Source organism: Elgaria multicarinata, chromosome 2 (genome assembly GCF_023053635.1).
Source record: "Elgaria multicarinata webbii isolate HBS135686 ecotype San Diego chromosome 2, rElgMul1.1.pri, whole genome shotgun sequence".
Lineage (NCBI taxonomy): Eukaryota > Metazoa > Chordata > Lepidosauria > Squamata > Anguidae > Elgaria > Elgaria multicarinata.
The window spans coordinates 82,240,069-82,347,527 of NC_086172.1; the positions used below are offsets into that span (position 1 = coordinate 82,240,069).

At 42.5% G+C, this 107,459-nt stretch overlaps 1 protein-coding gene across 1 annotated transcript; it reads left to right on the forward strand.

Annotated features, from left to right (window-relative positions):
- The first annotated feature begins 33,692 nt into the window (after positions 1-33,692).
- MYRF (myelin regulatory factor) lies at positions 33,693-101,264 on the forward strand. The gene is made up of 27 exons (XM_063115825.1): positions 33,693-33,726; positions 36,486-36,573; positions 38,306-38,683; positions 45,790-45,851; positions 53,101-53,413; positions 56,361-56,533; positions 56,946-57,069; positions 68,912-69,107; positions 70,860-70,936; positions 71,581-71,691; positions 73,205-73,295; positions 77,259-77,459; positions 79,194-79,302; positions 80,523-80,632; positions 83,041-83,201; positions 84,851-84,923; positions 85,623-85,711; positions 87,252-87,320; positions 88,398-88,478; positions 89,683-89,771; positions 90,237-90,395; positions 91,860-92,156; positions 93,431-93,518; positions 94,571-94,645; positions 96,047-96,152; positions 97,713-97,787; positions 100,039-101,264. Exons 1-27 carry the CDS (start codon positions 33,693-33,695, stop codon positions 100,123-100,125), a joined length of 3,516 nt encoding a protein of 1,171 aa, XP_062971895.1. The 3' UTR covers positions 100,126-101,264.
- Positions 101,265-107,459: the final 6,195 nt, after the last annotated feature.

The window sequence follows — 107,459 nt, forward strand, 5'->3', positions numbered from 1 at the left end:
CCATAGTGTAGACTGCAGGTAGCCCATACATCCCCTGAGCTGGATCTATGCTCCAGCATAGATAACGTTATTAGTAACGTATCCAAATATGTGCTTGGTAATTCCCCTCCCTTTTTAATAAGTGTAAACTCCATTGGAATTTTTTTTTTTTTTGCAGCATTTCTTTCTTGGATTCTGAATGGGCACATGTAAGCTTATGCGGCTGGTAGAGTATTCTGGGTAATTCGTTGCTTCCCTACAAAGATGATGTTGATTGGCTGGGTCCTTGCCCTTGGACTTTGTGCTCTCTCTGATAAGAACCCCAATGAGCTAAATGAAGCTGAGGAATTATTAACTCAGCCTGTATAGTGCCAGAGAACAGGGGAGAAAGGGAGTGGCTCTCCTGAGACACAAACAAAACCCTAATGCCACATTAATATATGATAGTGCTTATAATTTCACATACTGTCCTCCCCTCTCCCCCCTATTCAAATTTGCCTTCTAGTTCTCAGATGCTTCTGAATAACACTCCCCTTCCCCCCACCTTGCTCTCTATTCCTTGGCTACAAGAGAAAATGATTGGGATTATGTAGTGTCACAAGATCACTGTGCTAGATAAGGGGGTGAAGGCCACAGGCGAAGAGCAGGTGCTACGGAGGAATCTGCTGTTCCGTGTCTCTACTTTGCTGGTTTGGGCAACCATTCTGCCCCTGATCTTTTATGCTTTGTGTATTGAAAATCCTGCTTGCTTGGACAAAGGTGGTTTGAATTACCTTGATTAGGTTACATTTTTGCTGAACTGCTGTGTGGGCTACTATCTAAACTTGTGTCCCTTCCCCCATTTACTTCAGCAGCACCCACCCACCCCAAGTTAAAGATAAGTACACCAGTTTCTGGGGAACATGGGAGAGAGGGTGCGCTTGCACCGACTCCTGCTTGTGGGTCCCTGGTCAACAGCTGGTTGGCCACCGTGTGAACAGAATGCTGGACTAGTCTGATCCAGCAGGGCTCTTCTTATGTTCTTATAGTTTAGATGCTGAAGGACAATCTTGTTTTTGCTTGTCCCTCCTCCTTTCTTAAATTGGGGGAAATTTGTTTCTTTGGCTGTACACTGGAAACACATTCTGCATGACAGCTTATTACAGCTCCAGCATGTTCAGCTTGGGTTTGTAAGGCTTCCTTTAAATTTATAACTGAGCCTACTGCTTGTGCTTGATTGGAAGGGATTTTGCTTGTCTTCCTCTTCTGCTGGTTGGATTGAATAGGCAAAGGCAGTACTGGGAAAGGTAAGCAAAGGCATAAGGACAGACTATGTCAACTCACACATAGCAACCATAATGGCTGAATACTGAGTCATTAAAGTGGAATTTTTGACTCCACATGTGGTGTGTTTTGTGTGTGTGTGTGTGTGTTTTGTATTGTGTGTTAGCCAGGAGCTTTTGTCTTGCCTTTGTACCAGTGCAGCCTGGATTGTACAAATACAACTAACAGTGGCACATATATTGGTTCCCAGTTTATATTTTATTTTTTAGTGTAAATACTTACAAGTCCACTTCCATTGAGCACTGACCTGCGGTAAACTTCTGGTCGTAGATGAGTCTGTGGGTGATTAGCTCCATTGTATCCATTGATTCTGCTAAGTTACAAATGATGGTGTCTCTTACTAGAGAGCCTTGACTTACTTGGAACAGCTTCTGCTGCCTGCTCTGAAGAATGAGGAAGCTCGTACTTGTGAGGAAGGGATACCCAATGCTAAGTGGAGTTGTAACATGACGCCTCATGTCTGCTGCTTATCTTACTGAACTTTGTTTGATACATTGTCATGAGTTAAAATGGCAGGAGGGAAAACCTCACTGCAGAATTTGGAGTCTGAGAGTCTGTAACTATAAAATACAAGTGCTGTGTATTTTGCCTCTCTCTCTCTCTCTGTGTGAAGTGTTTAAAAACCTACATTGCTCTGGTTGCCCCATAACATCAGAACCTGCAACCCCAGGTATTCATAAATCCTAGTCCAAACAAAGCCCAATGATTAATTACATTTTTCATAATTTCCCCCTTGGTTCACAATAGACTTTCCTAACTTGGTGCCTTCCAGATGTGCTGGACTAACTCCCATCTTCCATAATGGCTGGAGTTGACAGGAGTCAACTCCAGCCAGAATGGCAGGTCGGCGAAGACCACCAGTGAGCCTGCTGCAGCTGGATTGATCCCTCCCCTCACAGGGCTGTTACCAGCAACTCCTCTGTAGGAAGAAACCTACCCAGAAGAGAGAAGGAGGCAGGCAGGCAAAGATCACCTCACAGCCCTGCTTTCTATCACATGGTCTTGTGGGAAGGGACCCAGAAGAGAGCAGCATCTCTATGAGTTACTTTTTATGTTGTTTCAAATGTTTTTATTAATGTATTGTTGTCTGTCTTGTAATCCTCCTTGGAAGGATTTTTATCCTGATAGGTGGGCAGGATCTACACTACTGCTTTAAAGTGCTTTATAACAGTTTTGACAACTGTTGGGGCCCAGGACACACTGCATACATATACAGTTGTCAAAACTGTTATAAAGTGCTTTAAAGCAGTAGAGTAGATCCGGCATAATTGTAATAAATAAACTTCTGGAGGACACCCGGGGGGTGGGGGAGGCTGGTTTGCAACATGAGGAAGGGGTGTTCTGAATTTCAGGGATTGTTTCTGGAAATGTATGACTGAGGCAATGCTTAGGGCAGCCACAAGGTAGGGAAAAGATGAGGCATGCTGATGGTTTGCATCGGAACTGCTGTAAGTGACCCTCCAAAGACTGGAGGACCGATCTAGTTGAGCCAGGTGAAGTTAGAAAATTACCATACAGACAAAACGTGTATAAATTCACATACTACACAATTAACTTACAGAATTCACTGCCAGGAGATATGGTAATGTCATTCGTTTAGATGGCTTTAGAAAGACAGCTGATAGATCCTTGGAGGACAGGTTTATCAGTAGGAGAGGAGTGTTTCCTTCAAGGCCTACTTCTGGGCTTCCCATTTGCATATGGTCATGGATGGAGATGAGAGGCAGGACTAGATTGGACATTTGGTCAGAACCAGCAGAGCGTGATACAGAAAGCACAAGAGTGGGCCAATGAGCGGTGACATGGGTTTTCCTGAAAATTTTGTATCAGAAAACATCCAGCTGCCCTAAATCAACGGAATCCTGATATAGTTTGTTTCTTTGACTTGCAGTTAGTAAATATATATTTTAATGACTTGCAGTTATATATTAAATGTATAACTGCAGTTATATAGTTATTATAACTTGCAGTTATATATTAAAATATATATTTTAATTGACTTGCAGTTAGTAAATATATATTTTAACTGCACATGCTGTTTAAATATCAGGAAACTATTCCCCCCTCCCCACTAGCCAAAAGAAGACAAAATGAAATGTTTGATGAGGAAAATAAATAAATCTATGCAGTTCACTTAGGGCACAGTCTGTTTAGACATAAATAAGTCCTACATCTCCCAGCATTCCCCAGCCAGCCTTGCTTAGGGAATGCTGGGAGTTGTAGGATTTATTTCTGTCTAAACATGCATAGGATTGCACCTTAAGTCTGATTTAAATATTAAGTTCAAACAAATTCAAACTGGAAATGATTTTTATTAGAATATTTGCAAATATTTAAAACAACTCAAATAGCAAGAAAGAGGAAGCTTACATTCCCTCAGAAACATTTATTTCAAAAGCATATGCTTCCCTTCCATTAGATTTTAAGTAATGAAGACAGGCTCTAAAAACTGCTAATGCTTTAGCATGCCTGAAGCGCTGTGTGCGTGAAAGTATATGCTTCCTAGGGAGAGTAATTTAAAAAGCGTTAATTGCAACTCTGATTTTAGATTTGCCTGGTATTGTATGTGGGACACTTGTCCAGTTTAACCAATATTATGTTCTTTCACCGTCCATAAGAGTTCAGTGATTCCTATGCCCTGTCAGACTGAAGCTAGCAGGGTGGGGAGGAGGGGTGGAGGCGGTCTTTGCCTCCCCATCCTCCGTCTTTGGTTAACTGCCCAGAGAGCTTTGGATATGGGGCGGTATATAAATATAATAATAATAATAATAATAATAATAATAATAATAATAATAATAATAAATTTCATTAGACAAACTTTTCAGCCCATCTAGCGAGGGTGCTGTGGAGGGGGGAGGGATGGAGGCTGGAAGAGGCTCAGGCTATCTCATACCCTGGCCTCTCTGGTCTCCTCCCCTCTCTGCCCACTGGAACACCCCCCCCCTTTCCTCCTCCTCTTCTTTGGTCGCTTTTCCAACCTAGGAAGGCAGTCAGTGTGGTTCCTTCTGTGTCAGCTGTGAGGGGATGGGTTGTGTGTCAGATCTCAGACAGCCCCTTCTGAGGGTTTTTTCAAGCATTACTCTGGTCCCTGAGACAGTAAAACAATGAATTTCTAAAAGTGGGAAAAATCTGTAGAGAAATCTAGTACTGAAAATATTTCCAGCCCATATCACTGCTAAGTCTTGTACATACTGCCACTTTCCTCATGCTGTGAGTAAATATGCCTCAGATCAACGAAGGCCAAGATACCTGGTTAACACAAGGGAACACCTGAAACTGATGTGAAAGCTATATTCACTCTTTTATTTTGACCCAAAAGGCTTCTAACAGGATGGATGGATGGATGAAGTCAAGGTTATTTTAAATTAAAATAGTAACAAAGTCATAAGTTTACATTACATCTTCTTTATGCAATTTACATAGTTTTGGAATGAATGCATACTAATTTGGTTGATTTTAATAATTAGCACACATAAATTTGCAAGTTTTGCCCCATATTTCAAAACCTTTTCTCATGTAGTTCATGTGTTCCTTTGCAGTACATGATTCTATCTTGTTAAAACCAGTTGGAGGGGTGGGAATTAGGAAATGTATAAGGACTCTTAAGCAAAATCATTTACTTAAAAACTAAGCATTTTGAACTTTTCCAGAACCAAGGGCTGAGATGGTACATTACTAGTCAGAATACTTTTCTCTTTGGGATGGAGAGTAAATGTCCATGCTGTTTTGTTGCTAGTGTCATAAATATTCACAATTTGGGAACAGAACACATTGTAGAGCTAGCTAATTATATGCAAGACCAACCAGGTGGGCTTGGTATATGATCCTAATGAGATACAGGAGGCTTTTCCAGTTGTTGGCTCCAAGAGGAAGCCCACAGTGATAAATGCTACATGATCTGCTATGTCATATTCATAATGCTTGGCCTAAAAAATCAGACATTTTCTCTCCCTGTTTGTTCTTTTGCATTAAAAAAGCTATCTTTAACTTAGCGTATTTATAGGGAGTCATGAATAAATTTTTAGAGATCGTTATAGGCTTTAATATGTGTGTATTAAATTTTCATTTTCAAACAGTTTATTTTTAGAGACACATGGTTGATTTTTTAAAAATTTGGGGATTATTTGTTTTGTACTATTGTATTATTAACCATGTTTAGAATTGGTTTGTCTCCTCTTACTTACATGTTTATTGTCAATTCTCCTAATGAATGTTATATGATATCGTTAGTATAGAAATTATGGATGTAATCCTATACCCACTTACTTAGAAGTAAATTATTAAGCTCATTCGTACTTGCTTTGAGTGCACATGCATAGGATTGCGCTATAATTAATGAGAAATTTACATGAGCTTTGACTAGATAGTTGGAATAACCCATGGAAAAGCTTGCACATATTCTTACATGTATTTTAAAGCCTGTTGGTGTTTAAGACATATTTCAAAATGCACTTAAGAAATTTCAAGATGAAACACAGTGAGTAGCAATCATAGAACTATAGAGTTGGAAGGGACCTTGGTCTTCACTTCAGTTGAACTATCTGCTCAGTACAGGATCTGCAATGCAGGATGCAACTACAGCATCCCTGACGGTTGGCCATCCAGCATCTGCTTAAATATATCCATGGAAGTAGAGCCCAACACTTCCTGAAGCAGCCTGTTCCACAACTGAACAGCTCTTACTATCTCCTAATGCTTCACTGAAATCTGCTTCCCCATAGTTTCCACCCATTGGTCTTAATCCTGTCCTCTGGAGCAAGAAATAACAAATCTGTTCCATCATCAGCATGACATCCCTTTAGATATTTGAAGACTGCTTTCATGCTAACGATACCACATCATGCCAGTCCTTTTCCAGCTTCACTGGCTGCTAGTCCAGGTCCGGGCCAAATTCAAAGTGCTGGTATTAACATTCAAAGCCCTAAATGGCTTGGGGCCAGGTTATCTGAAGGAATGCCTCCTCCCATATGTACCCTAAGATCATCCTCAGGGGTCCTTCTTTATGAGCCCCTGCCAAAGGAAGTGAGGCAGGTGGCTACCAGGAAGAGGGCCTTCTCTGCTGTGGCACCATGGCTGTGGAATGAGCTTCCTAGAGAGCTTCGCCTGGCACCTACGTTATACTCTTTTTGATGCCAGGTGAAGACCTTTCTATTTTCTTAGTATTTTAACAGTTTATCATCTTAGTTTTTTAACTTTGCTATTTTAAATCTGTATTTTAAATCTATATTAATCTCTGCATTGCTGTTTGGTTTTAACCTGGTTGTGCTTTTATGTTGTACATTTATACTGTGTTTTTATACTGCTGTTTGTTTTATATTTTGAATTGTCTTCATGGTTTTAATTTTTGTGAACCGCCCAGAGAGCTTCAGCTATTGGGTGGTATAGAAATTTAATAAATAAATAAATGTCTTCCCTTAAACTAGGGGTACACAACCCATTGCCTGCATGCACTCCTAGGCCTTAGATGCACACCACATGGGTTCCTTGATCCCCTAGCTGCTGCTGGATCCTCCCTGATTTCCCACCAACGCAATGTTACTGCATCCACTGCTATTTTTTTTAATCAACCTCTGAGTTGCAGCAGTATTTCTTAAAATGTCTGATGGGATGTATACAAATAATTGAGAAAGTGTGGTGAACATTAGTAAATATGACATCAAGAATGAATTTTATAAATCTGTTAATACTTTAAAGGAAGCCAGTTTCTATTATTATAAATAACTTGGGTTTTTCTCGTATTAAGACTTGAAAACCAGAGCCCAACATTTTGTCCTTCATGCATGACAGTATATTCACTCTGAGAAAATCAGTACAATCTATCAAAGTTGATGGAGATTCTATGATCCTGTTCCATCTGCACAGCTGGGACTGTGCACACACAGCCCTGTCAGATAACCAGCAATTACACCAATCAGCTGTTTGGGGGGGGTGAGGCAATGAGGGACTAAATCAAGATGCCTGTTCTTTATCCCAACAACTGATGAGCTCTGTTGATGATTTTACTGAATGTGGCTGTCCTTGGGCTGGGTTGGGAGGGAAGAAACCATGTATCTAGTACCTATTTGCATGCAGGCGTCTCCATTCAGCTGGGGCTACTCATGAGGAAGCAAGCTTACATATATAACCCATTGTACATAAAATTCAAAATGCAAAGTCAAATATTTCATGGCTTGGTTACATTACGACCATTCAAATGAGCATCTCCCCCCCCCCCCGTGTGTGTGTGTGTGTGTGTGTGTGTGTGTGTGTGTGTGTGTGTGTGTGTGTGTGTGTGTGTAGAGAGAGAGAGTGTGTGAATATAGAATTTTGTCTCAGAGGGAGAGAGAGAGAGATACACACATCTCCATACACGCATATTAATATCCAGGGGGGTGGGAAATCTACATTCAGTCAATGTTTTTGAAGGCTGAAGTTGCTTCTCCTGCCCGCAGCAGTACCCACAGAAGGAACACAATGGGTCTCAGTCATATCTGGACCCCAAATGCTTTCTAAATTACACACAATAGATTTAAAATCTTAATGAATTGATTTAGAGAGTTTAAAAGAACAAATGCTGGTGAGGTGAAAATACAAAAACTTTTAGAAGTGCATTTCTAAATCCATGCTCTCATGTAGCATAAGTAGTGATGGGAAAGAGTTTTTATAAAATGTTCCATCTCTAGCATTTTCCTGCCATGTTTTGGAAAACTGATGTTAACAATAAAGATTCAACTCCAGTTCCATTTTTCATCTATTTGGTGGTGGATGAAACAGATGACCTGCATTCTTATCAATCTGCGTTCAGGCCTGGGTTTGGAACAGAAACAATCTTGGTTGCTTTGGTGGTTGGCCTACAAAGGCTCCTTTTCTCACTGCACAGCAGGGAAAAGCTGAAAGGCCGTTTCCTCCTATATGAACCTTCCCAGAGCCTGCATTCAAAATCTGTGACCCTACTGCATATCCCATGTGAGGTTGATGGGGACTCAAGACAGGGCCTCCTGGGTAGCAGCAGTCCCTCCTGAGGGAGGTTAGATTACATTCCTCATTATTGGTATTTAGATAAACTATACTCTTCCACCAAGCTCTTAGGGTTAAATTCAACATCATATTAGCAGGACTTTCTCACTCTATCCTCTCCCCTGCAGCCTTCTACACCACCCCAAACGTCTGCTCCAGAGGTTTGTCTAAAGAAATGGTAGTTGACTTTTTACCTGCAACAGCCTTACTAGAAATGTTAAAATCCACTCCTCGGTCCACACCCTCACCATCCTGTCTCACCCTCCTTTTTATCCTTCTGCTCACTGTAGTGCTCTTTGCCTGCTGGAAAGGATATTGCGGTCCTAGCATAGCTTTTTCTCCAGTCAGTAGAGGAGGAGATGGCTGCTCATGGCAGGTAGCTTGCTTAAGTCTCTGGCCCCAGGGTTGGATGATGATTAAAAGTCTACTCAAAGCAAGGGAAGCAATTGTGAAGCTCCTTCCTGTTGCTATGTGTCGTGGTAAAAGTAGTGACAACTCCAGTACCATGGACAGCAGTGTTGTCATTCAGGAGCTTCCCAAATGTAACTACTTTTGCAGAGAACGAATAGGTTTAGGAAGATTCTGCTCATTTCTTTGTTGCTCTTTGTCTGTAAATACTGACACATTTCCACCAGGCTGTTAAAATATTTGGTTTCTTTGCTGTAAACCTGACTGGACAATCATTCTGTTGTTCTTTGGTGGGTCTTATTAAGTCCCCTATTCTCATTTTGGATTATGTCTGAAGAGTACATCTCAGTTAGTGTGCATAAATCATGAAAGTGAAGCTGTTTTTCAGTACCAATACTTGTATCTAATAATGATTTCTGTTGTCACGCAGAAAGTAAATGGAAGGAGCATAATTCAGATAGACACACTGATGTTTGTTTTGGACAATAGGGACATGAGTCTCCAAAACTGGGGTGGGGAGGGCCATCTTTTCTGCCAATGAGTTGCACACTGACCCGTTATGTTTTAGATGCAGATTCTGGACCTAGGAAGAGACCAACTGTGTACAATCTAGAAAATGCGCCTTATACTTCCATCAAGCCAACTGTCATGAAAGATACTCTCCCCACCCCACCCATCCTTCCTTGAGGGTATAACTGCACAGGGTATTATATGTACTTATATATACTGGCCACAATCCAATCCACCACAAGTGGAACACCTGCAAGGATAGGATTCCCATAATCTCAATAAAGCCCTGTTTTTGCCCATTCATGCTCAGGCAAGCTTCACTGCTGGCCATTAGGAGGGATGGAAGGTGCAGGTGCACCTCTCAAGTCTCCATCTAGAGCTCCCTTTTTGCTAGTTGCTTGTATTGAGAGGAGGGGCTAGATGGGGATATGGGAGATTCACACAGACCTCCAGTTTCCCCAAACAGCATATTGTCTCCCCTGCACGCAAGTGTGTAGTGATGGAGAGAAACAGGGCTCTATTGAGCCTTTATGAATCCTACCCACACAGGTGCTGTGTCTACAGTTGGACTGCATTAGGAATAGGTGGTACACTATCCTGCCTCTATCCTCATTCCTGTCCATAATTACAGTTCCACTGCTTGGTTTCATATTAAAGAAGCACTGATATTTCTCTGTTGCCTGTCCTTCTCATCTTAACAAGCCTTCTGGAATGTCCTTTATTCTATTGGCATGTTGCTGTTGCTGTCTTACTAGAACTCTTTCTCCTCAACTCCCCTTGCCTTAGAAATAATACCAAAGGGTGATAATTTAATGAATTACTCTAAATATTTGCAAAAATCTTCACCAGTTTTCTCACCAATTAAGAAATCCTCATTTCTTAATTGTGGGTGTGAAAGAGGGTATGATGATTGACCTTGCACACATACTCCTGGCATCTATGCTATTCAATAGAGTTGTTTTAAGCTCCTCCTCTTTTGTGTTTTAGGAGTCAAAAGAGGAAGAGGGAGGGGAAAGCAGGAGGAGAGACTGTTTGAATCACAGGGAAAATCAAATTTGGTTTTGGAGATATAGCATATGAACATAAGAAGAGCCATGCTGGATCAGATCAAGGGTCCATCTAGTGCAGCACTCTATTCACATAGTGGCCAAACAGCTGTTGACCAGGAACCAACAAGCTAGTCGTGGGTGCACAGCACACTCCCACCCATGTTCCCCCGTAACTTGTGCATATAGACATACTGCCTGTGATACCAGAGGTAGCACATGGCCATTAGGATTAGTAGCAAAGTGGAAACAGATGTTAAAAACAGCAGCATGAATTTCCTGGGCAGCTATCAGTTTAACAATATTTCACTCCACATCCTCCTAGGTAGTTTGCTTGGAACTCCTGCTTTTCTCCAGCAACTGGTATTCAGAGGCATGCTGCTTCTGATCCTAGAGGTAATATATTGCCATCATGACAAGTAACCATTGATAGCTATGTCTGACCCATCCCCTTATAAAGTCAGCTAAGTAGTAGTCTCTCATTGTTGGTCCATTGCTAGGTTTTGTCAAACCATGGTTTAAAGATCAGGAAACAGTCACAAATGAGTTTGCAAACCTACACCATGCCTTTTTCCCTAGGATCATCCCTGGATCCCGGGAGCAGGCAGGGACGATCCCTCCATTTCCCTGGGATTTCTGGGACCACTTTTCCCCCAGTTTTTCCTGTGATCCTGGGATGATCCTGAGGACTGTGGGTGGTGTGGGTGCCCGTCCCGGCTTCTTCCCTCCTCCCCATGAGTAGTGGGCCAGCAGAGGGAAGGAGCTGGGCTGGGAGGAGTCCAGGGACATCGGGGGTGGGGCGAACTGGGTCAGGGCTTTTTTTTGGTTGCTTTTTTGCACTTTTTTTTCCCCTGGAGCATAAGTGTGCTCCAGTTCCTGTCTTTTTTTTTTTTTTTAAGGCGGGTGCAACGGCGCAACATCCCTTTTCCTTTCCAGGATGTCATGCTTCCGCTTAGATGGCCAGGGACGATCCCGGAAGCAGTTAAGTCTGGGATCATCACCCCATCTCTCCCTCTACACCCTATAGTGTAGACATGTCCCTAGTTAAGAACATGGCCGTATTCAGCCATGTTTGTAGTGCTGAAATGGGTTGCCATCTCTTTGTTTTTCCTGACTCCTTTTCTGCATGACAGGCAATGCAATGTGGTCCTTTTCATGCTGGGGATAGCTGGACTCACTGAATTTGGCCAGTACAGATTGTTGAGAATGGCGTTTGGTTCATTGCTTGATAAGAACTTACCAAGATGCTCATATTTCTTCACAAACATGATGGAAAGAACTTGAGATTTAAAAATTGAATATAGGAGAGAGTGAAACTGACAGATTCGTGTATTCAGAAGGAAAGTTATCAATCTTGCAGCTGATACTAAATTGAGAGTAGCTGTGGTTGGCAGCAGGGAGGATAAAGAAATAATTCCCCAAAACTTCTAAAGCTGTATAAAATTTGCCTTTTGGTTTAAATAAAAAAAATGAGATAAAGGATAACCTAGTATATTCACATCTTGGTTGTGATAATTGTTAAAGAGGGACCTAAACATAAGTACTACGATTCAAAGAGAGGGAAGAACCTCCTTAACAGATGGGCAATGAGAGATTGAGGGTTGGTACTAGGGAGCTAATTAAATGAGGCAGCAAACATAATGTCATAAAATTGCAACTCTTTAACTGTCATATAATTCATCCTCCTGCTCCATAGACCTATTCAGGGACAGTAGTATTTTCTGAAGTTATGGATGACGCTGAAACTGGCATCCTTGTGTCAAGTTTTCCCTCTCTGCCACTTGTAGTAACACCCTGTGTCCTGACAACATTATGGTGTGCCTTTCACTATTCCTGATGGCAACAGCTAATGGTATGAAACTGGGACTGAAAAGGCACAAGCCCTAGCATCATGACATGAAGTGAGACTGCATGTTACAGCGGAGAGCAGCAGGGAACTCAGTATGGAGATGCCATTTATGTCTTCTATAATGTGTTGTTTTGCCAGAAGTCACTCTCATAATGAAAAACTTAATATCAGAAGGGCTTTTACTCAGTTCTGCTCAAATGCTATGTTTAGCGATTAAATTGGTTTGGAAGGTCCATGTCTTTCTGATGGGTAGGTATGTTTAGAGACCTTCTTTTTCCAGTCAAGAGAGTGACTCATAGTTGCTATATTGATAGGATGATCATATTAAAAAAGGGACTGTATTCTGTTCCATTGTAAGCTTTAAGTAAGACTGAAGTTCCGCAGGGCGAAAATGTTGCCTGCTTAATGTTACTCTGCATCTGAGCTCCTAAAGGAACAGACTGCCTGAACTACTTGTAATATAGTCATCCTAACTCTGGAAAGGATACAGTTAATAATATACCTTTATAATATAGCTAAATAGGAATATACAAGGCTATACGTCTCAAGCTTTCATGTTCTGGAAGAAAAACTTAACACTGTGAATGGAAAGGGTGAAAATGAAGGGCAAGTTGTCAGACTGATGTTTTAGGACTAACTAATTTGATTCTTTATCATTTATATGGCATGTTTTAACTTGTAGAGTCTTTAGAGTCTTTACTGTGGTTTTCCTCACAATGGTGTTGGAGGAACGTCACTGTAATTCTCATTTTACAGCTGGGCAGCTGAAGCTGGGATATAGTCATTTGCCCAAGATCACATAAGTCTGTTAGCTCTATATTAACATCACAACTCAGTCTGATTTATTTCAGTGAGACCTGTATCTATGCAAGCCTGGTAGAGAATTGCAGCCTGGGGTAGAACTGGGATTGGAACCCTGAACTTCTATAAACCAAAACTTTCCAGTAGATTATGCTGTGTCTCAGTAGTGTCACTTCTGAAGCTAAATTGGATAAGATTTTAGACAATGTGCTACAGTGAGAGGTCATGTACTGACCATGGAGAGAGCCACTGAATTAATTATTTAAAATGTGTTATCTAATGACTCATTCTTCTTGTGTAATTTCCCTTCTTCTCCTATTATAGTATTGTAACTCAGCTCTTTGTTACAGCTGCAGTGGTTGCTTGTCCAATTTCCCCGGCTATTTTAGAAACATTTAGCACTGGATGTTTCCTTTGGGTTATCTCAATTGAGCCCCAAATGCAATGTGAATAGATAAAGATGGTTAGTAGCCTCGGAGAGTGTTCACGGGGAATAGTAGTACAATGGCTGTTCTACACACAAGGCTTTACAGGCTTTAACTGAGATCTGATTCAAAGTGGATGAACAGAAGCCCCACTTGGCTATACGATTTCTGACTGGTGGCAGAGAATTGAACGTTCAAGTGTCACACTCTTGCCATTTAAAATATTCTGTACATGCACAAAATTAGCATGTAAAGGAGGAAGTTCTATGTTACCCCTTGCCCCCTGACATGCTGGGTTTATATCAGTAAGAAGGTGTTTTTAAAGTGTGGGGAGCATTCAAATCCACCCTCCAACACAAGCAAGATTAAATGGTACAGCTCAGCAACAGATAGGGCACATGGGCCTTCTGCTTGTCTGTTTTAGCTCTTAGTCAAACTGGCAACCTACATAAACAGCCATCCCAGTGCTAAATTGGAAGTTGATTTAGTGAGCAGCTGAATTGAGGCATAACTGAAAACATCTGGGAACATCTGTTTTGGCAGTAAGAACCTGCATTGGCATGGTACAAAGTGAACCTGTTTAGAGAAAAGAATATGAGTCCACTAGAACTTCAGCAGTGATACAACAATGTGTGCAGGCAGATCTCTCCCCCCCCCCCCCCCCGGTCCCTCTGCATTAACTGCAGATTCCACCATCCCAGTGGCTGGGTGTGATGGTGTCAAGTGTAAGCCCCCAGAAGGTCTGTGCTCCAGCTCTTCAAGCTGGAAGGTTGTGGTGAAGTGTGAGAGGAGAGCCAGCAGGACTAGAAGAGAGCCTAGACAATGGAAGACACTCTTAGTTGCAGAAACCACAGCCACAATACCGTGGAACCAGTGTCATACCTGCAGGAACAAAGAGCATAAGGCAGTAGGGGGAAGAGCTTAAAGGTAAAGCCAAATAGTCTGTTGCTCAAGAAAAGACATCACTTGACCTGGAAGCTTGTTATCCCCAAGCTGGTCCCCAGTCCGGAACTCTGGGCAGAATTGGCGAGGGAGAACAAAGCCCTCTGCTGGTGAAGATCTGCAAGTACCAGTGGTTCATTTAGATAGGAAGCCAGTAATGGGAGCCAAGGATGCTGTTGAAGCTGCCTCCTCTCCAAGCTGTCAGGACTGGGCCTGTGTGTCCTTGCATCCTCCCTTGCATTTCCTCTTCTGCTGTTTTCCATAGTGTATTTGAGTTGTTCCTTATGCACACGCATGAACTTGTTTTATGAACATATAGCGATTAACTGTTTCAGTACGTTAGGAATGTAAAATTGTGCATTTCTCCCAAGAAATCATTCTGGAACAAATGAACGCTACCCAGTTGTTCATATGAGATGAGAGTTTATTGCCTCTTCCTGTGCTTGGCCAGGGCATAGGTGGGGCTGTCACTGTTTGTGTCAGTTTGGGCCATACATGCTAAGGGTTAGATGAAAAAATAATATTATGGATTTATCTGCGGTGGTCCTTGGGATCCTATTCCAGGAGTGAGCATGCTTTCTCCATCTCTTATCCAGAGACAGAATACAGGATGTGGTGGTGTTAACAGCAAAGTGTATGAATATGAAATTGATTTATAAATGAGCCAATGTGTGTCTCTAGGCAGGCACCTTCACAATCACCAAAATGCCGATGTTTGTATGTGTTGTGATTTCCTCCATCTTAGCGCATGAATTGACAAGTAGGCCATTGACGGCTGTGGCAGAGGAGGGGGAGCACTGGAAAGCATACAAATGCTCTACTGTGTTGTTGCTCACACCTTCCCCTCCTCCTCTGTCCCAATGTCCAGAAGACAATGGCTCCATCCAAGCCAATGTTCACAGCTGGCATGGGCACTGGAGAGAGCAGGGGAAGGACGGAGATGCTGGAAAGAGCAGGGCTCAAAGGAGAGGCCAGAAGGATGAAGATGCTGATATGAGAGGTGCCCAGAGAAGGTGTTCAGAAAATGGTGGGGAGACAGTCCTTAGATGTTGGGGTAGTGGTGGAGGTGATAGAGAAGGCTATAAAGGTATGGGTATAGAAGCATTCATTCTTGCACATATGACTAAAGTATGCATCTTCCATTGTTAGCATGGATGGTTTGGAAGCTGACCACATTTCTTACCTCTTACATGGCATTACTTCTTATCCCAAGATTGGGAAAGTAGAGAGATCAAACCAAAAAGCAAAATTCCTCCTGTTTCAAAAACTATGTTAGGAATAATTGTACAGGAGTAGGAAGTTGAGGGCAAGAGATACAAGAAACTGATGTTTTGCAAGTAAACTGTCAGGAAACTTCCAGTATAAAGAAAATCTGGGCAGCTATTCCTGCAATCCTTAGACATGCATCAGAATAGCTCCATACAAGGCTGCAATCTTTGACCCATTTGAGATCATTCTCTCTCCCCCTCACACACACATGCACACTTCAGAATTTGCCAGCTAGAAGCCACCTTTACGTTTGTTATATTCTGGGAATCTTTCTGTGTAATATTTTCAGGTTTCGTTGATATAGCCAGACCAGTATAAGACTCCAGAACATAGCCAGGGTGGTGGCAGTGGCACATTATTAGGAACAAATTTAAGTGCTATCCTACATGGGTTTGTTACTAGATGTCCAATGCAGCCAATCACTACTTGTTGGGATACATGTGCTCACAAACCCATACTTGGCATATTCACATTTTAATGTACACTTAAACCACCTTAACTGCACATCTAAAAATGTAGTGTCAAAAGTGCCTCTAATGGTTGATTTTATTTGGCGGCATCAAAAGAAAGTACTAATTTTGACCTATGGAGTATTTTGAACTCTTTGGCTATTACAGGCATATGTCATCTCCATTGATGACTTAAGTCAGCCTTCCCCAACCAGGTGCCCTTTAGAGGTGTTGGATTACAACTCCCAAAATCCCCCAGCCTGGTCTGCTGGTTAGGGGATTTTGGGAATTGTAGTCCAACACCTCTGGAAGGCACCAGGTTGGGGAAGGGTGACAGCTTTTATAGTTGTGACTTTGGAGACTTCTATAGTTGTCATTAAAAATGACAAATGATGGAAACATCTCTTTGAGGCTTTCTTGGATTGGGTTGGACACCAGCAACACTGACCTGCAATAAGTGTGTAATGAACCATGCAGAATTTCCATGTCTCTTTGCTATTGGCATTGGCTGTTCCTTGGCAGGGCTTCCATCAGCCTTCCCCTACCTGGTACTCTCCAGATGTGTTGGATAATACATGCTGGCTGGGGATGATGGGACTTATATAGTCCAAAATGATGTTAAGAACATAAGAAGAGCCAAGCTGGATCAGACCAAAGTTCCATCTAGTCCAGCACTCTGTTCACACAGTGTCCAACCAGCTGTTGACCAGGGACCCATAAGCAGGACATGGTTGAGGAAGGTCAGAATTTGGATCTTTGTGTGACAGTGCAATGCAGGTACTTTGAAAGAAAAGAGTTTGCATGTTTCTAAAATGGTTTAGAGTTCAGAAATCTTTGCTTTGGCATTCTGAAAGAGTTGCAAAAATGATTTCTAAATAGGCTTTCAGCCATATTTTTATGTGAGTCCAATTTCATTGGTATCTGTGAAACAAAGTTAAGTCATATAGTTATTCCATCTGTGTCTGTAGGCTGGGATTCTCCAACATTGCCATAGAATGCCTTCCTAAATTGAATGGGAGGGGGAATCCTGGGTGGCTTGTGGTCATTATTGTCCTGGCATTGGGGCAAGTATGAGAGAACAGAAGGGGGAAGAGAAAGCTCCATCATATGCTTTGAAGTATTATGGAATGTAAAGCATGTTGTTGTTGTTTTTAAAGAAATCAACAGCAATCTTGCCAATTGCTCATTCCTAAGAATGGTCGATGTGGAGTGGAGGCCCACACTCCACTCCACATCGAGACTAGAAAAGTATGGATGCGTGTAGGGGAGATAGGGAAATCTTATCCTTCTGGATGAGATGAATCTTACAAAAGTCAGGGAGGTGAGATGTTGTGGAGGTGTCCCTTGGAATTGGACAAACCTGCAATTGTATATGTCATACTTGGGAAGCATATGCCATGCATGAAGAATCCCTTCTCTAAGATGATAGTATCGAAGTGGTAATGTGGCCTTTGTGGAACTGATGCTTTTGCATGGCTCATTGAAAGTACAGCAGAAATTGGTGCTGGGCTAGAAGGCTTCTCAAGAATTCTATTAATTCATGTTTTTATGGGTAAGATAGTGTGTGTGTGTGTGTGTGTGTGTGTGTGTGTGTGTGTGTGTGTGTGCATGTGCATGCAGATTATATTATTGCTTAATGAAACTGTCCTTATTCCATTCCCCAAAGGATTTGAATCTTTTCTGCATGCTTGTAAGAAGTAACGGACTCTCAGAGCTTGGCTCTGGGTGGTCTGTGAGGGTTTTTTAGAGCTGGGTGGGAAGGGTGCATTGGTGACTGTGGTACCCTCTCGGGTTACAGGAGTAGCATCTCCTCCTGAGGGTGACTGGTTAATTTTACAGTCGGGTAATAAAGAACATAATTAATGAGGAATGCTGAACTGCATATCTGAGTTGAGGCTGCACAGTCAACACTTCTGGATCTTGCAGCATTTTAAGTGAGTTAAAATTGCCTGTCTGGCCCTTGCCTATTGCTCTGACATACAGAGGACTCTATGCCCAAAGCAGGGTTGGGTACTGTGACTTTGTCTGAATTTCATTGCGTTTCTTCTGCTTGAAAGCAGAGGAGGAGAAATGCACTTGGGAACATGGGCTGTTGCTGCAGCAACCTCTTCATCTGCATGAAGGAGTGTGTATACATCTGGTAATGGAGTACTGCAACACTGACTCTAGGTGACAAAAAGGAAGAGAGACTGACTGTAACAGCATGTTTTGCCCCGATCTTTTCTGCACACACAACCATCCCCCCACCGCCTTTTAGGACAGTGTTTAGTTAGGAATCTCTTTTGTAGATTCTTCAAGCTCGTGGTTGCAGAACAAGCCAATCAATAGACAGGGAAGTATAAACATGGAGGAAGGCAGAAGTGGGGAGAGGAGCACAGTGAATCCCAGGGAATGTGCCGATGCTGCAGCCCAACACACTGATTTCACAACCCATTGTGTATATTCATTGAAACCTACTGGCAGTCACCTGCAAAGGGCAGTCATTCAAATGGGCATCACTCCATTCTGGTTCTAGATTTGGTGATGTTGCTGGGATAGGAATACTTCCAGGAGGTCCATCCAATTGCTAAATAAGACATGCTAAGTAGTGTGCCCAACAGGTTGCAGTGTGATTTACAGTCTGAGACACTTGGAAATCATGGCTTTATGGGGGCTGGTTATATGCGGGAGGTTCCACACTGGGACAGTAGGGACAACAGAGTGTTTGTTGATAAAGTCTGCTGTCCTTACCAACCCAAAGAATACAGTGGCCCTATTCAGAAGACACCTTAAACCATGGCTTTAACCATGGTGAATAAGGCTTTTTGCCTTATTTGCCATGGTTAAAGCCACGATTTAAGGTGTCTTCTGAACAGGGCCAGTATAAAAGTGAAGTTCTTTAGGGCCTTTGGGTCATTATGACCTTATGCCTCAGCGCTGACTCCCTGTGTAATCTTGGTAAAGTTCCTTAACATCTTTATGCCTCTGGTTCTTTAATGGTGATACTATAGTCTAAATGCAATTTAACCTATCATAAGGGGAGCTGTAGGAATCACTTATGCCACAGATTGTTTCCAGTCCAGGGTCCTTCTGGCCAGTTTTATCTAGCAATTATAAGGGGGAGATTGTCTGCAGAGTTGGTGCTGGAAATTGGCTTTGGGTTCTCTTCCCCCACACAATCTCATCCCCAATTGCAAAATGGTCAAAGCACGTTTGGGTGGGATGGGAAATGGAAAGAAAGAATATAGAGGCTGTTCTGCCACTCCTGCCTCTGGTCACCAAAAGATGCTCAAAACGAATATGCCGAAAGTTTGCATAGGTAGACTTATTCAGGGTGTAATACTCACCTTAGGTAAAGGTTTGAATCATCATGTTGCTGTATATTTTCCTATATCATTTCTTGTATCTTTTATCCTCTCTTGCATTCACTTCAGTACAATTTCATGTATCTGAGGTTTATGTGTTTTTATATAAGATGGTGTGATACTTACTGGATTTTAGCGTAAATCAGAACAGAACAGAATATCCCCGTGTCTCCCAATCTGCCCCTGCCCCATGGAAGGCCATATGCTGCCCTGACCATAACTCTTCATTCACTCTTGTCTATTGGCGCTCTGCTTTCTCTGGTCTCTTCTCTCCCCCCACCCCACTTTGCTGAAGTTCACTTGCCTGTTAAAACGGCTGACCTTGTCATCTTCCCCAGGTTCTTGCATCTGGTTCTAATTAAGGTATCGAAGGATGCAGCTCTCTCTGGCAGTTCCTCTACTCTCCCCCACCTTGTGACCCAGGAAGGATTATGGGTGATTAGAATATGGGCAACAGAGCAAGTATACAGGGTGGGGAGGCATTTTTATAAATAGAAAAACCATAAACCTCTCAGCCTATCACTCAACATAAATTCTGTTTTTAATCTCTACGCCTTGTAAATAGAATGACTCGAAGCACCAGGATGCCTTTAACTTTTGCAGAAAACTGCTAAAACCAAAATAGATCATACTTACATATAAAATGGACCAAGGAATACATCAAACCAGGGATCTTACAGTCAAGTTGGTAAAGTAGGACACAAAGTGAAAATGTGATGGTAGAAGGGATGTGTTGTTGCTGCTGTTGGTTTCACCAATTCCTTCGCCTTATGTTTACACATCATGAAATCAGTCCTGGGCACCCTGGATGGGATTGATGCAGGGCCATTTTGTGATGTGAAACAAGGCGCATAGTCACATCTATCTTTACAACACTCATTCTGTGCAAAGTATAAGGAGTGCTTTACAGTCATCTTTAGGTATTCATAGCAACCCTTAATCATATTCCCACCTTACAAATAGGGTATGGAGTGGGAGGAGGCAGTGATTCACCCCAAGCCACCCAAAGTGTCCAAAGTCTAAGTCCAATTATTATCCATTGCACCACCCTAAGTTTCTGTTGTACCCATTTTGAACTGGGGGAGACATCTTCAGAAATGGTTCAGGGCTTTGGAATCCCTCCCGCCTGTTCCATGAAAACAAAGGCAGGCTTGTGAGCACAGGATATTGCCCTCTCTACTATTCGTAGCACTGGGCACGAAAGGAGGATTGCAAGGGGAGTAAATTATTTATCCTTTTTGCTGATAGAGGAGGTGGGGCTAGGTGGTTTTCAGTGGATTTGCCATAGGCAGATAAATTACAAAACAGTGAATACAAAGAGAGTTGGAGGTAGTGCTGGAAGCTTCCCTTGGAAACCAGCCAAGTTTAGACATTTAGGTCTGGCAGAGAAAACCAGTCCAAACAGTGGAATTCCTGGCATTCTCACATGTACAAAGGACTAAACTCTTCCAGTTCCCCATTCCCTTTGTTAGATTGGTGCTTGAATTAATGGCCTTGTCTCCCCCTCTCCTTTCAAACAAATGCCTCCACTATTTTCTGACACTTTTCTTCAGTTTGGTAGTGGAGGGAACTGAGAATACTGTGGCATGATGGGTGGAGTGTTGTTTTTGATGTGTGAAACCCAGGTACAGATCATCAACCAGCTGTGAAGCTCTATAGCTAACAGGGTGGATAAAAATATTATATATTAAATTAAAATAATAATCAGATATACATATACACTAGGGATGGATGAACCTGTCAATTTTGGATTCGCTTAGTTTCTCATTTCTCCAAATTTAGGTTTACTTTGTCCTCATTTCTCCATCAGCTTGAGAACATTTTTTTTTAATGTTCAGACAAAAATTTGTGTGCCATTTTCCCTCCTAACATACACATTTTGTACTCAATTTTGCCTAATATATGATTTTTTACAAGTAGTGTTCCATAGGATAATACATTTTTGTGCATTATTTTCACTAATATATACATTTTTGTGGGCCCTTCCCCTAATATATGCAATGTTATATGCATTTTTTTTATTGGAGAATGGTATATATAAAAGTGCATACAAAGAAGTATAACTGCATTTTGCTTTGCAGGAAGTGTGATTTTGGTAGATTTGCATTAAAATGCAAACTCAATGAATTTCCCCCTATCCCTAGTAAATATTAAGTTTCTCTTAAGGTTAATATTAAATAATCTGAATATAATATATAATGCTAGCCATACAATTAATCTCTAAACTGAATCATAGCCATCTACGAGAAACATTTAATCAAACAAGCTTTTTCCATGTAAATGAAGAACTAATATGATCATTTCTCAATATGAATATTTATACTTCATCTACCAAATGTAGGCATTTCATTTTCACCTCATGAAAACAAACTACACTAGTTTGCCTAGTAACTATCAGATCTTACTTCAACAGATCATTCATTTGCTACTTTGCTTTGTGAGAATGAGGCTGGACCAAGGCAGATTGAAGCAGAAATGAGCAGCATTGCGAAGGAGAGAAGGCAAAACTGTCTAGTGCTCAGGTTCCTATATTATCATATCTAACTTTACAAACTCTCATGGATGCTGGTCTTAAGAAAGACTCTTGTATGATTCTTTAAAGACATTCCCTGAATAGGTAAAAAAAAAGGAGAGAAAAAAAGGAAAGCATGCAAAATATATTGTGCATCAAATAGATGAAGGGCTTGGTTGTAAGAATGTAGCAACAGTACTAATAGTCTCATGAATCAAAGTCTGTTGTAGTCCAGCGGTTTTCAAAGTGTGTTCCTAAGCACCCAGGGCAACTTTGGAAGCTTTATCAGGTATTCCTGGATGAGGAGTATGGCAAGCAGCTCCTCCCACCCTGCGTAATTTGGGATGCTCATGTGGAAGTTGCCGTAAATTGAACCCTTGCTGTCTAGGGTTTAGAGTTACAGCCTAGCATCTTGATTTAAGCTTGGAAGCAAATGGATCATTGCAATGAGGTTATTCTTCTGCCCTTCTTCAACCATCAAGCAGATTTTGCGCTAGCTGTGGTTTCCAAACAAGTTGTCTGTGAGTTTACCAAAGCGTTGGAGGAGGATGGTTAACTCCCTGCTCTGTAAGAAGGGGCATAGTTGGTGTATCAGATGTAAAAGGAAGAGAACACTCCTGGTTACAGATATTACCTGGGATGCCACGAACACTTAGGCCTTGAAACAGCGAGGGCCGATCTCCTGTCCTGCTGTGGTTCAAAGATGATCGTGGTAGATGACACATGCCTGACTCAGTTGCAAGTGCGCTGTTCCTTGCTGTAAAATCTGGTATTATGGAAACTATTTTCCCGTCATAGTGGCTTCAGAGTGGTTTGGGAGTCTGTGTGACCTGAACTAGCCTTGGTGTGGACTTCTGGGACCAGTGCTGATTGGGGGGGCATAGGGGGCATGGGGAGAGCAGAGGGCTAAACATGTCTACCCAGAAGTAGCTTCTATTGCATTTTGCCAAGTACAGGAGCAGAAAAGGTCAAATACAGGAGCAGAGGGGTCAGGAAAATTCCTTTGTTTTAAGTATTCTTTGAGCACAGGAGTGGGGAGTGGGTGGGCAGCCAGCCATGTTGCTTTGAAAGTGCTGTGTTGTGAACATGCGCTGGATAAACTTGCTTACTATGGAGTAACTCTCCAATTGCACCTCACTGAGCGGGTGGGGTGGGGTGGTAGTGACAGAGAGCAACACTGAAGCCAGTTGTCTTAAAACTGCGCTGTTATGCCAGTGTGAAGATATGCTGTTATGGAGGTTCACAGGTACGCAGAGCCTTACTGATTTCAAAAGCTGATGGTTCCCAAATGACCCCTAATCTCTCAGAGAATGGCTGGAGAGAGAGAAGAGCTGCCTGCTGAACATGCCTACTTGGAAGTAAGTCATCCTCCATTGCACCTCACTGAGCATGTGTGTATGGGGAGGTGCGGGTTTTGATTTAATGTATAAACTGTTTTACCAGCTATCGTTTGCCCCAGGAAGAGCTAACCGGATTTCATTAAATTCCATATTTAAATGGAATCGCCTCAAAAACTATTGCTGTGTAGATTCAGGCTGCTGAGTAGTATCAAATGTTAGACCTTCTTAGATAGACCCATTGAAATGAATGATACTTAATGATGACAATCTTTTAATTGCCAAGCCACAAGTTATAATGCTTAAGCATTATTATTATTATTATTATTATTATTATTATTTCTTACCCGCCTCTCCCTCTGGATCGAGGCGGGGAACAACATAGAATACAAAAATGTTATAAAATACATAAAACTGATTAAAACATTTTAAACTAATACATTATTAAAATAGCAGCCAAATATTTTAAAAGTCGACTTGGTAGGCCTGCTGGAAGAGATCAGTCTTTACAGCTTTTTTATATTCAAAAAAACTGATGAGTTGGTGAACCTCTCCCAGCAGGCCATTCCACAGTCTGGGAGCGGCAGAAGAGAAGGTCCTCTGGGTAACAGTTGTTAATCTAGTTTTAGTTGGCTGAAGTAAATTCCTCCCGGAGGACCTGAGTGTGCGGGGCAGATTGTATGGGAGAAGGCGATCCCACAGGTAACTTGGACCCAAACCATGTAGGGCTTTAAAGGTAATAACTAACACTTTATACTTCACCCAGAAACTAATTGGCAGCCAATGAAGTGGTTTTAGGATTGGTGTAATGTGGTCACCTCTAGGTGTATTGGTGACCAACCTGGCTGTCATATTTTGAATTAGTACATTATAAGTACATTATAAATGCCTTAGGATACATCTGTTAAGATCCCAAGAATTCAATTTGGCTGATAGATGGAGCAGCAGGATTGATTATTTAGTTGCTATATGTTTCATGTGGATGTTCTGCTGTGTGGTTTGTTGCTAGCAAATCAACAGTTGGTGGAGAAATGCCAAAAGAGGTTTTGCATTAAAGTTTGGAGACTCAGGCTGTGAAGCTTATTGCACATTGTGTGGGATTTATAAATCATGATCCAATGCATCCTCCCCATGTATGTCTGCTTTATTTGCTTTTTTTTTTTAAGGGCTGCTGCCTCACCCTGTCTGCAAAAGTTCAGCATATACCTCTTAAATGGAGGGTATCTGCATTGTTTTGTGCTTATGGGACTGAAGTCTTTGAAATTGTTTGGGTGAACTTGTGCTATGTGACATATGTTCAGTTGCTCAGGAAGAAGAGAAAGTTGTCAGGTTGCCCAATGTGTCACTAGACCTCACACACACACACACACACACACACACACACAGAGAGAGAGAGAGAGAGAGAGAGAGAGAGAGAGAGAGAGAGAGAGAGGCCATAGCTAGACCTAAGGTTTAACCCTGGATCATCCAGGGGTCAAACCTGTTCACCTAGGTGACACACAGGAGATCCAGTGCTCAGGCAGGGGTGAACCCTGGATGATCCCAGGATAAAACTTAGGTCTAGCTGTGGCCAGAGACTGAAGGCTAAGAAGATCTCCTTGGGCTTTAAGAAGGGTGCAGTTAGGTGGTGGACTGAGAAGATGAACCTAGGGGAAGGGCAGGTGGAGAATGAGGAAAAGAGGAAGGGAATTGAGGCAAGGGGTGACTACTCAGGGAGGGGGTTCTGAAAATAAATCTGTTAAGGCAGGTGGGGGTGTATGCTATGGATAATGAGACTGAGGAATGCTAGAAAGTCTAGTTAAGAGATGGGGCGATAGTTCTACCAACTTTGGTTGGTGGCCCAGCTATGCCCCTATCTGGGCAGAGATAACCTAGCTTCAGTTGTCTATGCTCTGGTAACCGCCAAGTTATATTATTGCAATGCACTTTGCATGGGGCCGCCTTTGAAGATGGCTCAGAAGCTGCAGCTTGTGCAAAACACAGCAGCCAGATTGATAATAGGAACCAGAAGGTTCGAACATATAAGACCAATTCTGGCCCATTTGCATTGGCTGCCTGTATGTTTCTGAGCCTAATTCAAGGTGCTAGTTTTAATCTATAAAGCCTTACATGGCTTGGGAACACAATACCTGATGGAATATAATACCTGATGGAATACCTCTTCCATACACTACGCTCACTAAGCTCCTCCTCTGGGTGCCTACTCCGAGGGAAGCTTGAAGGATGGCAACAAGGGAGAGGGCCTTCTCTATGGTAGCCCCCTAATTATGGAACGATCTCCCCAATAAGGCTCACCTGGCACCAACATTGTTATCTTTTCAGTGCCAGGTCAAGACTTTTTTCTTCTTCCAGGCATTTCACAGCATATGTTGAGTTTTTTAATTGACCCCAAATCAATATCCGTTTAAACAGATATTGCCTTTGTATGTTATGTTTGATGTTTTTAGGGTTTTAAATTTTGTCTATATGTTTTCTTAAATGTTCAATGTTTTAATCTTTGTAAACTGTCCAGAAAGCTTTGGCTATGGGGCAGTATATACTGTAAATGTAATAAATAATAATAATAATAATAATAATAATAATAATAATAATAATGAAATTCTTTATTTTTTCCATTCTGTGTTGTAGATTTGACAACAGAGAAAGTATTAAGTTATAACATTTTATATATAACAGTGACATTTTCAAGTTGCATTTCTGAAATAGGTAACAATTATATTTAATAGAGAATTAAATATATTACACCTTTGCTGTAAAGTACAAACTTTTGGGAACGGAGCCAGGAAATAGTACTGAAATTGTAAAAGGGAATAAAACATGTTTGAAATCCTGAAAACAATAGTATTTGAGGCTTAGATTGGTGTGGCCCACTAAAAAGTACACAGTTTTGGTTTTTACTTGATAATGCCTTTTGAAGTGAAGGATTGAAGCATTTTAAAGGGGTTTTCCAACCACCAGGCCTCATGGAAGTGAGTTGTTCCAGCAGCTGGTTTTCTGCATCAGTCTGATTCTTCCACATATCATGGACCAAAGTTGAAAGGTAAAAGTGCAGGACTTGGGAGCCTTTGAACTGGAGCTTAGGTAGAGACTAGGAAAGGGCAAGGTAGAACCATGTGGTAAATAATGAAGGACTCTGAAGATGAGCACTGGCTGAATGCGTTCTCTGTTCCACGCTTGTTGTTTTGCAACTAGGAGGAAGGTCGCTCTTCTTTGGGGAGTTCTGAGGGTGTTTGTGTTCTTTTGAAGCCTCCTGCTCCCTTCTAATCTCTAGCTGGAGAGGCAGAGGGGGCAAAGGGGCATTGTTTAATGTTTTTAGGAGCTCGTGACTCCAATGAGCAGCATTAGCTTTTAATTAATCACCTAAGCTGGCTTTTGGTAACAAGTCTTTACTGAATAGAAGTTTCGAGCAACGAGATGCTCTTAAGAGCTCGCACTCGGAGGCAGACATTCCAGACATGCTTCTTGAGAGAGAGAGAGAGAGAGAGAGAGAGAAGGAAATACTCACAAAGGGGTCTTGAAAAGGCAAATGAAGGCGAGGTTTGGAGAAGAGATTCCTGTTATTTGAGGTGGTTCAGGAGGGAGTACACAAGATGGGGCCCACTGGTTTGGGATGCATTGAGACTCTGAATATAGAGATGAGTATAAAACAAGCCAGCCCTAAAGAGTGTGTTGCTTTACCAGAACTGGCCTGTCACCAAAGCTAGGGTTGCTGGCTCAAGTGCCTCTTGCCTAACGCTGAGAAAAGCCCTTCAGAGGATTTCTTTATTTTTAGCAAGAGTTTAGCAACTCTTCCCTCAGTGACCCATAAGCAGTCACTCACAGGAGTCAGCACTCTTTTTTTTATTTTTTTATTTTTAGGGTTGCTTATCAGTTATGTAGTTCCAAAGCTATCTAGCTGAAATGCCTTCCGCCTCTGGTTGCTTATCTCACCTTTGATTGGGTCTTTATTGAGTTTACATGAAAGTGACCTTCAAGGCAAGGTGGCCAGAAGGTAGGAGCTGCCCTGCTACCAAACCTAGAATACTGTATTTCTTCGATTCTAAGACGCACTTTTCCCCCCATATAAACATCTCTAAAAACGGGGTGTGTCTTAGAATTGCAGGTCATTTATTATTCCTTAGAATCAAAGGTTTTTTTCTGTTGGTGGTACTGAAATTAGTGTGCATCTTACAATCGATGGCGTCTTAGAATCGAAGAAATACGGTAGTAACACTGTGGAACAACCATGATCTGCCCGATATTTGAGGCTTGAGGGGGAGCCCTCATTGGCAGTGTCCCCTCAAAGGCAGTGCCTGATTTGTTCAGATTGCTGTTACTCAAAAAGTAAGGACGGGTTGGTGGAGGTGGGGAGGAAGACTTACTTTAAAATGGAGCACTGTGAGGCCAGCAGGCTTGCCAGTTGGCTGTTATAGCACTTCATTTTGCTAGCAGAGCTAGCTAGCCAGGCGTGGAGGAGGAACCAGAGCTCCCCCCACATTTTCAGGGGGTCATTTGGGAGCCTTCCCAGACCCCAGGTCTCTGGACCTGTGCCCCCTAGTCTGGCTCTGGTGGCGTCACTGCTCCTAATTCACACACAACTCTTTGGAAAGGGAAAACAAAATACCACTGTCTGTCTTGGCTCTGAGCATATGAGTTGTAATCATATCACACACACGAGTGGAGTCCTTTATAAGATTTCTGTTCGTATCATCACACATTTGAGTTGTTGTCGTTTGCTGAACTTAGTCAGGTTTATTTGTTTCCAGTCAAAGCACTGAAAAACAAGGCTCTACTATTGCTGCATAAGGATTCAGACCGAAGTGGATATAGCCACTACAATAACAGAACCCAGGGAACATTGCATTCTATTGAGTTTGGTTGCATCTTTGTTGTTTTTATTAATTGGTTCTCCTTCGAGGTTAACGTGCACATATCTAGCCACATCTTTATTAGGTGCTGAATTGACACTGATGTTTGTTGGATATTGAATTGACACCTAGTTCAATTCAGCCTTTGCCTGGCTGAAACCTGTTCTGAAAGAACATTTTTGATGGGAGGGTGGCAGAAGAGGGCTTTGCCCTCCACCTCCACACTAAAATATTTCAGACTTGCATGCTTTCGGTCTAGTAAATTGTGACTGTCCTTGCAATTGCTTTGGCTTTTGGCTAGTCAACACTTTGGGAATGGGGGCCTGACTGTTTTGCCTATCAAACTCCATAAGGCACCATGTAGACTGATAGTGTTGTATAAATAACAACAATAAGCTTTAGAGATGAGAATGTTCTGTTATTTCAGAATTATGCAATTCAATGCCTAGAATAGTATTTAGGAAATTCATAACCATGTAACTACATTTATTATTTTAAATACCCCAGTTTAGCCTTCTTCAACCTGGTGCCCTCCAGATGTGGTGGATTGCAACTCCCATCATTCTTAGCCAGCAACTCTCATAATTTCTGACCATGCTGGCTAGGAATGATGGGTGTTGCAGTCCAACACATGAGGAGGGTATCTGGTTGGGGAAGGCTGACATATAGGACTGTACACTCACTGCAATCTTCATACTGTTTAATGAAAATGTGTAAGAAGAATATCAAATGCAATATTATTGTAATCCTCAAATCCAGCCTTCCCCAACCTGATGCTCTACAATGCCCATAATCCCCCAGCCAGCTGCAGCCCAACACAACTGGAGGGCACCAGCTTGCGGAATGCTGCTCTAATCAAATGATGCATTCATTTCCCCCAATTTAACTATGAATGTCTCCAGTACATAATTTAGCAACCATATCGTATGTTGTTTTTCTAGTTCATCACAAGCTTTATTTTAACCACTCTAGGATTTGGCCATTTTGCTTGTATTTGCTCAGATAAAGAGGAGAGGTCAAGGTCCTCAGATACCCCCCCCCAATATGGTAAGCTTCCCTTTGCTTACAATTGGGCATTAGTGTCCAGCTATTTATTTATTATTATTGTTATTTATTGTTACATATCTATACTGCCCAACAGCCTAGGCTCTCTGGGCAGTTTACAACTAAAACCATGAAATCCAATTTAAAACTTTGAAATCACATAAAACCAGAATAACTGTGGTTCTATACCAGAAATATCTTCCATGAACAGGGTTTTTGATGCAGATCTGATCATATAGTATGGCATACCACATACAATGTAGGACTTCAATATAGTAGCGTACGCAATGTACTTCCACCTTAAACTTATTCACACAAAATGACTGCATGGTGCTGAGGAGGGAAATCAGAACAGCAGGCAAAGGGTAAGGATTGACAAAGAGATCTGGTAGAATCCAAATGGATGAAAGACACAGCACAGTACCTATGATATGAAAATCCTCTATGAGATCCTAGAAAGTTGTTGCATTTAGGAATAAATGATGCTGGGCTAGATGAACTAACCTTGTATAAGGCAGATTCTAGTGATCCTAAAGCACTGTTCCCCAACATGATTCCCTCCATACGTTTTGGACTTCAACTCCCATCAGCCCTAGCCAGCATAGCCAATGATCAGGAAAGCTGGGAGTTGTTGTCCAAAACGTCTGGAAGGGCTGTTCTTCAGGATATCATAGAGCTGAAAAGAGTATTAAAAAAGAGAGACCAAATTGATCAAGGATTGAAGCACCTTCCTTAATGTGAAATTGCTAAAATGCTTTGGGTGTTTAGTTTAGTATTTAAGTCAACTGGAATAGTGGTGGTGGGGGGGTAGGGATATAAAGAAATTATGAATAATGTGGTGGAGAAATATTCCTCTCTCCCATAATGTTAGAACAGGAGACAGGCAATGAAATTGATTCGACAGTAGATTCTGGGCACTCAAAAATATATGCTGTTTTTCAGAATGCATAATTAACTTATGGAATTTACTGCCACATGATGTGGTGGCCACTGGCTTAGATGGATTTAAAAGCAGATTAGCCAAAATCATGGAGGGTGGGTTTATCCATAGTGATTAGCCATGATAGTTAACTGAAACCTTCATGTTCAGAGGCTGTGTACCGCTCAGCACCAGTTGCTAGGTTACAAACATTGGGGTAAGACTTTTGCCTTCATAAACTGCCTGTGGTCTTCCTGGAAGAATCTCAATGGCCACTGCTGGAAAAAGGATGCTAAACACATATTGCTCAATGCTGATCTCTTGGTCTGATTCAGAAAGGCCATTCTTTAAGAAGGGTCTTGGAGGGCATAAGAACATAGGAAGCTGCTTTATACCAAGTCAGATCATTGTTCCATCTAGCTCAGTATTTTTTACTCTGACTGGCAGCGGCTTTCCTGGGTGGAATTTTTGCAGGCCTAGCTGGAGATGCCGGGGATCAAACCTGTGACCTTCTGCATACAAAGCAGGTGATCTAAGACTGAGCCAGTGGCACTTGCAAGTCAGGGGGGCAGAGCTGGAGAATGGGGCTGGGAAGAGGACATGAAGCAAAGCTGAGGGAAGGGTTGTGAAAGAGGCAGTCTAGCCAGATCTGGAAGAGAGAGGAAGTTCAACTTGCAGTGGTTCAGTGTATGAAGTGTCACTCCTTTCAAGGTGCCTAAACACACTTACCTGGGTATAAGTATCATGGGACTCAGCGAGGACTTACTTCTGAGTAGACATGAATGGGATTACAGCAGCCATCCCCAACATGGTGCCATCCAAATGTTCTGGACTATAACTCCTATCAGCCTCAGCCAGCATGGCCAGTGATCAGAGATGATGGGAGCTATAGTCCAAAACATCTGGAGGGCACCACATTGGAGAAAGTTGGATTACAGAATAAATGTCTAAAGGCTGGGTAGCATTCACCCAAGAATTCTGAATGAACTCAAAGCTGTGCAAATGTTAGAAGCCCATCAACTCCTTACCATTCATGGCCTGAAAATAATAATAGACCAGGGATGCAGAACTGATTTGGGGTGGAGGTCTGGATTGCCCCCCACCCTGCATCCTGGATGATATTGGGACAGGGTGTCCCACCCACCCATCATATCACATCAGAGGTGTCGTTCTGCCTCCCTTTTTTCTTTGTCAGCATGAGGGTTGGGATTCTCTCCCATGTGCAGGGATGAGCTGCTGCTCTTATCCCTGGTCCCTCTAAGATTGAAGATAGCAGGGAAGTGAGGCAGCAAGACCCACCTGTGTGGGGGGGAAAGCGCCCACTTGTCACCGTATGCAGGTGAGTCACAACACCTGGAGGAACCCCAAGAGGCAATGCAGGCCAGATTACAGCCCTGAGAGACAGGTTCTGCATCCCTGTAATAAAACCAACTTCTTTCAAGTTAATGAAAGCATTTCTACCAGGCCACCTGGAAGTGACTCTTATGTGACATAGGCTGGCTTAATGAAATTACGGGGCACCTAATATATAACCTACTACTTTAAGACAATGGAGGCAATGGCTACTCTTCAAATTATTTAAAAATATGATGCTAAAAACTAATAGGCACTAAGCCTTACTTGCAAACCAGGTAAAGCCACAAAAACTAGAGTCAAAGCAGATCATATATATATATATATATATATATATATATATATATATATATATATGGGCATCACATATGTCAGCCTCCCCTAACCTGGTGACCTTCAGATATGTTGGACTACAACTCCCAGCATCCCCATCCATCCAGGCTAGGGGATGCTGGGATCTGGAGGCCACAAAGTTAGGGAACGCTGACAGGTTCTAGACGAATTAATATCCTCCTTATAAAGGAAAAGATCTCTCTAAAATCTGAGTATATGAAATATGACAATTGTCTTATATAACATGGGGAAAGTGGACAATAAAACTGTGGATGAAGTTTGTGGATAACAGCATTGGAAAAAATACTGTACTTACTTTTTTTTATGCTGCTCAAGAAAGGAGAAAGAAAAATCAGTCCTCTTAAAATAACAATTAAAAACAAACAAGAGCTTGGGCAGACAAGATATGAAGTACATGTTACCAATTAAACAAGATGTTAGACATATCGTAATTATGAAATGAATATAAAAGTCAGAAAATAGAATGGAAAACAATGGAATGGCAAATCTTGAATACCATGCATTTATAGGTAAAGCTTAACATTTTCTACTGCAACAAGAATTGGGTAATTAGGATTTTGTACAAACCTAGCAAACCATGTTTCCCCATAGCGATTTCTCCCTGATGTGGCAAACAAAGTGCTTTCTTGTGAAATTGTGTCCCAGGCCATACTAAGGATTGGTAACCAAGCTAAAGATTCACTCCTTCTACTTTCTCTTCCCTCCCCCACTGCACCCGCCAATCTTTCTGGCAAAATTCCTCGCAGGATTTATTTCTGCTGATTTGCTTGTCTTGGTATGAAAGGGATTTTCACAAAGTAAAGTTCTGATAGGTTGAAACCCTATGTTTTCTTTTTTTTTATCCTTTTGATTGGTTGACTAACCTTTACCCAGAATGCTTCTAAGTGGGGGGTGGGAGACTCCTTTGATTGCGTGTGTGCTAGTCCGGTGAGCAAGTGACATATCATTTTAATCTAATGTGATTGAGCCATTCAGGAAAAAGGTTGTCTTTTATTATCGGAGCTCCGGATAAAGAATTCCCTCCCCCTTTCCTGATAAATGTCTTTGGCACTTAAGACGGGTGCACAAACTCCAGAATGCTTCAGACCCCTGAGAAATAGATAAAACAAGCATTTTAAATCACCAAACCCAACTCATTTTTAGTACAAGAGAAAAGGGAGAAAGTTTATGGGGGAAAGGAAAAGCAAGTTCAGTCGTTCCCTAAATGGGAGAGGAGGTATGAAGGGGAAGGATATGGAGGCGGTAGTGGTCAGGAAGAACAGATATCTATTCCAAAGAGCCAAAGCAAGAAAAATGGGTGAAAAAATAGTGTGTGTTCTGAAAAAGCAAGGCATGTGGATAAAAGGTGGAAGGACTGAGGGGGTGTCTATACATGGGGAAAGCCCTGGGGTGGCTCTGCACTGGCGCTAGGACATTTATATGATACAGCAGCCCTTGCAGAGCCATCCCAGGGCTTTCCCCCAAAGATCTGAAGTAAAAAAGTTGGGGACTTACCCCAACTTTTTTCTGTGGAGCAAGACAACACTGGCTCATCTGTGTCTGTTGCCTTGCTCCAGTGTTGCAGCGGAAGTGTGGCCGGTCAATGGGGACCCGTGATTGGTTGCCATCTGCCAGACAGGAAGGAAGGGGCAGGCCAGCAAGGCAAACGACTGCTGGAAAAACTTCCACGCTTGGGCAACTCAAGCTGCATGAGGTAGGGAGAAGGAGGTCTGTTTGGAGAGCAACCACTCTCCATGGAATGCGATGGGGTTGGGGGGGTGACCGGAGGAGCTAAGCCAGGGCTCCCCACCAGCTCAAGAAGATGTGGCAGAGCAACTCCTCCCCTGCTCCCATTGGTACATACCCCTGCGCTTGCTTCTTCGCGTGGAGACAACCCTGCAGGAGCGCAAAAGCGGGGGTTTGAGGGCTTGTGGCGCCAAAGCACTGTTGTCAAGACAACCCCCAAACCTTCTGTAATGGTATTTTAGACCAGGTGTAACTCAGGTATGGTACAACGACCTACAGGCATACCAGATGCAGGTAAACTGCACAGCCTGTACACATATTTTTTTCTAATGGGGCAAACAGCAGCTGGGGTGGGGGATTTTCATTAGTGAACTGGCATGGGTCTTCATGGTCTTGTCTAGCTTGGCCCTCATGGTCACAGGCTCTAGATGCAACTGGAATAAATGCTGCCTCCTAAGAAAATGCAATCTTGTTACAGCTACTAATAATCAGGTAGCAAATAGTTTTGATCAGAACTGTATCCTCAGTAATGGCACCCAAATCACCTGAATATCTTGCAACACTTTCTAGGGGGCCAGCCAATCATGGTTCAGAATGGCAAGAATAATGATACATTATTGGCAGCTCCTGTTGAAGAATTTTTCCTCTTATTAGGGTTATACTTTTGGTTATGTATATTTACCCAAATGGTTTATACAGTCGTGTGAAAAAGAAAGTACACCCTCTTGGAATTGTATGATTTTACATATCAGGACATAATAACAACCATCTATTCCTTAGCAGGTCTAAAAATTAGGTAAATACGACCTCAGATGAACAACAACACATGACATATTACACCGTGTCATGATTTATTTAACAGAAATAAAGCCAAAATGGAGAAGCCATGTGTGAAAAAGTAAGTACACCCTTAGTGCTTCCATAGGAATTAAGATGCTAAGTAGCAGACAGGTGCTGCTAATCAAATGCCCGTGATTAACTGATCATCAGCAAGTATGACCACCTCTATAAAAGCCAAAAAAAAAAAAATCAGTTTGCTGGTCTGGAGCATCCAGGTGTGTGTTAACACAATGCCAAGGAGGAAAGACATCAACAATGATCTTAGAGAAGCAATTGCTGCTGCCCATCAATCTGGGAAGGGTTAGAAGGCCATTTCCAAACAATTTAAAGTCCATCATTCTACAGTGAGAAAGATGATTCAAAAGTGGAAAACATTCAAGACAGTTGCCAATCTTCCCAGGAGAGGACGTCCCAGCAAAATCACCCCAAGGTCAGACCATGCAATGCTCAGAAAAATTGCAAAAAAACCAAGAGTTACATCTCAGACGCTACAGGCTTCAGTTAGCATGTTAAATGTTAAAGTTCATGACAGTACAATTAGAAAAAGACTGAACAAGTATGGTTTGTTTGGAACGGTTGCCAGGAGAAAGCCTCTTCTCTCTAAAAAGAACGTGGTTTGCAAAGTTGCATCTGAACAAACCACAAGACTTCTGGAACAATGTCCTTTGGACAGATGAGACCAAAGTGGAGAAGTTTGGCCATAATGCACAGCACCACGTTTGGTGAAAACCAAACACAGCATATCAGCACAAACACCTCATACCAACTGTCAAGCACGGTGGTGGAGGGATGATGATTTGGGCTTGTTTTGCAGCCGCAGGACCTGGGAACCTTGCAGTCATTGAGTCGACCATGAACTCCTCTGTATACCAAAGTATTCTAGAGTCAAATGTGAGGCCATCTGTCCGACAGCTAAAGCTTGGCCAAAATTGGGTCATGCAACAGGACAATGATCCCAACCACACCTGCAAATCTACAACAGAATGGCTGAAAAAGAAAGAATTAAGGTGTTGCAATGGCCCAGTCAAAGTCCAGACCTCAACCCAATTGAAATGCTGTGGCGGGACCTTGAGAAAGCTGTGCATAAACAAATGCCCTCAATACTCAATGAACTGAAGCAATGTTGTAAAGAAGAGTGGGCCAAAATTCCTCCACAACGATGTGAGAGACTGATAAAGTCATACAGAAAACGATTACTTCAAGTTATTGCTGCTAAAGGTGGTTCTACAAGCTATTGAATCATAAGGTGTACTTACTTTTTCACACATGGCTTCTCCATTTTTGGCTTTATTTCTGTTAAATAAATCATGACATGGTGTAATACGTCATGTGTTGTTCATCTGAGGTTGTATTTACCTAATTTTTAGACCTGCTAAGGAACAGATGATTGTTATTATGTCCTGATATGTAAAATCATACAATTCCAAGAGCGTGTACTTTCTTTTTCACATTACTGTATATTAGCTGCTGGCCTACTTCAAATAGAATAATACAAATATTTTATTGTGGCATGCATGAACCTTGGGCTCATTCATTCGTCGCCTTCCTCCATTGCAACCATGAAGAGGTCAGAAGCTTTCACTTCTGTTGTTGACTGACCACAGTTTAATGTTGTGTCTGAACCCCAAACTGTGATAGATCTTAACAATGCCAACATTAGAAGTTGGCTTGTTTCAGTAATCCATAGCTAAGACTAACCATAGTTATCCTGGTTCGGGTATAGCACTAAAGTGTTATTTCCAAATGAAGCCACTCTGAATAAACGATCAGAACTGTTCTCTACCCATTAAAGTAATACGATATAGTGATCCTGGTATACTATAACAATTCATAAATGTATGATTTTGATTATCTCTGTTGTAAATTATTGTAACCTGATTCAAATTCCTTAGCCATTGTTAAGCCCTTGTGAATAAAATGGTTCATCCAAACAGCTTCTGTGGCCTCTACCTCTAGTTCCCATTCTTCCGTTGTCCATCTCCTGGACTCCAGCTGATGGTTCTGGAACAATACTCCATTCTTCCGATCTGAATCGGATGCCACTTCCCTTTTCAAATACCCATTTTTAAGCCAATTCAGTCCTTTGACTTTAAACCAACATTTTTGTTCTGGGGAATTTCTATAAACAGAGCTCTGTCTGGCCCCGAGGGAAGAGGGGCATTTGTCTGAATTTTGCTAATAGCTTTCCCTGTGCAACCTTGTATTTGTTTCAGGTCATGATATTAATGGAGCTCTTGAACCATCAAACATCGATACTAGTATCTTGGAAGAATACATCGGCAAGGAGGACTCACCAGAGATGTAAGTGCTGCCTTTTGACTTATACTCCTAATGCTTAGTGGTGGTTTATTTATTTTATTTCTGTATTACCCAATAGATGAAGCTCTCTGGACAGTTCTCAAAAAATAATCGTTGCGTAATACTGTATGAGTGAGAGTGATGCTGCAGTTGAGACAGGTGACGTGGTTTGGTTTATGTTATGGTGCCATCTTCAATTATTTCCTTTGCCTTCAGTCTTCATTCTTTTCTGTAGAAGATCATAACACATTCACTGTTCTTCTTAAATCTTTATTTGGCTCCTTCTTCTTTTTTGACAGTGCCGCTGGAGAATTTTTTTACTCCAGATGTCTTAGCTTAATCTTCTAACTTTGTATTACCCAAGGTGATATATTCTAGTCACCAAGAAGAGGGGTACTGTCACAGGAAGCACAAAATGATGAAGTGTAGGGATAGGAAACATATCCTTTTTTATTGGTAATAAATAGATGATTTTTAAAGTGTCATTATTTGCAAAGGAGAACCCTTTAGGAACTTCCATGTTGGACTGAGAGGTTTTGCACTGGTTATAAATCTGTATGTGCTGCATTGGACAGCATTCGGTGACAAAGAGCTTCTAGCAGCCAGCTGTTCACATCTTGTAAACCAGAGATAAGCTTGATTAGTCTTTGGAGGGAGAATTCCAGAATACCAAGGCTTGCAAATAGGGCCGGCCCTACCATTAGACAGAGTGAAGCAGTCACCTCAGGCAGCAGATGCTGGGAGGTGTTTGAGGAGAGAACTGTAGGCCATGTGGGCCTGCTCTATGCCCCCTAACAAAGCCTGATGCCTTCAGGTGCAGTGGAGGACACTGTCCCATCATCAGTGTTGAAAACAGAGTTAAGTGCTAGCCCAGTCGTTTTTTGTACATGGAATGGCACTATCTTTTTCTTTGCCTCAGGCAGCAAAATACCTTGGGATAGCTCTGCTTGCGATTCCTTAACCTTAGTGTGATATGAATGACATAGCAAAGTGTGTGGGGGGGGTAGTCCTCCCCCACACCACATGACATGGGTATGTCTGTGATTCTGCGTTCCTCACTCATCTTTCCACTTTTAAAGAACTTCGTAGCATTAATTATTTTTATTACATTCATCATGGGTCAGATGCATTGTACATTTTCAAACGTTCTTTTTTTAATGTAGACTAGGGGGCTGTCTATACATCCTATTTACCCCGAGGTGGCTGTGCAGTGGTGATGCATTGGTTATATGATGCAGGAGCCAACTTGCAGCCACCACCGAAATTGCACATTTAAAAAGTCTCGGAGGCTGGGGCATTTTGGGGGCAGATCGAGGCCTACGGTAGGTTGCTTGGAGAAGCCAGGGCAGAGGGAGTGCTCCACGAGCCAAATGGCCACCGGAAAGCCCATGCTCCCTCCTGCCATGAGGATTAATTTTTTCCACCCTGCAGCTGTGATACCAAGAAGATTTTAAGGAATGCCTGGCCAAAGCTCCTGCCTTCCCCAAACTGATGCCTTCTAGATGTTTGGGAATTTAATTCCCATCAGCCCCAGGTAGCATGACTAATGGTCAGGAATGCTGGGAGTTGTAGTCCAAAACATCTGGGGAAAGCTGATGTAGATTCAAGCCATTCTTCACAGTAGAGTACTTTTGTATCATGAGCCAACAGCTTGCATTGAATAGGTGCATACCAAGGCTGCAGTTGAAAGGTGCAATATACACATTATTCAAGTGGTTTAACTTCTCTCCTACAGCTCTGATTTGGACGCCATCTCTGACATCCCAGCCTCAGCTGGCTACCCACATGCCCAGCCTTCCAGCTCTGCCAATGTCAATGTATCTGTCTCCAGTATTGGTCATATGAGTAATGCTGTATCCAGTGGTACCCTCCATCATGGCCCTCCAAGTACCCAAGTCCCAGTCCGGCATGGTCACAATGGCCCTCCAGGCAGCCAAGTTCCAATCCGGCATGGTCCCCCTTTGCCGAATCCATGTGGACCCAGCTACAGTGCTCACCTCAACTGCAATAACAACAATGGTATGGTGGTACCCAAGGGATATCTCGGCGGCCACTGCTTGACCAACATTGCCCCTCCAATCAAATCAGAGCTCAAGGCCTCCTACGCACCTGGGTAAGTGATACAGTGGAAAGGGGTGTGGGGTGGATTTCTGCAAATTCTTGCAGAAAACTATGCCATAACAGTCCAAACTAGAGAAGACTTTTATATTCTAAGACAGGAACTGATCTTTTGAAGGAGAAATGGCAACTCCCAAGTACAGGAGGAATTGGCTACTAAAAGAGATAGGACCTGAGAGATTTGGAGGAGAAAAACTTCAAATGGCCTGAACACCTCAAGCATGAATGCTAGAATTTGGAACCCAAATCCATATTTACAACCCTAAAATTCCAATAGATAATTCCATAGAGTTTAGATTTATGTTATTCAAATTGTATAGTGTTGGTTTTACTTTTCACTCCCAGAACTTAATTGAACTCTTTTGGATATTTGCTAATGTTACAAATGAGACTAGAAGACACTGCAGATGAAAATAATGAGGTTTGGAAGATTCAGGACATGGATTTTAGGAGCTTTTAAGGGAAATATGATCGGGATACAGAACTGGAAGGGTCCTTAGTATCTGTCTGTCTTTCTCTGAAGAAAGAAGTGCATGTTGGGAAACCACTTCAGGGAGATGCTAGCCTCAATCCAATACATGCCTATGACTGCCTCTTATGGAATCAGACACAATGACCAGTAGGAATGCGCTAGCTTACCCTTTATACAACACAAAGAAAATTGAATCCAAACCAAATTTGAAGCTCTTTACAACACAGGCACTGAATATATCCCCTCAGTGGAAAATGGAATTTAAAAGATAAATAATAAAGAAATGAAGTTAATTTACAGAGATTGATGTTTCCTGTCCTCTGCAGAGGTGACTCATGACTATGGGAGGAATCAAATCGGTCCTAGTAGAATGGAACATCAGGGGCTCATTACTATGGCAGTTTGGTAGGAGTTTATGACCATGATGCTGTCGTGGAAACCAGGAAGAGACTTATTGTGGTAGGCAGGAAATAGATAATGTAGAGAAGTGCAAGGAATGGGCTAGGAAGAACAAATTGTAAGGCAGAAATGAACAGCAACTCAGGTTTCTTGCTGAAGACATCTTACATGTGCATCTAGCCATCTACTGACTCACTTTTGCTAGAAGCTGAATTTTATAGGTTAGTGCATTAGAACCACTGTGGTATAGTGGCTAAAGTGTTAGACTGGGAGTCGGGAGATCCAGGTTCTAGTCCTCACCCAGCCATGGAAACCCACTAGGTGACTTTGGGCCAGTCACAGACTCTCAGCCCAACCTACCTCACAGGGTTATTGTTGTGAGGATAAAATGGAGAGGAGGAGGATTATGTACGCCGCCTTGGGTTCCTTAGAGGAAAAAAGATGTGATATAAATGCAATAATAAATAAATAAAATTATGGGTGCTAGATATGAAGGAACCTGCCTCAAGGAAGAGTGATATGAAAGATGAACATCAATCTAATCAATCCCAGAGTTTGGAGAGAACATTCCACAGCTTTTATTTTTATATACTTGCTACAACACTTCGGAACTAAATAGAAAACCCATTTATGGGCCCTATTTTCACAGCCAGGTCATGTTTACTCACTTGGGTTACAGATATCTTTGCTGTGTCAGAGGCAAAGGATATGTGGAGTGCACTGGATGAGTCTAACTAGTGCTCAGTGCCTTATACTGTGAGCACAGGGATTGAGTCTTTGCTGTTTGCAACTTCACTTCACAAGCTCTCAGGATCTGGAGTATCGTAAAGGCTATTCCAGTGCTGTGCTTTGACCTAAGAAACAAATTACTGGTCTGCATGCCACTTTCCAATCCCTGGAATGATAGTGGTTGTGACTGTACCAACCATTTAAAACCGAGACTTTTTTTTTTTTGCTTTACGCTGTCTGTAGAGAGACTTAGGCCTTAGCTAGATCTAAGGATTATCCCAGGCAAATGGAGGGGTCATCCCTGCCTGCTCCCAGGATCCCCTGTGTATCATTTGGATGCACAGGGATGATCCCGGGATATAGGCCTGGTATAGCCATGGCCTTAGAAATAGAATCTGTTACAGCTACCTAGATTTCGATTAAATATAAGGAAAAGCTTCCTGACAGTAAGATCTGTACAACAGTGGAACAATCTATCTACAGACGTTGTGGGTTCCCCATCTTTGGAGGTTTTTAAGAAGAGTGTCCTGATGAATTCCCTGTCCCCAAGAGTAATTTTGAAATAAAGCATACTTGTGAAGGATGGGGTGTGTAGACTTATAAAGAAATGTCTGCATGTATATTTATTTGTTTATAAAGTATCCACCTTATTAAAAAACAAAAACATTCTTCTTTCACAAATATTTTTGATTTGCTTGTATGTGACTTGCTGAGATGTACATGTGAAAGTATTTTTTTAAGCTGGATCCCTGTGTAAGTAAGAACCTGGTGTTGAAATATTATGCCTGACTTCACCATCTGAGTGTAGAAAGATCAAAGTGAACATATATGGCTGGATGATCTGGAATTGTCCTTGGTTCCTCATCCTTAATTTGGCCATCTAACAAGATGTTCCCACCATTTGCTAGCTTACAATTTCCCCTTTGGGGATATTACATTCTAGACTGGATCCCCAATTGCTCTCTCTTTTTACCAGAGCAATCGGGGTCTCTTTGTTTGGAAAGCTTCTGAAAAGGAGTTTTCTTTATTTCCTTCTGATGCAATATCTGCCTCTTATTGCCAAGCTGTCTGGTGACTCCTCTGGATCAAAGTTTGCACAACAAGCAGTGTTCTGTGTTATGCACCCTACCAGGTGGAGCCACTTAATGGATTGGCCCAGCTTTCCTATGTGTGAGGAGGATATACACAAACACTTCTGTAAATATTTGGTTAGGAAACTGAAAGGGTAAAGGGCAGGAGAAGCTAACAGATAGACAAGAAGAGAAAGTTCTTCAAAATAAAGCTAGCCTTAAGCAGGGAAATCTTTCAAACTTTGAATTCCAGAAGATGTGATTCCAAGTATGATCGAGGCCACTACAAGAAGATTCTCAAATGAGGCTCAGCCATAGATAATTTATCTAGCCACCAGGGCCATCAGGAGATAACAGGAGGATATAGATGCAGGATGAGGAGATGGAAGTCTAAGAGCTGAGGAATGGAGGCATTCACTTTTGAAGCTTCAGCAGGAGCCTAGAAGCATCTGGGCTGTTTTGAGAGTAAGTGAAAGGGTATATGGTCCCTTTCCTCTAGATTTCAACGTCTTGATTAGGCTGGCTACTAATATGTAGGGAGGAGTTTCCATCCTGCTCCATTGTGTGAAGCTGAGATACACTGGAACTCCTTCTAATGCTCTGAAGTTTAAGCCTGATGCTTGGAGGAATGTGGATGGGTCCCGGCTGCAATGACTTAGGAAAAGATATTTTTAGCAAGAAAGAGGTCATCTCCAGTTTTTGCCTATAGTGGTTGGAGTTTTCATCAGAAATAGGACATGACAATGTTATGGGGGTAGCTGCCCTTGCTAGTTGTGCTGGTGACAGAACACATTGCCCCCTATCTCATCTCTTCATTCCTAGACCTTTGGTTTTATGGTTCGTGTCTAAGGCCTCCAATTCTCGTCTTCCATCTCTCATTTGGATAGACTTCAGTTTGGCTGTACACTGCTTCGCTGCACTGCAACCATTCTTATCCAGCTTTCCTCCTTGGTACTCTCTTGTCCTCTTGATTCTGATTGCATGGTCATCATCTAGTTCTCCCTATTTGTTACTGTCTCCTTTTGCAAGTGCTTCCCCTTCCTCTCCCTGCAACTTCCTTTACAACAGCAAGCTCCTCATTGATGGGATTTCGTTTCTCTGCAGCAAATTCAGAACATCTATGACAAAATAATCTCTTTCCCCTGCGCTTTGTCTCCTTAGTCATACACCACCCCTTCCTTTAAAAGTATCTGCACTGAGTTTCACCTGCTTTCCATGTGAACCCTGATGTCCTCATCCTTATGTTTTAAAAGGCCAATCACTTTGTGACTTAGTACTGTAGGGCTTAGAAGTGGATACTCCATCATGTCCACCCCCACCACCACCTTTATTATTTTTTACAGCCTTGCTTCATCGTCCCCATCTGCTGTCGCTCCTCATATGGTTCCCCATCTCCAAGCTGCACCTTCTGATAGTTTGTTCCTTGTCATCTGCTTCCTCCAGCCAGTTCCTGTTCTTCTTCTAAATCCCTCCTCTAGGTTGTCAAACTATTTCTGGCCCTACTTATTCTGTAGCTTCTCCTACTGTTTAATTTTCCCTTCTACACATTCTTGCTATTCCTTCATCAAAACCAGTGTGCTCCCTTCATCTTTGCCCTTTGTGTTATCCTTTAAGTCCAGCAAGCAGCTACTATGTAAGTTCTGTACAAATAGCTGGGTACGTCTCTAAATCCATTTAAATGTATTGTGATTACTGTGATTATCCAGAGACTTTGTGGGAAGAATTGCATGACAAGTTCTGTCCACAGAGAACATACAATATAAGCGGGGCATTCTTGGGGCTGATGTTGACCTTACAATGGAAAGTGGCCCCAAACTGACCACCGGTGCATATTGTTAATGTGCATATAGACTAAGGGTCCTCTGCTCAGTCTTGGTGAATGTGACTCAAGTTCCAATACTGTTAGGAATGTACAAGAATTTGATTTCTGTTTGCAAATTATGTGAATCATGTCTTGTTCGCACTACTAAATGCAAATGTCAATATGGGCCCTTTCTTTTAAGAAATGTTCACAGATCCCCAAATTTGTGTTTGCATTGGGAAAATGTGATTTTTTTTAAAAAAATTGCATTTTGAAATGCACATTATTATTATTTTTTAAAAAATGCATTTTCACACTTTTGCACTGATGTAAAGTGTGCACTTTAAAAAAAATATGCACAGAAATGCACACTTTCCCCATTTGAACAAGCCAAAAAAGGTCAAAAACTAAAATGGGAGCAAGCTAAAATGAGTTTCAAGTGATTTTCTGAGAATTTAGATTAGCTCAAAAATTACTGGCTCTCCCATCCCTAAAAACAGTACCTTAAAGGCTGGGAGGTATTTGCAAAGCACTACTTCAGAGCATCAGTATGTGGCTCTCAATAGCAGTAAGCTATTCAGAGCCATTCCAAATTCTGACTACATTGCTGGAATAGACCAGGGTCGGTCACTGCTGTTGATGACAAGTGTTGATTACTGTGGAAGCACTGTGTGGATAGTTGTGGAGATGCACAACTGACTTGCCTTGAAAGTGTGTCAGTCTCTGACCTTTGTGTATGTTGCTAGTCAAATTGAGAGAACTTGGGTCTGTAGCCGCTGCCTCCTTACACGATTTCAAATAGCGAGCTGGGAAATGTATCATTGAAAGTAGCTCTTGGCTGACAGGGCACTACATTCTCTACAGCCTATTAATCCTTCATTTGCCCAAAAAGCTGCACTTTTATGTGAACTGTAATAGAGATGCATAAGATGCTGTTGAGCTATCACTCTGAAATGGAACAAGTAAAGATTTGTGAATAGATTGGTCACAAGATCTTGAACATTCTACACATTTTGATATCTGGAAGTACATAAGGGAACAAAATAATGTTACTGGAATTGTGTTGTAGAGTTTTATGCAAGCTGCTTTGGGAGGGCTTTTTGCCCTGAAGATGACCTAAAAATATTTCAAACAAACAAACTGTAGGAATACTTATACTTGTCCAAAATGAGCATCGTAGCTTAAATATCTGTGGCAACCAACCAGAAATTGCATGTTGTACAGTTAATAATAGTCTAATAATCTGAATAGCATTGGGGAGGTCTATAGTGGCTTTCTCCTCAAAGAATTACCCTGATTACAACACAGGTGGGAAGTTCAGTGTTAGCCTGAAGTGACTTTCCATTAACTCATTTGTAGTCGGTTTTATTGCACTTCAGAATCCATTTCCTCCCATACCACTTCAGTCTCATCTTGCTTACCTCTGTTTACTTGACCTTGCCATTCAGCATTGATAGCAGTTGCTATCAGCTACTGGAAGGTATGTTTAGAATCAGATTTTCAGAGTGGCTCTGACCTCATTGACCTGTAGGGAGCTTTGCAAGGCATTCTTGAGGTAGTAGAGATGGATTTGATTTGAAAGGAACAGTGATGGAGGCCTCAATTTTGGAGTTGGGAGCTGAAGAACGGAAGGTGGTTTGTCCTGATGTAGATACCCTCATTTTGAATCATCTGTAGAAAGCGTACTATGGGAAACCCCAGTTTGAGCTGAGCACAAACCCTGTAAAGCACTACGCAGACTGTGCTATGTTAATAAATAAATAAATAATGCTGCTACACAAGGATAATCATTGATTTAGCAAAAATTGTAAACTCTTTCTTGTGTTCTTGTGAAATCCCTGATTTTGTACTTGGTCTGCCTTTGTATGGTTGTGACCAGAATATTTTCTTGGTCACATCTGGGATAGCTTTGCTAACTTCAGTGGAGATGCTTCATGTATAGCCTCATATTTATATGGTGGTACAATTTGGCCCTGAGGCTCATGGGTTTTCGTTTTGATGGGGCCATAATTTGGAACCGAGCCAGGTTCCCCAAAAGCGTCCTCTGTATTTGTGGTGACGTTAATGATCTTTTTCTGGGGAACAGACACATTTTTGTTTTGGCTTCTTTTAGCTGAGCAAGAGCTGCTGAACGAAGAGAGGAGTCTTATTAGCAAATCAATAAAATGGCCCTGAAATGAGATGCCTGTGAATAAAATCAAAGGGCTCACTGTGAGATAGCATAGGCCAGGCACCAGGTGTGAAAGAATACCAGCTAAAATAGTCCCAGACTCTTTGGGGAGGTGCTGTAGTGAGTAGTTAAGTTTAGGGGTGGGAATCTCCCTGATACTTTGGGGAATGGCCAGTGGCTGGTTGGGGCTTTGATGGAAAGGGAATTGGTCTGTAGAGAGGTCACATTGAAGGATGAGACGTCTCAGAAGGATTTGTATTGGGGAACAGTTCAGGAAAAATGCATGTCAAGTTCATTGTTAATTTCTGCCAGCTGGGGGTGCTACAGGCAGTGGGGTTGCCTGTGGTGCAGTTACTTGTTTTCCCCCAAGGTTTGAAGAATATTTTACATTCTTTCACCTTATCAATTTTGCTAGATGCTTGTTTGACTTTTTCCTCTGTTTTTCTCAATTGCTCTTCAGCACTTTACCCGACTCTCCCCCGGACTCTGGATCAGAAGCATACTCCCCCCAGCAGGTGAATGGTAAGTGCTAAAATTAAAACCCAAGCACACCAGCCTCCCTCCCCCCCTTTGGTTGGCAAAAGTGGTTGGCTCTGAAATCTTTATCGGACGGGGAAAAACAGACCGCTGCTATACGTGAAGAGATTATCAGTTAGTAAATATTCCTAGACTTTCGCCTATTGTTTTCCTGCTACCCTTTGGAAAGAGGGGGTGGGTGGGCAGGAACGGGAACACAAGAGGTGTGTGGGAGAGAGAGAGAGAGAGAGAGAGGTGTAAATGTACCTTCTGGGAGAGGAAAACGGAAAAGAGGGACTTATGCCTTCTGAGGACATGAATGGAGTGTTAGAGCTTCATTTTGTGGGTGGCTGTGCTGTCCGACTCCTGGAGAATTATGTAAAAACAACCCTGTGCCAGAAATGAAGGAGACTGCCATGAGCTTGCTATTAGGTGGTAAGTACACTCTGAGCTCCTGCCATCTTATTGCGGGCTCCATTTGATGCAGGGGGGCTCTCCTCTGTTTCCTGTGACAGGCAGGGAAATCAAAGATACATCACAGTGGCTGGGTCCCCCCGCCCCCATTGGATGAAGTCAGTCCTATTACGTCCCTATATATGTGAAGGGAAGAGGGAGGGAAATGTATGGATATGATCGTGCCACTGGCTGTATGTGCTGTCTCATAAAGAGATTCTTGTTGGGAGATTTAGGCATTTAATATGCGAGTAAGTTACTAGCAGGGGTGGAAGAATTGGGTGGAGTATATGTCAGAGAGTTGATGGGAATTCTCAGATGTTTCCCCACTGGCCCCTTCCTTAAAACCCTCAACCCTTTTCATAGTGGAAGCAGCTACTTCTCCTTTCTCCGTGGAAGAGGTCAAGAGTTCTGTTTATCTCACTACAAAAATCCCTGGAATTCCTCCTGGCCCTTCTTTAAATATAGCAAAGAGGCCAGATTGCTTGCCAGAGAGTGAACTGCTTTCCCTCACTGCCAAGACAGCAGCACCAAACCAGCAGAAGAGGAGCCTACAGGGTTTCATCTTGTACTCATCATCCTTGCGAGGGGAAGAACTAGAACCCCAGGACTTGTGTGGATCTGAGTGGGTCTGTGGTGCATATGCGGAGAGTGTCTTCACTGTCACCTCTGAAGTCTTATAGTTTTCTAGAATTCTTCCCGTATTTTGAGTGAAGAAAGCCAGGCGGTTCTTCATAAGTGGAAGATGAGATATTCCCGAATATTCACTCTGAAATGGCAGTTATCCAATTCACTTTCCAAACTGAAATGTCAGACTTTTGATGTTGATCTCTGTAATTTCACCAAAGTACACTGCAAAGCCTGAAGCTTTAAAAAAAATAAAAATAAAATTTTATTAGTTATTTTACAAAATTAATCTGGGGTACAGTTCTGTGATCAATGGTGGTCATCATCACCACATCTTGCAGTAGTGAGTTCTTTAAGATTATGTTTTATGTGACATATTTCGTGTTGTCTCCTTTGAACTTACTGCCAGTCAGTTTTATTGGATAACCCTACATTTTAAGGGTGTGTGTGTGTTTTCACAGAGGAGGATTTCACCATCCTGAATGTCATCTTCAAATATGGCTATCTCACTGTCAATCCTGACTTCAGATCTTCAAGGAACACGTTTTAAATTGCACCAATTGCAATACATGATTAGGGGACACTGTATATTTTCCCTTGTATTTTAATGCTAACACCCTCCCCTTCTTTCTACTCAGTTCTGCACCCAGAATTGCTTCGCCATCACCACCTCCTCCTCTTCCTCCTCCTTTTGCTTCCACTAATGATACATTGTCCCTCAGAAGAATCTGTTAAATCGATTTCCCTGGGCCTTGAATGTTTTACTCTGGCTTGTGTAAATTCATTTTGCAATGTTGGGGCAATATTTCCATCTGGGTTTGTGCTTCCTATGCTTTTTTGTTGTTGTTGCTTGGGTGGATTAATCACTGGGAGTTTTGGCAGTTGGGAAACTGAAAGCCAGGGACCATAGAAGACAGAAAACAAGGGCAAAGAGGGGAAAAATATGTGGGGGGAGGGTCATATGTTCTTGCACTAATCCAGCTGTGCAGTTTGCCATTTGCTTCTTCCTTTGGGCAAGTACTAATTGACCCAAGTGATCAAACTTTAATCACCACCACCACCTCAATTAAATTTGAGACTATACCACATAGAATAGAACCTCCACTTCTGATTCTAGGAAAGAATCAGAATGAGTGAGAACTTACCGAAAAACTATGTTCAAGATAGCACTAAGCAGCCAGATCTTTGGCTGAAGGCCTCTAGTTCGGATGTATTTGCAAGGCAGGCTAAAATGCAATACAAGTTTTCTAATATTGAATTTGTTTATTATAATACTATTATACCACTGAATATATTACAATCCTTAAGCGGTACTCAATACAATACAATATAGACCTAGGAATCCTGATAAGGATGATGATGTGGGGTCTTCAAATCAGAGGCAGAGCATCAAGGATCATTACTTTTTGCCTCCCAAAGTTAAGTTTCTACTAGAAACTTTGCAATCCCATTACAGAATTGTTTTGGCCCTCTTCATATAATATAAAAACAATATAAAATGCATAATTAAAAGCATTAAAATTTTATGACTGTTACAATACCATAAACGGTAAAGAGTAGTAGCAGAGTCAGTTCAGGGAAACCCTGTCTGAACAAGTGGATTTTCAAGATGAGTATGATTTCCTAACTCATCCATATATAGTTAACATAAAAATACTCTAAAAGTTATTTTACCACATAAGAACCTTCTATCAGTTACAATAGGGTTTGATGCAGTTTGGATCTGGGGCTTCTGGAATTGTTAACCTCCAGCACCCCATGTGGCCTTAAGAAGGCAAGGGTTGGGAGGCACACCTTTTCTGTACCCAGTGCGCCTGCAAACTCAGTTTTCTCCACTTTCTTGTCTCAAACGGTGATAACATTCATGTTGTTGTGCAGGAAACGTCTTTTTACACTACAAAGGTCCTTATATACCTCTTCACAAGGGAAAAGGAGGCTAAAGGTGCATGTGCATGAAAGTGAGAGAGAGGGAGAGAGAAAGTGATTTTGGAAGCAAAGGAGAAAGCAAATGATTAACATCTTCTATGGGTGGTCTTCGGAAAATTGTTGAACAGTTCTGTATTCCTGATTCTCTCTTCCACAAGGCCCTTCGTGCTTCTTGAAATTTCTGCTAAGAGAGATGATAGCAGAAAGACAGACCCCGAAAGAGAAATACTTAACTAAAGGCGCCCTCCGTGTGTGTGGAGGGGGATTTCGAGTAGGGTTGAGGTGCTGTTATTTCTTTTAGCTGCAACTATATCCTCCTCTTCTGCTGATCCTGCTGGTCTATGTGGATTTGCAGTGATTGCAACCCCACCCCCAAGTCAGCCCAAACATGTGGTTTGTGAAGCATTGGCTCTCTGAATCTGTGTGCTCTCATCTGCCATATTACTACTACACCTAGAAAAAGCCAGTATCTGTCAGCAGCTTTGTCTCCCCCACCCCCGCTTTTTCTTTCTTTTCTTGTTTTTGCATTTTAAGGACATCTTTTATGATCCTGGCTTTGGTTGAGAGGTCTAGGTGCTGCAAAGCAGAGTTAATAAAAGTACTTCCCTTACAGTGTATTATGGCCAATAATCTGACAGAGCCTCCTGTATACACTGTTAACTTTAAATCAGGCTTCAAAGTTAAGTAAACTTCTGTTTTGTTGTACTAAGGAGGGATGTGAACTTGAGTCAAGGGCTTTTGTGAATGCCCTGCAGCCTGTTCCCAGATAGGTAAAATCCTTGCATGTAATCTGGCCATACGTGTCTCATGCCCACCCCCCTCCCTAGCCCATCTTCTTAAGGAAGTCAACAAAAGCGTAAGAAAGCAGCTTTGATGTGGCCTTGCCCTTAGCCTCCAAATTTGTTATGCAATTCGTAGTTATCGATGAAAATAATAATTTCCTCAAATCACTGAAATGCCTCCTGCAGAAAAAGGCTTTAAAATGGAACACTGTACAGGTTCAAGCACAGAAAAGCTGGGTGAAAATAATGCTCCATTCCAGTTGAGTCCTGTAACTTTCTTTTGCCTTTGTGTAGAGAGATACTGGTGCACTTTTTGTGCCTTTCCAGTTGTACTTCAATACTAGGTCTTCACTAGACAGATCTGAAACTTGGGGATGTACAGATCTACTGGAGCTGGTGTGGTTATTCTAGTATAGGGCAAGGTCTATTTCACAACCCCCACCTCTCCTTTCCTTTGACATATGTTCCTAGCTCTGAATTCAGCACTGATCCTGACAGGTTTTCTGTTTTGGGGTGGTTATTTCTGTTGTTTTTTTAAAAAATCAGCTGCCTGGCTTGTTTATCTAGTAAAATCTGTAATGAGGGCCATTTAAAAACAAAAACAAAAAACAACCCAAAAAGTATTGCTGTGGGCTGGGGCCAATGGCTTTGTGATTGGCGCAAGAGGAAGCAAATCTGTACTCTGCACAGCCCGCTTCCACTGGTAATGGGAAGAATGAATTTCCCATAAGGCCAGTTCTTTGAGGGAAGTTGTACGTCTTATCAAAAAGAGGTGGGATCCTCACTCAATTACATTTGTTTGTATTCAGTTTTGGTAAGAACCTGGCTAACTGTGGTCAGGCCAAACAGCAACATGGATCTTTACAGAAAGTATAAATTCTCCATTCATTTCTTACCATAACTATACTTCTGCATCAAAATGATTGGAATAAACTAGAAAAACAATAAGTAAAGAATGATGGAAATCTTTTGTCTTCAAGTGACTTAGGGAGGAATCTTTGTTGGTAGAATTAAGTCAGATTTCTAACCAGGGATGGATGAATCTATCCATTTCAGTTTATCTCAGTTTCTCATTTTTCCATTTTCTATTTTGGCAAACAGATTTTCCTCTGTGTGTGTGTGTGTGTGTGTGTGTGTGTGTGTGTACACTCTATTTTCTTTAATATATATATATATTTGTGCTCACTCTTCCCTAATATACACATTTTTGTATGCATTTTTGATGGTGAACTGCATCACATAATTCAGGGAAATGTGGATCCCAAAGGATAGCTGTGTTTTGGTTTGTGTATTTGTTCAGGAAATGTGAATTAGATAAATTTGCATTAAAGTGGAAGCCAAACATATTTCTTTCCTGTCCCTACACAGAACCTACTCGCTAACTCTATCCCATTAACATTTTATAAAAGGATGGATATTGTAATCTATTTATTTTGTAATTCCGTGGATTGGTGTAATTGGATGTCAAGTTCATGGCGTTCATGGCATGTATTTCTGCAGTGTGGTGACTTTACTTGACACTCACATGTAGGATGGGTGCCATGCTAGCCTCAGTGGGGCAAGCTGCCTGCTGATAAGGGAAGTCCTATCTTCTTCCTGCTGCTGGACAAAAAGGATGAGAAGTCTTCTAGTGTTCCTGCCAGGAGGAACCTGAACCAGGGCTGGTTTAAAGGATTTGGGAGTTCTTCTTCATACAGATGCAATGATGTATAGGCTTGCTGAGACCTTTGAGAGTTTTACCAACTGGCAATGAGGGGATGCTTTTGCCCCACATCTTCACAATGCAGCAGCACTGAAGAATGGGCATATTTCTGAGTAGATGAAGGGAAAGCGCTTTGTGTGGAGGGGCGGGGGGATATGGCAAATTTCCCTACAGGACTCCTGGACCTGATGTGAGACTGAAATAGAAGGCAGATACTTCATCCGTTTATTTAAATGTACTATCCTGTGGTATCGGTGGCTTTATAATAACACACACAAACACACTTTAAAAAATCTATCCTCAGTTTGAGACTTTGAATGAAATATTGATCAGAACAGAAAAGAGAGGGATTGAGGGGTAGAAGCAGCTTGGTATGGGGGAGGTAGTCAGCAGAAGTGGAGAGGGAATTGATGAGCATTGAAAAAGAAGCTGGAATCAGAAAGGAACTCCAAAGGGAGGCAAAGGGATATGTGTGTGAGAGAGGGAATGTACTAATATGGTACTGGGGGTCATCTCCAAACTAACTGCAAAAAACTTGAGTGGTGTGGTTAATATTATATGTTAATATTCTTTATGTATGCCTTTTAAATTAAAGATATACTTCCACCAGCAGCAGCAACAACAAAATGAAATGGGAAAAAAAAATCCATCTACAAATGAAACATTTCATACAGTTGGGCAGATCAGAAATAAAATTTTAAAATTTCCAACACATCCATATATCAAATTTATTAATATAGCTATGTCGGATTAAATATTTTCAGCATATTACACCAGCATGAAATATACAAAAGATAGCTAGCACTGGTTCCCCTCTCCCCTGCCCCTTTGTGCCCTAGGATAATGTGCCAGACCAATTGAAGAACAGATTTTATCTGTTTGGCTCTCAGTATTATCTAGTTTCTTAATCTGTTCCAAAATGAATTTACCTGCTCCCTGATGAAGAACTATGAAGAACTCCCTGATGAAGAACTATGAATTTACCTTGCTCCCTGATGAAGAACTATGAAGAACTCCCTGATGAAGAACTATGAATTTACCTTGCTCCCTGATGAAGAACTATGAAGAACTCCCTGATGAAGAACTATGAATTTACCTGCTCCCTGATGAAGAACTATGAAGAACTCCCTGATGAAGAACTATGAATTTACCTGCTCCCTGATGAAGAACTATGAAGAACTCCCTGATGAAGAACTATGAATTTACCTGCTCCCTGATGAAGAACTATGCACATTGAGATTTTCACAGTTTGGATTAATAAATCAGTTTCCTGCCCCTTTGGAGTCCTTGTTTGTTTCTGTTTGTGGTGCTGCTCTTTCAGTGTGTACTGTCGATTATTCATGCAGCAGTTAAATATATTTAAAGTGTATGGATTTAAATAAATTTTAATCAGCTGAAATGTCGTTATTATTATTATTATTATTTTTAAGTGACAAGTGTTTGCCAATAATTTCAGCTCCTTGACCAGAATACTAAGGGCTGAAAGTAGGTTTCTTTCTCACTAAACAATGGAGTAGAATACTGTATGTTTTAGCACATATCTCTGTATATAAAATGGCTGGAGATGAGGAAGGGATCTGGAATATCCCTGAGGCATCCATGCCCCTGAACAGCCCATCTATGTATATATGGCCCTGTACTACCTTGATTCAGATGGGATGGCTGACCAGGGCTTGAGGAATATTAAAGAAGGGGGTGCTTTTGTGTAGGATTAATTGGCTATAGGTGCAGTCCTAATTAATCTACTGTCTTTTTGTCATTTTAGATCCTCACCTCCTTCGAACCATGACTCCTGAGAATATGTGTCATGTGACTCCCCCTTCCCGGTTGGAACATCCACCTCCACCCCCTCCACCCCCCCACCTCCAGGGGCCACCACCACCACCACCACCACTGCCTCCTCACCCACACCAGCAACAACATAACCATCACTATCCCAGCATGCAGCGGGACATGTACATGAAGGCTGAGCCCCTGATGCCACAGTTCACTATTGGACAGGGCATGTCACCTGGGGATCTCCACCATGCCCAGCAGTCACAGATGCTTCACCAACTACTGCAGCAGCATGGAGCAGAGTAAGTCCTTGATGGGAAGGATGGACAAGAATGAGAGGGGTGCCATCGTTGCTTGAAGACTTGGCCCTCCTTGTAGTTGCTTTGAGTCTCGTGCTGTGATAATGGGCATAGCTTTGAGTAATAGTGAAGCTTTACAGGGCAGAGGTGGTGATTGTGCTGCATGCTATTGCAGGAGGCTGAAGGATGACCAGGCTGCCCAATGTAGTAGGGTAGGCTTACGATATGCTATGGAAATGCAACTGCGGTTGAAAGGGGGCAAGCACAGTGAGAATACTACAAACGAGAAAGATCTTGGAATTGTTGTAGATCGCAAGCTGAATATGAGCCAACAGTGCAATATGGCTGCAAGAAAGGCAAATGCTATTTTGGGCTGCATTAATAGAAGTATAGCTTCCAAATCACGTGAGGTACTGGTTCCTCTCTATTCGGCCCTAGTTAGGCCTCATCTAGAGTATTGTGTCCAGTTCTGGGCTCCACAATTCAAGAAGGATGCAGACAAGCTGGAGCGTGTTCAGAAGAGGGCAACCAGGATGATCAGAGGTCTAGAAACAAAGCCCTATGAAGAGAGACTGAAAGAACTGGGCATGTTTAGCCTGGAGAAGAGAAGATTGAGGGGAGACATGATAGCACTCTTCAAATACTTAAAAGGTTGTCACACAGAGGAGGGCCAGGATCTCTTCTCGATCCTCCCAGAGTGCAGGACACGGAATAACGGGCTCAAGTTAAAGGAAGCCAGATTCCAGCTGGACATCAGGAAAAACTTCCTGACTGTTAGAGCAGTGCGACGGTGGAATCAGTTACCTAGGGAGGTTGTGGGCTCTCCCACACTAGAGGCATTCAAGAGGCAGCTGGACAACCATCTGTCAGGGATGCTTTAGGGTGGATTCCCGCATTGAGCAGAGGGTTGGACTCGATGGCCTTGTAGGCCCCTTCCAACTCTGCTATTCTATGATTCTATGAATTGGGCCTAGTTGTGTTGCAGTTCTGACTCTCTGCAGGAAGAAAGCAAAGAGCAAAGCTATATTCCAAACGTATATCTGTTTACTGTCATGGCTTCCCCCAAATTGCCATCCAGACTGCAGATCTTGAGGGAGCTGAGAATTTTGATAAGACAATTGCCTGTCTTGCAAAACTACTTCCCAGTTTTCTTGTGGGAAGAGAATGGGTATTACTCTAGACTGTGATATTGATATGGGCAAAGACTTCTGTTCAAATATTATTTATTTTTCTTTCTGTGTTCTCTGAATTCTTAGGAATGTTCCCCAATGCTGTCTTCTGTGTATCTTACTCACATTTAGCTGGCTATCAGTTGTCTGACCTCTAATCAAGCAGATCCTCTTAGACCACTGTCACTCCTGATTCACTGTCACCCCACCCCCCTTATGTATCTCGGGTCATGCTGCTATCTGGGATCTGCCGGAAATATGTACCAATGCTAGTTCGCTTCCCACCAACCCATTTTAACACCATCAAAACCACACAAAATTTGATTCCTAGCTTATAGTAAAACCAGCAAAGAATGAAGATAAAAAGATATGACAGTAACAAGGATGAGATTTGAGAGGTACACAATTGGTTGCCAAGAAAATAAAGCCTAAATCATGGGCTATGTTTACCATCCTACAAAGACTGAAGCTAAGGATCCAGAATTCACTGGGCCACCATCCATGATACTTGTGTCCATCTGTTTTCTGAATCAAGATAGCACCATTTTTCTCTCTTATTATACTTCTCTCCCAGAAATCCTTCTTTAGTGATGTCCCATGTGACTCCTTTTATTCTTGGCCAAAGTCAAGAAATCTAAAATTAAGTAGTTGCGGGCACAATGTATAGCAGAGTGCCAGGCTGAATATTTCTATATGATGGGGTGCCATTTCAGATTTTATTGTGGGAGGCAAGGTTCTTAGCAAACATGTAGGGAACCTTCTGTTCTCTTGGGAACTGCATACCAGCAATGTCGAGTCAGCTCTAGCAGTGGGTGGAGTTTCAACATTGCAGGATTATATAGCTCTCTTTGACTCTCTCTCTCTCTCTCTCTGTTCCACCATATCTCTGCACGCTGCATGAAATTAAGTTGGACTGTAGATTCCCCAACTTTGGTTTAAATGCTGGTTTTCAGATAGATTTAAGATGTGGTTGCACACACACACAAAAAGGAAAAATGTGTATTTTAAGAGCATTTTTGTATTTGTTTTTAATAGCTCATAATAACCATAGCAATAGTAGTATTGCACATGTTTTTAAACCAAAGAGATTTATGCCTTTGGAATTCAAAGGCCCATTTAATTGTTTATATAACATTAGTTAATCATGGCTGACCAAGACAGCATACACAAATGCAGGTAAACGCCTGATCCCCCTTTTATTCTTCCAGAACAAACAATTTCAAGAGGGAATATTTTGAGTGTTGGTGGGAACAATGAGGGGATACTTAACCCATTCCCCACCCACTACTTCTACAATCAAACATATTATTATTATTATTATTATTATTTATTACATTTATATACCGCCCCATAGCCGAAGCTCTCTGGGTGGTTTACAAAAGTTGGAACCTCAATGGGTGGGAAATGGATGGGGGAGGAGAAAACTGTCTCTGCTTCATACTGCTCTCTGCAGAAATGGCTGTTTCTGAAAAAAGGGCATATTTCAAACTGGTAGCAGGGGGCTTTACATGACTGACTCCTCCTCCTCATAGAGTAGACAAACAAACAAACCTTTGCACATAGAAAGCTAGCATGTCACAGAGAAATGTTCTAGCTCAATAGTCTTCTTCCTGTTCAGACCTGAGACTCAATAAAACAATAAGAAGCTGAAATGTTCTCTTGGCAGCTTCCTTCTGCCTCATTTTTGTGAACTGCCCCGAGAGACATCAGCTATGGGGTGGTATCAAAATGGAATAAATGAAAGAATGAATTCTCTGTTTTACTGTGGTTGGTCCCTGCAGCCTTCCAGTGCATCCTGCCAAGAAGAGGAAACATTCAGAGTCTCCCCCAAACACTCTCAATGCCCAGATGCTCAACGGGATGATAAAGCAAGAGCCAGGTACGGGCTCTGTGCCACTCAACCCTGACAGAGTCCAAACGCCTCCCTGGCACCAGCAAGGGGCACTTTCACCAGGTACGTGGTCTTTGCCCTGACTCCCCTCATAGTATTAGCATTGAGATACTGCTCAGGTTCCCAAAGGGGAAGAATCCCACACCGTGGATGTTTGGGAGGGAGAAACTCCTGGGTGGCCCCAAAGCGAGGAAAGTGGGAGGAATGGCAGACACTGTGGGGAGGCCTCCTGGGGAAAAGAGAGACACGAACTCCATGTGGGCAGTACTGTGTCTCCATAGACAGCCATGTGGGGACATTCCCCTTCTTGGCCACTGCCTCAGTTGCCAATTGCCTATGGAAAATGTTCTCTATCCCTTGGCTACAAAGCCAAAAGAGAGGCTTATGGGATATATCCCATGGTGAGTGAGGCAAGGGAAGGTGTGTTAAGAATAAATAGGGGAAAGTTGGCAAGTTTGCTTTCCTATTGCTACAGGTCTGATTCAGGACAATGACAGCTTGAATGGCTCCTACCTGGATCCCAACTACCAGTCTATAAAATGGCAGCCACATCAGCAGAATAAGTGGGCGACACTGTATGATGCTAACTACAAGGAGCTGTGAGTAGAGATTATATTCATATCATTATAGATAAACACCTTTCTGACCCAGTTGAGAGAGAGGTGCTTTAACAGGCTTTCTTTTATATTCACCCAAGAAGGCACTGCTCTTATTTACACATCTCACCCACCAAAAGAACTGGAGGCTGGTTTATATAATATGTAGAAACAACTTCACAACCGCATACCTCTTTAAATTGCCTCTTTGTGCACTCAGTTGTAGTAGTAGTAGTAGAAAATTGTTCATTACGTATTAAATACCTGCTATTATTTGGTGCTGTACAAAATATATTTAAAAAACATGGACAAAGAATTCTGCCCAGAAATGGACCAATATCCTGCGAAGCTGTTGTAACAAGGGAATTGCTTGCTCCCTGTAACCAGCCCTGGTCAACAATCCGGCTGACCATTTTGGACCAGCTGAAGGCAGCAACAATAGGACAATATCCATTGGGGCAGTTGTGCCCCTGTTGATTCTGTTATGCAAGCAGTAGGTCCCACTGATTCCATTGGGCAAGCACAGCCACCATTTGCCTAACGATTCCTGGGGGAAGCCCCAAAACAAGCAGAAATGCTCATTTCTGGATCGAGATAGATCGACGGTGGATGCTTTCGGAAAGGGATTGGCAACGTGCAACAGAATCGGCAGAGGAGTAAGCTCTCCACTGGATACTGCCCTTTGTGTGCACGTTGTATTTTGTAAACTAACACAAGCAAATTACATAAGCTCTTTCCCCAAGCGTTTACAGTCTAATTCTAGACTTGGCAGAGGAGTGGAAGTGCTAGAGCAGGTAATGCCAGATAGAAGGGGGCGGGGGGAAGGGAAATGTGGGGAAAGGGAAAATGGTGAGGAAAGGGCAATGAGAAATGGCATGTATAAGAAGGGTTTGCAGGGATAATGCAAGACCAGATGGCAAGACTTTGGAAGCATCTGAGATGGAGGAAACTAAAAGGAGCGAGAGGGAGGGGAATTTAGGTATATTGTTTGTTTTTAATAGTTATAAGCCACTTTGGGGCTTGTCTGGGCCAGAAGGTGTTGTAAAATATTTTGAGAGATAAAAGAGGCTAGAATGGTAAACAGGAGGAAGCTGGGAGGGTGTGTTGGAGCAAAGGAGCAGGGAGAAATTGGCCATATGGTTTACAGGAACAGCTGGCGGGAGAGCCGAGGAGCTAAGAGGAAGACTGGTTTTGGGTTAGCTGGGATGGGGCAGAGAAAAGCTACAAGGAGCCACATAAGGTGAGAGCAAGAGGTTGAGAGAAGCAAGTGAACACAGCTTACAGGCTGAGAGAGACAAATGTTCATGAAAAACCCCACTGCAGATCCTCCCCACATTCCAGAAAGGTGATAGAGAACTGGCAAGCGGCCGGATAGATTCCAGGAATGGCCGACTCTCAAGAACACTCCCTGCTCCTTGGTTTCTATTTAGCTTGTATCTTCTGCTTTGGCCCATTTGGGGAGATAGGGAAGGGCTTTTGTTGTCTGTGATTTGAAATAAAATGAGATTATTATCTGGCTTCATGAGAGCAATAGAGAGAGAAGGGGCCAGTGATTTACACTAAAGCCAGCTGTGGCATCAGAGGGAGTCTGCCCTTGGATGGCCTAGGTTGCCCACGCAGAGCATGCTGTCCGGGGCTGCCTCCTCAAGGTCTTGCAGAGGGTAATTTATCTGAGTTCCTTCAAGGTATATAATGGGAGTAGAAAAGATTATTTATTTACTGCACCAGCAAAGGCCATATCCATATGAGAGATTCCAGTTAACAGCTTTCTCTATGTAATTAAAAAGCTATTCCACAGCAACAGCTTAAATAAATATAATCAAGATATACACAATGTGGCCAGTAGATAATACATCTGACAGTTAAAAAATGGTTTAATTTTAATTAATATTTTTAATTATAGAATCATACAGAGATGATACTTTTAATCCTGTAAACTGCCCAGATAGCCCTGGCTATGGGAGCGGTATATAAGTGTAATAAATAAATAAATATAAATAAATCCAATGATCCTTTAAAATCTTAATTCTGTTTGTCTTAAATGCTGGTACTTAAACCCAGTACTTTTGAGTGATCTTACTCAGCCTGGCTTCCTTATTTTTCTTGTTTCAAAATGTTCATAATGACACTTGGACCATCTCTAGAGCTTTCCACTCAACTAGGCTTTTATCCTAAACACACTTACCTGGAAGAACTTTATGTTAAGAGTGATGGGATTTGCACATCAATCTTAACCATATGGATTTACTAGTAAGCTTCATAGCACCTATGTCTATTATTGGCTCATGACTTTAAGGAGATGAGGCGGACACTCCTTAAAGGATTTAGCCTTAGTAATAGAACATATTTTAATGCCAGAACTTTAGGCTCATTTATACCTAAAGGCCTTTCGAGAGGGGGGAGGGATGATCGTGAAGTTTTCTGCTTCAGCGATCGTCTCTCATGGGGCACACACCAGCGAGTATGCCCGCAATTTAAGGAGAGCCATTCCAGGGTGAAATTTTTTTTTATGACTCCTGACTCTTGCGCAAAGATGAGTTTATTTAAAAAAAATACACACACACACACACACTCGGCACTGAAAGACCCCGAGACCCATCCAGAACGTGTTGACAAAAAAACCCAACTTCATGGGGCAACCCCCCCAACTTCAAGTATAATCTAATGGATCTGAGCTGGCGGTAACCGAACAAGAAAGAGACCTTTGGATTGTGGTGGAAGAGCTCAATGAAAATGTCCACCCAGTGTGCGGCCGCTGTAAAGAAGGCAAACTCCATGTTAGGCATTATAAGAAAAGGCATTGAGAATAAAATGGCCAGTATCATACTGCCCTTATACAAATCTATGGTGTGACCACACTTAGACTACTGTGTACAGTTCTGGTCACCACACCTAAAAAAGGATATAACAGAGCTGGAAAAAGTGCAGAGAAGGGCAACTAAAATGATTAAAGAGTTGGAGCATCTCCCCTATGAGGGAAGGTTACATCAACTGGGATTGCTTACCTTGGAAAAAAGGAGGCTAAGGGGGGAGACATGATAGAGGTGTACAAAATTATGCATGGTATGGAGAATGTGGACAGGGAGACATTTTTCTCCCTCTCTCATAATGCTAGAACCTGGGGTCATCCCATGAAACTGATTGGTGGGAGATCCAGGACAAATAAAAGGAAGTACTTCTTCACACAGCACATAGTTAAATTATAGAACTCACTACCACAGGATGTAGTGATGGCCACCAATTTGGATGGTTTAAAAGGGGGTTGGATAAATTCCTGGAGGCGAAGACTATCAATGGCTACTAGCCCTGATGGTTATGTGCTATCTCCAGTATTCAAGGCGGTAAGCCTGTGTGCACCAGTTGCTGGGGAACATGGGTGGGAGGGTGCTGTTGCACCATGTTCTGCTTGTTCATCCCTGGCCGATGGCTGGTTGGCCACTGTATGAACAGAGTGCTGGACGAGATGGAACCTTGGTCTGATCCAGCAGGGCTCTTCTTATGTTCTTATGACAGTGCTCTTCCCCTCACCCCCAGTACTCACGGGCTCACTCCGCACAGTTGGTTGCCTGTTTGCTGAGTCCCGCTACTCATGAGGAACAGCAACAGCTTCGCTAGGGGAGGGCATACCAGCCGCGCACCTCATTTTTTTTGTGAGAGCAGGGAAAAAACCACGATGAAAGCTGTCACCCGTATCCCGGGAAAACTGAGGAGTCGTCCTTAGATCACTGCAGGATCAGCTATGTGGCATGTGGCATGGTCGGGATGACCTTGATACCATTCTGGAATAAACAGCTGGTGTGGATTAAGCCTTTGTATCCAGATATTTTTTTTTTGGGGGGGGGGGCATGGTTACAAACTCATTCCAATTGGTAGGCGTGATCAAAACAGTCATGAGATGTAGTTGGATCTGAATAGGCCTTCACTGTTTTCACCATGGACCCAAATAACATTTCATTTTAAAATGTGGGTCCAATCTCCAATGCCTTGGTTTAAATGGCAAAATGCACCTGTGACTCTGATATAGAAAATGGAGCATGCATCTTTCAATGGCCTAGTTTCCCTGCCATAAACATAGAAACAGAGATCTGATTCTTTTCTGATTGCTGCTTTTGAATTTACTGTGGCGAAAGCTGCCCCCTTTTTTTGGTACTTTATTTTAAAAAGTAAAGTACGACATGGCTCTGAGTGCAGAACAATGTGCCGAGCTAAAAAAAAAAATGTATGGAAGGAGCCATGCCATGGCCCATCCTGCTCTAGCATGCAGAGTATCTTTTGTACTCTTTGAATCCTACCTTCTCCTCATGGGCAAAAAGCAAAGTGTGCGTGCTTGCTGAGTAATGTGCGGTTATTACAAGTGTACCCCCTTGTGGTCACAAACAATGGCTGTGCTTGAAAAGCATTAGGTCAAACCTTGCAGTCACAGCTTCCAAACTGCTCTCCATAGATGAGAATTAGGAAATGGAATATGGTTAGAAAAAAACATGAGCATTTCAGGAAAGTGATTCTGGAAAATTTGCTATAGATGATTATTACCAGTTTACCCAGGTCTTAATTCAAAAGATAGCAAAGGAAGTATATTATGTTGATTTCTTCCTCCCCTTAACTCTGGCGAATGAAGGTAGGAGGGTGGGAGATGCCTTCTTACTGAGGCAAGAATAAGGTTATCTGTCCTACATGAAAAGGGCAGTTTGGGGAGTATCAAGGCATGGGGGGCTACCTGCAGGCCATGTGTTGCCCACCCTTGAATTAGATGCCACCTGGCTGAATACTGGGCTATTTTCAGGGACCTGTTTGCTGAGGAGTGGAGTTCTGAATGTGAAATGTTTTTGCTGAAAGGATCACTTTGAATCTTTTTTAGAGTCCTGGTGGTTCTGCAGTGACTAAAAAAAATATCTTGGTTAGTTTTCAACATAACCATTTCCCAGGAATGCTTCATGGGCACGTTCCAGCCATAGGTGGAATGTGCTTGGCAACTTCCGCTGTTCACAGTGAAGTGAAATCCTGTAAAGCCATCATCTTCATAGAGATTAATCTAGTTATCTCTCCCAACGAAAACCACACTGTAGCTTTGCAAGGAAGAAATTACCATGCTAGAAGCTTCCTTCCTCCCAGTTACAGTTAAAACAAATGCAGAACAAAACGTTTTAAAATTGTGCATACAGTGGGTTTTGCTGGGGAAAAAGCATTGGATTTTGCTGGAAAATTTAGGGCTTGTGACCCAAATGTTGGGGTTTTGGATCAAGATAGATAAGTCGTGAAATACCCACATTATTTATGTACTATATACCTGGCTTTTCCTCACATTCAACAATTCTGAGGGAAATTATATTTTCATTGGGGAGGGGGCACAAATCTGTAGGTAGTACTATGGCACAATGATTGGAGTATTTAGGCATATGCTCCTCTTCTACAAAAAAAGTTGGGATTTGCTTTGGCACAAAACATTTTCCAAAGTCTGAATTATTATTTTTTTGAAGGGAATATGATATGTGAAATGCCTCACCTACTTGTGGAAATTGTAGTACCCTCTGTTGTCGTAAGTCTATAGACATTTTCTCAGCCTCTTAAAGAGATTTGAGTGCATAATGTTATTTTCAAGAGATAGGCGCATGGCTCATTGAGTTTCGGAGGATCCCTTGTTTGCGAGCTTACCTCTTGTTCTAATTTGCTGCTGTTCTACTCACTTTGCTTTTTCACTTTACCTTTATTGCTCAGACTAATTTCTTCCAAATTTCCACTTGAATTGCTCTGCATTCTGTTCCAATATATGTTTAAAAAGTGTTAGTACTTGTTTTGTAAAGTGGTATGGGCCTTCAATTTAAAAGATTTCAGTCCTTGATTCATGTGAGATAGACTGTAAAGGACCTGGGGGCGGGGTGGTTTGAAAGGGGGATGATGGAATGGTAGTCATCTGTGCTCTATTTGGAGGTACTTGAAGAAATCTGTGTACTGGTGTTAAGGGATCCAATTAAGAGGACATGTTTCTGGAATTTCTTGCTTCCCTGATTTAATTTATTAATTATATACTTAATCTCTTCTACAATAATGTAGTATCAAGTGTACTGAACCTTATTAAGGGTTAGAAGATGATTTCCTGCAACAAAGCTGAGGGCTAGAAAAAGGCAGCTACTTAATTTATTTCAGCAAAACAGGGGTAATGCATCTCTTTGACATATTCTCCTATAAATCCTTCTGGGTCCTCCCTTCCTATTTGTTTACAGCTTGAAGTAGAGCAGCTGGTGGGGGAAAAGTTCAGAGCTGATGAGAGAGGACCTCCTTGAGGCCAGGGCAGACATCAAGGGTAGGTATAGTCAGGCACCTGCTGAGGGCCCACACCTCAGCAGGGGGGCCCTGTCAAGAGTCCCCTGAACTTGCTCTTCCATTTCACCACGGCAGCCCGCTTGTTCACCTGCTTTTTGCTGTAGTCCAGACAACAATGGTGGCGGTGAGGAGGAGGAGACGCCACTGCCTACTTGCTCACTGGAACTCTGCCAGTCAAGCAAGCATGTGGCAGCAATGATGAGAGAGGAGGAGGACCAAGAGCAGCGGCTGAGAATGGCGGTGAGAAGGCAGACTCACTGAGGCAGGGGCCCCTTGCGGATGTCTTGCCCAGGGCCACTAAAGAACCTGGAGCTGCACTGCTTGAGGCTCCTTTTCCTGTTCACTGCTATATCTACATTCTTTCAGGTTGGCCTTCCCTTTTCTCCAGGATGGAAAGAGAATGGGTTTGTTTAGTGGGTCTGAGTTGCAAAGTCCTCTTACTTAGCTAAGTCCTGGCAAATCTTAACTTTTCTAAACCGCCCAGAGAGCTTCGGCTATGGGACAGTATATAAATGTAATAAATAAATAAGTCTGAGTACCAGACAGTACAGCCCTGGGATTACCACAGCCACTTCCCTGTTACTGGCTTGATGCACCCAGGAGGAAAGTGTCAATCTTGTGATTTATACCCTTTGCATCTTATGAAAATGTTCTCTGCCTCTGTGTAGGCTTCTGTTTTTTTTAAGATAGTACCAAAGTCTGGTTTTTCTTGCTTTACATGAATTTTCTGTGAGTTCTTATTTGCAGAATAAGTTGGCTATTGATTATTTGAAGGAGGGGCTTAGTTAGGTATTATGCTGTGGGCAGATCTCTTGTGCTTGCATTAGGCAACATCTCTGGTGACACGTTAGCTGACAAATGGAAATGAGGCAGTCCTTTCAATATTCACAACCCTTTTTGCCTTCCGCCTTCAGTAAGTAAGTTGACTAAATTCCAACATACACTTCCACACATCTTTTATTAATCTGCTCTCTATCACTTGGAACATTTTCTGTCAAAACCCTTGTTCCTTTTGACACATACGTATGTGAAATGAAGCTCTAACAGGTTTTTTAAATAAATAAATAATAACAATAATAAGTTTTAGGAGGCTGTCCTTTTGAGTGGAGAACAGGAGGTGGGGGATTAAACCTTTCTCCACTAGTCGATTTTCCATCCATAATCCTCACCCACACAAGCTTGCAAAGGTTGGCTGGAGTTGTAATTGCAAGGATAACTGCACATCTTGAACTCCAAGATGGGGGAAAGCAGCAGTGGGAGAGAGGTTGAGCAAAATAAATAAATAAATGGCTGACAGAGAAAGAGGTATGCATCATGTTTCTCACTCCTCACTTCTCTTCTTCTAGTCACAGCTTCCAAAAATTGTGTTTCATTAAACAACAACACACCTTTCAGGCATGTAATGTGTAGTTTGCTCTTCATCTGTTTTCTCAAGCAACTCAGATGGTTTGATTGACTGAGATAAGGCCTATCAGCAAATTGAACTGTTGACTGTTGTAAGCACAGCTCATGCACTCTCACAATGGGGCCTAGAATTGTGTGTGTCTGTGTGTGTCTGTGTTACATGAACAGTGTATAATAGCCTCCCATCCACCCAAAGCAAATGTCCGTCTGGACTGGAATCATCTTCATGATGCATTTAAGACTCTTTTTTTAGGTTGTTGGCTGCTTTTGTAAAGTGGAACTGAAGTATCTGTTGGGAATAGATTGCTAAGTAGGAGGATATTGCAAGCCAATCCAAAAAGCTCTGTGTAGAGCTATGATAAATTGGGCACTGAATAGTTTGTATTGCTCTGGTTGCTGGCAATCCCATCCCTTGAAGGCAGAGGGGGAGCTCTCTCCCCCTCTCATTTTTAGATGTGTTTGGCAGATATCAGTCTGAATGAACATTAAACAACTTGTTTGTAGGGCTCCTATTTGCTTTTACTCTTTCCTCCCTTTTGCAGTTTCTTTGTCTCTCTTTCTTTCACTAGAAAATAACTAGTCTGATACAGTCTCAGTGGCACAGAGAAGCCATAGCCACTCTAGCTGGGCCTGAAGAGAGACAATGACATGAGGTGGCTGAAGGCTGAGGAGGAATGGGTGTATCTCTTCTTTTGGGGTAATGGAGGGGGAAGAGTTTGGTTTTGGGATAGTGTAGAATGGAAAACGCTATAGGAAGGAAGGAATGGCAAAATGAAATGAATCACCAGAAATGTGAAGAAAATGGGTGAGAGGGGGAGAGAAATTCCTCTCATACTTTCTGGCTAAGGTAGCTTGCTCTGTGACCACCATCTGGTTTTTGTTCAGGGCACATCTCTGGCAGCTCAGGGTCCCCCTGTTGCTACGAGGGAGAATTAAATGGCTCTTCACAGAGCCTGCCAGTTTCACTCAACCCGAGGATGCTGACAGCACACAGAGTTTATCCAGTTGCCGCTGGCGGATCTAAGGAGGATCGTCACCGTGCACAGGGCCAGCCTTCAGACTTTGGGAGACCAAGGCAAAATATTGCAATGTGATTCTTGCTGTGCTGATACACAGCACCCTGCACTGGATCTTGTGACCCTGGCCAGGATGGATTCTTCTAATCTATCCCTCTTGTCTCTATGATTGAACAACTACCATCCCCTCCCGTTTTCTACCATCCCTCCTTTTTTCTTTCTTATTACCGTGCCAGCTAATCTGATGAAGTCCTTGTTGAGCCCTTCTCCTCAACATCTTTCTGAGGCCTGCGGGGTTAAAGATACCAATACACACTTATTACATCAGGTGAATATTAGTTTTAATGTGGAAGAGTTTCTCTTCCCATTACAAAGTTAAGATGGGTACGCTGGAAAACTTTATGAACATGCAGTTGTGGGTGAATGTTTATAGTAAAGTATAGTACAGGCCTTCAGAAGCTCTTTCACTGACTGACTTGAGCATCATACCTCTTTCAGTCATGTCAGGGCAGCCATCTTATACAAAGGTCAGTGAAGAATAACATACAATGGAAAAAAAATTGTTTTTTCCCCTTCCAGATTTGAGTAATCAGACTTTAAAGTATTAATTTTCTCTGATAAGGACTGAAAATATAATTTGGCCTTGCAGGACCATGACACACATGGCACCATGTAACTTTATTTTCAGTACTTGATTTTACTTCAGCTGCACCCATCAGGTTGCTGTTTATGTGCACGTGTGTCAATCTGTGAGGCAGCAACACTGAGAGAGGCCTTCCCCACAGAGCAGGCCAGGCATCGCAGGAGCTGGGAATGGAGAGAAACATTGGGAATGCCACATATTTTCAGTGTTTCCATAACAACTAGTCCATTAAGGAGACATAGATTAAGCCTCCCCAGCTGCTACATACGTTGCTCCCCACCCCACCCACACACTTTTTGGTATTCTGAGCTGCTGCTGCTTTGTAGCCTGAGCATATGTACTTTAGACATTCTAAAATGGGTGTGATGATGGGGGAAAGGGATTGGAAGTTTTAAGAAACAACTTCGGGCGGATCTGTTTTATTTTATTTATTTTATTTATTACATTTCTATACCGCCCAATAGCCGGAGCTCTCTGGGCGGTTCACAAAAATTAAAACCATTCAAAGTATAAAACAACAGTATACAACAATATAAAACCATAATATAAAATACAATATAAAAGCTCAACCAGATAAAAACAGCAGCAATGCAAAATTACAAATTTAAAACCATGTTATTTAAAATTTATAGATTGTTAAAATGTTGGGAGAATAAAAAGGTCTTCACCTGGCGTCTAAAAGCATATAATGTAGGTGCCAAGCGAACCTCCTTAGGGAGCTCATTCCACACTAGAGCTGTGGGAAGTCTAGTAGGAGTAGCCTTCCACTGAAGTCAGGATGTGTCAGTTTGAAGCACTGAATCTCAAGAGGGAATCCAAACTATTCAAAACTGTTCTGGTGATTTTGAATGGTATACACTTTTGTCTGGAACTGGCATTGCCATTTGCCTTCGTGGATGTTAGGGAGAGCAATCCCTGAGGGGAGTGGCATGTCATCTCTGATGTGGCTGAGCTGCCGCCTGGCACTGCACTTGAGCTCCGGGTGGCTCCTCCACCTCCTCTTTCTCCACGCTGGCTTCCCGACTCTGCCTCCAGCTGCAGCGGTGGCGGAGGCCCCTTGACAGGTACTGCTGCTTCATTCGCCACCGCCGCTGCCTCAGTATCTTCCAACGCAGCCCCAGCCCCGGAGAAAGACCCTGGTTCCTGCCTTCCTCCTCGCCATCCTCCTGCTTGGGCTTGCCCAGGTCGTTAGGCACCCAGCCCAAGAAAGAGTCCATGGAGGCGCTCAACAATGCACAGGGAGCCCGGGATTTTATTTACAGCCTTCACTCCACCGAGTGGAGCTGCCTGCTCCTTGTGCTGCTGCTGGTGGTGCCCCTCCGTGTGATGTTGCTGCCCCCACTGGTTCTGGGGTGGGTGGAGGAGGGAATAGAATCATAGAATAGTAGAGTTGGAAGGGGTCTACAAGGCCATCGAGTCCAACCCCCTGCTCAATGCAGGAATCCACCCTAAAGCATACCTGACAGATAGTTGTCCAGCTGCCTCTTGAATGCCTCTAGAGTGCGGTGACAGGCTGGCTCGTTGTTAACCAGTGACGCAGAGGGGAAACAACGTCACCTCTGTTTCCTCTCCCCTCCGGGACACTCGTTCCTCTCCTGTCTGCACCCTCTCTCCCTCTTCTAACCCCACTCATAGGGGCACTTCTCTCTCTTCCTTCCCCTGGGGCTCCCCCACCCCCGTGCCAACCCTTCTCTTCTTCCGCCCTCATGACGGTTTCTCATCCTCTCTTTTCTCCTTCGTCTCCTCTCTTCTGCCAATACCCCCTTCGCGGCCTTCCAGTGACGTCGCTAGTTCCAGATCTCCTACATTCCCCCAAGTTCTCCAAATCTTGCCAGCCAGCCCTCTCTTATAAGAGGCTCCCTGTATTCACCCTGGACGTCTCTGTCCCTGACCTCATTCCAAATTATTTGCTCAGCAGCACACAGGGCAGTCCTTTAAAATCATTATTAGGGCATTTGATTTATAAAATGCATTTTTAAACAAATTAGCTGTTTTAAGAAAAAAACATAATAAAAGGAAAATATAATAGTTCAGAAACTCTTCTTGAACAGCTGAATCAAAGTTGGCATTTTTTGGGTGTGCTCTTCTTGCCTAGGGCGCAAAATAGTCTGGCACTGGCCCTGACTTGGATAAACAACTCAAAAACCTTACCAGAATTGGATTGCATGGGATGGTGTGTGCTTCACAGAGTGCTTGTGATCCCTTGTGTCCAACTGCCAAATGGTTTAAGGAGAAAGAGGGGAAAAACATTATTAGCTTCCTGATGTATATAGATTCCAGAAGAATGCTCTGTTCACTGTTTGCAGAAGAAGTGACATGTGCAATTTGTAATTGTAAGAGTGGGTGTCCATAAGTTGATTAATTTATTGATATATAATTTATATTTTGGATATGTTCAATGGCCCCATTTGTTCTTTTGCTCAATGAATGTTGTCTTCTCTCCCCCACCTCTTGACGACAGACCTATGCCTACATACCGGGTGGATGCAGATAAAGGATTCAACTTCTCTGTGGGTGATGACGCTTTTGTGTGCCAGAAGAAGAATCACTTCCAGGTCACAGTCTACATTGGTATGATTGGCGATCCTAAGTATGTCAAGACTTCTGAAGGCCTGAAGCCGCTTGAGTGCTTCTACCTGAAACTGCATGGTGTGAAGGCAAGTTTGAATATGAGAACCTGCAATTATTTATTTATTTATTGCATTTGTATACCGCCTCATAGCCGAAGCTCTCTGGGCAGTTCACATAAGATAATTAAAGAGACAGGGACAGTCTGGTGGGAGCCTGCGGGGTACCAGTAATGGTGTCATATCTCTGAAAATCCTGGCAGTGTGAATCTGTTGGGAAGCGTGTGTATAGGTATGTGATCTTGTCATTGTGAACAAAAATAAATAGCATGATACAATTGTATATGTATGTCTGAGTGTGTGATCTTATGTGCATCAGCATGCATATTGTTCATTTTCTTTGACTAGAATAGCTCTAGGTCTGGGGCTTGTAGCCCAAGTAGTTATAGTGGCAGCTGGTGGAGGATTGGTGACATTGGCGTTTAGTAATCTTTCACTGGCTCTGGAGTTTTGAAGGGGAATATCCTTTTTTTTTAAAGCCACCCATTTTGAGAGTGCCACTTTATTTATTTATTTGATTGAGGCATTTATATACTTTTTGGTATTATACCTTTTACATACACTAATAAAGTAATCAGTGGATCCATTGGCAAATTGTAACCTGCCATTTTTTATTTCAGTAGTTCATGAATTTAGAACAAGACTTAAAAATATGAAGCATTAGCACTATCAGCATTTCACCTCCAGCATTTATTTTCCACTTGTGTATATATATTTGACTCATCCTGTGCGGTGTCAAATAGCAATCTGAATATCAGTGTGTAAAAAGTCTCTTTAAAGTTCATTCATAAAGTGGACTGCAGAATAAGTTTCTATTTCCAAGTCTGTGCCTTTTGGTGGGATGCTTTCATAAAACACTTTCCCCACTTAGTTCAGTAAAAAGATTTCAGGTGGTATCTAAATTGGCAACTACTTTATCAATCAGGCTCAAAGTTCTTTTTGGATTAATTATTAGAAACCACAGCTGTGTAATCTCTCAGTAAGCCATACTTCACTGAGCCTGTTCAGAAATCATGCTAAGCCATGGCTTGGCCAATGGTTAATGAACGTGTTTAAACTGTGGTTATGTAGCCACTAGGGTTAGGAATGGTTCACACAACATGCTAAGTCACGGCTCACATGACACACTAAGCCATAATATTTTGCTCAAAATATTTAACCATTGTAGTTTAGCGTGTCATCTGAACAGGATCAATATGGCTGGTTTAATAGCTATATGCCTGCTGTGTAAATACTGAAATGTAGAGATGCAATGTCTCTCTGTCTTCAACAATTTTCCTGTAAGCATTTAGTATCTAATTTTATGTATGCAAGCATGTTCAGGATAAACATGCTTCTTTCTTTGAAGCAGTAAAGAACCCACTTGACTCGCTCATCCTCCCCCTCTCCCAGAATTACAGCTCAGGAAAGTGGTGGTGGTGGGGGAGAAAGTATGACATATACCGTATTTCTTCGATTCTAAGACGCCATCAATTGTAAGATGCACACTAATTTCAGTACCACCAACAGAAAAAAAGCTTTGATTCTAAGAAATAATAAATGACTTGCGATTCTAAGACGCACCCCGTTTTTAGAGATGTTTATATGGGGAAAAAAGTGTGTCTTAGAATCGAAGAAATACAGTATACCGAGTGGCAGTCACCAGGATATTCAGTCACCTAGCTGCAGTGTTTCAAAAGGAAGAGGTGGCAACCCGGGAATCCATGAACTTCGGAAGGGGTCATTAGGCAGGATAAAATTCGGATTGTGCTTTTTGACTTGAGCCTGGCTCTTTCTTTTCAGCTGGAGGCCTTGAACCAGTCAATCAACATAGAACAGTCGCAGTCTGACCGCAGCAAACGGCCCTTTAATCCTGTCATGTAAGTGCAGCTGAGGTTTCTGGGTGAAGGAGAGACACTCAGAACCATAGACAGGAAATTCATGATGGTTCACCATTTTGTATGCTTGACCCCTCCCCCTTGTATACACATTTGTGTACTATCCAGAAAAGATTTGACAGAAAAACATAAGACGAGCCATGCTGGATCAGATCAAGGGGGGCGTCTACTCCAGCATTCCATTTACACAGTGGGAAACCCACAAGTAGAACAGTAATGCAACAGCATCGTTATGCCCATGTACCTCAGCAACTGGTGCTTACTGCCTCTGATACTGGAGGTAGCATATAGTCATCAGGAGTAGTAGCCATCGATAGCTTTATCCTCTGAATTTGCCCTATTCTCTTTTAAAGACATCCAAATTGGTGGCCATCACTACATCTTGTGGAAGTGAATTCCATAGTTTGACTATGTGCTGATGAAAGAAATACTTCCTTTTATCTATCCTGATTCTCCCACCAATTGGCTTCATGGAATGACCTCCGGTTCTAGTATTATGAGATACATCATGAAGCACTCAGGTCCTAGTTTTCATGGGTGTTGGTTTCTCCCCTGTCAGAATGACAGAATTTCTCCCTTGTCAGATGCAAATCTTCACGTGCTCTTACATTTGTTCCCTTTTTCAGGGTCAATTTGCCTCCGGAGCAAGTTACCAAGGTTACCGTGGGGCGGTTGCACTTCAGCGAGACCACAGCCAATAACATGAGGAAGAAGGGCAAGCCCAATCCTGATCAGAGGTAAGGACAAATATGTGCTGCCCAGTCCCTCTCTGTGACTTTGTTCCATACATTTATATGCTGCCCTTCAATGTGAATATCACATCAATAAAACATCCAAAATAAAACATAGAGAAACCTCACAGAATTAAAAACAGTTGATAATGCTTGCTGCAAAAATTTATCATAGTTAAAATCTTGGAAAAATGAAAGTCTTTGCCTGGCACCCAAAAGGTAGCAAGTTAGTTGCCAGGTGAACTTCCCAGTCCTCTATTTCTGCATGGCATTGTGGATGTGACACTGAAGCAGAAATCTGCTGTTCTTTGGAAGCACTGCTGCTATGTGATGCCTCTCTCTCCCCACAAGTGACGCTTGAATAGTTGTTTGCATCCTACATTGGCTGAAATACACATTTGATTAAAAATGGCTCTCTTCTCCTTCCTGCCTCATGTTGATGCTCTCTCTAATGTAGAGAGAGTGGAAGAGAAAGGGAAAGGAGACTTGAGGTACAGAGAGAGAAAACAAAAATTGGCCATGATTCAGGCCCTGAACCTGTCTAATCACCTTTGTAGTGTGTATATATAACAAATGGGCAGGACTTACGTTTTAACTGGACTGAGGGACCTGTGGCTTCCAGTTGTTGGTGAACTACTACTCCCATCAACCCCAGGAAGCCTGGCTGAAGGGGAGGCATGATGGGAGTAGTAGTTTATCAACATTTGGAGGGCTACAGGTCCCTCAACCCTGGTCTAGATGCTGCTTATGCTGAACAAACAAATAGATCTGTATAGGCCATTGTTTGTCAGTCTTTAGGTCTCAAAATGTTTCATCGTCAAGTCCAATGAAAGACAAGTAATGTAACATACATTGTTGGAATTTCATTTTGTAATATAGACTGATAATTAAAAAGCAGACTGGCTTATAAAGATTTTGTTTTGAAGTCCTCTACATTTTTATGTGCATTGGAAGCAATGTTACTAGACTGGGATATGTCCTGTTTCATGAGGACTAGAGCAAAGCCTCCCACTTCCATTGGGCTAGAGATGGTAGGTATTTGGGGCCAAACCGAATCTCCAGCCTCTGGCTATGTGCTAAAGACTGTCTCAGAGTGTGGCTTTCTCTGCAAGGTGCTCCAAGTCACAACATTTCAATGAAATCACCACCTTTTTGTCAGATTTCCAGAGAAATGGATTTAAGACACCCGTTTTAACTGTATTTTGAAATTCTGTTGTGAAGACCTTTCACACCACCAACACTGGTTGATTTTCTAAGTGCTTGTTTTTTAGAGCCATGTTGAATTGGTTACCCAAGCTGTGTGGAGATTTTTATGTGAAATTTAGTCCTAGGTAGGATGACATTGTGCACGTTTCCACGCCCCCCCCAGCTTCTTCACTTTTTTCATTATGTGCTTTTGAAAATAATTTTTTGCATAAAAATCACACGCACATATGTTTTATTTCAAGCTGTGGTTTGGGGCATGGTGGGGAAAAAAGCATGCATTCATCTGGTCTTCATCCCCCTGTCTTATTTACAGGTACTTCATGTTGGTTGTGGCCTTACAAGCTCACGCCCAGAACCAGAATTACACTCTGGCTGCTCACATCTCTGAGCGCATCATTGTTAGAGTAAGTCCTCCTTTTCTCCCTTTCTTTTGCAGGACAACCTTTACCTAACTCACAGCTCTGTATTCACTTGATTGAGGTTTCTTGACACTTAATACCACTTCCAAACTGGCCCTGCTTCCACAGTGCTCCTTGCTGTCCTATTTCTGTCCACTGCCCCCTCTACGCCACTCCTGCCTGGCTTCCTGCACTCTTGCTCTTGCCTTTAAGAAAAGAAGGCCTTTTGCAAACACCACGCAAGAAGGCTGGCATGCGTCAGGGCTTACAGGATCCCAATCAGGAGATATGGGTAGGGATGAAAGCTGACTCTTGAAGGTGACCAGGGCCATGGAACAAAAGGCAGCACTTTGGTGACCTTGTGCCGATGTCATCCCTGCAAAATGATACCCAGTGTCAACCCCATTCTGCTGCTTGGATGCCACCATTTAGACTGCACATCCCCATGCTACTGTCTCAAGCCACAGGGCAAGTTGCATGGGTTAGATGTTCATCGGCATGTTACTGATGTTAAACCAACCCACAAGATTGCACTTGTGCAGACACATGCTTTAAGGTCCTTGGGAAGCAAAGGTTGGGAGCAGATGAGGGGGACTTAGAGGAATGCTATGACGTGTGTGTGTGTGTGTGTGTGTGTGTGAGAGAGAGAGAGAGAGAGAGAGAGAGAGAGAGAGAGAGAGAGAGAGGAGGTTATTCCTATCCCATCCCACTCCCCACCAAGGCAGTGCTTTGGGTCCCAGCGCATCAGTTGAAAATGATGCTCCCCAATGGCTTCAACTGTTTGGACTTCCTAGCAAGCATCCAAATGGATTGGTTTCTTGGGACTTTAGAGAGCATAATCTTGGGGAAGGACATATGAAGTGGCCATTTGTGGCACCTTCCCTGCCAGAGATTCTTAGCAAATAAGGAGGACACTAGGCTGTGACTTTGTGGTTGGCTGTCTCCGCCCTGCTGCCTTTTTAAGTGCTGTGTCCATTTCCTCTAGCAAAGGGCCGGTTCGGGGGTAAAACACAAACAGAGGGCGGACGGGGACCCCGGAGTCTGCAGACAAGTAAGTAGCATGCTGAACTATGCAGTCTCCGGGGTGGAGGTGGGGGGGCTGTATTGTAGAATGGTTGGCAGGGCAGACGACATGCTTCTACCCTGAGCAGAGCTTAGCTGCAGCCAGTTTAGTCAGTGAGGCTGAGGATATGTCTGCACTAGCCCAAATATGTGGTTTGGTTGCACATCAGATGCACAGCTGACTTGCATGACCTAGGAGTGAAATTGGTGAGAACACCAAAGTGACAGTAGAGCGTTTCTACACTGTGTCAGAAGCAGTGTCATGTTTTATTGTTTTCCTTTAAATGGACACATTTGGATGACAGAGAAAAGTTGATAATACTTAGCCTTGTTATATATATATAGCATTTCATACCATTCAAAACACTGCATTACCTTGTTGTACTCTTTACAACAACTATGTAAGGTAGATGAGTATTATTGTGCTGATATTACTTGGCTGGCTGAAGACATTTTGCTGCCTGAAGTGGAGTTCAAAAGGTCCCTGGCCCCCATTTAGGGCCAACACCTAATTTAACTTAAATTTAAATTTTGCTGTTTTAATTCCATATTTTAACCTATATAAATTTCTGCTGTGTGGTTTTATCCTGGTTATGCTTTTTTATATTGTATTTTGTATTTGTGTTTTTAGACTGTTGGTTGTTTTATTATGCTTTTTATCGTTTTAATTTTTGTGAACTGCCCAGAGAGCTTCGGCTAGTGGGTGGTATAAAAATATAATAAATAAATAAATAAATAAATAAACAAAAAAAACCCAAACACTTTAAAAGACATTTCTGCATGATTCACACACCAATCCCTACCTTCATCTATGCCCCCCCCACCCCAAACACACTTTTGTGATGCCGCCTGAAGTAGGTTGCTTCAGCCTGTTGCATGGCAGGGTTGACCTTGCCCATATTGCAATTGAGGGGCAAAGAGAGAGTGGCTTGCCTAAAGTCACTGAGTGAGTTCATGGCAGAGGTGCAGTCTGAGCAGTGTGAGGGCACAGCTCTAGACCAGATAAAGAAGAATATGTATGAATATTCTCATATGAAAAGGGTGTGCATGTGCTGGGTGAATGAATTAGCACTGATGAGCAGAACAATATAAGAGCTGTGCTAAATCAGACCCAGGTCCATTTAGTCCAGTATTCTGTTCACATAGTAGCCAACCATCTGCCCACAGGAAGTCCATAAGCAGGACATGAGTGCAACAGGACCTTCCCCAGCAACTGGTAGACATCGGCATACTGCCCCTGATGCTGGAGGTAGCATATCAAGCCATCACCACATCCTGTGGTAGCAAATTCCATAGTTTAACTCTGTGCTGTGCGAAGAAGCACTTCCTTTTATCTGCCCTGAATCTCTTACCAATCAGCTTCATGGAATGGCCCTGGGTTCTAGTATTATGAGAAAGGGAGAAAAGAAATTAGAAAGGAGAGGACTTTAGCAGGTACCAAGAAAGAATTCATTGGAATAAGCTGTTCATCAAATTATGCTGCTTGCTGGATTGACTTTTGGGAAAAGAGGGACTTTTCCTTATGTCTGAAAAGCCATGCGCTGCCCCCGCACATTTGAGAGTAGAGGCCAGGTGCTCCCAGATCCTTTCAAGGCAAGGCAGGCTTGAGCCATAGCACATCTCCCTTTTTTTAAGAAATTAACCACTGTCTGGGTTGTTTGTTTTTCCCATTCTCTCCTGTTGTCTTGAGTTGCCACTACCTTGGGTAGCATGTCACACACTGATAGTCACCATCATTTCTTACAGGCCCACCCCTATCGCTTCTGTAACAATCACTCGAGGGTTTGTTTTGTAAAGGGGAATGCTTTACCTCGCAGAGAGAATGCTCCCCACGCAGAAAGAAGTGTGCTTGGAACATTAAATCTACTAAGATGGCACATTGTTTTAACTGCTTTTACTGCTTTTAAATTATATATTGTTTTAACTTGTCCCATGGTTTAATTTGTTTTTAACTGTGCATATTTATTGTTTTATACTGTATGCTTTTATCTGTACGCCGCTCTGAGATCTTAATGATATAGGGCGGGATATAAATGTTTTAAATAAATAAATAAATAACCTCTGTTGTGAAAAAGACATTTATCTCACTGGATCTGTAAACACAGGCTCACTCAAAAACAGGGCTCCTTGTGCTTAGTTAGCAAAATGGATCAGACAGCCTCCCCATGTTATAAACAACTCGCTGTTAGACGAAAGGTACGGCTACAATGCAAAGTACGCTTTGATGGAGGTTGGGTCACTGCCTCCTAACATGGAGAAAGAACTTGGTGTTCCATGCTGCTGCTGATAAACCTTTCAAAAAGAGGAATTTTCATAACACACTATAAGACATCTGTGTTACTTACATTTCACCTTGCCACAGAAACACGTACTGCGTGTAACTGGCCTCCAATCACAGTTGCCTGTACAATATAGCCTGTACAATATAGCTGGCAGTATACTTGCTAGTAAGCCCACTGTGGAGGGCGGCTGCAATAGATTTTAACCCCTCTGATGGTTTGGGATTGTGTGTGACCAGATCTACACCAAGCAGGATATAACACTGTGAAAACGGTTTGGAAATGGTACATATAATGTGTCCTGGGCCCTAACAGTTATCAAAATTGTTATAAACAGTTATAAAGCAGTAGTGTATATCCTCTCTGTGTCTGTTTGATGCCACTGGCTTTTTGTTTATTTTGTGCTCTCGCTCAACCTCGCTATCAGTGGGCATCTTTTTTTTAATGATTCAAATCAACTCACATGTGCAAATGAACTTTTTCCTCCCTTGCCTCCTGGAAGAGGAGGTAATTATATCCTGCTTTTGGTCTTATTCTAAAAGCACCAGTTCTTTTTCTCCTCAGATCTTTGTTTCTCTTTACAGTTCTCTTTTATTATTGACAATAATATTTGGTTCTTTTTTTTCAGGCCTCTAACCCCGGTCAATTTGAGAGTGACAGTGATGTGCTCTGGCAGCGTGCTCAGCTCCCTGACACTGTCTTTCACCATGGCCGAGTTGGCATCAACACGGACCGCCCTGATGAAGCTCTGGTTGTCCATGGCAATGTAAAAGTCATGGGATCCCTTATGCACCCATCAGACATCCGAGTAAAAGATGATATCCAGGAGGTAAGAGCTTGGTACAGTTGGCAACCCTTAGTCAGTAGGGAAACTCAAATAGTCTTTTTAGTTAGTATGATTGGACTGAAATATTTTGTGAGAACCAAGAATTTCCTTCGGAGGTTGATACTACTCATTGCTAGCAAACAAACAGAGAACACCATGGAAACAGACCAAACCTCTGTAATAAACACACCCAGGACATGAAGTGGTAGATGTTTTGCTCTCAGCTATAACCGGGAACTCAACATTCATAGAAATCAGAGGAAAGGTTAAAAGCAGACTTAATCGTGTTTGGAATTAATGTTGTTGATTCCCCCCTCCCCACCTTATAGCACTTGATCTGAAAACTGCATAAAGGTTAAAAGAGACAAACCCTGTTCACATACTCACATCCTAAACACAGGCAGACAATAAGGAGGGGCAAGGGACAAAAGAGCAGGTACGTCAGTACAAGTTTTTCAAGAAGGCACTTATTACATCCAATTAAGAACATGAGGACATAAATGACCCCTGCTGGATTGGACCAAAAGTCCACCTCGTTTGGACCAAAAGTCCACAGTGCCTCTTAGAAATGTGCAAACAGGGCAAGAAAGTAACAGTCCTCCCCTATTGTTTGTCCCTAGTGTCTGGTCTTCAGATAATTAATTTCATTAGATAAACTAATTAAAGCCTTTCAGCCTTTGATTTCTTGTAATGTGTGGCAGTGTTTCCTTTTCCATGCATTCCTGTGATGTCCTCCTGGTGCAATGGGGCAGGAAATAGGACACAGCTGCAGCTGCAGCTGGTTAAAGCTCTACAGCAGGAGTGAGGCCTGCGGCTCTCCAGATTATGTCAGACTCCACCTCCCACCATCCCCAACCAGCATGCCCTATGGTTGGGGATGATGTGAGTTGTAATCCAGCAACATGTTAGGGGGCACAGGTTTCCCACTCCTGCTCTACAGCATATAAGTCTCCATACATTACACATTCTCATTTGTATATCTTGGGTCCATGAAAAGTACAGTGGGAAACCTTTGATTTTTAGGCGATTTTGGTCTACATGGAGGAAATGGGTGGAGAGCTGCTGCTCTAGCTACTAGTGCCACAAGTCTCTCAGGTTTTAATTTAAAGCTCAGGCTCCATCTTGGAGGGCATCTCCGGCCTGCCCCCTAAAGGCTACAGCTATGACTCCTGCACCGCAATTGGCTTTGTTACTCAGAGGCACCCTCTGCACTGAGCATGATTCCTCCTGAGTCCCAGGAACAAACCATCAAAGCCCTCTTGACACGGGGAGCTGTTAGTCACATCCCTCAGTCTGGTTATCTCTCTTCTAGATTCAAGGCTTGCTTCAACTGTCCTGTAATGAGCATACTCACCTGAATAAATAAGCACAGAATGATGATTACAATCATACCAACGTATAACAGTTAAATAAGGCTTTGTTTCTTTGCATGCTGTTCTAAATAACTGTACTGAGACTCCAGTGTGTCTTAGCTCCTAGAAAATTAGAGCATTGTTCTGTGCCATAAAAGCTGGACCCTGCTGCTTCTCTAGTTGGAATCCAGACTGCAGGCAGCACACTGACAAATTAAGCAGAAATTACTGTGTGAATCCCTGCTGCGTATCTGAGATCCTGATTTTCAGTGACTCATTTCTTATTCCTGTGGTTTGATACTAAGTGTACGGGGGCTGGCTATCAAGGGTTACAGGAGTTTGGGTATCCAGAATCACTCTTGCGGGTCTTTTCTTATGGTTTCAGGTGGATACCACAGAACAGCTGAAGAGAATCTCTCGTATGCGACTGGTGCACTATAATTACAAGCCAGAGTTTGCTGACACCGTAGGCCTAGAGAACACATCTGAAACAGGTACAATCCCTGTATTGACCTTGAGCTTCATCCTCACATCTCCATGACTGTTTTTTAATCTACCTTATACCAAATCAGTTGATTTCAGTGTATCCATAGTCCAGGACACCATTTACCATCCCATTCTTGAAGCCTTCATCACAGTGCTTTCCTATCCTTTTGTGCGACACCTCTTAGACGTTCTGAATTGTACATGTATGGTATGTGTCACCTGAGGCATGTTTCTGGTTTGATAACTATGACACACACAGGCCACAGCTAGACCTAAGGTTTATCCTGGAATCATCCAGGGTTCGACCCTGCCTGAGCACTGGATCCCCTGTGTGTCACCTAGATGATCCAGAGATAAACCTTAGGTCTAGCTATGGCCACAGTCTCCTATTCTGAGAGCACAGCTTGGGTGAAGGACAAGTATAATACCTGGGACAGTGAAAGTCCCCAGTATTGCAAGATTTGAGAGGTGGTGGGGGCCATATTTTGGTCTTCCTTAGTTCTGTGGTATTAAATCATGATGGGAAAGATAACCCTGATGACCAAGCGGCTACACCTCTTTTCATACCAAATATGATTGCTATGACACCACTGCATCACAAAAGTGCCTTGTGCCTTTGTAGGCATGATTTGGAGTGCAGATGATGAAAGATGGAATATGTTATCACACACTGGTGTATATATATTTGTTGGACAAATTGTGAATCTACTCTCAGTTACACCTTCCCTTGTTTCCTCATAGATAATTTATGCTATGTTCCAGTTCTTTCCTCCTACTTTACATTTGGATAACTGGAGGCAGGTGCCTCTTACTAGAGTTATTTTAAACAAATCCACCACTAGCAGCTGCCCAAGCTAATGCTTAAATTCATCTGAGGGTTTATTGGGATTTTTTAAGCAGCATGAAGGGGTTGGCTTAAAAGTTTCTGAATGGGGGAAACTGTTTCTCATTCACAAATGTTGTTTTTTCAAGTGAGGTTCCATATTGGTTACTCTTCTACCAAACCTTCAAACTGATTTTTTTTAAACTCTGAAAAGTTTAAAAAGCACTTTGCTGTGAAGAGCTGCTGATAGAAACAGCCTCTAAAATAACACAAATCTTTGGATTATAGCTCCAGTTTCCAAAGTTCATAATGAATCATCCTAGATATTTGCCTAGCAAATATCTTCTGCGTTTCTATATTTTGTGGCCCAGAGACATTGTGGTGTATGTTGCCATTTCTGTGCAGGTGTCATTGCCCAGGAAGTGAGAGAGATTCTCCCAGAAGCAGTGAAAGATACTGGGGACATTGTGTTTACCAGTGGGAAAACCATAGATAACTTCTTAGTGGTGAATAAGGTGAGTGAAACTCTTTGAAGAAGAGGTAAGCAACAAACAGATAGGAAAAGAATGACTAAGAAAGTGTAGTTCTCCTGTCTGCCATGTTTACCTTGACCCCAGATAAAAACTTCTTCTCTTATAAGAAGAAAGAAACATCTAATATAACCAAAATATGTGTTAATTAGCAACTTTGATTTTTTTCATCAAATTGTGTCAAAATGATTTAACTTATTACATTTATATCCCACCCTTTCCCCTCCAAGGAACCCAAGGCAGCGTACATAATCCTCCTCCTCTCCATTTTATCCTTACAACAACAGGTTGCAGGACATGTTAAAATGATAACTCTGTAGTTATCCCTCTTAGGCCCTTTCTACACCTAAGGATTATCCCAGGAAAATGGAGGTATCATCCCTGCCTGCTCCTGGGATCCCCTGTGTGTCATATGCATTCACAGGGATGATCCTGGGACGATCCCTGGAAAAAAGGCAGGTGTGGAAACGGCCTTAGTTAAATGCTTGCCCTGTTAAAACTTCTTATATGATCATTAACCATACCCACAATGAGTGAACAGATAGAATAAAAAGTGGGAATTTGTTCTTATGGCTGAATTAACAGATAAAACGAGAACAAAGGAAAAAACCCACACTGGAGCACTATAATTTTATAATAAATTGGATCCCATTTATTAGTTATTGTAAGAAGAATTTAAAGATACAATATGGTTTTTCTTTGTTCTGAATCCAGTGCTTGCTTACTTGCTCTCTTTTTTTTTTTAAATGACCTTTTCTGGCTTTTTGATTTCTAATGAGATATAGCTTAAACTAGGTATAATATTTGCTGTTATTTTTTATTACAATTGATTTTTATTAGAATTGATTAATGTTTTGTGTGGAAGGAGCATGGGGGGGGAGAATGATAGAATGTACTGAGTTAATTGCACTGAAGATGTATAATACATCTTACTATGTTGTTACGTGATGTGCTCTCATTAGACCCATGTACAAACTAGCACATGTTCCAATGAGACTTACACCCGCTTATAAGGAATCTTTTGACATTGGCAATAGAGCGTCTGTGGCTAACTAAGGCGATTCTTACTCAAGAAATTTACAGCACTGAAGGGGATAACGCCACAATGGCACATTTATTGAGGTTGAAACAAATACAAAGGCACAAGCTAGTTTTGGGGAAATTAGCTGAGCAAGTAGAGGCTTAGAAGCAGTTTCAAGACTGAAAAATAGACTTTTTGAAACTTAAGAGCATACACACATACACAGACAACAGGGGAAAGAGTAGAGGGAATCTTTAAAGGCAGTATACCTTTCCTTGGGCTGCAGCCCTTTCCTGTAGACCAGAACTGGGGAGAGTTGCAACTCTTGGTCTTAGGTGAAGAGGAAAAGAGTACAGCCAGGTAAAGCACTCACTCATGGCGGCTTGCTCTTGCAAGCTGGCATCTGTAGTATGCCCTGTGTTTCTGGTTCAAGAGAGAGCTAGCCTATTTCTTCTCTCAAACTTGAGGTTTTTTTTATGATCTTATCTAAAGATCTACTTGCTATGGGAACAAAAGAGGGTGATTTGGGATGATGGCTGTACTTGATGCAGCTTGGAGTTCAGCAACAGGGCTACATTAGCATGTGTATGACCAAGTAAAACTTTTGCCATCCAGCATTCATATTCTGCTTAGTTTTACCCCTACCTTTGTCTCTGGGGAATGCATTTGAAGAAGTCTATCAGGAAATGGTTACTTGACCTAGGCCTTCTGTGAATGCTCTCAGTCTGTAGGTGGGGTTTTGGGTCGCTTCAAAATGGAGTCAGTACTGCTCACAGAAGCTACCCTGTAACAATTGTCTTACTATGGTTTTAATTTTTGTGAACCGCCCAGAGAGCTTCAGCTATTGGGCGGTATAGAAATGTAATAAATAAATAAATAAATAAATAAATAAATAAATAAATAAATAAATAAATAAAACATATGTGCACAAATTGCTCAGGTTTCATTTTTGAAAGTCGTGGACATAGCAAATTCGGACCCTATAAAAGGACAGGGAAGCATTTGAGATTGAGCCACCTCCTTAAAAGATGTGCTTCTGAATGAACCTGTTGTACTCTGTCTTTGGATCAATTCCTAAACTGTCTTTTGACATTGTGAAGTCCTTCTACTCTGATCTTACCATATTGTTTTTGCTTGGTGAAGAGATTTGTGCAGGAGCTCCTTCATGGAAAAATCAACTTTTCTTCACCGTGAAGAAATTACTAGCTTTCAAGCAGTCTCCTTGACATAGTAATTTTGTTAGGAGAGGTTTTCCCTCATGGAAACACAAAATGACACCTTCTTCACATGAAATTAAAGGGTAAGATCACGTTGTGAGGACTTGAGCACATCAAAAGAGCGTGAGAATGAACCTTTCTTTTTCTCATGGCAGGAGCGCATTTTTATGGAAAATGTAGGGGCTGTGAAGGAACTTTGCAAACTGACAGACAACCTGGAGACCCGGATCGATGAACTGGAGAGGTGGAGTCATAAACTTGCCAAGCTCAAACGCCTGGACAGTATGAAATCTACAGTGAGCTCTGGAGCATTCAGGTACTGCAGAGACTAAAGTAATATTGCTTCTGTCTCTCTCCATGGAGTCCTGCATATATAGGATTGCACTGATAGAAAAGCAAATAGAGCTTTGAGCAGTGGAAACCAATGGCTCCAGTTTCAGTGGGGCTGTAAATCCATTCTGGGTTTCAGTCAGAACCAGCTAGAATTCTACAGGAGCTATCCAAGGCACTGAACCATATCTCCAAAATTGGTTCAGGACTCTGGATAGCTCCTTTAGAGCTCTGGCTGGTTCTGACAAAAAAACCCAGAATGGATTCACAGCCCCACTGAAATCAGAGCTACCAGCTTCCACTGGCTTTAAGTAGGTCATGATGCTTAACTAAACCGGAGATCTCGTTCAAGGAAACAGGCATTTGCATTACCCTCCTTCTACCTCACTGCTGATGGCAGCCAAATTGCATGATCTTCCTTCCCTCTTTTATGAGATGGGGAGAAGAACTGAGCAGTTCAGGCCTCTGGACATTTATCAGTGTCTACATGGAATACCTGCATCACCTGTTACATTATGAGCATGAGCAGGTACGGGATCCTCAGGCAGAGTAAGTATCTGAATGTTCCAGACAGAAACTTATGTGTAAATCTGGATCTACAAGATCCAGTTATGTTTGTAAAGATGAATAATAGTAAAAGCAGATGCAGTTAATCTGAATTTATTTCCATACAATATTGCTTCAAATTTCTAGGCTTGCACAAACTGCAGTTTACAACCTCTGAAATATGTGAAATACTTTGGTTTAAATTGTTTTTAAGATTTGTTTTTTACCTGAGGGTCATATCACCAAAAGATGGCCTATAAATATTTTGTTCTAATTAATAAGTAATTAATGATTAATTAACAATTGTGTAATAATAATTGATATTAATATTTAATGAATAATTATTAACAATTAGTTGATATTTTTGTTGTTGCTGTTGTTATTACTAATGATAACTATGTTATCAAGGAGTAATAAAAGCAAGTTAATCACCGAGCAAGTGGCCAAGTTTTTGAACTTGGTCATTTCCATTAGATCCTCTATGATTACTTGTCCTTTTAATAGTTAAATGTTCACTCAGTCCTATTGTATGTAACTTTTGCTGGAATGGTCTATTGACTGCAATAAAATTGTTGTTGTAACAACAGCAATGGGAGAAAAATCCCTGGCTATTTGGATAGCTGCTTATTTTGTCTCCAACCCTGCATCATTTTGCATCCAGTGGTTTCTTGCTGTTTGTGCACTCCTTCTGTTTTTCACCCCAAATCTTTGTGCTTCATTGGAGGATGGCAAGGTGTTGTGTAATTAATCTAGATAAACATTACAAATTTCTCTACTGGCCATGGTCTTTCCCTTTCTCATAGGAGCCTCCTTTTTTATGATTCTGAAACCAAGAAGTCACCTATTTTGCTATATTGCCCTTTTAGAAACTGAATACAGCTATTCTACATTCCCATCTCAAGTTTACCTTTCTCCCATCCTTTTCAGAAAGCTGCACCTAATATTTTGGGGTACATGTATGTGCATGGTAAAATTATGCAAATTCAGTGTTGTGTTAAGAAACTGAATAATACCGGAACAGTGAGAAGCAGAAATGAATGGTGATAAGAGTGCAAGTCTGGATGATGCTTAATTTTCCTTTCAATGTAGTCAAGCAGGAAGTCAGTTCAGCCGTGCAGGAAGCGTGCCACACAAGAAGAGGCCCCCCAAAATAGCCAGCAAGGTAAGAAGTCTTTGCAAAACAGACAGGCATTTGTAGTCTGCATTTGTGATTGCCCACGTGCAAAAGGCATGTATGTTTGGATCTGTTCTGGCACTTAGCAGGAGAAGCAGGTGCTGAACATGACAAAAATGTGCAGATGAAAGGGAATGTTGCTCTTGAGTTCCATGAGCTAAGTTTCGTTTGCTGAGGCTGCTTGTTACAGTGTTGGGTGAATGCTAGCACATACCGGAAATGCTAACAGGCTGGTAGTGTGTTATTAATAAATAATAATACATAAATTTGTGCCTGACAGTGTCTGTGGGCTGAGAATTATTTTTGTATACATGATGCATTCCTTGATCTGAAATTCTTCCTAGAGACTGAGCTGACGCATGCATCTCTATTTCATCCAGGAGTCTTCCGTTCCAATGAGTTGTCCTTTGCTTCCTCTTTATAGTGCCTGTATCTTCACCTGGTACAGCTCCTATAATCCTTTAACCAACTCAATGTTCATGTACATTCAGTAGCTCCATGAAATGTGGTAGCAGTGTCTCCTTGTGCTTCTTTGCTTTTTCTTGGAGGGTATGGACTCTAAGGAAGAGGCACACTTTAGCTTGCTATCACAAGGTTGATGACACAGAAAAGAAAAAACGCACACAATAAAGTAGGAATACAAAGGAAAGCATCTGATGTTCTTCTCCATCCCTGTGTCTTATACAGGCTCCTTCTGTTGTCACAGACCAAGCTTGCATCAGCCAGCGTTTCTTACAAGGTACCATCATTGCCTTGGTGGTCATCATGGCATTCAGGTGAGTGTCTGCACATCTGTCCTGTTGTTTCATATCCAGAAGATAAGTGCAGCACACAGAATTGTAAACTTGGGTGAAGATGGCCTTCTGGCCTGTGAGCAGATGGAGAAGGCATGTTTATTTAGGGCAGATAATTAGTCTGAGAGCAAGATGAAGAGCTTTTCTGTACAAGGCTCTTAATCCGCTGAATCTACTTTTAGCTTTGTTGCAGAATTGAGATCTGAGTACTACACAAAGAGCATTTCCCTTCCTGCTTTTCTGCTATATAATCTTTAGGTGGCACTGTGGTATAGTGGAAATTCACAAGTGGAAATAGTGTTTCCTTTTGTTTTCTTTAAATAATACTGTATATTTTGTAAACCGCCCAGAGAGCTTCGGCTATGGGGCGGTATATAAATGAAATAAATAAATAAATATTCCCTGCTCTAAAAAAAAACTTGCTAAAAGTGCTGTTTAAAAACAGAAGCAAAACTGAAGAGTCATGATGTCATCTAAGGAACCCATGAACAACCCATGAGTAGGAATGACACATGCACAATACGTGCCTCGTGTAGAAATGCTCAAAAGCCGGGCTGCCTACTTTACAGCACTATGCTTCTACCACATGGCAATGCCCCTAGATCTGGGGTAAGAATGACAATGGAATGCACATCTGGAGTAAAATCTACGGGTGGTGTGTGATTAACATCTCCTGCCGATGGAACCGCTTCCATTTGTGGAACTGGAAAGGGCAGGGCATTCCTCTTCCCTCCTGCAACCCCTGTGTTCCCACAAAATCTCCTCCAGAGGACTAGAGGACCCTCTGAAGCAGATTTGAGGAGTCGCATGGGACAAGGGCAGTCCCGTTGCGTGATCAGAAGTCTGCTCACACAATATTGGATTTTGCCTGCATCTGGAAGTTGCATGTATGCACATATTGTTTTTATGAGCAGAGCAAGACATACCAAGTGGTTTCTGGTTGCTACAGTTGCACTGACTGCAATATTCTTTCTCTGCAGTTTAGTAAAGAAAATTACTTTGGAGTAAAAAGTTGAAAAAACATACTGAGGTTCAGCTTCTTTTTAATTGTCTCCATTTTGTTGTTGTTGTTTGTATTTTGCATTTTGCTTTTCCCTTTAGACCAAAAGGTGGGTTTATTTGAATTTAAACAAAAGGCTGTGATATCTTGGAGTGCTCAACATTTGTGGACTGCATATTGCAAACCTTTCAGCTCTATGATGCCATGCAGAAACTGTGATCCAAATCACTGCATTTCCTGGGGTTGTGATTTTGTATAATGGATCCATACTCCTAAAGTACCCTTGCAAAAAGGTTTGGCTCAAATAAAATTGAACTTCAGATTTTATGGACTGGTGTCTTTGGTGACTTCCAAACTAAGTTGATGGCATATGCAGTTGAGTAGGTGATTGAGTAGTCCTCCTAACCTATGGAGTAAAGATCTCAAATGCTGGCTGTTTGGAAAGGACTTCCATTCGTCCTGAAACAGCGAAGATTGACATTCTTAGATGCATAATTCCTTCTTCTTTTCTCTCTTTCCCAGTGTGGTGTCCATGTCTACCCTCTATGTGCTAAGCTACCGCAATGAGGAGGACTTCATGGATATTGAAGGGTATGTAGCCCCTTTCACCTTTCCTTTGGTCATGTGCTTCAGAAAGTTATGTGGCTTCCATTTGATTCCTTAGTTGGAGAGTTGCAGAAAGGTGTAGAAGATGAAATATGAAGGAGAGCACAAAAAGGTGCAAGAAGATCAAACGTATTATCTGGAGGAAGTCTCAAGGAATATCTAATGCAGCTACAATCTTACGTTTTGAGGCTGCCAGTTTAGTAGAGGAAGAGAACACTTCATAGTAAATACCTTAAGAACATAGGAAGGGCCATGCTAGATCAGACCAGGGGTCCATCTAGTTCAGCATTCTGTTCACACAGTGGCCAACCAGCTACCTGTGAGAAGCCCACAAGTAGGACATCAGTGCAATAGCACCATCTTGCTCATGTTCCCCAGCAACTGATACACTGGAAGTTTTATTAATTTATCTTTTATTGTTCACTGCTTCAGAATCTGTTTAGATGTGGACATAAAAATGTTGTTAATTAATTAATTAATTAATCAATCAATCATCCTGCAATCATACAAACCAGGTCTTTGTCTACTCAGGACCTAACTTGCTCCGACTGTCAGTGACTTTTGAACCTTTCCACCTGGAGTTGTGCAGTTTTGGGGGGATGGGGCTTTCTCCCATAACCTCAACATTTGATGCTATTATAAAGAAAGCTGGGGATTCTCAAGAAGCCAAATTTTAATTCTGTGTGTTCACATATGGACATAGAGAAATTTATACAGACATATGGCCCCAAATGTGCCCATCTTTGGGAACCTGTCCAAACAGCTATTCATAGATTTCTAGAATCTGAGTGATTTTACAGTAACTCAAAGCAGGAGTCTCAGAGAATTACATTCCAGGCCTCCTTGCATTATGTCACTTTGTACCCACATATTTTTGGTTGTTTACACCACCATTGGAATGCTCAATATTAATTAACTGATCAATCTTTTTCTTCCCCAACCCTCCTCTCTCTGTTCCTGACTTCTTTTCTCATCCAAATTTGTCCTTTTTTTATCATTTCTCTTGACCTCTGCCTCTCCATTTCTCCCCTCCTCCCTTTGGTTCCTCTCCGTCTTCCATAGTTCTTTTGCTGTACCTACCACTTGCCTTCTGGCCCTCTTTCGTCACAGAGGTCCTGGTGTCCCAGTTGCTCTCTGTCCACGGTATGGCCCTTTCCCCCCACCAGTGTACTGTTTATGTAAATGTTGTTTACTTTCTCGTCTGTTGCCTCATGTTTCCATGTCATCCCACCTCTCCTCCTTCCACATCTGCCCATATTTTAATACCCCTACTCCTAAACAGAGGCAGGCAGACGGTGAAAGTTAACCACCACCACCACCACCAGACTTAACGTAATGTACTGCAGCCAAGCAGACAAAAGAAAGAAAGGAGCCAATTGGATGTTAAGAGGAGTTAAGATAGAAATTAGGAGGATGAAAGCACAATTATAGCAATTTATAAATGGAGGAAACTCCCATTAATTTCAGAGGGATTTATTTATAAGTAAATAATTTTAGATTTCAGTCTGCCTGAAAACAGGACGTTTTCATGGCTTTCACCCAAAACTCACAGCAGGAAGTCTAACTTGAGTAATGGCCAACACTCCAGTGGACAGCAAATCAAGCCTCACCTTTGATGGAATGCAAAGTTCTAGGACAGTCTTCCCTAACCTAGTGTCCTCCAGATGTTTTGGACTTTAACTCCCATCAGCCCCAGCCAGCATGGCCAATGCTGGGAGTTGTAGTCCAAAACATATGGAGGACATCAGGTTGGTGAAGGCTGATCTAGGACATTCTTTCTTCCCTCACATCAACAATCCTTGATCAGGGTAGAGGGATTGGCTGTAACAGCCTCGATGTACCTTATGTAATGGGTGTAGGAGTTAAGTCCTCAGATTATGATGGAAGGATGTCTAGGAATATTTCTATGCATGCAGAATGCAATCTGCAGATACATGTCCATGTCCATATCTGAAAAACCGCATCTATATCAGGTGGGAAACAGGGTGTGTGTGTGTGATAGTGCTTTTGCAATTGATGTGGACTAGGGGGAAATCATTTGTCAGATTCTGAACTTCACTTTCAGTCTCAACTTAAGTACTTAATGTCCCAGAAGTTCCCTGGGTTGGAAATGATTTTAGGCTGTGTATGACTTGTTCATTCTTTGTTGCCATGCCCAAGGATCCTCCTAATGCAGCTCTGCTTTCCTTCTGTCGCTGGTCTTCTTGCTTCCCATCTTGATTTCTCTCCCTCTCTTCATTTCTGCAACATGTTCTGCTGCTTCCTTATTCCATCTCTTTCTACTGCTGCATATGCCATGTTTTTATTTCCATCAGAACTTCATGCCCACATTTTTCTTGCATTTTAGGTCCAGTGGGAACATTGATAAGAATCAGATTATGTTTTCCACTGCTGCCTCATCAAACACACCTGGTGATGGTCCCCCTTCACAGCATGGTAGGTACCTGTAGTGTTACTGAGAAAGTGTTTCCAAGGGCTCCCACGCCCCTGTTTTGGCCATCCTGTGCCACTGAATTGTTCAGTTGGAGGTTCAAGAGTGGGAAATGTGACCTATCCCTCTTAAAGCCTGTGAAAAGGTTGCATAAATCTGTTGTCAACCGTGGCATGTGAGAAGAAGCTGCCAGCACACCAGCAATAATCTGTACTTTTAAAAAGAAATCTGCACTGTTCATCATGGACAGCTTCTACTTACTGAATGGCTGGAGGTTGACATCATACATACCCTCTGTGATGGACAAATTCATGTGCATGCAGGAAAAAACATTTGCCAAGATTGAGAGAAGTAAGCCTAAAGTAGTTGTGTGAATCAGGCTTTCAGTGCAGGAGGTTTTTGGATGCTGCTTTAGCTCTTGGTCATTTTATTCTAATCCACATAGCACTTGCGTTATTTTTATCTTACAGCCACAACACGTGGGCCTGACTCTCTCTATGGCTTGTCTGCCCATAGCATAGTAGTCTGCTTCAACCCACCTTGTTTCTCCATGTGCTGTTCTGTGCCCAACAATGTGTCTTCTGCTGCAGCTTCTGAGACTACCACCACAGTCACCACCAACCGGACAGGTAATCCCTCATTCTGTCCTGAACACACACACAGGAGGCCCTGTAGGTTCACGCATTCTCTGCATGTTTCATTTTGCTTCTTTTAAAGATCTAGTTTAAGGTGTTTTATTCTGTTTTTATTTTATCTACCACTCTGACATTTTGCATGGGGAGCGGTATATAAATATTGTAAATAAATAAAAATAAATAAATGTTTATCTCTGTCCTGGAACATCGCTGTTGGCTACATTATCTTCCAAAATGGACATATGTCTGCTACCTTTGCTTTTTTGTTACATTCACCAAACATTCTTTCATGGAATCTCTCTAGCTATCGAAATATGCCTGATAACAGGATGTGGTTACGTAATTATAGAACCTTTCCTACTAGCTTTTAGGCACTGTGGAAGATTGGAAAGGCATTGGTGTGTTTGTGTGTGTGTGAGAGACAGAGACAATCCCAGAACAAACCATCTAAACTCGGAGGACAATTTTTTTAACCTAACTATCGCAGGCTTTTGATGTAAGAAGGACAACTATATTTGTTTGGCGCAGCAAAACAATAACAAGAGAATCTGTGGCACATTAAAGGCTAATAACTTTATTTTAACATGGTTTTTTTTTAAAGGGAAGAGCTTTCTTCTTCTGATACACTGGCCTGGGGAAGAATTTCCTTTCCCTCCCTGCCTAACAGCTGTGAATGTTTTCTACAGCAGAAGGAAGGAAACAGAGAATATGTAAGAGAAGAAGGCTGTCGTAGTATAGTTGTTTGCTCTAGATTTACCCACTCATGTCCTGCTCTGGGAGATGTAGTCATGTTCTTTTCGACCCTAGAGTTCATGTGGCTGGCCAAAACAAAGCTTCTTGGAGTGTGATGCTTGTCTGAAATGGTGCACTCTAAATGCCTAGATTACAGATTTCAAGACCAGTCCATTGGGAAGGTTTGCCTGATTTCTGTACCTTTATCTGATCTGCATTGCATTGTTTCTGGAAGGAGCTTCAAGGACACACTTTCTGAATATAGGAGACAAGGATACTTTAACGTTGGGAGGGACCTTCCTGCAGGGGGAGATGAAAATTCGGTGCATAAAAGCAATGTAGTGAGAACTGTTGCTCTCCCATCAACTTTCTGGCACAAACCATTTCCTAAGCAAACGTCTTTAATACACTTCTGTATGTTATGTATGGACAGATGCTTAAAGCTATGCCTGACCTAAGGCAAAGTAGCATGCGAGAGGAAGAGGTTCCAGGTTAGCTTGATTACTGGCATGCTATTTTTCTATGTGGAGGGATCTTAATTGTTTGTTTGCACGAAGAAAGAATCAGGCATATGAATCTCCTCCTGTAGTCAAAAGTGGTATAGCCCACGCAGATTTACCAAGTCAGTGAGAACTAAACCTTCTTAGACTGCATCCCAGTGACTCTGTTGGCTGTCTGTCCACCTCTCTCTCAACTACCCCTTTTTTTATTGCTCTCCCCTCACAGACCAAAGTCTCGTGTCACTCCTGCCAGTGACCAACATCAAAGCCAAATCGAGGGGAATCACAGGCAAAGTGGCTTCCCACACAAAGTGGCCAAAGACCTCTGAGAGATCACGGGGCTTTGGCAGTCCCAATGCCAGCCCATCCTCTCCCTTCACCCACATCCAGGGAAAGTCCAAATACATCTCCAACCTCCCTCTAACACACAACAGCTTCCTGCCTGGGCTGGCACGACAGCAGCGTAGCATCAGCCAACCAGACGCCAAGGAGGAGTCAGGCACAGGAAGCACCAACCAGGATGGTAAGCAGGCCCTCTTCTCAGTGTGTATCTGGTTTATATTTAGACTTTGACCCAAAACTACATTTTTTAACTTAGGGGTGGGCAACTTTTTTGCCCCTGGGGGCTGCATGCCAGTATTGGGTGTAGCTGAAGGTGGCGGTGCGTGTGGCCAGGGACGGCAACCCCTCACCGTCCCACTCTCAAACATAAACGCATACAGCCTCCCCCCATCACACACACACACTTTTTCTTTCTCTTACTCATTTACACACCCTTTCCCCACATGCAGACACACAGCCTCCTCCCCATCACAACCATCGTCTCCACATCCTGCCAAACAGCTGAGCAGCAGGCTTCTAGGGGGTTTGGCTATCACCTGCCACATACAGCCAAGCCCCCAAATCCCCCCACCCTGTCTGTGTGTGGGGAGAGGGTGTGTGCATGAGAGAGCTCTGAGGTCCACGGGTTGCTCACCAGTGGTTTAATTGGTTTGCAGGTGCTGCCCCACCACCTCCCTAGCATGCGCTCCAGTCATCTGAGCTCTTCCTTGCTACCTCTTTTCCTCTATTGCTGCCAACCATTTCATTTATTACTCCACTTGAATCCAAACCTCAGGAGAACTCTCTGAAAGACCCCCATTATACCTCTGAATGGTATTACAGAAATCCAGCGTCAAATCTATCTTCAGGCCAATATCACATTTCACCTGCTTTGTACTATGCCCAATTTGAAGCCCTGGGGAATGCGCACTCCCTGACCAGATGTAGTTGTTCAGACACATTCCAAATGGTCCAATATTCTTCTTTCATTTCAGCATGTGAAAGGGATTGATGTGTGTTGCCGTCTTTGCTGCTTCGTGTTTGAAAGTATTGCCTGCACATGCTTCTTGGCCTTAGTTTACTCCACAAAACCAAGCAGTATTTGATAAGGAGGTGAATGGGCAGGGGGAAATAGAGATCATTTTAACAACACGATAGTGCCACAGAAGGAAACCCATGTGTATGTTTTCTCTGGATATGGAATCACCCACTGCAGCTTTAAAGCACAGTCAGTAGGAAGAGTTTCTTTTTTTTAAGGCGGGGGGGAATCCTTGTTTTTCTTACCTAATTAAGAAGGCAGTATATGTGATCTCCATGCTTCAGCAACAGGGCTTGGTGGGAAGGAATGGATGTCATGACTTTAGAACTATATTAGAGTCTTAGGAGTATTATATGACTTCAGAATGCCTTGGTGTTTGGTTTTATCACCTATGAAGAATAACTTCTTTCCCTGACTTGGTTGTTTCTCCTTTCTAGGAACAGCTCCAGTGCTCCAGTCTGTTTCGCTTGTGGAGAGTAATGTGGCCATCATACCCCAGGCCTGTGCTGCTGGTGATGAATGCAGGTGGGTGCGTGAAGGGCAGTTCTACCATAAGCTTTGTTAGGCCTGGGTGATTTTTGGAGACTGGAATCCTAGGAGGGAAGATGGAGTCATCTAGGCAAGCTAAACAAATATATCAGTTCAATATTAATGTCATGTCTCAACAACTTGCTTGCAACCAGTTTTTGGTCCGGGATGAAGCCATTATTTGTGGTGGGTGCATATGAAACACATCAATAGAGTTTGAATGTAGGCAGACAACATAAGAAGTAGAACACTAGCGGATGGAAGTTTTGGTTGTTGGGAGAGAGAGATTAAAGATTGATTTTTGTGAACCGCCCAGAGAGCTTCGGCTATTGAGCGGTACAAAAATGTAACAAAATAAATAAATAAATAAATAAAATAAATTGCAAACAATGTGTGGGCATCAGAGTACCTGTTCTAAATACAAACAAAAAAGGTTCTTCACTCCCCGGTGTCTCTAATTAAAAGTATCTTGGAGTGACACACTAGGGAATACCTTTGCCTAAGACCTTGGAGAGTCATTGCCAATCAGAGTAAGCAATACCAGGCCAGAGTAGGTGGCCCAGTGGCTTTGTGCCAATTTGGATGGTTTTAAGAGGGATCAGACCAATTTCTGGAGGAGTAGGCTATCAATGGCTACTCCTCCAGGAGTATGCTACTGGGGAACATTGTTGGGAAGGTACTGTTGCACTCCTCTCCTGCTTGTGGGTTTCTTGTCAATAGCTGGTTAGCCATTGTGTGAACAGAATGCTGGACTACATGGACCCTTGGTCTGATCCAGCAGGGCTCTTCTTACGTACTTATGCTCAGGCAGGGGCATTCATGGGGGAAAATATCCTAGATGCAGCCTTTGACAACCAAATGCCCCCCAGATGTGTTGGACTACATAGGATTGTGAGATTGATCCAAACTAGAGGAGTTGGTATTTCCTGGACGAACTCTATGGGTGGTCCCAACTCTGATGCAGCATCCAGATCCATTCTCTTCCTTCAGCAGCTGATGAAGGTGATTGTTACGCCTTGTTATGTATAATTTTCTGTTTGTGCCAATAGGACAGGGAACATCACTTACCGCATCCCCATCAGCAAGTTTACTTCGGTGAACACCAACCTTACTTTGGAGATGAAGTGAGTAAGAATTCATGAGAAAGGCAGGGACTCTGTGCAAGGGGTGGGGTGCAGTCTAAAGTGGCACTGTAAATGTAAGCAATTAATAGGAGATCAGATTAGTGGCGGTGGGGGGTGGGGAGAATGATAATTCCATAATAGCATTAGCATGTGAGAAAGATAAATTCTTAAAGTAGTGACATAAAGACTGGAAGCCATGCAATGCTTGAAGGCCTCTAGTGTTGGATAGCCCACGACCTCCCTAAGTCCCTAAGGTTACATTGTTGTACTGCTCTAACTGTCAGAAAGTTTTTTCCTGATGTCCATCCAGAATTTGGCTTCCTGTAACTTGAGCTCATTATTCCATGTCCTGCATTCTGGGATGATTGAGAAGAGATCCTGGCCCTCCTCTGTGTGACAACCTTTCAAGTACTTGAAGAGTGCTATCATGTCTCCCCTCAATCTTCTCTTCTCCAGGCTAAACATGTCCAGTTCTTTCAGCCTTTCTTCATAGGGCTTTGTTTCCAGACCCCTGATCATCCTGGTTGCCCTCCTCTGAACACGCTCCAGCTTGTCTGCATCCTTTTTAAAGTGTGGTGCCCAGGACTGGATTCAGTACTCAAGATGAGGCCTAACCAGTGCTAAATAGAGGGGAACCAGTATCTTGAGCAATTTGGAAGCTACACTTCTATTAATGCAGCCCAAAATAGCATTTGCTTTTTTTGCAGCCTCATCACACTGTGGGCTCATATTCAGCTTGTAATCTATAACAATTTGATGATCCTTCTCGCTTGTAGCATTGCTGAGCGAAGTATCCCGCATCTTGTAACTGTGCATTTGGTTTCTTTTTCCTAGGTGTAGAACTTGGCATTTATCCCTATTAAATTTCATTCTGTTGTTTTCAGCCCAGCGCTCCAGGCTATCAAGATCTCTTTGAAGTTTGTCTTCCAGGGTATTCGCTATCCCACCCAGTTTTGTTGGGTGGGATAGAAGACAGACAAACACAGAAAGGCTCCGAAGATAGAGGCAGGCAGTGAGACATAAAAAGGGAGAAGGGCCATGGCTCTGTGGCAGAGTGCTTGTTTTGCATGCAGAACGCCCCAGGTTCAATCCCTGGCGTCTCCAGGTTGTGCTAGGAAAGATTCCTGCCTGAAACACTGGAGAAGTTTTTGGTTTTTTTAGAACATAGGAAGCTGCCTTAGAATTGTTAACATGGCTGGAAGCAGCTCTCCAGTGTTTCAGGCAGGATTCTTTCCTTGCCCTTCCTGGAGAAGCTGGGGATCATTTTTCTGGCATGTATATTATTATGGGCAGCCTCAGAAGGTGCTATGAAAAGAGCAGTGGGTGACCATGTTGCAGGTCAAAACTGCTGGCTTTGTTGCCTTCAACTAGGGTTCATTCCTTCCCTTTTCTCTCTCCCAGTGCCTCCTCCCTTGTGTCTGGGTATTTTTGTGGCCTCACTTCCAGCAACCCATGTCAGCAGACTGTTGTGAACACAGACACCATCTCTGATACAACACCCAAACAGGTAGGTTTAAAAAGTATATCAGATGGCAGGTGCTGGGCTGCTAGGTAGCAAAACTACATCTAAGTTCCTGCTCATAAAAGAAAAGGAATCTAGTAACTTCAACTGGCACACTTTGTTGCGTAAATGCCCTTTGGATGCTGAAAACCTTGCCTCTTCAAGCCTGCAATCCTATACCCATTTACCTGGGAGTAAGCCCCATTAAACCCAGACCTTAAATGGCTTTCATTAACTTATTTAACTATTTAGTTTTGTATATAATCATGGTTTAAATGTTTAATATGTTTGAGGGAGCATATACTGTTGCCTCTTATTTCTATCAAAACACTCTGTTTAGTATATTGCATTTTTCTGATCACTGTGATTTTATACTTCCTTGTATCCTTTGCTTCTTTGCCCTTCCTGCTTCCAGGGCTGGGCAGAGGGGGCCCCAGTTGGCATGGGCCTACGATTTTGAGGGGGCCTACTCCGAGCCTCCTCCCCCGCCCCCGGTAGAGGCAAAGGGGGACCCTTTGGTAAAGATTTGTTACAAAGTAGCTCTCCTGTGAGTGAGCAGTACTGACTCCATTTTGAGACAGCCAAAAAGCCAAGGTGTCTTCACCCCCCATCAGCAGCCTTTTTTCTATTGTTGTTGATGAATTTGCCCAAAGAAAAGCATGTAAAGCATTTCTGAATGTGAAGAATTGATGTCTTATATACATCTTGAATAAAAGTGCTTGCCATTACCTTTTTTTATCAATTGTTCTAGTTCATATGTATTTAGAACTGATTAAACAATACTTAATGAGCAGTTTGCAATGGGGCCTACGTTTCCCATCTGGCCCAGGCCTATTACCAGCTTTGCCTGGCCCTGCCCGCTTCCCTTGCCCAGGGCAAGACAGTGCAGTTTGGAACTGGAACTGGAATAATGCATCTTGCTGTCTGCTCTCTTGGGGGCTGTCTGTACTTTTTAAAAGTCCCGTGATGGTGCTGTGTCGGTTATACGATGCAGCAACCACCTCACAGCCACCACAGGGCTTTCTTGGGAAGCTGTGCACTGGAAAAGTCAGGGACTTACTCCAACTTTTCCTGCCAGAGCGAGGTCACTAGTTTAGTTTGTTTAGTTTAGTTTGCATTGTTTATTGTTTGTAGCCAATGGCCATCACAACATCCTCCTCCCTCAAGCGAGGTCACTATGGTTCTTCTGACATCCAACCTTGCTCCGACATTTTGCCAGGGGAATTCCCTGGTGGAAGGCGACCTTTGATTGGTCACTGGAAGCCGGGCAAGGGACAGGGGATAGGCCTGATGAGCCAAATGGCCGACGGAAAGCTTGCGCTGCCTCCTCTTGTGAAGATTACTCACCGCCGCCCTGCAACAGCAATACCACGGGGTTTGATGGCAGAGTGATGCCAAGGCGGCACCATGAAGACAGGGTCCTGTAGTTTGAGTTTCCTACCAGAAAGGGGGAGCAGAGAGCAAAGTACATCCACTCCGTTTGGCTGCAGCCAAGGAAATGTGTCATCATTTAACAGCAGTAGCTTCTCTTTCATCCTAGCTGTTGTTGTTTCTTTGTCTTCTTAGGCAACAACATACCATTGGCCTGTGGTGATGATGCCATTCCAGGAGTTTACCTACCATTTCCGATTAGCGAGGCCTGTGAGTATAAGGACTTGCTATATGCAGTGTTACAGCAATTTAATTCATTCTTCACATCTGAGGGGAAGGAGCATATCCAGAATCAGTATAGCCATCATGCCATAATGGAATCTCTCTACAGCACCAGACTAATTCTGGTACCTTTATAGAGTAGAAGCAGCAGAAGCACATGGATTTTGCACATCATAGTCGTGTGTGGGGAAACTTGCATAGGGATGGTCTGAGCATCTCATTCCTTACCTATTGATGGAATAATACTAATACTAATAATAATTTCATTTCTATACCACCCAATAGTTAAAATTGTCTGGGTGGTTTACAACAAATCATAAGACAATAATTAAAAATACAGCATCAAAATTTAAATGTACAAAATTTAAAACAATTTAGACAGCTAAAAACAGTTTCAATAAAACACTAGACTTGTTTTGATGACTGGCATAAATGCGACACCATATGCCATTAAATGCCTGGCAGTAGAGGGCAGTCTTAACCTTGGAGCCAGGCGAGTCTCTGGGGAGCTCATTCTATAGTCAGGGGGCCACCACCAGAAAGAGGAAGTGAAAGCAACATCTCTAGCTCACACTAGAGTGCATATTTCATTTAGCTTGAATCTGCAATAGAGAGACAATACAAATCTATGGAACTAATTCAGATATTGGGTTGGATCCAGATTTAGTCATACTTAGAGTAGACCCATTGAAATCTTTGGGACTTAAGATAGTCGTGTATAACTTAAGTCCCATTGATTCCAGTGAGTCTTCTTTAAGTTTGACTAAGGGCCTTCCTAGACGAGGGTTTAGCCCGGTGCGAGGCCCGGGCTCCCTGCTGTGCGTGCAGACGACGCACAGGGGATCCTGGGCTCAGGCTGGGCTAACCCCTCCCTTGACCCGGGATAACCGGATCTGCTTGTGGCTAGTTCCGTGGCTTTTCCCGGCTGCTCACTTACACGCGAGTAGCCGGGAATAGCAGTGGACGGGCCGCAGTGCTCCATAGGAGCGCTGTGCCCATCAGGCTGGGGGGGGGGGAATCACGGGGGGGGGGAGATGGGGGCCAGGGGGGAAAGAGCGGACCCGGCGGGAGAGATGGGGGGGAAGAGCGGAGCCAGGGGGGGGAGATCAGGGGGGGGAAGGAGGGGGCATCGGACATGGTGGATGGGGGGGGGAAGGAGAACGGGGACAGGGTGACCAGATCAGGGACGGGAGTGGGGGAAGGAGAATGGGGTCAGGACGACCAGATCGGGGGGGGGGAGAATATTTTTTTAAAAAATAAAAACACCACTTACCTTTCCTGGCTCCTGCTCTGCTGCTGCTGCTTTAAAAATAAAAAAAATGCCGGCCGCGATGGCTCTCCTCCAGAGCTCGTCGCGGCTCATGTGTGCATAAGGGCGAGATCTCGCATTAGTCATAACGCGAGTTCTCCCCTCCTCTCCCCCGGATTTTCGACTGGGTCTAGCAAGGCCCTAAATCTAGATCCAGGCCATTGAATCCAGTGGCACAATGCAGAATCACCACCACTGCATCGTTTGAGGTTGTTAGGTTTTCCTCCTCAAGTATCCATCTGTTATTCCTCCCCATGTAGGACCCACACACAAGGGATACTTGAACTTCTAGGGAGCAATCTGTACACCTGTGTTCCAGCTTGGTAGTAGATGAATGTGGAATTTGTTGTGAAGCCTTAATGCAACCTTCAGCTGGGTCCACTGGGTACAAGTTTCCAATTTGTTCCATGACTGGACTTCTGATCCTACCTCTTCCCCGGTTACCTGGGAAGCATGTGTACAGATGGAAGGTTCAACTCTCTGTAGGTATATATAAAATGGATTCTCTGCCTTTGGTGCAAGGCCTAAGGAGATCTGCCTTGTACCACCCTCTGCCCCAGAATCAGAGACTCAGCTCCAAAGATCTGAGAAAGCATGTTCATTTCCACTTCGGGATGTATCCAGTCTTTGTCTAAAGTCCCACTCATTTCAATAGGTCCAGTTGAAGTAGGATTAACATTGGATACATCCCGAAATTCAGACCCCTTTCCGTTTTACTTTTCCTCAGAAGGATTAATATATTTTAAAACTGAAGTCCCCACCGAACAATGTTTATTTTTGTGTGCCTCTCAGACAAGACAGTGCCTTGGATATGCTTCCCAGTGAAATTATTTTGATTGATTCCGTAAAGATGAGTCATGCTGCTTCTATGGAAGCTTCCATTTCCCTTGAACCCTGTTTTTTCTTTTCATTCCCTCTTTCTCGGCACAGGGCCAAGCTAACTGCAGCACTGCTGTGGAGCAGATGAGCTCTCTCTTTACTGACTATTACTTCCAGTTCTACTGGATCTGTGAGTGAGTCTCTGGAGCACCGCTGCCCTTTGACAGGAGCTGAAATGGGCTCACAAGACTGATTGGACTGGATGTTCTCTTCTATGAACCCCAAGCCCTATCCTGCCGCCTCTAATCTGTAAGCCCTTCCCCTTGGGGCTCTGAGCTGGTTTTGCTCTTCATTTCTAGTGGTGAGGTATTGACATTAGAATGTCATGCGACTTTGGAGGGACACCACCACTAGCAAAACATTGAAATATTGAGGCGTATTTTTTCCTTGACTTATTATAGGAACACTGGCATTCCTTTCTTTTGCTCCTTCTTACACTGGATTTGAAAATTCTACACTGGACCATGCTTGGGTTCAATCCCTTTGGACCTCTCAGAACTGCAAAATTCGGCTTGGCTGGGAACGGACCTCAATGCCCAGAGAGCCAAGGAAGCAGCTTTCAAAGACACTGACATTTCTCATGGATGACACTGGGAATCCAGCTCTAAAGCTGAAACACTGGATTCCTTTCAGTAAAGGAATATTCTGCTTGGATGTGTTGCAAGTCATACACTGGAGTTTCTTACCTTCTGGCTGGCAGCTAGCCATTTCTCTCGAAATTTATGCTCTGCAGGCATCCTGGCGACACTGGAACAGACGCAGGAATGACCAGTTGTTTCAAACAGCAGCAACCAATGGAAAAGCTACAGGATTTACCTCTGGCTTCTTCCTGTCTCTATTTTGCCATATATTTACATTCCAGGGAGAGCAAACCTCAAGAACCTCACAAAAGCAACTCTGCAAGTCTCAGGCAAGCTAATTTTGCTCCCAATGTGCCTTCATTTTTTTACAGGGTTAGATCTGAAGATGCTTCTCAAGAACTCCAACTCCTACTCTCAAGAACGCCAAACTCCTACTCTCTAGGAGTTGTAACCATCTCCCCTCAAATATACTTGAGGAAACCAGTATCTGGGCTTTTGCCACTGGACTCTACAATTCTTGTGTTGTCATACACACTGGGGGATCCTTTCAAGTCTGATACATCTGGAGCAGAAAAAATACATTTGTTCCAAAGAGCACTTGGCAGAACCCATGCTCAGCATTAGCACTTTGTGCCAGAGGCTGAAGAGGGAGGCCATCAGAAGAGATCTACCCTACACTAAACTGAACCAGACTGGGGGGGAAATGATCCCCAAGGGGTCTCTGTCAGACCACAAAGAGAACACTTTTTATTTTCTCACTCCAGGCCTTGAGTCTCCTTGGAATCCTCAGTATATTTTGGGTAACTTACTGTTACAAGGTTTTAACTTGCTAAACCACTGACCTTTTTTAAAGAATTCAGCTCACAATTATTGATTTATTTGTCTCTCATAGGAAACCAAAGTGGGCCAGTGCTGAGCACCAGCCTGCACCCAGACTCTGAATCGGGTGCTGAGAGGAGTTAAGACAGATGTACAAGCACAACCACCCAACCCATCAGGCCTTTACCCTCCACTCAAAGGGAGATGGGTTAGGCCTACTTAGTCAGGCTCTGGCTAAGGAGTGAGAAGATGGAGAGGAAAGGGGAGGCCACGGAGAAAGGAAGGGGAGAAAACAAGATAGTAAGCTGCTGGTACTGCTCTATCATCCTGAATTAAATTAGAAATCTAGGAGTCTACAGATATGCTCATTCCTGCCTTTGTCTTATTCTAATCGCCCAATACACAGATAGCTTCAGAACAGGTTATTGTAGTAAAATGGGAAATACATTAAAATAGGGTCTCGATTGATGGTGGCTTGGTGTGTGTGTGTGTGTTTAATGTATTGGTGAAAGATAACATGGTGCCTGCATTCCAGGATGGAGCTGCCATTTACTAGGTTATCAGGTAGGCCAGCCCTGCCCTTGACCTGCTGCCATCACCTGTTCCATACACTTGAAGCTCTCAAGCCATGCCTACATTACAGATTTAAACTGGTTGAATAGTCATTGCCTCTTCTTAGAGAATCCTGGGCAAGATCTACACTACTTCTTTAAAATGGTTCATAACAGTAGTGACAACTGTTGGGGCCCAAGACACATTCCATACACAGTTTTCAAACCATTTTCAAAGTGTCATATCCTGCTTGGTGTAGATCTGGCCCTGGTAATTGTAGTTCTCTGAGGCGAGCTAGAGATTTCTGATAGAAAATGTTCAACACTCTCTGGAAGTTATAGTTCCCAAGATTCTTCGGAAGAAGCCGTGATTGTGAAAGGTGAATAAAACTGATATAATTGCAGTAATGTATAGGTAGTCCCTCAGCGTCTGTTAGTGTCCCAGTTAGGATGGCTACCATATTTCCTTATTATTGTGCTATCGTGAGCAGTCATAAGGAAAACTGGCAGCTGGAAGTGGCAGAGAGGAATGTGAGGCGAAGGGGAGACTTGACAGGCCAGTGAAAGACGATTGGTGAGTCTGATGTTATAGGCATTGGGCCATTATCAGAAACACTAAGGCCCTCTCACTAGTCTACTGAGTCATCATCTTATAAGTAGGGATGTACAAGAATTTAGTTTCTGTTCACAAATAATGCAAATATGTCCCGTTTGCAATTTCAAACATGAATGCAAGCAGGAGTGCTTTTTTTTTTCTTTGCTTTTTTTTAGCAAATTCCTGAATTTGTGATCACATTTGAAAAATGCATTTTTTAAAAAAAGTGCACTTTGAAGATGTGCACTTTTGAAAATATATGCATTTTCGCAATTTAGAATGGGGGGAAAGTGCACATTTTTGAAAAATGCATACAGAAATGTGCACTTTTCCCATTTGAAATGTGCACTTTTACTGTGCTAATGAGCCAAATACAGATCAGAAATTAAAATAAGAGCATGCCAAAAAGAGCTTTGAGAATTTAGACAAGCTCAAAAATTCCTGGTTCTCCCATCCCTTATTATAAGGAACATAAAGTACAGCTGCAATTGCTACTACTCACTGCCAGCTGGCATCAATGACCAAGAGAGAGAGCAAAATGATCAGTTCTTAGATTAGAAAGATAAGTGACCTGGGGTGCGATTAAATGTGGTGCAGGAGATCCATGATTAGAATCTCCGTCTTAACAGTGAGTTTGGCACTATGTCAGAGATCCCTAACATCATTCAGACTGAAACATAATTTGATAATGGTATATAGTACAGGATAGAAAGTGGAAAAGAGCCATTTTAGAAGTTTAGCCTTTGCAATTCAAATGGAGGGAAAGTGCAAGAATTGATTTAGGCTGCTATCCCATACTCACCTGAGTCATCCCCATGAATCTAGTGGGATTTACACATATAGATACATATAGGATTGCACTTTTAAACATCACGTATGAAAATGAACTTGGCAATGAATGCTAGAAGTGTCACTTGTGAAACAGCCTGTTACCAACAAAAGCTTCAAATCGTAAGGAGCCACTTTTTCTCCAGGCCACCCTCAATAGCCTCTGCTTCTCTCCTCTCCTATTTCCCCACGATCAGATCCATGATCTTTGGGGACCCCTTGCATTTGAGGCCCCATGGATTTACCACCACTGTTTTTTATTTTATTTTTTCTCTCCTCCTTCTCCTGAGCTGCCTTAGCTTTGGCATGTGTCTTGTAGAGCCAACACAGAAGAAGTTGTGGGTGGTGGTGCTGGAGAATCTTAAACTTTCTCGTATTGCTTTGGAGTGTTCGTGGCAGTAGGTTCATTTATGGCAACCTTCCCTGGCCTTGTCAAAGTAGTATGCCATGGGGTCATGTGGATACTTCACAAAGACAATAGTGCCACCCAGCTAATTCCACCACATTCTTCTGGTACTGTTCTTGTTGGTCCATAACTGTTTATTTGCCAGGTTTCCCTGCTTATTTTGCATGGATTCTCTGCTGCAGGCCATTCCTCTATCCACCACTGGTGGATGTGCTTTCTAGCAGTACAGCTCAGCCCCAATCTATATTTTTGCCATTGTAGGATTGATCATCCATGAAGGTTCAGTACCAAATGCCTATTCACCATGCAGGCATCTGCCAGCCCCACCAACTTGAGCTTCCCATTTTTCAGCAGTGGAAGCTGAGCCTGGCTAAGAAAGGAATACCCTTCATTTTCCCCACTCCAGCCTCTGGAGCCTTGTGAGCCAACCACCTATTGTTGCCACATAGAGTGCATTCTTACATTACTCCAGCAGAATGGGAGCGCCATTGGTTGGTTCACTCCTTCCCATGCTTCCAGGAAATTTAAGGAAATGATTATCACACTGGAGGATCACATGCCAGAGCTCTTTCCTCATGTTAATATTAACCCATTTCTTGCAGCATGGACTTCTCCCACATGATCCTGGGCTTTCCATGTTTACCCCAGAGTGTGGGAAGAAGCCACCCTGCAGTGGCTCCCATCCCACTGAAGTAATGCAAGTAGCAGCTCATGGAAGCAGGAGATGTTCCTCTTAGTATTGAGAGGCATTTTCAGCATCTTAGTCCAAGTGGGGGCTCTGTTCTCCTTTCCAGCAGGAGGAGGCCACAGACACTCCTTTGCTATGGACCAGCAAAAAGAAGTCTTTAGACTGGTGGTTAAGAACCATTGGATTAAAAACAATCTGTTGAGGACATTCACATTTTGACCTGACTATCCCCTTGCCCACTCCACTACACAAAAGAAATATAACCAACCATCCACTGTTTCTTACCTGTTTGGATCAGGGTGAGGGCAGCAGGGACATAGTGACATCAGAAGCAAATTAATTAACCAATCACTTTTTCTTCTCCCAGTCTATCAGGCGGAATCTGAGAGAAGGGGTGTACATATATCAAACTTTTTCGCTGGTAAATTCACATCAATTTTGTCTCTTGAGAATCTGAGGTGCATAATCTATGATAACAGTAGTGCTCTTTACATCAGTTTTAATGGTTTTATTGTTTTAAAATGCTATAACTTACTGTAACTATATAGCACCTTTTTATTCCGAAGTGCTTCACAGTATCAGGTTGGATAGGGGGAAAACCAGCACAACTGGAGCTTCATAAGAAGTTCATAGCTGTCCATGTCTCAGTTGGTATTGTGAGGATATCAGCTGGACTAGCCAGCTGTGGCATATTCTCCCTACTCGCCTGTCTCAGGAGGTGTTCTCCCCACTCGCACCATCCACGTACTTTCCCAAAAATGGAAGAATGAAGGTATAACAACTGGACCTTTTCTCAAGTCTGATGGAGGGAGCTCTGAGTTATAGCATCCTGCCCAGCAGGAAGTTCTCTTTCCTTAGAGCCGCACCATGAAGCTAGGCATTTTGGGGGGGAACAAGAAAACAAAGGTGGATATTGAGCCAGCTTTTAAAGTTTGGCTCCTCTGAGGGGTTGGGAACTCTGTCTCAAAGGAAAATTCATAAGCCTTTTTTCTGTTATTGTTAAAGCTTAAAGCCTGTAAATAAAAGTTTTGTGCCATCACTGTGAGCCTTAAGGAAGATAAAGCACTAATTTGTTTTGTTTAAATGTTGCTATCACAGCTTTAATCACTGTATATTGCCCATCATATCCTTAGTGAGTGCTGTATTAATGAAGTTTTTTTTTTTGGCATCTTGCTTCGGTGGAGGATGTGTGGTTGCTTTTTTACCCTACTGCCTACCTTTCTGGTTTGTATTTATATTTTGTTTTGTTTTGGAGTGCTGGTGCTCAGCACTCCTCTACTTCTGTTTTGCTTATCTAGACTTTTATTCATAAGAAATGTACCTATATAAATAAATATATAAGTATACTACTTTGTATCCAAGATTGGCTTTTGGCTTCTTCCTCCATCTCATGGGATTAAATGGTTACAGACAGTGTAATAATTAGGGATGTAATCCAAGTATGAAAATGTTAAAGCAGTTAACCATGGGAAGTATCCTTTCTGGAGTAGCACCAATAGCGCTTACTGGCATGATGGGTTTTTGTTTGCCAGCAAATCCTATAGATTATACTAGCACAAAGTCATTTACATTAGCAATTCTGCCAAATAAGATACTACCCCTTAAATTATATTCAATTTAATCTTATGGGTAAAAATTTTTTTTTTGAAGGAACTTTTTCTTTTTGTGTGTAAGAGAAGAGACAGTCTTTTTAGGTGGTGTTTGTCATCCGCTGTTTTGATAAGCACTTTTATGAAAAGCAACTATTTTGATCTAATATATTTTAATCTGCTGCCTGATTAATAAGGAAAACTTTTGAGTTGATTAAATCATTTCCCCCCAATTGATTACATTTTGCAGCACTAGTAATAATTGTCAGTGGGTTGGATGCAGAGCTAGTTATTCTTAGAGCAGAGCCATTGCAATCAATGGAACTGAGTTCAGTGGATCTATGCTGAAGTATGACTAGGTTTGCATCCAATCCCAAGATTATCATATGGGTCACAATGCAGCTAAAGCAAGACATGCTTAAAATCCTGTTGAAACCAGTCAGAAACATTGGATGTGACTAAAAGTTTCAGTGATTTCAGTGGGATGTGCAGCCCAAGCTGTGTATATATAACTGGAAATAAATCTCACTGAGTTGGGATGGGGTGGGGTGGGTGGGCTTCCTCCTTAGTATGTGTGCATAGGATTGCAGTCTTCCTTTACTTGGATTGGAACTAGGGGGGGACTCACTTTAGGGTATGAATGGCACACCATTGTATTCTTAAGACTTTCCATCTCTAAACAGAGTTCTGACTTAAATGCATCTTCCTTTGGAAAGAATGAAATATACCCACTTATAGTTTCCACTTGAAATGGGTACTACACACTGAAAGTCAAGAGGAACTTCTTCATATCCAAACATAAGAAATGTGATGGATACTGTATGGCTTCAGAGCGTCTTGTGGTTAATTCCCTCTACTTCGGCACAAATGGCAAAGATCACAAAGATGCACAATTTAGGGATATGGAGTGCACTGAATCAGATGGGATTCATAACTGAGCAGCTAAATGATCTAGAACAAAATATATTACTGGCTTAGATCTCAAGATGGGTAGCCATGTTAGTTTGCTGCAACAACAACAGTTTTGCGGCACCTTCGGCCAAGAACTAGTTCTCTGCCACCACCATGGGAGTGGCAAAAAAAGACAGCTATGGAAGCTTACCGGGCTAGAGGCTTAATAAGCCTCTGTAGCAGTTTGCCATTGGATTTTGGCAGTAAACTGCCAATTTTTTTCTTTTTGGAGGCACTGGGGCCCACATGCAGCCCACTGGCTGTGTGTTGCCCACTCATGCCTTAGACTAACAAACATATTACAGCATAAACTTTTCTGAGCTATAGTCCATTTCATCAGATGCATGAAGAATACTCTCCATGGTATAGTACTTTTCAATGACATCGTAATATTTCCATTGACTAAGATGGGAATATTAGGTTCACGCTAAACATTACACTTTTAGGTATACACCTAAAAAGGT

What these genes read in the sequence shown, in the direction of transcription:
- MYRF (XM_063115825.1), top strand. Translation starts at nt 33,693, where the DNA reads ATGGTACAACGACCTACAGGCATACCAGATGCAG. An exon ending in CTCCCCCCAGCAGGTGAATG is followed by an intron (nt 45,852 to 53,100) that starts GTAAGTGCTAAA and finishes TTGTCATTTTAG; the next exon opens with ATCCTCACCTCCTTCGAACC. An exon ending in GACTTCATGGATATTGAAGG is followed by an intron (nt 87,321 to 88,397) that starts GTATGTAGCCCC and finishes CGTCTTCCATAG; the next exon opens with TTCTTTTGCTGTACCTACCA.